This window comes from Oncorhynchus nerka, linkage group LG16 (assembly GCF_034236695.1).
Source record: "Oncorhynchus nerka isolate Pitt River linkage group LG16, Oner_Uvic_2.0, whole genome shotgun sequence".
Classification (NCBI taxonomy): Eukaryota; Metazoa; Chordata; class Actinopteri; order Salmoniformes; family Salmonidae; genus Oncorhynchus; species Oncorhynchus nerka.
In genome coordinates, this window is record NC_088411.1 from 35,023,185 (window position 1) to 35,145,080 (window position 121,896).

Here is a 121,896-nt window from a genome sequence, read left to right on the forward strand (position 1 = left end):
AACGGCTCATTTCAACACAGGTTTGACTGCCTTTCCCCCCCTCTGTGCTCCTGGCATATGAAAGGCTGCCTAGCTGATAGAGACGACGACCCACATTGTTTAATCCCCTGTATTGTGTAGCAGTGCTGGGAGGATTCGGAAAGTGGCAAAGCAGGGGAAACAATGGTGCAGGACATTCTCCATTGCTACACTCTTAGAAACAAAGGTTATATCTAGAACCTAAAAGGGTTCTTTGGCTATTCCTACAGGAGAGCCCTTTGAAGAACCCTTTTTGGTTCCAGGTACAACCCTTTTGGGTCCAGGTAGAATCATTTTCAAATCAAAATGAATTGGTCACAGATTTGCAGATGTTTTTGCAAATGCAGTGAAATGCTTGTGTTTCTAACTCCAACAGTGCAGTAATACGCACATAATCCAAAAAAGCTATGATCCCTTACTGATGTCACTTGTTAAATCCTCTTCAATCAGTGTAGATGAAGGGGAAGAGACAGGTTAAAGAATGAGTTTTATTTATTGAGACAATTAAGACATAGATTATGTATGTTTGCCATTCAGAGGGTGAATGGGCAAGACAAAAGATTGTTAAGTGCCTTTGAACGGACTATGGTAGTAGGTGCCAGGTATCGCTTGTTTGAGTGTGTCAAGAACTGCAACACTACTGGGTTGTTTGAGTGTGTCAAGAACTGGGTTTTTCACGTTCAACAGTTTCCCGTGTGTATCAGAAAAAGTCCCCCACCCAAAGGACATCCAGCCAACTTGACACAACTGTGGAAAGCACTGGTGTCATCATGGGCCAGCATCCCTGTGGAATGCTTTCGACACCTTGTAGAGTCCATGCCCCGACGAATTGAGGCTGTTCTGAGAGCAAAAGGAGGTGCAACTTAATATTAGGAAGGTGTTCCTAATGTTTTGTACACTCAGTGTATATATAATGGTGTGCATATACAGTACTAACTTTTTGTACTGAATTCAAGGTGTCATGTTTGGGGCAAATCCAATACAACACATTACTGAGTACCACACTCCATATTTTCAAGTATAGTGTTGGCTGCCTCATGTTATGGGTCTGTTTGTAATCGTTAAGGACTGGAGAGTTTTTCAGGAATAAAAAGAAACAGAATGAAGCTAAGCACAGACTAAGTCCTAGAGGCAAGATTACTTTAAAATGGCTGTCTAGCAATGATCAACAAACAACTTGACAGAGCTTGAAGAATTTTTGTAAGAATAATGTGCAAGAAAATATAGTACAATTCAGGAGTCCAAAGCTCTTAGAGACTTAGACATATTTACAGCTGTAATCGCTGCCAAATATGATTCTAACATGTATTGACTCAAGGGTATAGATGTGTGAGAAAGAAAAAACATTGAATACTTTTTGAATTCAGGCTGTTCCAAAATGTGGAATTAGTCAAGGGGTGTGAATACTTTCTGAAGGCATAATTGGCCTGGCCTACTCCAAAATTAAACACATTTTAGTAATCACCTTTCACTGTGTACTGTATTATTATGCATACTGGATGGACTAGTTACCTTATGCTCCAAACTTTATATCCATGAGTCTGGGAGAGAATGTATAGGTCTACTGTAGGTGATGCTGTTGGTTCCTTGGTTGTGCAAGGTGGCTTAGTTAGACTACAATTATAGCGAATTTGTATTTGATTTTGAATAGCCTAGAAATGGGGAATTTGTTATATGTTCATAACTAATAGGCTGACGCATTACCTTTAGCAACAGAATCTCGCCCTCGTGAATTTCCATCTCCTCTCTCTCCTTCATTCCTTTCTCAAGCATGCAGAGAGAGGGGCTTTCAACATTTTAATTAAATATGTTTAGTTGTGAAAATATATTACTATCGATGTTTCTAACAGATCTCACTTGGTTTCCCAAATTAAGCACGGGGTAGCTGCAGGAACAAGGTTGGAGAGCCCATGGCATACAGAGTTTGGGCAGAATATCACCTTTAGCGCAGTGAGAGGCTGCATTCTCCTCAAACAGTGGTTGATGCATGGAGTAAAATAACCAGAGTAGCCTACCCAGCATGATTGAAAAACTAACAAGCGGGAAAGAGGCCTTCATTCGCTATTCAAGTAAATATGGCTGAGGTCTTTTTTCCCCTGCTCCTGTCCATTTGATAATGGACCATTCTAAAACAAAACACATTTGACATATTAGTAAAGACAAGATTCAATTGAGAATAGTCTGATGGGTAAAAATATGATCACCTGATGAGAGAACAGAATGTGCAGCCTGAGGCAAGGAACAGAGAGCAAGCTTTTTTTGTGACTTTCTCAAATCATCAGTAGCCTTCAGTCGCACCATGCAGCCCATATATGTTTTGATTTCTAAGACATTCTAATGTTCATTTCATTCACAACTAAAGTTGAGAAATAACTCTAAATCTAGGGTATAGGACCTGTTTCAAATGCTAACTTTTATGCTCAACATAGCCACTTCAAATGCGCACTTGCTCCAGAATGGGAAAAATATCCTTATTATTTTATTCAGCTAAGTTCAATTATATTATTCTTACTATAAAATCATATAATATAAAATAATGGCACAGGACTTATAAGTATATATTGTCTGCTAAATGAACAAGCCTACAACCTATGGCATGGCGCATAGCCACATAGTCTAATATACAGTAGGCCAACTCATATTCTGTTCTTCTGAAGTACATTTTCTTCATATCACAATGTTTCTTTAGACCTGCATGAATTCAATAATGGTTTTATTGAGATGGTGTATATTAAATAGATTTTTTTCAACTTTGTTTAATATAGATGTTCCAAAGGTTCGCATCAGTGCCTTGTATGCATGGAGTCCTGGAGATGCTTAATGTGTTTATGTTAATGAACTGTCATATAACAGACTCTTATCCAGAGCAACTTAAAGTAGTGAGTGAATACATTTTAATTCATACTGGTCCCCCATAGGTATCAAACCCACAACCCTGGCGTTGCGAGTGCCATGCTCTACCAACTGAGCCACACGGGACCAATTACCGTAAGACCGGCAGGCTTTTGCAAAGCAATAACTGGCTGACCAAATTTCATGACTGCCACAGCCGTAGGGGTGAACAGGCCGTGGCTCAGGAGGCTGAGGTCCTTGATGATATTCTTGGGCTTTCTGTGACACCAGGTGCTGTGGATGTCCTGGACGGCAGGCAGTGGGCCACCAGTGATGCATTGGGTCACCCTTTGGAGAGCCCTGTGGTTGCAGATGGTGCAATTGCCATACCAGGCGGTAATACAGCACAACAGGATACTCTCAATGGTGTATCTGTAAAAGTTTGTGAGGTTTAGCTTGTCCGGGAGCGAGGCGTCAGTGTCCGCGACGTGGCTGGCTTTTCTTTTATGATCCGTGACTATCTGGACTCCCTGCCACATATGTCTCGTGTCTGAACCGTTGAATTGCGACTTCACTTTGTCCCTGTACTGTCGTTTTGCCTCTTTGATTGCCTTACGGAGGTCATAGCTGATATGTTTGTACCCGTTCATGTTCCCAGTCACCTTGCTGTGGTTAAATGCGGTGGTTCGCACTTTCAGTTTTGTGCGAATGCTGCCATCTATCCATGTTTTTTGGTTTGGATAGGTTCTAATCCTCACAGTGAGAACAACATCCTCTATGTACTTCCTGATGAACCCAGTCTCCGGGTCAGTGTATACGTTGATACTATCCTAAGAGGCGACCCAGAACATTTCCCAGTTTGCATGATCAAAACAGTCTTGAAGCATACATTCCAATTGGTCAGACCAATGTTGATCAATTCCTTACCACAGGTGCTTCTTGTTTAAGTTTCTGCCTATAGGTGGGGAGGAGCAGAATGGAGGCATCTTATTTGCCATCCTTGAAGGGAAAGTAGCAATGATCCAGAGTTTGTTATGCGGGTATAGCACAGGAGATGTGTTGATAGAATTCTGGTAGCGTTTTCATCAGATTCCCTTTACTAAAGTCCCGAGCTATAATAAATGTGGGCTCCGGATATGCGGTTTTCAGTTTGTACATACTGTGGTCCAGTGTAGTTCGTTGACCCATAAATGGTTCTACCTGGAACCAAAAAAGGTTATCCTATGGGGACAGCTGAAGAACCCTTTTGGAAGCCTTTTTTCTAAGAGTGTAGACTTGTCTTCTTTCCTGCTGTACATTGTCTCCTCTCGCACTGCTGCAATGTCTGTCCCACATGATGTTATGTTATTTGCTGGAGAGCAAAGTCTGCTTTTTTTTTCATTACTGTGTAAAGGATCATAAAACAAATGCAAAGGCTGAGACTGAAGGACTTTATGATTCTCAACTTACATTTTAGTGAAACATAAGTACACATTAATTTATTACATTGGTACTACAAAGTTATTTTTCTTTATGACCCCTCAACTGAAGGAGAATTTTCAGATTAATAGCAAATAATCCTCCTATCCAAAGCCTATATATTACCATCACAAGGGAAATAGGCCTAAATCTAATAGAGGAAATCCACTTTGGTGGTATGATATTGTTTAATGCAATTACCATCATACTTGAAAACAAAGCATAATTGGTTTCTTTCATCAATCTATTGAGCTGCAACAGTTTAATCAGTTGGCCTTTAAAAGTGCTGTAGTTGCTGATTCTTGAATTACCCGTCTGAAATATGCACACTCCCAAAAGCCTAAAACACTGTCTGAATATTGGCTTCATCAAATCCTGTAAGGTTCTTTAATACAGGGTCAATATGATGGGCAGAGTGAATGAGCTTATGTTAACAAAGAGTAGAAGAAAACATGAAAAGAAAGTTATTTATTATCTTACAGTATGATGATGATGACTCGTTTATATTCCGCAGGGGATTAATTAGATATCACATTTAAATAACTACAGGGATATTAACGTCTTCAGATGTAGCTATTGATCATCCAGGCATATTATTGTCTCACAAAGGATTCCTTTTGTTCGTGTCTTAAAATGTTATTTTGGCGGAGGTCCTCCTGTCTGAATTTGGAGAATAAATGTGTCAATGACTCGTGAATTGTTGATTAGATTTTTCTCCAGAGTGAATTAACCCTGTTGTGTTGAACACTTTAATCTGTTGCTTTCACTTCTCAAGTCTCGCCTTTGGAGACCTTGGGTAGGTTTATTACAATGAGACTTTAAATAATTACAAGAAAAGCATTTAGCAATTTGTAAAGTCAAATAATTTCAATGTTTTTGAGGACATTTGTTCTTCTCATCTTTGGATCAGAGAAGAAGTTGTGGTGACTTAGCTAGAGAGGGTGAGTGTTTACCTACCCCTTGACACTGATGGAACATGTCAGCAAAGTGCACTGGCCCCATCCCTGTAGGCGCTATGGTGCTGCCAAAGCTTGTTTGCAGTATGATGTTCAAACCATATTTGAACAATGTTTTGAGCAGACCTCATAAGTCTCTATAAAAAAAGTCTGTGTGCATTCCCTTTGACTGTAGCCTAGTTTATCCCTGTTTTTTACTAGATGTAAAGGTTCAAGCCAAGAAAATACTTTTTAATCTGGCACTTTTTTTCTCTCTCTTTTTTTCCCTCACTAGCCAAGATAACAACCCAATGAAGCTCACAGCAGGGACTGGCAGATGACTGTTAAAGGAATAAATGGGCTTACTGTGGCGCCCCTTCTGTTCGGTGGCAGAAAAGAGAGGTTAACGGGGAGGATGGGGCGACTGAACATCTCTGAGCAACAAAATAACAGCTGAGATAACTGCTCTCACTCCTACCTTTAAGGATACTGAACGTCTATGTCACCAGTAAGGAAGTGCACTTCTTTGACCACTTACTGTAGTTTCAGTTTCAGTATCATTTTCACTTGTCTGCCAATTGTTCCCACCTGGGGGGCGAAGATTAGATCTCCGGAATGTGGATTAACTTGCATCGGTTGTTCATCACACACCCCAACTATGGGAAGTTCAACTTTCTGGACAAACTCTCTACAGTAAGTGAACCGCAGAGAGTTTGATGGTGTGTTTGGAGCTCATCTTCCTGTAAGGAGCCTCTTTTGCCCCTGCCCCACTGGGGATCATCTCATTTCTTCTCAAAGCCTCTGGAACTGTCTCTGTACCTTTCAGCTGGTGCTGATATTGGTATCCCTGACTGCTCAAGTCCTTGTTACCTCAGTAAATGAGTGGTAAAGCTGCAGTATTCAACAATGGTATTGAGCAATGACTGGGAACACCATAAATAGTGCTTTTCCCTCTTATAAACACACTCAAACTGTCCTTTACTTGGAGGGGAACTCAAATGGATGCTGGGGTTGCTGTTATCGATACACTGCAGATAGCCCAGCAAATTAAATGATCAACAGAACAAAAAACCTGGCCATTAAGCGTGTTTGCAGATGGTAAATCCCGGTCACCTGGTGTGTAGGCCTTTGTTCCTGGAGAGGAGGCACAGCTAGATTAGAAGTGCAGTATCCGTGGGAGACCGCTCTTTGCCAAGCCAGACATGATGTCAGCACGTCGCTGGCTGAGAACACTGTTAAAAATCCCTAGAGGTGGCCGCTTGGAGCACAGGACTGGAGGCTGTGTCAGGTTTGATTGGCTCTCCCCTGAAGGCGATGGTTGCATGTTACTTCAGCAGTTGCCTTTTGCACATTGAAGGGGAGTGTTCTGTTTGCCTCAGCATCGGGGGTCCATGCAACAGCACCACCCACCAACACTGTATTTAGTGTTTGTCTGTGCATGAATCTTTACTTTTTCACTCCTATGTGGCTGGGGAGATGTTTATCTTTGTTGTTTAAATTTTGAGTATCATTTAAAGTGCAGAAAAAACAGCTATAATGATTTACTGCGGACCATTAGAATCAGTATTCCTCTCAAGGTAAAAACACAATAGGATCAATAGCTGCTAGCTGTAAAGGTAAAAACACAATAGGATCAATAGCTGCTAGCTGTAAAGGTAAAAACACAATAGGATCAATAGCTGCTAGCCATAAAGGTAAAAACACAACAGGATCAATAGCTGCTAGCTGTAAAGGTAAAAACACAATAGGATCAATAGCTGCTAGCCATAAAGGTAAAAACACAATAGGATCAATAGCTGCTAGCTGTAAAGGTAAAAACAAAATAGGATCAATAGCTGCTAGCTGTAAAGGTAAAAACACAATAGGATCAATAGCTGCTAGCCATAAAGGTAAAAACACAACAGGATCAATAGCTGCTAGCCATAAAGGTAAAAACACAACAGGATCAATAGCTGCTAGCCATAAAGGTAAAAACACAACAGGATCAATAGCTGCTAGCCATAAAGGTAAAAACACAACAGGATCAATAGCTGCTAGCCATAAAGGTAAAAACACAACAGGATCAATAGCTGCTAGCCATAAAGGTAAAAACACAACAGGATCAATAGCTGCTAGCCATAAAGGTAAAAACACAACAGGATCAATAGCTGCTAGCCATACAGGTTTGGTACTCATGGTGGTTAAATGCCTCAGACTGGCTAAATGCAGTAACATCGGCTACTATAGGTTTGAGGAATGGTGAACTCATCTTATGTCCTCCTGAAACAGTCACCACAACACCACATCTTTATAAACAGGAGTGCCCTAGAGTTACAACACCACACAGGAACAGTATAAAGCATGCCCATATAATATCATTGGTCAACCGAGAATCTGAGCACAAGTAAACCCTATAAATAATCTTGCAGAGAGGAATAGTTCTTGTCATGGTGACCATATGGCCAATTAATTATGAGATGCAGAGCATGTCTTAATGAGATAAAACCTTGGCTTTTCCTTGGGATATTCAAACGCTCTAATACTTCAGATGCAACATCTCAATAGTGTTAGTTTTACTATGTCACCTTCTCTTGAACATGTTGATTCTAGTTTCCCTAGAGGATATCTAATAATTGTCTCAACTCTTCTCCTGTCATTGCGTGTGTGTGTGTTGTTTGTGTTCTGTGACTATCCCTAAACTGAAATCGTTTAGAAAATATTTGTCATCAAGATTTGCTACTCAACTTGTCAGTATTGTTCCAGGTCAGTATGGTTCCAGGTCAGTATTGTTCCAGGTCAGTATGGTTCCAGGTCAGTATGGTTCTAGGTCAGTATGGTTCCAGGTCAGTATTGTTCCAGGTCAGTATGGTTCCAGGTCAATATGGTTCCAGGTCAGTATGGTTCCAGGTCAGTATGGTTCCAGGTCAATATGGTTCCAGGTCAGTATTGTTCCAGATCTGATCCTGTAGACTGGACCTGTATGGGTGTTTTAGGGTCCCAGTCTATTCTCAACAATCCAGGACACTAAATAGGAATCCCCTAAATTCGATCCATTACTCATGTGTACTGAACTATTGGGAATGTTTGTATTTTGGCCTTTTATTCTTTCCATTTTATCAGTTTTGAAACCATGCATTGATACAGAGGAAGAAGCTTCAATCTATTTTGCCATAGCTCAAAGAACTAGAGCCATGTCACTGCTTGCTGGCATATTTCCATTAGCATGCAGGGATCAAATCCACTTGAATGGGTGAGGGGTGTGGACCATTGAAGCGCTGTTGAATCATTTAAATTGGTTTGAAATGCAACAGGGAACTCGCCAGTGATTCACCTCAAAGAAAACTTTGGTGAGTTGAACTACGATGACCTTGACTCATGGAGAGGTAACAGCATGTCCAGGTATGCAAAGCACAGCTCAATTTCAGCTTTGGAAATAAGAACCCCCCCCCCAAAAAAAAATATTCCAATGAAGTAGGTCTCTATAAACAACATCAAACATGATGTAATTTGTGGGTATGACCACAAAGCCACCCCAAGCACCAAGCTTCCCTGCACCCCTTGAAATTCCTGACATGTTGTTGACAAAAATCTAATTCTAAAATAATTTTGATAATACCTCACTTGAAGTGGTCTGAAAGAGGGCATTTATAGCAACCTGACATGATCCTCTTATGTTAATACAAAGCATCAACGTTTCCGGTTTCCGATGAGCTTTCACAACGGTTGATGTGATGTTCTGGCATGTTAACAGTACATTACTCTGTCAAAACAGTGAGGCGATGTGCCACCTCAAGACTGAACAGAATCCATGTACCTTCGTCTGCATCCCTGCATCAGTCAACTCTGCTTCGGTCAATATATTGTCTTGAAAAGTAACGTTCAGCAAAGACAACAAACTGCCTGTATGATGAACTGATGAGAAAACATCCCATTGTTAGGTAGTGTGCCAGTGTCTATTGGTATGAAGGGGAGGGCAGAGGTGTCACTGAGCACTCATTGAAACTGGTCAAAAGTCCTTCAACTTGATACATTTTAAAATAAATATATACCAGATTAACAAAGAATAAATGAAAAGATACTGACTTTGGCCTTCAACATGTTGGGGGGGTAGTGTATGAACTAAAGTCAGCAACAAAAAAAATGCCCCTTTAACTTCACAGATCTTCATTGTAAAGGGTTTAAACACTGTTTCCCATGCTTGTTCAATGAACCATAAACAGTTAATGAACATGCACCTGTGGAACAGTCGTTAAGACACTAACAGCTTACAGACGGTAGGAAGTTAAGGTCACAGTTATGAAAACTTAGTACACTAACGAGGCCTTTCTACTGATTCTGAAAAACACCAAAAGAAAGATGCCCAGGGTCCCTCCTCATCTGCGTGAACGTGCTTTAAGCATGCTGCAAGGAGGCATGAGGACTGCAGATGTCCGTACTGTGAGACGCCTAAGACAGGCTACAGGGAGACAGGACGGACAGCTGATCGCCCTCGCAGCGGCAGACCACGTGTAACAACACCTGCACAGGATCGGTACATTCGAACATCACACCTGCGGGACAGGTACAGAATGGCAACAACAACTGCCCGAGTTTATCGTCGAAGGAATGAGCATTACACTGAGGCCTGTACTCTGGAGCGGGATCGATTTGGAGGTGGAGGGTCCATCATGGTCTGGGGCGGTGTGTCACAGCATCAACGGACTGAGCTTTTTATCATTGCAGGCAATCTCAATGCTGTGCGTTACAGGGAAGACATCCTTCTCCCTCATGTGGTACCCTTCCTGCAGGCTAATCCTGCCATGACCCTCCAGCATGACAATGCCACCAGCCATAGTGCTCGTTCTGTGTGTGATTTCGTCCAAGACAGGAATGTCAGTGTTCTGCCATGGCCAGCGAAGAGCCCTGATCTCAATCCCATTGAGCACGTCTGTGACCTGTTGGATCGGAGGGTGAGGGCTAGGGTCATTCACCCCAGAAATGGCCAGGAACTTGCAGGTGCCTTGGTGGAAGAGTGGGGTAACATCTCACAGCAAGAACTGGCAAATCTGGTGCAGTCCATGAGGAGGAGATGCACTGCAGTACTTAATGCAGCTGGTGGCCACACCAGATACTGACTGTTACTTTTGATTTTGACCACCCCTTTGTTCAGGGACACATTATTCAATTTCTGTTAGTCACATGTCTGTGGAACTTGTCCAGTTAAATTGAATTCAGTTGTTGAATCTTGTTATGTTCTTACAAATATTTACGCATGTTAAGTTTGCTGAAAATAAACGCAGTTGACAGTGAGAGGACATTTATTTTTTTGCTGAGTTTATATGCCTCTAATGGACTGTGAGACTTTAGTATGCAGAGGCCCTGCCATGTCATTTCACGGTGCTGAGTGGACCAGCTTCAAAAAGTATAATGTGATTGCCATCCTCCCCGGACTGTCATTAAATCACCTTGGAAGTACACTACTGGTCAAAAGTTTTTGAACACCTACTCATTCAAGGGTTTTTCTTAATTTTGACTATTTTCTACATTGTAGAATAATAGTGAAGACATCAAAACTATGAAATAAAAACAATATGGAATCATGTAGTAACCAAAAAAGTGTTAAACAAATCAAAATATAGTTTATATTTGAGATTATTAAAATAGCCACCCTTTGCCTTGATAACAGCTTTGCACACTCTTGACATTCTCTCAACCAGCTTCATGAGGTAGTCACCTGGAATGCATTTCAATTAACAGGTGTGCCTTAATTTGTGGAAATTCTTTCCTTTTTAATGCATATGAGCCAATCAGTTCTGTTGTGACAAGGTACGGGGGTATACAGAATATATCCCTATTTGGTAAAAGACCAAGTCCATATTATGGCAAGAACAGCTCAAATTAGCAAAGAGAAATGACAGTCCATCATTACTTTAAGACACGAAGGTCAGTCAATGTGGAACATTTCAAGAACTTTGAAAGTGTCTTCAAGTGCAGTCGCAAAAACCATGAAGTGTTATGATGAAACTGGCTCTCATGAGGACCGCCATAGGAATGGAAGACCCAGAGTTACTTCTGCTGCAAAGTTACCATCCTCAGAAATTGCAGCCAAAATAAATGCTTCACAGAGTTCAAATAACAGACACATCTCAACATCAACTGTTCAGAGGAGACTGTGTGAATCAGGCCTTCATGGGCGAATTACTTCAAAGAAACATTGTAGTGAAGACATCAAAACTATGAAATAATACATATGGAGTTATGTAGTAACCAAAAAAGTGTTCAACAAATCAACATACAGTATATTATATATTTGAGATTCTTCAAATAGCCACCCTTTGTCTTAATGACAGCTTTGAACATGCTGGGCATTCTCTCAACCAGCTTCACATTAAATACTTTTCCAACAGTCTTGAAGGAGTTCCCCGTACCTTGTCACAACAGAACTGATTGGCTCAAACGCATTAAGAAGGAAAGAAATTCCACAAATTAACTTTTAAAACGGCACACCTGTTAATTGAAATGCATTCCAGGTGACTACCTCATGAAGCTGGTTGAGAGAATGTCAAGAGTGTGCAAAGCTGTCATCAAGGCAAAGGGTGGCTATTTGAAGAATCTCAAATATAAACTATATTTTGATTTGTTTAACACATTTTTGGTTACTACATGATTCCATATGTGTTATTTCATTGTTTTGATGTCTTCACTATTATTCTACAATGTAGAAAATAGTAAAAATAAAGAAAAACCCTAAATTAGTAGGTGTTTAAAACTTTTGACCAGTAATGTATTAAATTAGTTATCAGTAAAGAAAAACCTGAAGACAGCACCTACAGATGTAGGATATTAATTTGATCACCCTGTTGTTGCAGGAAATGGATCAACCCCTACAAAAAAGTTAATGAATTATAATCCACATAATAATTCACATTTCCAGTTTCTGCAGGATATTTTCCTGCTGTGAGAAACTAGTCAAATTGAGATCCTACATCTCTGTATGTGAACACTGTGAAACACTGACTTTTTAAACGTGGCGCAACAAATAACGCACCAAAACAAACGCTATTTGTTACCCTCATTCACAAAATGATATTTGCCATTTCTTGGCATTGCTTGTCTTACTTCCTTACTTCCTTTTTGAGTTTGTAATAAGTGGTCAATTGGTATGCCTCTCAATGTGGTCCGATGTGGTCAATTGGTATGAATCATCTTGGGCTCCATATTCATCTTGGTATGCCACTCCGTGTTGTAGCGATCCTGCTGGTCTGGTCGGTGAATAAGTGACTAGTAAATTGGACATTTTGCCTGCAGGTTGAAGATCCACTTTCCAAGTATGTTGTATGAAGTGTTTCTGTCCTGAATCTAATTATAGGATGTTTATTATCATGTGTATCAGTGAGTTTTTAAACCAAAGATTTGTTTTAAAGGCGTGCAGGGAAACCCCGGTGAACACTTTCTGAGCAGGAACTGAAACATACAAAGAGCTTTATGAATAAAAAGTTGACAATTTCTGTCTATATTATAAATATCTGTGAAATGATGTACTTGTCCTATAACACAAAATATGTTTATGTAAAATTGCACGGTGTGAGAAAGTAACCTTCCATTGGTTGAATCAACGTTGTTTCCACATAATTTCAATGATATGACGTTTAACTAACGTGGATTAGACGTTGAATTGACGTCTGTGCCCAGGGGGCTATGTTTCAGACGTGTGGAGCATTACAAAATTAACACTGATATGATTTATCTTCTTTATAGAGTATAAGTTCTGTAAGCCAGTTACTTCTATCAAATAACACTGATGTCTTTCCTGGCATGTGCCAAGTCGAGGGCCTAAATCCTCCATTGTCTGGATCTATCCATCACTATGGATATTAAAAAAGGTTCTGGGACACTTATCGTAGAAGGAAAAAGGTATTAACCCTCGTGTCCTGGCCATATTCCAAACCAGATGTATTTCATTTACTGACCACATAGTCATTCCCTGTGATGACTACATACAGTACAGCCAACTCCCCAGGGGGCAGGTGAACAATACAATACAATACATCCATTTAATGTTTAAATACAATACATTGACGTATACAGCAAAGCAAAGCAAGGCATAGAATTAGCTATGACTTTAAATGTAGTCAGATCCAAAAAAATCTGGTCAAGTTCACAATATTAAGATCATTTCAAAATAGTTTGTCGTTTTGCTGTTGTATTTATGAAAGACTGTTGGCAGCATTCCTTTGTTCTGTATAGAGAAAGTTAGCATATCATCAAAGGGATATCACCCACACTCACTTTATCTGAAAGTGAAAAATGCCTCCAATGATAACAATGGCAGTTTCTACTTCAAAGTAATCTCAAATCCTATTTTCTTTACTCTCATGTGCCGAGAACCAAGAGATACTTCTGTTCTAAACCGAACTGTATCACAGACTCAATATAAATTACTACAGTAGATATGCTCTCTTTGTTTGGGATATTAAGTCAAAGAACACATACGGCCATTTTGAAATCATTGATAATGACCAGTCATTAAAACAATTTAGTAGCACCACACTGTATGGTACAGGAAGGACCAGGTATTCACTTGATTTAAATCAAATTAAGACAATACATAATAAAATTGTAATTATACATGAATAACATGGATTATATTTTCTTTATTTCTTTGGGATTGACCCAGCACTGTTTTGTTACAGGTAGTTACCAATTGTGTCGTAAAATGACCCAGAAACAACCCAGTGTTAACACATACTTTCTTAGTAAACACTTGGTAAATACCAATTTAAGCGGAACCATTAAGAAGAAAGTTCTACCCACAATTCTTATAGATAATTCCCATATTCCGATATTTTTGGTCAGCAATCACTTGTGTTTGATGATTGTGTCTGTTGAAAAAAAGAACCATTCCAAATGTAAAATGTATGATTTAAACATTTATGATTTAATGTGCTTATCTTCACGTTTGTTGAATAGCCCCTTTGGGAGCAGCAATTACATAAATCCCTTGCTTTTGTGTGTATTTGGGGTGGTAATTTGTCCACAATGTAGTTTTGTAATTCATCCACCCACAGCAAATGGATGTGTAAAAGTAAGCCACATGATTCAGTGTCTTGACTGGTGGCTCCTATCGGGTTTAGTGGTTGTACATGGGCTGTGACTGTATGAAGCACCAGTGTCACCATGTGGTCATGTGTAATGAAATCGCTATTCAAAACTGTATTTCAAGGAATGGCTACAGTATTATACTGTATTTGACTTGTTATTGATGGGATTTAGAAAATACAGTTCTTCAGCTTGTCCATTTAGCCCGTTTGCGAGTAGCAATAATAATCAATATTATGAGCATTTCTCAGGGTACGACTTTTGATTGATAGAGGGGAACTACAATAGGTACTGAGTTGATTTAGTTGATTTATATAGGAAATAATGTTCAGTGATTAAATATGTGTGATTTAATTCCAGTCACATGTAGAATGATTTCAAAAGCAAAATAAGACCAATTTCTTTCATTTTAATTATTCCAATCAAATCCCAACTCCAGTGTAATGATTACTGGAGCCAGTTTATCACTGAAATGAGAAAAAACTGTGCCGTTGAAAATGGACTTTTTGACAGAATAGGGCTTTGAAGTATGTCAAGCTGAAACAGCTTATCAACTATGAACTCGGAAAAAGGACACAACCCAGAAAGTGTATGATGCAAATAATTAATTGGCTTGCACTCATATTTGGCTTTTTGAATTGAACATACTCCATTAGGTTAGGAGTACACAACATGAATAAAATGAATTCCTTTCCCGCCAAAACTAGACATGTGATTGTGATTTATTAACAATATCCTTGTGGAGATACTTGATTAACAACTCCCATTGAATAGTGGGGAATCTGATGGCAAGTTGTCAGTGGGCAAACAGCCATAGGTGCTCCATATACATGAATTGATTTGTGGAGTTGAAAATGAGAGTGGGCAAAGAGGTAGGGAAAAGTGCTGATGTGATTCAGATAGGCCTATAGCCACTCTAATCGCTTACATATTTTACATTGCGACTGCATTCAGACACCTTGGGTGAGTGTACGCTGGAACCCAACAGTAAACAGCTCAGGGACCACACAGTGAGAAGTGATTTTTGCTCCTTTTTATTAGCACAAAAGCAAGCGGAGACATGCGGCGGCGAGAAGGGTAACGTGATTTATTGGGGACAGTGACTAGAATCGCCGCGCCTGCCGCTGTGGGCTAAGTGGAGGTCCAGCACTTTGGGGTTATCCATCCGTAGGGACAGCCAATACCTCAACATTGCACCAGCTAATTGAAAGTGCAGCTTTTAAAACAGAGATGTAATAAACTAACCATCAAAGCTGATCAATTTTTACCAAAGCACCCAAAGTGAGACAGAGACAAGTTCATTAGAAGGGACATTCAGCTTAGTAAACCTTGATGACAACCCCCCCCCCCCCCCCCCCAGTGAAAAATGAGAGACATCTTGTCTTAACGTTGGAATCCTTAGTTGCAACATACATTTTTGGACTTGTAAATTAATTATATATACCTGATTCTCGATGAAAATAAATTATAAATGCCTCATGATATTAGTTTAACTGTCATATCCTATCAAAACACAAAAGCTTGTTTTAACACTGTATAACCAGGGCCATCCCATAGCTTTTTACCAAAAGAGGCGGGGTGTTGCTATGTTATTGTTTCAATAAAGGATTCTAGCTTTAAATAAAGTTATATTTCATGACTCATGCAAAAAGATCAATCACTTTTCATTCTCTTGTCTCTCTTTGGAATTGAAGTGCTTCGGTTGTTTACTTTCTCCTTGTTGGGGTAGGGGACTTCATGCTACGAGCTGGGGTGGGAGACTTCAGTCCCTTAGGAGAGGTGGGGGACTTGGCACCGGCTGGAGAAGAGACATGGGAAGGAGCTGGGGAAGGGGCAGGGGTGACAACCTTGGGACCTGGGATCTCAATAGGACGTTTAGGTGGGATGATGGACTTGGGTGTTAGCGTTGGTTTGGCCTGTGGAATCGTGTCTCCATGCTTGTAGGCGCTCACAACGATATCCACGGACTCTCCTCCATATTTGTTCTGCACCGTCATAGTATACCTGCCACAGTCTTCCAGGGATACACGCTTGATGGTGAGACTGGCGAACTTCCCGGATTCGAGGGACACCGAGTACTGGTCATCGGTATACACCTCTGCACCATTTTTTAACCAGGTGACTTGAGGTTTGGGGTCACCGCACACTGTGCAGGTCAAACTCAGTGTCTACCAAGCAGGGCAAAGGAATTGAAACACCATTGGTTACCAACACAGATATAACAGAAGAAGATGGAATGTTGGAGTGCTGTTGTTTGATTTAATCAGAGTTTACTATGCTTATCGTGTCTTGTTAAATCCCTAGTCTCTCCCCTCTTGCAGCCCCAAGGTAAAATAACCAATCACACTACAAACAAGTGTGTGTAGTCACTTTGGAGAGAGGTGCAGTTACAGTGACCTTTACAAGTAGCTCTATTCTGCCATTATGCAAACCATATGACATGTCTACACAATATTCCTATCATATACATCACGCATGTGTTTCATAAGGACCCCAGTTTATGTTTTTCCCGCAATATATCATATGCTGTATGAAGTCTGACATGAGGTGCTGTGAAATGCAATATAACTCCATAATCTTCCACCTAAGAGTGATTTTCCAGTGCTGTGCAGTGCTGTAAAGTACTTAAGTAAAAATACTTTATAGTACCTCTTAAGTAGTTGTATTGGGTATCTGTACTTTACTATTTCGATTTTCGACAACTTTTACTTTAGTACATTCTTAAGGAAAATTATATACTTTTTACTCCATACATTTGCCCTGACACCCAAAAGTACTCTACATTTTGAATGCTTAGCAGAACAGGAAAATGGTCCAATTCACGCACTTATCAAGAGAACTTCCCTGGTCATCCCTACTGCCTCTGATCTGGAGGACTCACTTAACACATGCCCCTGGCTATCCGTAAATAATAAATAAACAGGAAAATTGTGCCATCTGGTTTGCTTAATATAAAGAATTTGAAATTATTTAAACGTTTACTTATGATACTTAAGTATATTTTAGTAATTACATTTAAAACCAAAACTTTTTTACTTTTCTCAAGTAGTATTTTGCTTACATTGACTCAAGTCTGACAATTGGGTACTTTTCCCACCACTGTGGTGTGTATAATGCAACAGTAGGTTAACAGTGGACATCAGCTGCATCCATCTGGTTATGATAGTTGACACTGACCTTCGCAATATGTTAAACCATGTCTGGTTACCTGTTCTAGTGTTAAATATATTCGCATCATTGTATTCAATTGCAAAATAAAAGGTAAATTACCTTCTTCTCCATGATGGTAACAACATCAGGGAGACCGCCCAGCACTTTGCCACGGTCTAAAAAGGAAGATATTATATAATAACAATATTGTCCGAATCAGAAAATTCCCACAGAGCCACAATCTAGCATCATGACAAGAAAATGTACTCACTGGCTTCAGCATATGCTTCCTCTCTGGAAAACAAGGGGAAAAATGTCAGTGAGTTCATTAGCACAGTGAGGCTTTGTATATTTCACCCCAAGACTGTAACTCCATACACATGCTCTGCATTACCATAATACATTAACACTACGGTATATAGGAATTCAAGCTGTGTTTCAGCTGTAATGAAGATTAAATGTATATAGTATTATTGACCTGCATACATGTGCATGAAACTACACGGAAATGAATACACTGAACAGAATTATGACGTGATTATCTTACTTGAGAGTTGTGAATTCCGCAAAGGCTTTATCGTAGGCTGTGAAAAAGAAAGAAAATATTGGCTTTTCAATGCATGTAATAATTAAACCCCTCTAATTACATTATTTATTATTTATTATAGTTAATATGCGCGATGCAACGCGGAGTGCCTGGACACAGCCATTAACTGTGCAATACTATGCAGCCGTATTCATCGACCTTACCAAGGCTTTCGACTTGGTCAATCATCGCATTCTTATCGGCAGACTCAACAGGCTTGATTTCTCAAATGACTGCCTCGCCTGGTTCACCAACTACTTCTCAGACAGAGTTCAGTGTGTCAAATCGGATGGCCTGTTGTGCGGACCTCTGGCAGTCTCTATGGGGGTGCCACAGGGTTCAATTCTCTGGCCGTCTCTTTTCTCTGTATACATCAATGATGTTGCTCTTGCTGATGGTGATTCTCTGATCCACCTCTATGCAGACGACACTATTCTGTATACTTCTGGACCTTATTTGGACATTTCCTAGAATTTCTAACCTCCAGACGAGCTTCAATGCCATACAACTCTCCTTCTGTGGCCTACAACTGCTATTAAATGCAAGTAAAACTAAGTGCATGCTCTTCAACCGATCGCTGCCTGCACCTGCCCGCCCGTCCAGCATCACTACTATGGACAGTTTTGACTTAGAATATGTGGGCAACTACAAATACCTAAGTGTCTGGTTAGACTGTAAACTCTCCTTCCAGACTCACATTAGAATCGGCTTCCTATTTCGCAACAAAGCATCCTTCACTCATGCTGCCAAACATCCCCTCCTAAAACTGATTATCCTACCGATCCATGACTTCGGCAATGTCATTTACAAAATAGCCTCCAACACTCTACTCAACAAATTGGATGCAGTCTATCACAGTGCTATCCGTTTTGTCAACAAAGCCCCATATACTACCCACCACTGTGACCTGTATGCTCTCATTGGCTGGTCCTCGCTTCATATTCGTTGCCAAACCCACTGGCTCCAGGTCATCTATAAGTCTTTACTGGGTAAAGCCCCGCCTTATCTCAGCTCACTGGTCACCATAGCAGCACCCACCCGTAGCATGCACTCCAGCAGGTATATTTCACTGGTCACCCCCAAAGTCAATTCCTCTTTTGGCCGCCTTTCCTTCCAGTTCTCTGCTGCCAATGACTGGAACGAATTTCAAAAATCACTGAAGCTGGAGTCTCATATCTCCCTCACTAACTTTAAGGATCAGCTGTCAGAGCAGCTTACCGATCATTGCACCTGAGCATAGGCCATCTGTAAATAGCCCACCAAACTACCTCATCCTCATATTGTTATTTATTTTTTGCTCCTTTGTACCCCAGTATCTCCACTTGCACATTCATCTTCTGCACATATATCACTCCAGTGTTAATGCTAAATTGTAATTATTGGCCACTATGGCCTATTTATTGCCTTACCTCCCTAATCTTACCTCATTTGCACACACTGAAACATATCGTACCTCATTATTGTAATGTTGTTATGTTTTGCCTGAAATAGCTCATCCTCGCTCACTCATTACTGTTTCCAGCCCACACATCGCATGACCTGTCAGGGACCAGCCCTTGATTATGTTTGTCATCAAACAGTCTGTTGACTAACTGAAGTCTGAGCCAGGATTGCACCTTTGATATTGTTGTTCCTGTTATTTCATCCACCGGATTAGCCTAAATATGCTGCTTGCTTCTGTGTACCCAGCTGCAGAGATGCCCTTTTCTTTGTATTATAAATGTAGAAATCAGTGTGAAACTGGACACTGCCTGGGTTACCGTGGCAGGACTACAGTAGAGTGGCCAATAGTTGGAGGTGGTATGATAAAAACTACAACAGTTTTTAGTAGTTGGTCATTTTGATAAAAATGCGCAGTGTTCTCATTACTGTGGTCCAGCTGAAGACTCCACCTCATTGATATACTGCCAGAAAAAATGGTAATGATATACAACCTCCGTTTTTTTCAACATTTAGATGTTAGGTACACACACTAATGAAGACTGGGCTGGGAATCCAATGCATACGAATGAATGTGAATATCTAAAATGGTGAACTCCATTGATCAGGTGTATCATTTACAGGTTACCATTATCCTGGTATTGTTGTTGAGGTTCATACATGCTGAATGTGCTAATATCACTGCGTTCATGTGTTATGCTATTTGCAAGACAGAAGGAGAAGTAGGCATATATACTGTTTATATGATCTGGCTTACCGTGTCCAGAGAGGTCGATGGTGCGAGTATAGGTCTTATCCGTATCTATTATCTGGATGTGGTAAAGACCCTTATCCTTGTCTGTGGGTTCAATGATCTCCATAGTGGCCATGGCTGGGGTACCTCCAATACGCACCTTCTCAGAGTGAGAGAGTTTCCTTTCCCTGGAATGGTAAAGGGGAGGAACAGGTGGAGCATAATAATTATTGTTTTGGGATTGAAAAAACACTGCTATTGAAGGTATCCATTGTGTTGGATTGAGTAGGCCCCTAAAGAGCAGTCAATGAAAAATTGTATGAACTAATTCACAGGTAGCTCAATGAGGACCTAATTAGGATCATACAAACATAAGATGAAATTGTGATTGATTCTAATGAAAATGGTAGAATTTCCTAATTTCTCTCATAATAAGTGTCATTTTCTAGTAGTTTATCAAATAATGACCAGCTGCAGTTGCCTTTCTGGACCATTTGAGCATCATCATTATGTTATTTATGTGCCATGGCCCTCTTGGCAGGCAGGGAGGACCTGAAATTTGCCAAGCTCAAATTTGTGAGGAATCATGGGAAATGGTGAGCTTTGTTCAGTCATTGCGTGTGAAATTGTTGCCGTGCTGTGAAACATGCTCCCCTTGTCTATGCCATGCACGCCAGAAGAAAGAAAAACCCGAAGCAGCTACTTCAAAACAGGGATGAGAAGACCCACGCATGGTTTAGCTGAAACTGGTTTGCCTTACACAAGCTGCTGTAACCGATGACTCCCCACAAGTGTTTTTTTAATTATCCTGTAGCTATTCTGCTAGGTAGACCTACTAAATATTTCCTTAGGACAGAGCATTAGTGAGAGTTTATATTTGTTTTGTATTGTTTGTGTGTGAAGAAAGGCTCTGGTGTCACTGTTGTTTTACATTTTTACTAAAGAGTCACAATTTTTGACAAAATCTCAAATCATGTTTACATGCCTGGCTCATGTTACGCCTTGGGATAAAACCTTGTGTGGATTCTATTTACATGAACATTTCCATAATTTCGCATTCTCTGCATAATTTAAGAAAAGAAAAGACCCCCACCCCCCCATATTTAAATACTTAGCATATGCTTACACGTGCAGCCAATGGATTTTCATCTCCTCTGTGTAGTATTTCATGTGGCATTGGAGCTGAATGCCTGTTGCTGTGCAGTGAATTGCCAACTCAGTTGCAGAGGATCCTGGTGAGCGAAAAGGAAAACCCAAGCGTCCTTTAGTGTACATATGCTGACATTATGTTCTATACGTCTCTTAAATTAATAATATATCTTCTTAGATAGACACAACTTGGTGACTTGCTGTGGTTTACTAATTGGTTGGCGAGTGCAGGAAATTGGAAATCAGCACAACAAATGCTGTAATGGGGATAAGATTTCAGGCTAGGACGACAGGTACAGATTTGTTACTTCAGCCCAGTTCATGAGGGTAGAGTAACAAGACCCTTGATATGCCCACTGGCTGTGTAATCCGCCTCATTAGTTTTGCTGCACTGATTTTGCTGCACTGAGAAAAACCACAGAACTGTGTGAGGAACACATTATCTGTAATCTAACAATCAAGACCAACTGATTTATTGCCCTGGTTGAATAATGAGTAGAATAAACTGAAATACGTTTTTAAAAGTATGCTAAAGTAAGTAAAAGCATGCTAAGATATGCTAAGTATACTAAAAAAGGGAAGTGGCAACCAAGCAAGCTAAACTTGAAGATATTTGTACCTACCAGCAAGTTTAGAAAGCTTGTTGATAATTTCATCAAAAGCTGTAAGAGAGATGTTGATAGAACAAAATTACATTCAAAGTATGTTCACAGTAAGACAATATATTTCACATACAACATAGTATCATTTTGATAATAGTATTTACCATGGCCAGATATTTCAATTTGGGACTGATCCTTTCCTCTGTCGTCACTGATGGTAGCTTTGTAAATGCCAGTGGAAGCCTTGGAGAACTAGGTTGGATTAAAAAAATCTAATTAGAATAGATATGTCTCAAATTAGTAGATATGTCTCAGTAGATATGTCTCAAATTAGAATGCAGTAGATAGGCCTCAAATTGGAATGCAGTAGATAGGCCTCAAATTGGAATGCAGTAGATAGGCCTCAAATTGGAATGCAGTAGATAGGCCTCAAATTGGAATGCAGTAGATAGGCCTCAAATTGGAATGCAGTAGATAGGCCTCAAATTGGAATGCAGTAGATAGGCCTCAAATTGGAATGCAGTAGATAGGCCTCAAATTGGAATGCAGTAGAAAGGCCTCAAATTGGAATGCAGTAGATAGGCCTCAAATTGGAATGCAGTAGAAAGGCCTCAAATTGGAATGCAGTAGATAGGTCTCAAATTGGAATGCAGTAGATAGGCCTCAAATTGGAATGCAGTAGATAGGCCTCAAATTGGAATGCAGTAGATAGGCTTCAAATTGGAATGCAGTAGATAGGCCTCAAATTGGAATGCAGTAGATAGGCCTACCCTCTGTAACAGTAGCATTGACCACGTAAGCTTCATTAACATCCTTACATTGTGATTGGAATTGTTTTGCTTTAGTCAATTCTGGTTCATACACTGTCTCTAACCACATTTCTATCCACAATTTTTACATGAGTAAAGTCATACCATATTGTTTTTAAACAGCTGTGATGGAAACAGACAGTTTCAGTACAATTTTATAAATGCTGACAGATCATTTGTTAGTTCAACATTGGTGCTTTCTTTTTCTGCTGGTAAAATATATCACACACGAAATGACAGTGGAAGGCCTTTATGCACAAATATTGATATAATAACCATCATATCGAAGTATCATTCCGCGATGATATGGTATGTAGTCTACTTCTCCCACTACAACTGGGGAAACCATGCAGTTTATAAGGCTACAGATGAAATAAGTTATGATGAACTTCACAGGGTGATGAAAGTGCACAGTGATGAGCGTGATGCTCCTTTCCAATAAATACCAAGGGTCTTATTCTGATGAGATGGTATTGATGCTTGACTGCCATTTGATAGATAAAAATATTCTCGCTATTATCCATAATAATCTCAACATGTTGACTAGCCTACCCGCACTGTATCTACAAGCTGTTGGCTAGTGTGCACATGCCAAGACCAGAGTAGACACATTTGCAAAACTATCGCTAGAGTTGTAAATACAATGGAAACATATTGAACTTTACATTTGTATTGGGTACGTCACAATTTAAGCTGACTTTTATCTGAAACGAGTCAGTTTGGTGGAAACACACCACTGGTGAAAAACATGTTTGAATATTTTTTATATTTTTTATATTCGCATGAAAATCTATTGCCAATTGGATGCAAACCTAGCTATGGTCTCAATTTCATATCATTTTTCTCACCACTTCTGGCATTTACATGTGGCTAATGTCAAACAGGCTGTATATCAAGCACAGGATCAGAGTAACCTCTTCCATCTCACAAATAGCTTTGTGAGGACAGAGTACGATTGCAGGGTGTGAATATTTATAATGACATAATTGGAAGTGACTGCTTTCTATGACAGTGGAGCTTTACTGAGGATCGAGCTGCTTATCTTCTTCCCCTCAGGGTTATTCCTCTTGTTTCCTATAAATGACTGGTGCCCCTAGGACCTGAAGTCAAAATTCACCTCGACTGCACCTCTTACTTCCCTTACATTACATTACATCACATTACATCACACATGTTTTGCTGGCTGTTTGTCTCTTGTCTTTTTGTGTGAAACAGTGGAGGCTGCTGAGGGCAAAATGGCTCATAATAATGGCTGGAACGGCGCGAATGGAATGGCATCAAACCATGTGTTTGATTTACTTGATACCATTCCACTAATACCGCCCCAGCCAATACCATGAGCATGTCCTCCCCAACTAAAGTGCCACCAACAACCAACATCCTGTGGTATAAAGTAGGCGGATAAAACCAACATCCTGTGAACTGACAGCATGACTGTGTAGGCGGATAGAACCCTCCAACAACACAAACAAGGGTAATACACAGCATTAGTATTAGTATGACTAACTTTGGCTTGTCCTGATCATGTGTAGATGAAATGGAAAGTCACAGGACTGCTCAGAAATGTACTCAACAACAATCCTGTTCTCAATGACTGCCTTGAGATTTCCAGCAATGAAGTCATAGGATGAATGTGCCTAACCCGGTTTACCAGACTGCAAGGTCCTTTTACTGTAGACTATTATCCAAACTACTGGGTTTCCAAGAAATGTAATTGTGCTTCTGCCTATTGTCCACATACAGTAACACCTGTTATTATATGTACAGGTCAAATAATGGAAGCACATTAGTAAATGAGGGATGCAAAGTATGTTGAAAGCAGGTGCTTCCACACAGGTGTGGTTCCTGAGGTAGTTAAGCAATTAAAACATCCCATCATGTTTAAAAACTCTGCATGGTTAATCTGATGTCTGCAGTGGCTGTACAGAATGGTGTCACATCCCTCCAATAGAGTTCCAGACACTTGTAGAATATATTCCAAGGCGCATTGAAGCTGTTCTGGTGGCTCTGGTGGACCGTAATACACTTTATGTTGATGTTTCCTTTATTTTGGCAGTTACCAGTCTTTTGTTCAATCTTTATACAACAGGTGAGTCTAATCCTGAATGCTGATTGGTTAAAAGCGCATTCCAGCAGGTGTCTATTCCATAAATTACCACCGGCTAAATCTATGACGTTAAAATGCAAATATATATATATATATACTTTTGAATTATTTTTTTAAATGTTTAAAACATACAGTATACTTGCAGTGAAGCCGCTCAACAGCTACATCACATTAATCATCTAACAAACTCCCACCCAGAGCGACACACAGAAGCAACCAGGGTAGCTGCTGAGGGGAGGATGGCCCTGGTTGCTTTTGTGTGTCGCTCTGGATGTGAGTCTGTTAGATGACTAATGTGATGTAGTTGTTGAGCAGCTTCAGTGCAAGTATATTGTATGTTTTAAACATGGATCGATGGAACACTCAGTACTATGTTGAAGCACCTTTGGTAGTGATTACAGCATCGAGTCTTCTTGAGTATGATGCTACAAACTTCGCACACCTGTATTTGGGGAATTTCATTCATTCTTCTCTGCAGATCCTCTCAAGCTCTGTCAGGTTGGATGGGGAGCGTCACTGACCAGCTATTTTCAGGTCTTTCCAGAGATGATAGATCGGGTTCAAGTCCGGGCACTGGCTGGTCCACTAAAGGACATTCAGAGACTTGTACCAAAGTCGTTCCTGCGTTGTCTTGGCTGTGCTTAGGGTCGTTGTCCTGTTGGAAGGTGAACCTGTCTGATGTCCTGAGCGTTCTAGTGCAGGATTTCATCTAGGATCTCTCTTGGTTTCATCAGACCAGAGAATCTTGTTTCTAATGGCCTGAGAGTCTTTAGGTGCCCTTTGGCAAACTCCAAGCGGGCTGTCATGTGCCTTTTACTGAGGAGTGGCTTCCGTCTGGCCACTCTACCATAAAGGCCTAATTTTTGTGCTGCAGAGATGGATGTCCTTCTGGAAGGTTCTCCTATCTCCACGGAGGAACTCTACAGCTCTGTCAGAGTGACCATCTGGTTCTTGGTCACCTCCCTGACCAAGGCCCTTCTCCCCGATTGCTCAGTTTGCCCGGGTGGCCAGCTCTAGGGAGAATCTTGGTGGTTCCAAATATATTCTATTTAAGAATGATGGGACCTTCAATGATGGGACCTTCAATGCTGCAGAAGCTCTCAGAGCTCTACAGACAATTCCTTCGATCTCATGGCTTGGTTTTTGCTCTGACATGCACTGTCAACTGTGGGGCCTTATAAAGACAGATGTCTGCCTTTCCAAATCATGTCCAATCAATTGAATTTACCACAGGTGTAGAAACATCTCAAGGATGACCAACTGAAACAGGATACACCTGAGCTGAATTTCGAGTCTCATAGCAAAGGGTCTGAATACAAGTAAATAAGGTATTGCTGTTTTTCATTTTTTTATAAATTTGAAAAAATGTCTAAAAACTTTGTCATTGTGGGGTAAAGCTGTAACGTACCAAAATGTGGAAAAGTCAAGGGGTTTGAGTTCTTTCCAAAGACACTGTACAAAGAAATGTCAATTGAAAAAAGGTCAAACAAAACGAAGTGCAGCTAGTTTGCAGTCTTTACAGCTTCAATTTGAAGTGATTGTGTTAGCTGTGTTGTTGGCTAGCTCCTCTGAACAATGGTGTCCTGACGAGAGAGCACATATTCTATGCCAGGCCAAACCGCTCCTCAATAGCTCATTGTTATGGATGTATCCAAATAAATGTCACTAGAAAACTGCTGAAACAAATGCAGCTACTTTTTTATATATTTTTTTAACGTTTGACGTGACTCTAAGTTAGATGTAATTGGCTAGCTAGCAAGCAGTATGGCAATGGAAAATTTTAAACGAACGTCTGGGTCGCGTCCATAAATACAGAACCAAAAGACTGAACGACTGGTGAGCGTCTCTGGCAACCGAATTAATAGAATTAACAACCAGCCGGCTTGGGTAGCAACCCTAGATTTGTGTTGGGACTATATCTTGTGGAAGGATGAAATAGTATTAATAAATTAATCTAAATAACGTTTTTTAATGAAAATATGTCAATCATTATTTTAATATGTTGGTAACCTCTTGTATAAAAGTGAACATGTCCTTGAAGCCGGTGTTTGGAGGATATATTGGCACAGTTAGACTTTGTCTCGGGCTTGACAACACCCGTGCCAATATATCCTGCAAACACTGGCTTATCGGGCATTATCACTTAATTAGAAGGTGTGTGTCTGTGTGATACAATTACCAGGGAAATAGGAAGCTTGCAGGTTCCAGATGCCAGATTGACTGGCCCTTCAGGGGTAATCTCAACGGCATCCTTAAACCAGTGCAGCGCAGTTTCCTTCTTCAGATTATCCACCTGCATTATGAAACAACAGAACCCATAGCCCACAGGTAGGTGAACCAGCCCAAACAAAGACGCATGCCTGCATTACAACAACACCATCTGTCAACGCAGGAGAACAACGACTGAGGTGAATCATGCTGACTGTGTTTGTCGTTTAGATTGGCAGTAGCGATAACTCATGCCATCATTTCCATTTAATCTCTTGGCTTAATCTAATTGTACTTTCGGTGAATGTTTAATTACCTTGCAGATGAGTGCCACAGAGCAGTCATCCCCGACATGGACTGACAAAAACTCACTGAAGTGGGGGCCTGGAAAGAGGGCAAGAGAGACAGAAAGGGTGGGAGGGAGAGAGGGGGGGGGATAGAGGGAGGGAGGGGGAAGAGCGGGCATATGAAGGTCAGATTTCATCAATTGTTTTGCTAATAACACCCTTGTGTCTTTGTAATATCCTTGTAACAATGGGTGGCTTATGGATTTGCAGGTGTGATAACAGTGTGTGGCTGCCATAAATAATGTCAACCATTTTGAAGGAAAAAAACATTATGATATCAAATCATCATCTTAGTATTTGAAATTCATACCTAATTTAAATATTACTCAACTTAATTTCCCAAACACTAGAGGACTGCATACTGAATTTCCCAAACATTAGAGGACTGCATAATGATTTCCCAAACACTAGAGGACTGCATATTGAATTTCCCAAACACTAGAGGAATGCATATTGAATTTCCCAAACACTAGAGGACTGCATAATGAGTTTCCCAAACACTAGTGGACTGCATAATGAATTTCCCAAACACTAGAGGACTGCATAATGAATTTCCCAAACACTAGAGGACTGCATAATGAATTTCCCAAACACTAGTGGACTGCATAATGAATTTCCCAAACACTAGAGTACTGCATAATGAATTTCCCAAACACTAGAGGACTGCATAATGCATTTCCCAAAGACTAGAGGACTGCATAATGAATTTTCCAAAGACTAGAGGACTGCATAATGAATTTCCCAAAGACTAGAGGACTGCATAATGCATTTCCCAAAGACTAGAGGACTGCATAATGAATTTCCCAAACATTAGAGAACTGCATATTTTGAAACACTGTTACCGTCTTTCACTCTGACGTACTCGCTCCGTTGGTGTTCTGCGTCAGCGAGAGCTGCCTTGAAATCTACAACCCAAACAAAGTGATACAGGGGATAAGTCCTGGATCTCTCATGGAGCCCAACCCTGGATTAGAGCACAACCCCCACAGCAGACAGGCTCTCACCAGCTCCGATAAGCACCAGAGAGGACTGTCCTCTGGCTTTGCCATCCTCGATCTGAACAGTAAAGGTGCCCTCGCTATCCTCTGTGAAATGATCCAGCACAAACTCAATGATGCCAGCCTCAACGTCATGACTCGCATGATTTGGCTGAGAACACAGAAGAAGACACCAAGAAAGTTTACATGACAGGACTCTATTAAGTGAATGTTGAGGAATCGTAATGGGCGAATCCAATAATGTGGATATGTTGTGTAATCCACTCTAGTCTTGGTTTAAAAGTCTATTCATGCCATGACATAGTGATGATAGAGTAGAATGAATAGTACTAAGAGAAAAAAAGTTGTCTGTGCAAGTCTATTGTCAGTTCAATTACAGTGTTGGCTGAAACTACACCCTATTTCCTGTATAGTGCACTACTTTTGACCAGAGACCCATAGGGTCAGCCTCCTAGAACCTCTAGGCAGGAGTTGTGCACTGTATGCCAAAAAGGTGTCTAAAGATGTGCACTAAATAAGGAAAGGGGGTGAAAAGTGCACTATGTCGGGAATAGGGCACCATTTCGGACAAAGACAGTGTGTCGGTTTAGAGTTGACAGGAATAAGGAAGGGAGTCTTACATTAGTCGGTGAGAGTTCATTGTTGTTAGCTAAGAACTTATAGGTGACAGCAGAGGAGATGTGCTCAGCCTGCAGCCAGAAGCGCATGCGGCCGCGCTCCAGAATCTTGTAGGCCAGCTGAGTCTTTAGAGGGATCACTGTGGAAGCAGAAACAATAATGGAAGAAGGTGATGCAAATAGAGGTAGGTTTTGTGATAGAAATGGCATTTGTTCAAAGGAAGACATTTCCCTTCTCAAAGCATAAGAATAAGCTGTGATGAACCACATGCTAAAAACGTTGATGGAGCGAGGGCTGACAAAAACTATTTTCTGGGATTAACAGTTGTCTCCTCTATGTGGCTTACATGGAACTATGTGGTTTACATGAACCCGCATTACCAGTCTACAACAGCACACACGCCCCTACAGTATACACCCATTATTCAAGCAAAACAAAACTACAAAAATTGACCTTTTACCCTGAGCTGTGTATTCCAAATGGTTATTTGATGGGAACCAAAAATGTATGAGAGTCAAAATAGAAAATGACCTGACAAAGATCCAACTCTGATCTTTTTTGTGGGTCTGATTAAATCACAATGGGAACATACCAGAGTAGCGGACATTCCTTTTCTCTTTCAAAATAGAAAAGCCATATTAAATCATTCAGAACAAAACCTACCTGGGTGTCGAATACCATAGCTCTTTGCCAGCATTTTCTCCAGCTCTGTAATAGAGGTAAACAAGGGAGAGTGTATTTCAGCATTGTAATGATCCAATATCATCCACAGCGATTCCTTTTTACATGGAACTTCATCATACATTTCGACAGTAACAGTTGTCTGCACTGCACAAGACCAGACATGCATGTCCCGTATCACGGCATCATATCATATTTATGAAAAACAGTGAAAGGCACCACTATTGTTTCTGACTCCAACATCTGCCGTATAACGACATGCTGTTGTGTTGATTTAGATGTACTAGTACAGTGTGCATGCATGTACGGACTAAATCTATTTCATACCATGATCCTGAATGAGGGTTATAAATAAGTAACCTCCTGTTTATGATCGACCCCCAGCCAGGGCCTACCTTCGGCATGGATTTCATGGCTGGCAGAAACACCATCAGTGTTAGTTACAGCAACGGAGAAGCAACCCACATCCCCCTGGTCTGGGTGTTTGAAAATAAGCTTAGAGCTAGAAATAAAGAAATAAAGACGCACCATTAGATAATATAGAAATAAATAAATAAATAAAGGCACACCATTGGATAATATAGAAATAAATAAATAAATAAAGGCACACCATTGGATAATATAGAAATAAATAAATAAATAAAGGCACACCATTGGATAATATAGAAATAAATAAATAAATAAAGGCAAATTGGACAATATAGAAATAAATAAATAAATAAAGGCACACCATTGGATAATATAGAAATAAATAAATAAGTAAATAGAAATAAATAAATAAGGAAAGACACACCATTGGATAATATAGAAATACAAAAATAAAAGCACACCATTGGATAATATATAAAAAATGTAAAAAGGCACACCATTGGATAATATAGAAATAAATAAATAAAGACACACCATTGGATAATATAGAAATAAATCAATAAAGAAACACCATTGGATAATATAGAAATACAAAAATAAAGACACACCATTGGATAATATAGAAATAAATCAATAAAGACACACCATTGGATAATATAGAAATAAATAAATAAAGACACACCATTGGATAATGTAGAAATAAATACATAAATAAAGACACACCATTGGATAATATAGAAATAAACAAAGGCACACCATTGGATAATGTAGAAAGAAATAAAGGCACACCACTGGATAATATAGAGTCCAGGAGATACTGAGCACATCAATGTGAATATATTACACACTTCTGAATCACTACTGATAATTCTTGAACATTTAGTTTTGTTGAAATATATTTGATCTGTTGACAAGTTTGGTGCATAGCTTACATATTGCCCTCTGTTTTGATGACAATGCCTTTGGAGAAGTCAGTGATTTCCTTGTAGAATTTCTTCCACACAAAGTGGGAGCTCTCTGTAATTTGACAACTTTCAAATGACAGGATGAAGTCACCTGACTCCTCGTCCACTGTGCAGGTCATCTCCTGGGCACCTTTTGGAGTGACAAAGCAAAGAGTGAAGTTGACAGGCAACAGCAATAAACATCTGGGAGTGCAGCATCCTAGAGATGTGTGTTTTGGTACAGTCATAGTAGAGTAGTACAGCATCCTAGAGATGTGTGTTTTGGTACAGTCATAGTAGGGTAGTACAGCATCCTAGAGATGTGTGTTTTGGTACAGTCATAGTAGGGTAGTACAGCATCCTAGAGATGTGTGTTTTGGTACAGTCATAGTAGGGTAGTGCAGCATCCTAGAGATGTGTGTTTTGGTACAGTCATAGTAGGGTAGTACATCATCTTAGAGATGTGTGTTTTGGTACAGTCATAGTAGGGTAGTACAGCATCCTAGAGATGTGTGTTTTGGTACAGTCATAGTAGGGTAGTACAGCATCCTAGAGATGTGTGTTTTGGTACAGTCATAGTAGGGTAGTACAGCATCCTAGAGATGTGTGTTTTGGTACAGTCATAGTAGGGTAGTGCAGCATCCTAGAGATGTGTGTTTTGGTACAGTCATAGTAGGGTAGTGCAGCATCCTAGAGATGTGTGTTTTGGTACAGTCATAGTAGGGTAGTACATCATCTTAGAGATGTGTGTTTTGGTACAGTCATAGTAGGGTAGTACAGCATCCTAGAGATGTGTGTTTTGGTACAGTCATAGTAGGGTAGTACAGCATCCTAGAGATGTGTGTTTTGGTACAGTCATAGTAGGGTAGTACAGTATCCTAGAGATGTTTGTTTTGGTACAGTCATAGTAGGGTAGTACAGCATCCTAGAGATGTGTGTTTTGGTACAGTCATAGTAGGGTAGTACAGCATCCTAGAGATGTGTGTTTTGGTACAGTCATAGTAGGGTAGTACAGCATCCTAGAGATGTGTGTTTTGGTACAGTCATAGTAGGGTAGTATGTTCATTATATGTTCACAGACTATTTCTGCATTTATGTTCTGCATCCTCTGTTGAATGAATACCTAGAGAGTTGTGAAAATGACTTTTCTCTGATCTCAACAAGCCTTGTGCTTGAGTCGCTGATGTCCCTGCAGAATACAACACTGCCCTCTGCAGGTTGCCTGATGGTCTGCACCTCCTCACTTCAACATCTCTACCGAGCTCCATATGAGTCATCTATTTTTCTCTACTCCCACGTCCTCCCAATGTTCCTTATCGACAGAAGCACAGACTACCCCTCCCTAAGCCCCTCCTCATAACCCTGTCTAGTGTACTACACACCCTGTGGTATTACTCTTCTAATCTAAGTCCCATTTTAATGGGAATCCTGACCCAAATAAACATTCTCTGTGGAACACACTGAACGAATGCTGCTCTGCTCTAAGCCACATTGAAGCGCAGCATAGGGATTTGTGTCTGTTTGTGTCTGTCCAACAGTACCTTTCACTGCTTTGGCAACCACAGGGTTAGAAGCCAAGGAAGGCTTGCCGGCACCTTCAGCGTTCGCCGCGCGCACTCTGAACACATAGGACACTCCAACTTCCAGCCCAGTCACCTGAAAACGAGGAGGACTGTCAAATGTGCCAGATAGGCTGACACATTGTCATAACGCAGGTATTCTAGGAATACTCTCTGTACCTTGTGGTAGCGGTGACTGACAGCGTGGCTCTCGTTGGAACAGTGCCATTCATCTGAGCCTTTCTTTGCAAAGTCAACAAAGTAGCCTGTGATCGGGCTGGTGCCGGTGTAGACGGGAGCCTTCCACTCCACCAACACAGAGTCATCACGGATCTCGCAGAAAGTCATGTCATAGGCTGGACCTGAAATTCAGAGTGCAGTAAATGTACAAAAATGACAGACAAGCAGTTCTTCATGTCAGACGTAAGTCAGAGCACATACGTCAGACTGTGTAATGTCTATGTGCTGCTGTTTTAACGATTGATGTTGGAAGTGGTACCGGCGATAAACTTCTGCTTGAATACACCTATTCCATAATTCATGAAAAATTATGAGATATGCATTAATGCTTTAATTATGCAACGGTATTTGCATGTAAAATGATCTTCACTTCTTTGAACTATGCACACTTCATCTTTAAAATAGAAACTTGTTTTAGAGAGGTTTTCGGTACTGTACCTGGCTCGGGTATGGTCCAGGCATCACAATGGAAGGCCTTGCTGGGGGCAGAGGGGGCACCAAGACCAGCAAGACTTCCACCATAAACCATGAACTCATAGACTGCACCTGCACTCAGATGTTCAACCTGTGGTTGTGAAGGAAAGTACTAAAATGGTTACAACTAATTGAACTGCAATAGATTCCATATGATCCTACACTATCTACACTAAAGGTGCCATCTAGGACCTTAAAGGGTTCTACGGCTGTCCCCATTAGGAAAACCCTTTTTGGTTCCAGGTAAAAACCTTTTTTTGTTTCAGGTAGAACCCTCTATGGAAAGGGTTCTACATTGAACTGAAAAGGGCATGGAACCAAAAAGGGTTCTGCAAAGAGTTATCATATGGGGACAGCCAAAGAACCCTTTTAGGTCCTAGAAAGCACCTTTTGTTCTAAGAGTGTATAATCCTAACCAGTACAGATGTGTTTAGATGACTCAGGTCGATCAGATTTGTACCTTGAACAGCCGCTCTTTGATTGGTGGGATGTTGATCTCTCTCCATGTGTGTTCTCCGTGCCTGTGTTTGTCAATGTAGTATTCAACCACCGGAGAGCCACCGGAGTGGACTGGGTGCTTCCAGTTCAGAACCATAGACTCTCCGTCACAGGCCAGCAGAGCAATGTCATATGGAGCAGAGGGAGTCGCTGCACACAGAGTTTACAAGTGTCTTAAACATGTATCATGATTAGGGCCCTGTTTTTTGGGCCCTGTTTTAATCATGTCACATGACCTGGATTGGATATATAGCAGGGTTCTCTACACTCTTAGAAAAAAAGGTGCTATCTGGAACCAAAAAGGGTTCTTCGGCTCTCCCCATAGAAAAACTCTTTGAAGAACCCCTTTTGGTTCCAGGTAGAACCTTTGTGGGTTCCATGTGGAACCCTTTCCACAGAGGGTTCTACCTGGAACACAAAAGAGTTCTAACTGGAACCAAAAATGGTTCTAACTGGAACCAAAAAGAGTTATCCTTTGGGGAAAGCTGCAGAACCCTTTCAGAACCTATTTTTCTAAGAGTTTAGGGTTATGGTTGTTAAGGCTTTCGGTAGCATGAATAATACATTAATTTTAGTGCATAATGGCGCCAACTAGCATGTAGCCTAGCGTTTCAGCACGTTGGGCCAGTAACCGAAAGGTCGCTGGTTCAAATCCCAGAGCCAACTAGGTGAAAAATCGGTCGGTGTGCTCTTAAGCAAGGCACTTAACCTTAATTGCTCCTATAAGTCACTGGATAAGAGCATCTGCTAAATGTAAATATGATAATTGTTGTTAAAAAACCCTGCAATCCACATAGCTTGGAGTATCGTCAATGAGTTTAGAAATGTATGGTTTGATGAAACAATCTGCAGTTGTTGGTTGAATGTCCCAAAGGAACTCTACGAACCAATGGATTGCCTAAATTATTCACATCATTTGGACATCGAGAAAAGTACACGATGACAGGCTCAAATCCAATAGGCTCCCAGGCTGTCCTGCTGAAACGTGTGAATAGGAAGAATGACAGTCCTCTTCATTTATTGGAGACATTTATTTAATGATACGATGCTTGTGATGATATAATCATTAGATATTCAGCCGACTTAAGGCATCAAAGTTAGATGCCTTTGTGTGTTTTACTTCTGGACAGCTACCAACGGCCTTGAAGAAAGTCTTGACAACATTGCTACAATTTATTCACTGTGATCATTCACAGAGAAAAGAGCCTCCAGCTAAGCACAGTGGGTCGCTAAAATTGAGTATTTGCAATTTTCTTCTTTGTTACTGTTGCTACTGCCATATTGAATGCAGCACTTTTTCCACCTGGTTGGAATCTCGACAAATGACAAGTATATTCTGTCTGCTGTGTGTGTGTGTCCATACTCACTGAGTGCAGCTTTGACAGAGAGGGGGGAGGACTCCTGTGATTCATCACTAAGACCCAGCTCATTGATGGCTTGCACACGGAAAGCATATGTCTCACCAGTGGTCAAACCTTGAACCACAAACCTAATCAAAAATAGCAAATTAAGCATTGTGATGAATGAAATCACACTTCAAATAATAAGTACAGTGCCTTGCAAAAGTATTCATCCGCCTTGGCCTTTTTCCTATTTTGTTGCATTACAACCTGTAATTTAAATAGATTTTTAATTGGATTCCATGTAATGGACATACACAAAATAGTTCAAATTGGTGAAGTGAAATTAAAAAAATTAAAAACAGAAGAGTGGTGCGTGCATATGTATTCACCCCCTTTTCTATGAAGCCACTAAATAAGATCTGGTGCAACCAATTACCTTCAGAAGTCACATAATTAGTTAAATAAAGTCCACCTGTGTGCAATCTAAGTGTCACGTGATCTAAGTATATATACACCTGTTCTGAAATGCCCCAGAGTCTGCAACACCACTAAGCAAGGGGCACCACCATCTGAAACTCCAAAACTTCCGAAACTTTGAACATCCCATGGAGCACCATTCAATCCATTCTAAAAAAATGGAAAGAATATGGCACCACAACAAACGTGCCAAGGGAGGGTCGCCCACTAAAACTCATGGACCAGGCAAGGAGGGCATTAATCAGAGAGGCAACAAAGAGACCAATGATAACCCTGAAGGAGCTGCAAAGCTCCACAGCAGAGATTGGAGTATCTGTCCATAGGACCACTTTAAGCCGTACACTCCACAGAACTGGGCTTTACAGGAAGACTGGACAGAAAAAAGCCATTGCTTTAAGAAAAAAATAAGCAAACACTTAGTGTTTGGTGTTCGCCAAAAGGCATGTGGGAGATTCCCCAAACATATGGAAGAAGGTACTTTGGTCCGATGAGACTAAAATTCAGCTTATTGGCCATCAAGGAAAACGCTATGTCTGGCGCAAACCCAACACCTCTCATCACCCCGAGAACACCATCCATGTTTTTCATCGGCAGGGACTGGGAATTGAAGGAATGATGGATGGCGCTAAATGCAAGGAAATTCTTGAGAGAAACAGGTTTGTCTTCCAGAGATTTGAGACTGGGACGGAGGTTCACCTTCCAGCAGGACAATGACCCTAAGCATACTGCTAAAGCAACACTTGAGTGGTTTAAGGGGAACATTTAAATGTTTTGGAATGGCCTAGTCAAAGCCCATACCTCAATCAAATTGAGAATCTGTGGTATGACTTAAAATTGCTGTACATCAGCAGAACCCATCCAACTTGAAAGAGCTGGAGCAGTTTTGTCTTGAAGAATGGGCAAAAATCCCAGTGGCTAGATGTGCCAAGCTTATAGAGACATACCCCAAGAGACTTGCAGCTGTAATTGCTGCAAAAGGTGGCTCTACAAAGTATTGACTTAGGGGGTGAATGCATGCTCAAGTTCTGTTTTTTTGTCTTTTTGTTTGTTTCACAATAAAAAATATTTTGCATCTTCAAAATATTTTGCATCTTCAAAGTGGTCGGCATCAAATGATACAAACCCCCAAATAGTCCATTTTAATTCCAGGTTGTAAAGGCAACAAAATAGGAAAAATGCCAAGCAGGGTGAATAGTTTCGCAAGCCACTGTACAAGACAGAATACATACTTGTTGTTCTTGTGAGGTTTGTGGTTAGCTGAACCCCAGTCCCCAGAGCCTTTTACACACACATCGATGTAGTAGCCAATAAGATTATTAGGCTCCTTGGGTTCAGCCCATTGGATAAGAAGAGATGTATCAGTCTCCCTTGTGGCAACCACCTGACCAGGAGCGGAGGGGACCCCTACAGTAGATGAATAAGGCATGGTTAATGTCTAAGGCAAAAGGTCAACTATCTATAACTTACTTTAAATGAAGGACAATTAAAAAAAATTGGCTAAATCTGTAATATGGGTGCAAATTACTTTTTAAACATTTTTCCAGAGTAACTTTTTTCCAATTCTACCCTTGACTATTGCTATGCTTTGCAGGGAGTTTGACATTTAGAGAAAATACTTGAGAACAACCTTGTGGAGGACTTTAAGAGATAGCTATAAAGCCACTGAAGAGGACCATCTTACCGCGCAGCTCTTGAGTCTGAATGGGCTCTGTGGGCTCAGAGGCTTCACTGCTGCCGTACATGTTTGCAGCCAGCACGCGGAACAAGTACTGTTTTCCCTCAGACAAATCGAACACGGCATAGCGAGGAGATCTCACGGGTACCTGAGTGTTTACCCTCTGCCACGCACCGCTCTCGGCCAAGCACTGTGAGGGAAGAGCCCCAAAGACAACATTTACACTCTGTAACAACATCCACAGATACTGTCAAATGCAATGGAGAAGAAGACATAACCCCAATTCATTATGTAGACTTCAACCATTCATTCGATTTGAATCATGACCCTACTTGTAATTGCCCTTGATTATTCTATTGAAATGGGATCCCAGAAAGATGTAATGTGTTTTAGAGGACACAAATCTAGTGATTCCATGTTGAAATATGTCTCTATTCTGTTGCTGCAAAATTTGGGTAAAAAAGAAAGGTGAGAGAGCAGAGAGAGACCAACCTTCTCAATATAGTACCACACTGGGGCCTGGCCCTGATAAGGAGCAGGTTTCCAGCTGAGGACAACATATGTTCGGTCGGTCTCTGAAGCGTGCAACTTGGAGGGGGTTCCTGGTACTTTCTTCCCATCTACGGACACAAGACATCACAAAGAATTCACAAACTGTTTTTTGCCCAAGTGGGAGCATTCCCCCGAGTTGTCTATACACATACAGTGCCAGCCAAAGGTTTGGACACACCTACTCATTCAAGGGTTTTTCTTTATTTTGACTATTTTCTACATTGTAGAATAATAGTGAAGACATCAAAACTATGAAATAAAACATATGTTATCATGTAGTAAACATTGTTTTGGTTACTACATGATTCCATATGTGTTATTTCATGTATATAAATATTTACATTTTTATTTTTTTTATTGAATATTAAAACATACAATTTACTTGCAGTGAAGCCGCTCAACATCTACATCCCATTCAGTCATCTAACAGACTCCCATCCAGAGTCTGGGGCACTCAAGGGCACGTCGTCAGATCTCCCATATGGTCAAAAATGGGGACCAGAATCAGCGACCTATCAGCTACCAGCCCAAGCTCCCAACCACCAGGCCACCAGCCCTCCAAGATCCCCCCCCACAGTCCCTCCCCCCCCCGAGAAAAATTATTATTGCTATTATTGCCATTATTGCTAAATATTGAGACAGAGAGCAGCTGATTAGTAGCCTAGTGGTTAAGAGCATTGGGTCAGTAACCAAAAGGTTACTGGTTTGAATCCCTGAGCTGACTGGGTAAAACAAACCTGTCAATGTACCCTTGAGCAAGGCACTTAACCCTAATTGCTCCTCTAAGTCGCTCTGGATAAGAGTGTCTGCTAAATAACTAAAATGTAAAAGATGTGACAGTTGTTGTACAGATGTTAGGCATGGTACAATGTGAGGGCTAATGATATGGCAATATTGTAAAGGGGGAGTTGGACCTCCTTTCAGTGTCTGATGAGGTATACAGAAATAAGCATAGAAAAGTAATATCATGACTTCTTAGAAGAACATCAAAGATTTTTGCATCAAACTAGTTGATCGAGATTCAAGGATCCCCATACATCATAGAAAACCATTTAGTACCTTCAACGTCGTGGTGGTAAATTACAACGTCAAGTTTTCCACCCAACTTGATGGCTGTCAAAACAAAGATAAAAACATAAAAGTATATACATTTAATTTGATTCTAGAGAATACATGAACTCACAAGGTAAAGTTTAAGATGTCATCGCCACATTACCATGGAGTCTTTCAAATTCAGTGGGGTCCAGGGCGGCGATGGCGTCAGATATTCTGGAGGGCTTGCTGATGCCGTGTGAGTTTATTGCCCGCACACGGAAATAGTAGGAGTGGCCCTCGAACAGGCCAGGCACAGGATATTTACAGATCTTAATGGGGGAGTCATTGCACTGCACCCAATTTTCAGTTCCAGTTTCACATCTGAAACAAAATGAGGAAAATTGGTTCATCTCCCCAAATCATTCTCTGAAGAGGACATTTTGGCTGATAAAGCTACATTATCCTGTCACCAGCTACGAACAGTGGTGGAAGAGTATAGGTTGTAATTTGCAGATTTGTCTCCAATTTTGGAGCCTAGATTGTTATGTGATTATAAGAAGAAGAAAAAAATGAAAGTATATAACGTGTTCCTGATGTTTTTCCTGGTCAGATCATGGCATCTGGAAAAAGTAGCTGGAAATATTCACATTTGATTCCCATTTCAACACCTTCCGTTACCTATCTACAAAGTATCCGATGATGGGGCCTTCAGTGGTGGTGTTGGGAGGCTTCCAGGACACGATGACATAATCTCTGTTGGCGTCATGGATCTTGATGTCCATAGGGGCACCTGGAGCTCCAGGCACTGGGGGAGGACCATCTGGCACAGGGACAAAGCAAGTCACATCTTCATACTCTGTCAAAGTACATCATGCCATAGCCAAGTATTAAGGTAGTCACTAGTTACTACATCCACAAATGGCTAAACACCGCTTATTTCTACAGTTTCTTTTCTTTAAATCTGAAATTTTTGAATTAATACATTTTTACAATATAGCCAATTTTGACTTTGTGGCTGTTGTAACTACTGACAACCCTGTATTTAGCGAGTTGGGCCAATGCGGTTTATGAATTGTGATGCATTTACATGACACTATAAAATTATATGGCAGCCATGTTAGCTCCCCATTGACATTACATGGAGAATATTTAAACAATACTAACTGAATGTCTAGAACTAGAACAACATTCAAAATTCTAAAATTCAAAAATGATATTCCAAAAGTTTGCTTCACTCTTTATTCTAAAAGTTGGCCTAACTGTAAATATATGGCTTTGAATCACACAATACCTGAAACTCCCTGTGAACAGAACCATCAAAGGACCAAATCAGCTTTTTTGAAAGATATCAGAATATTACTGACACTACAATTTTTAAAGTAGCTGCATTGCTGGTACACACAGAGGGGGTATAGCTACAAACAGGGGCGCAACTTTGGTTTTAGAATTTTTTTTATTTTTTATCCAGTCGGATAAACACTGCAAACAGCCTACCCGACCGCTTGGAGGCGTCTGCATGGTCCTAAAGCAAACCGTTGCCTTGTTTTGTATCACATTCCAATGATACAACTGGGGGGGACAAAAATTCAATTTCAGAAGTTAGTTGGGGACGTCCTCCCGTCCCCAGTGAAAGTTGCGCCCCTGGCTACAATTCTCAAAGTTAGTTGTTGTTTTACCTGCACAGGAAACAAATGCACTGTGGACCGCATCTCCCCCCTTTGTAACCATACGGAGTGAGTAGACACCCTCATCATCCTTGTTCAGGTGAGGCAGGGTCAGCTTGGTCTCGCCTCTAGCAGACTCTATCTTCACCCACTTGGAGTCTGACAGCCGATGATCTGACACAAAAAACAGCAACATTAAAAAGTGAGGACCTGTCAGTAGCTGAAGTTACAAAACTGGCCTCGTAAATCGTCTGTTATTGAGAGCGTTATGATCGTAAGAGAAAATGTGATACCGTCTCTGAACCATTGAGCTTCAGGCTGCAGATTGGCTAGGTTAGGAGTAGCGGTCATTGTGGCGGCCAAGGTGACTGTGTCTCCCTCTGTTCCAAAGACCGAGCCAAAAGTCTCCAGGAAGGTGATGTTGATCTTGGTGTATTTGATTTCCGGCAACATGGGAACTGCAGAAGACAGTAAAGGAGGACATACTTACAGTATTATGACTCTATTTCAGTAACATCATTATAGAGCACCATGATCACAATTATTTTCTGCAACCATGCAATTACATACACTTTGAAAGAGAGAGAGCGCTCTGAAATATTCTAAAGATATTGTGACAGTCTGACAAAAACGATCTATGTACCTCAGCATATTCATACCACTTAAATAGCACTCTCTGTCTCCTATTCTCTTTTTAAAGAAGACAAAAGGGCAACTGGTGTTGTGATTAATATATACCAGAGGAGGCTGGTGGAAGGAGTTATAGGACAGGTTCATTGTAATGGCTGGAATGGAATTAATGGAACGGTATCAAGCACATCAAACATTTGGAAATAAATCAAAAACAACATTATTCTAACAAAGCATGTTTGAATTGATATACCTTCTACAGTAGTTTATGTTTGTCTCTCACTATAGTACAAAACATTGTTGTGTTGAGTACATTGATTCATATATGTAGGCTACATCTTTACAATTCAAGAAGAATGAGGCCCTATTCAAGCAATCCCCAGTGAGTGGATTTGACTCAACGGTGCTCAGAATCTACTCAGAGGATAAATTAAGTATCAGAGAGAATACACAGGACAGTTGTGTTGGGTGGACTTACTTGTGTAAGGAAGCCATGCATAGGAAGATGAATGTCCTTCTTCTCTGATCCCTGCAGAACAGACATATTATACACACACAATCACTATGCAACAATACAATACACCATCATGTTGTATGATTATGGTATAAATCAAGTAATTACACATACGCTTTCCATTTAAAGGGGCAATCAGCAGTCGCTCCATACATTTTTGGACTTATAAGTTATATAACTTCTAATTGCCTCATGAGCTTAGTTTAACTGTCGTACCCCATCAGAACCCAAAATATAATCTTGTTTTACGCCAATGTTTCAAAACGTGGTTAAAACTATAATTGTGATGTCATGGATGTTCAGTCCTTGCATCCATAGCTCTGTCTATGAATTTGAGAGATATTACATTTCTCCAGCCCCATCCCTCAACTTTTTACCGCAACAGTAGTGGGGAGTATGCTTTATTATTGTGTCCACTGCTGATTGGCCGTTTAAATAAGCATTATATTAAAAACAATGCATTGACAAAACATGTATACTGTATGTTTTTGCCTTTCCAGACTTACTCTTGACAATGACAGAGGCTTGAGTAGAGACCTGTCCATGAATGTTACCAGCCACAGCAGTGTACTGCGCAGTGTCATCAGTTTCACACCTATAGTGAATACCGGAAGAATACATATTGGAAACTGTACATGAACAAACATAAACATCTCAGCAATACTTAAGGCTTAGACTTTTATCTATTTATTTTTGTTTGTGGATTTATTATTTATTTTTGATTAATTTATTAACCACCAAACATAATTTCATGAGTTGAATTTACAGGATGGTAAACTTTCAAAGGATGATAAATTATGTAGATTATGCAAATTGCTGTTGACTAAAATTAATACTGTGAAATATCAAGACACGGTCCTCATTTGAAATGTTGTTATGGCTCTATTAATGCACAATATTGCACAGCAAATAAATACAGAACATTTAAATACTTTTATAGCGTCGTATCTTGACCTCTAGAACCACACACTCAAGATCATGGCAGACATTATCAAATGTTTTGAACTCAGGACAGGAGAATAATTCTATGCAGGGGATGAAGAAAAAAACAAGTCCATGAATTCTTCAGGAGATATTCAACATGAGAGGCTTTTAAACATGAATGGCAAACATCTGAAGATTCAAGGGGGGAGAGAAGGCTGAGAATAGTGACAGATATCAGACCTTGACCCTGCACACACTATTTTAAAGCTGTCCACTCTCACTTTCTCCAAACCACGGTTGTTCTCTTTGAGTGTGAAAGGGTTTGAACACTGGGAGAATACAGAGTGGCATTTCTTTATTGAGACCTTTCATTTTGATTTGGAGAGGCAAAAAGTGCTTTGAGACTTGAGAGGGGATCTAGCCTTGGTGCCCCTGACACTCTGACAGCGAGGGGATGCAGTGCTCTTTAAGGAGCTCCAAGATCCAATGACACAGAGCTCAGCACTTCGCTATGAACAGCTGACGAGTCCTCAAGATGAGGGCGGCGCCCAAGAGGGCTTTTGACTAAATTGGAAAAGCTCCACAGCTACAGCTCCACCATTCACAAGACTCCCTTTTGTGGGCACTCGTGTGTTAATTAAGTTAACATTAAACACTGGGATTGTGAGTGAAATGCAGGGAGGCCACAGTGAAAATCCCCAATGTTCCAGGAGCAAAGTCATGATATTGTATCAGATTTTGTAAATGGCCGTGATAAGCTACCATGATGGGATAATGTTTTGCGGACAAATGGATCTAAATAATAAACAACTCAAATCAATGAGAACATGTGCTTTCCCTCATTGTTTTACCACTGACGGTGTGCATCCATTGTGCCTCCTAATGTCTGAAACACATAGATTAGCTATAGCTAAAACCAAAAAATCCTACCATGAGAATAACTTACTTGGCAATCTCCAGGGTATGAATTCCAACATTGTCCTGCACATTGTATTTAATTGATGACATGTCAATGCTGACACCATCTTTATACCTGGAGAGAAATCAAGTAGAAGTGGTTGATGGTGAATCTTTCAGTTGGATGTGGTAACACAAAAGTGACCACGTGTGCAGAATATTGTGATCAGACTGTGTATTAGCAGAGAGGCTAGCTCACTGAATATGCTACTCTGGAAATTCCTTTGGTCTCTACTGAGTTAGGTACATCAGTTTTTAGTTGTGATGTTCTGGTGCCTCTAGGGTGATTCAGAATGCTGATTGAGGACCTTATTACTGATGAATGGGATGTTCTGGTGCCTCTAGGGTGATTTAGAATGCTGATCGAGGACCTTATTACTGATGAATGTGATGTTCTGGTGCCTCTAGGGTGATTTAGAAGGTTGACTGAGGACCTTATTACTGATGAATGTGATGTTCTGGTGCCTCTAGGGTGATTTAGAATGCTGATTGAGGACCTTATTACTGATGAATGTGATGTTCTGGTGCCTCTAGGGTGATTTAGAAGGTTGACTGAGGACCTTATTACTGATGAATGTGATGTTCTGGTGCCTCTAGGGTGATTTAGAATGCTGATTAAGGACCTTATTACTGATGAATGTGATGTTCTGGTGCCTCTAGGGTGATTTAGAAGATTGACTGAGGACCTTATTACTGATGAATGTGATGTTCTGGTGCCTCTAGGGTGATTTAGAATGCTGATTGAGGACCTTATTACTGATGAATGTGATGTTCTGGTGCCTCTAGGGTGATTCAGAATGCTGATTGAGGACCTTATTACTGATGAATGTGATGTTCTGGTGCCTCTAGGGTGATTTAGAATGCTGATTGAGGACCTTATTACTGATGAATGTGATGTTCTGGTGCCTCTAGGGTGATTTAGAAGGTTGACTGAGGACCTTATTACTGATGAATGTGATGTTCTGGTGCCTCTAGGGTGATTCAGAATGCTGATTGAGGACCTTATTACTGATGAATGTGATGTTCTGGTGCCTCTAGGGTGATTTAGAATGCTGATTGAGGACCTTATTACTGATGAATGTGATGTTCTGGTGCCTCTAGGGTGATTTAGAAGATTGACTGAGGACCGTATTACTGATGAATGTGATGTTCTGGTGCCTCTAGGGTGATTTAGAATGCTGATTGAGGACCTTATTACTGATGAATGTGATGTTCTGGTGCCTCTAGGGTGATTTAGAATGCTGATCGAGGAACTTATTACTGATGAATGTGATGTTCTGGTGCCTCTAGGGTGATTTAGAATGCTGATCGAGGACCTTATTACTGATGAATGTGATGTTCTGGTGCCTCTAGGGTGATTTAGAATGCTGATTGAGGACCTTATTACTGATGAATGTGATGTTCTGGTGCCTCTAGGGTGATTCAGAATGCTGACTGAGGACCTTATTACAGATGAATGTGATGTTCTGGTGCCTCTAGGGTGATTCAGAATGCTGATTGGGGACCTTATTACTGATGAATGTGATGTTCTGGTGCCTCTATGGTGATTTAGAATGCTGATTGAGGACCTTATTACTGATGAATGTGATGTTCTGGTGCCTCTAGGGTGATTTAGAAGGTTGATTGAGGACCTTATTACTGATGAATGTGATGTTCTGGTGCCTCTAGGGTGATTCAGAATGCTGATTGAGGACCTTATTACTGATGAATGTGATGTTCTGGTGCCTCTAGGGTGATTCAGAATGCTGATTGAGGACCTTATTACTGATGAATGTGATGTTCTGGTGCCTCTAGGGTGATTTAGAATGCTGATTGGGGACCTTATTACTGATGAATGTGATGTTCTGGTGCCTCTAGGGTGATTTAGAATGCTGATTGAGGACCTTATTACTGATGAATGTGATGTTCTGGTGCCTCTAGGGTGATTTAGAATGCTGATCGAGGACCTTATTACTGATGAATGTGATGTTCTGGTGCCTCTAGGGTGATTTAGAATGCTGATCGAGGACCTTATTACTGATGAATGTGATGTTCTGGTGCCTCTAGGGTGATGTAGAATGCTGATTGAGGACCTTATTACTGATGAATGTGATGTTCTGGTGCCTCTAGGGTGATTCAGAATGCTGACTGAGGACCTTATTACTGATGAATGTGATGTTCTGGTGCCTCTAGGGTGATTTAGAAGGTTGACTGAAGACCTTATTACTGATGAATGTGATGTTCTGGTGCCTCTAGGGTGATTCAGAATGCTGATTGAGGACCTTATTACTGATGAATGTGATGTTCTGGTGCCTCTAGGGTGATTCAGAATGCTGATTGAGGACCTTATTACTGATGAATGTGATGTTCTGGTGCCTCTAGGGTGATTTAGAATGCTGATTGAGGACCTTATTACTGATGAATGTGATGTTCTGGTGCCTCTAGGGTGATTTAGAATGCTGATTGAGGACCTTATTACTGATGAATGTGATGTTCTGGTGCCTCTAGGGTGATTTAGAAGGTTGACTGAGGACCTTATTACTGATGAATGTGATGTTCTGGTGCCTCTAGGGTGATTTAGAATGCTGATCGAGGACCTTATTACTGATGAATGTGATGTTCTGGTGCATCTAGGGTGATTTAGAAGATTGACTGAGGACCGTATTACTGATGAATGTGATGTTCTGGTGCCTCTAGGGTGATTTAGAATGCTGATTGAGGACCTTATTACTGATGAATGTGATGTTCTGGTGCCTCTAGGGTGATTTAGAATGCTGATTGAGGACCTTATTACTGATGAATGTGATGTTCTGGTGCCTCTAGGGTGATTTAGAATGCTGATCGAGGACCTTATTACTGATGAATGTGATGTTCTGGTGCCTCTAGGGTGATTTAGAATGCTGATTGAGGACCTTATTACTGATGAATGTGATGTTCTGAGGGTGATTTAGAATGCTGATTGAGGACCTTATTACTGATGAATGTGATGTTCTGGTGCCTCTAGGGTGATTCAGAATGCTGACTGAGGACCTTATTACTGATGAATGTGATGTTCTGGTGCCTCTAGGGTGATTTAGAATGCTGATTGAGGACCTTATTACTGATGAATGTGATGTTCTGGTGCCTCTAGGGTGATTTAGAATGCTGATTGAGGACCTTATTACTGATGAATGTGATGTTCTGGTGCCTCTAGGGTGATTTAGAATGCTGATTGAGGACCTTATTACTGATGAATGTGATGTTCTGGTGCCTCTAGGGTGATTTAGAATGCTGATTAAGGACCTTATTACTGATGAATGTGATGTTCTGGTGCCTCTAGGGTGATTTAGAAGATTGACTGAGGACCTTATTACTGATGAATGTGATGTTCTGGTGCCTCTAGGGTGATTTAGAATGCTGATTGAGGACCTTATTACTGATGAATGTGATGTTCTGGTGCCTCTAGGGTGATTCAGAATGCTGATTGAGGACCTGATTGTTCTGGTGCCTCTAGATTCAGAATGCTGATGTTATTACTGATGAATGTGATGTTCTGGTGCCTCTAGGGTGATTTAGAATGCTGATTGAGGACCTTATTACTGATGAATGTGATGTTCTGGTGCCTCTAGGGTGATTTAGAAGGTTGACTGAGGACCTTATTACTGATGAATGTGATGTTCTGGTGCCTCTAGGGTGATTTAGAATGCTGATTGAGGACCTTATTACTGATGAATGTGATGTTCTGGTGCCTCTAGGGTGATTTAGAATGCTGATCGAGGACCTTATTACTGATGAATGTGATGTTCTGGTGCCTCTAGGGTGATTTAGAATGCTGATTGAGGACCTTATTACTGATGAATGTGATGTTCTGGTGCCTCTAGGGTGATTTAGAATGCTGATTGAGGACCTTATTACTGATGAATGTGATGTTCTGGTGCCTCTAGGGTGATTCAGAATGCTGACTGAGGACCTTATTACTGATGAATGTGATGTTCTGGTGCCTCTAGGGTGATTCAGAATGCTGATTGAGGACCTTATTACTGATGAATGTGATGTTCTGGTGCCTCTATGGTGATTTAGAATGCTGATTGAGGACCTTATTACTGATGAATGTGATGTTCTGGTGCCTCTAGGGTGATTTAGAAGGTTGACTGAGGACCTTATTACTGATGAATGTGATGTTCTGGTGCCTCTAGGGTGATTTAGAATGTTGACTGAGGACCTTATTACTGATGAATGTGATGTTCTGGTGCCTCTAGGGTGATTCAGAATGCTGATTGAGGACCTTATTACTGATGAATGTGATGTTCTGGTGCCTCTAGGGTGATTCAGAATGCTGATTGAGGACCTTATTACTGATGAATGTGATGTTCTGGTGCCTCTAGGGTGATTTAGAATGCTGATTGAGGACCTTATTACTGATGAATGTGATGTTCTGGTGCCTCTAGGGTGATTTAGAATGCTGATCGAGGACCTTATTACTGATGAATGTGATGTTCTGGTGCCTCTAGGGTGATTTAGAATGCTGATCGAGGACCTTATTACTGATGAATGTGATGTTCTGGTGCCTCTAGGGTGATTTAGAATGCTGATTGAGGACCTTATTACTGATGAATGTGATGTTCTGGTGCCTCTAGGGTGATTTAGAATGCTGATTGAGGACCTTATTACTGATGAATGTGATGTTCTGGTGCCTCTAGGGTGATTTAGAAGGTTGACTGAGGACCTTATTACTGATGAATGTGATGTTCTGGTGCCTCTAGGGTGATTTAGAATGCTGATTGAGGACCTTATTACTGATGAATGTGATGTTCTGGTGCCTCTAGGGTGATTTAGAATGCTGATTGAGGACCTTATTACTGATGAATGTGATGTTCTGGTGCCTCTAGGGTGATTTAGAATGCTGATTGAGGACCTTATTACTGATGAATGTGATGTTCTGGTGCCTCTAGGGTGATTTAGAATGCTGATTGAGGACCTTATTACTGATGAATGTGATGTTCTGGTGCCTCTAGGGTGATTTAGAAGGTTGACTGAGGACCTTATTACTGATGAATGTGATGTTCTGGTGCCTCTATGATTTAGAATGCTGATCGAGGACCTTATTACTGATGAATGTGATGTTCTGGTGCCTCTAGGGTGATTTAGAATGCTGATCGAGGACCTTATTACTGATGAATGTGATGTTCTGGTGCATCTAGGGTGATTTAGAAGATTGACTGAGGACCGTATTACTGATGAATGTGATGTTCTGGTGCCTCTAGGGTGATTTAGAATGCTGATTGAGGACCTTATTACTGATGAATGTGATGTTCTGGTGCCTCTAGGGTGATTTAGAATGCTGATTGAGGACCTTATTACTGATGAATGTGATGTTCTGGTGCCTCTAGGGTGATTTAGAATGCTGATTGAGGACCTTATTACTGATGAATGTGATGTTCTGGTGCCTCTAGGGTGATTTAGAATGCTGACTGAGGACCTTATTACTGATGAATGTGATGTTCTGGTGCCTCTATTGATTTAGAATGCTGATTGAGGACCTTATTACTGATGAATGTGATGTTCTGGTGCCTCTAGGGTGATTTAGAAGGTTGACTGAGGACCTTATTACTGATGAATGTGATGTTCTGGTGCCTCTAGGGTGATTTAGAATGCTGATTGAGGACCTTATTACTGATGAATGTGATGTTCTGGTGCCTCTAGGGTGATTCAGAATGCTGACTGAGGACCTTATTACTGATGAATGTGATGTTCTGGTGCCTCTAGGGTGATTTAGAATGCTGATTGAGGACCTTATTACTGATGAATGTGATGTTCTGGTGCCTCTAGGGTGATTTAGAAGGTTGACTGAGGACGTTATTACTGATGAATGTGATGTTCTGGTGCCTCTAGGGTGATTCAGAATGCTGATTGAGGACCTTATTACTGATGAATGTGATGTTCTGGTGCCTCTATGGTGATTTAGAATGCTGATTGAGGACCTTATTACTGATGAATGTGATGTTCTGGTGCCTCTAGGGTGATTTAGAAGGTTGACTGAGGACCTTATTACTGATGAATGTGATGTTCTGGTGCCTCTAGGGTGATTCAGAATGCTGATTGAGGACCTTATTACTGATGAATGTGATGTTCTGGTGCCTCTAGGGTGATTTAGAATGCTGATTGAGGACCTTATTACTGATGAATGTGATGTTCTGGTGCCTCTAGGGTGATTTAGAATGCTGATTGAGGACCTTATTACTGATGAATGTGATGTTCTGGTGCCTCTAGGGTGATTTAGAATGCTGATTGAGGACCTTATTACTGATGAATGTGATGTTCTGGTGCCTCTAGGGTGATTTAGAATGCTGATTGAGGACCTTATTACTGATGAATGTGATGTTCTGGTGCCTCTAGGGTGATTTAGAAGATTGACTGAGGACCTTATTACTGATGAATGTGATGTTCTGGTGCCTCTAGGGTGATTTAGAATGCTGATTGAGGACCTTATTACTGATGAATGTGATGTTCTGGTGCCTCTAGGGTGATTTAGAATGCTGATTGAGGACCTTATTACTGATGAATGTGATGTTCTGGTGCCTCTAGGGTGATTTAGAATGCTGATTGAGGACCTTATTACTGATGAATGTGATGTTCTGGTGCCTCTAGGGTGATTCAGAATGCTGACTGAGGACCTTATTACTGATGAATGTGATGTTCTGGTGCCTCTAGGGTGATTCAGAATGCTGATTGAGGACCTTATTACTGATGAATGTGATGTTCTGGTGCCTCTATGGTGATTTAGAATGCTGATTGAGGACCTTATTACTGATGAATGTGATGTTCTGGTGCCTCTAGGGTGATTTAGAAGGTTGACTGAGGACCTTATTACTGATGAATGTGATGTTCTGGTGCCTCTAGGGTGATTCAGAATGCTGATTGAGGACCTTATTACTGATGAATGTGATGTTCTGGTGCCTCTAGGTGATTTAGAATGCTGATTGAGGACCTTATTACTGATGAATGTGATGTTCTGGTGCCTCTAGGGTGATTTAGAATGCTGATTGAGGACCTTATTACTGATGAATGTGATGTTCTGGTGCCTCTAGGGTGATTTAGAATGCTGATTGAGGACCTTATTACTGATGAATGTGATGTTCTGGTGCCTCTAGGGTGATTTAGAATGCTTGACTGAGGACCTTATTACTGATGAATGTGATGTTCTGGTGCCTCTAGGGTGATTTAGAATGCTGATTGAGGACCTTATTACTGATGAATGTGATGTTCTGGTGCCTCTAGGGTGATTTAGAATTGACTGAGGACCTTATTACTGATGAATGTGATGTTCTGGTGCCTCTAGGGTGATTTAGAATGCTGATTGAGGACCTTATTACTGATGAATGTGATGTTCTGGTGCCTCTAGGGTGATTTAGAATGCTGATTGAGGACCTTATTACTGATGAATGTGATGTTCTGGTGCCTCTAGGGTGATTTAGAATGCTGATCGAGGACCTTATTACTGATGAATGTGATGTTCTGGTGCCTCTAGGGTGATTTAGAATGCTGATTGAGGACCTTATTACTGATGAATGTGATGTTCTGGTGCCTCTAGGGTGATTTAGAATGCTTGATTGAGGACCTTATTACTGATGAATGTGATGTTCTGGTGCCTCTAGGGTGATTTAGAATGCTGATTGAGGACCTTATTACTGATGAATGTGATGTTCTGGTGCCTCTAGGGTGATTTAGAATGCTGATTGAGGACCTTATTACTGATGAATGTGATGTTCTGGTGCCTCTAGGGTGATTTAGAAGATTGACTGAGGACCTTATTACTGATGAATGTGATGTTCTGGTGCCTCTAGGTGATTTAGAATGCTGATTGAGGACCTTATTACTGATGAATGTGATGTTCTGGTGCCTCTAGGGTGATTTAGAATGCTGATCGAGGACCTTATTACTGATGAATGTGATGTTCTGGTGCCTCTAGGGTGATTTAGAATGCTGATTGAGGACCTTATTACTGATGAATGTGATGTTCTGGTGCCTCTAGGGTGATTTAGAATGCTGATTGAGGACCTTATTACTGATGAATGTGATGTTCTGGTGCCTCTAGGGTGATTTAGAATGCTGATTGAGGACCTTATTACTGATGAATGTGATGTTCTGGTGCCTCTAGGGTGATTTAGAATGCTGATTGAGGACCTTATTACTGATGAATGTGATGTTCTGGTGCCTCTAGGGTGATTTAGAATGCTGATTGAGGACCTTATTACTGATGAATGTGATGTTCTGGTGCCTCTAGGGTGATTTAGAAGGCTGACTGAGGACCTTATTACTGATGAATGTGATGTTCTGGTGCCTCTAGGGTGATTTAGAATGCTGATTGAGGACCTTATTACTGATGAATGTGATGTTCTGGTGCCTCTAGGGTGATTTAGAATGCTGATTGAGGACCTTATTACTGATGAATGTGATGTTCTGGTGCCTCTAGGGTGATTTAGAATGCTGACTGAGGACCTTATTACTGATGAATGTGATGTTCTGGTGCCTCTAGGGTGATTTAGAATGCTGATTGAGGACCTTATTACTGATGAATGTGATGTTCTGGTGCCTCTAGGTGATTTAGAATGCTGATTGAGGACCTTATTACTGATGAATGTGATGTTCTGGTGCCTCTAGGGTGATTTAGAATGCTGATTGAGGACCTTATTACTGATGAATGTGATGTTCTGGTGCCTCTAGGGTGATTCAGAATGCTGATTGAGGACCTTATTACTGATGAATGTGATGTTCTGGTGCCTCTAGGGTGATTTAGAATGCTGATTGAGGACCTTATTACTGATGAATGTGATGTTCTGGTGCCTCTAGGGTGATTTAGAATGCTGATTGAGGACCTTATTACTGATGAATGTGATGTTCTGGTGCCTCTAGGGTGATTTAGAAGATTGACTGAGGACCGTATTACTGATGAATGTGATGTTCTGGTGCCTCTAGGGTGATTTAGAATGCTGATTGAGGACCTTATTACTGATGAATGTGATGTTCTGGTGCCTCTAGGGTGATTTAGAATGATTGACTGAGGACCTTATTACTGATGAATGTGATGTTCTGGTGCCTCTAGGGTGATTTAGAATGCTGATTGAGGACCTTATTACTGATGAATGTGATGTTCTGGTGCCTCTAGGGTGATTTAGAATGCTGATTGAGGACCTTATTACTGATGAATGTGATGTTCTGGTGCCTCTAGGGTGATTTAGAATGCTGATTGAGGACCTTATTACTGATGAATGTGATGTTCTGGTGCCTCTAGGGTGATTTAGAAGGCTGACTGAGGACCTTATTACTGATGAATGTGATGTTCTGGTGCCTCTAGGGTGATTCAGAATGCTGATTGAGGACCTTATTACTGATGAATGTGATGTTCTGGTGCCTCTATGGTGATTTAGAATGCTGATTGAGGACCTTATTACTGATGAATGTGATGTTCTGGTGCCTCTAGGGTGATTTAGAAGGTTGACTGAGGACCTTATTACTGATGAATGTGATGTTCTGGTGCCTCTAGGGTGATTCAGAATGCTGATTGAGGACCTTATTACTGATGAATGTGATGTTCTGGTGCCTCTAGGGTGATTTAGAATGCTGATTGAGGACCTTATTACTGATGAATGTGATGTTCTGGTGCCTCTAGGGTGATTTAGAATGCTGATTGAGGACCTTATTACTGATGAATGTGATGTTCTGGTGCCTCTAGGGTGATTTAGAATTGACTGAGGACCTTATTACTGATGAATGTGATGTTCTGGTGCCTCTAGGGTGATTTAGAATGCTGATTGAGGACCTTATTACTGATGAATGTGATGTTCTGGTGCCTCTAGGGTGATTTAGAAGGTGATGAGGACCTTATTACTGATGAATGTGATGTTCTGGTGCCTCTAGGGTGATTTAGAATGCTGATTGAGGACCTTATTACTGATGAATGTGATGTTCTGGTGCCTCTAGGGTGATTTAGAATGCTGATTGAGGACCTTATTACTGATGAATGTGATGTTCTGGTGCCTCTAGGGTGATTTAGAATGCTGATCGAGGACCTTATTACTGATGAATGTGATGTTCTGGTGCCTCTAGGGTGATTTAGAATGCTGATTGAGGACCTTATTACTGATGAATGTGATGTTCTGGTGCCTCTAGGGTGATTTAGAATGCTGATTGAGGACCTTATTACTGATGAATGTGATGTTCTGGTGCCTCTAGGGTGATTTAGAATGCTGATTGAGGACCTTATTACTGATGAATGTGATGTTCTGGTGCCTCTAGGGTGATTTAGAAGGTTGACTGAGGACCTTATTACTGATGAATGTGATGTTCTGGTGCCTCTAGGGTGATTCAGAATGCTGATTGAGGACCTTATTACTGATGAATGTGATGTTCTGGTGCCTCTAGGGTGATTTAGAATGCTGATCGAGGACCTTATTACTGATGAATGTGATGTTCTGGTGCCTCTAGGGTGATTTAGAATGCTGATTGAGGACCTTATTACTGATGAATGTGATGTTCTGGTGCCTCTAGGGTGATTCAGAATGCTGACTGAGGACCTTATTACTGATGAATGTGATGTTCTGGTGCCTCTAGGGTGATTTAGAATGCTGATTGAGGACCTTATTACTGATGAATGTGATGTTCTGGTGCCTCTAGGGTGATTTAGAAGGCTGATGAGGACCTTATTACTGATGAATGTGATGTTCTGGTGCCTCTAGGGTGATTCAGAATGCTGATTGAGGACCTTATTACTGATGAATGTGATGTTCTGGTGCCTCTAGGGTGATTTAGAATGCTGATCGAGGACCTTATTACTGATGAATGTGATGTTCTGGTGCCTCTAGGGTGATTTAGAAGGTTGACTGAGGACCTTATTACTGATGAATGTGATGTTCTGGTGCCTCTAGGGTGATTCTGCTGATTGAGGACCTTATTACTGATGAATGTGATGTTCTGGTGCCTCTAGGGTGATTTAGAATGCTGATTGAGGACCTTATTACTGATGAATGTGATGTTCTGGTGCCTCTAGGGTGATTTAGAATGCTGATCGAGGACCTTATTACTGATGAATGTGATGTTCTGGTGCCTCTAGGGTGATTTAGAATGCTGATTGAGGACCTTATTACTGATGAATGTGATGTTCTGGTGCCTCTAGGGTGATTTAGAATGCTGATTGAGGACCTTATTACTGATGAATGTGATGTTCTGGTGCCTCTAGGGTGATTTAGAATGCTGATTGAGGACCTTATTACTGATGAATGTGATGTTCTGGTGCCTCTAGGGTGATTTAGAATGCTGATTGAGGACCTTATTACTGATGAATGTGATGTTCTGGTGCCTCTAGGGTGATTTAGAATGCTGATTGAGGACCTTATTACTGATGAATGTGATGTTCTGGTGCCTCTAGGGTGATTTAGAATGCTGATTGAGGACCTTATTACTGATGAATGTGATGTTCTGGTGCCTCTAGGGTGATTTAGAATGCTGATTGAGGACCTTATTACTGATGAATGTGATGTTCTGGTGCCTCTAGGGTGATTTAGAATGCTGATTGAGGACCTTATTACTGATGAATGTGATGTTCTGGTGCCTCTAGGGTGATTTAGAATGCTGATTGAGGACCTTATTACTGATGAATGTGATGTTCTGGTGCCTCTAGGGTGATTTAGAATGCTGATTGAGGACCTTATTACTGATGAATGTGATGTTCTGGTGCCTCTAGGGTGATTTAGAATGCTGATTGAGGACCTTATTACTGATGAATGTGATGTTCTGGTGCCTCTAGGGTGATTCAGAATGCTGATTGAGGACCTTATTACTGATGAATGTGATGTTCTGGTGCCTCTAGGGTGATTTAGAATGCTGATTGAGGACCTTATTACTGATGAATGTGATGTTCTGGTGCCTCTAGGGTGATTTAGAAGGTTGACTGAGGACCTTATTACTGATGAATGTGATGTTCTGGTGCCTCTAGGGTGATTCAGAATGCTGATTGAGGACCTTATTACTGATGAATGTGATGTTCTGGTGCCTCTATGGTGATTTAGAATGCTGATTGAGGACCTTATTACTGATGAATGTGATGTTCTGGTGCCTCTAGGGTGATTTAGAAGGTTGACTGAGGACCTTATTACTGATGAATGTGATGTTCTGGTGCCTCTAGGGTGATTCAGAATGCTGATTGAGGACCTTATTACTGATGAATGTGATGTTCTGGTGCCTCTAGGGTGATTTAGAATGCTGATTGAGGACCTTATTACTGATGAATGTGATGTTCTGGTGCCTCTAGGGTGATTTAGAATGCTGATCGAGGACCTTATTACTGATGAATGTGATGTTCTGGTGCCTCTAGGGTGATTTAGAATGCTGACTGAGGACCTTATTACTGATGAATGTGATGTTCTGGTGCCTCTAGGGTGATTTAGAATGCTGATTGAGGACCTTATTACTGATGAATGTGATGTTCTGGTGCCTCTAGGGTGATTTAGAATGCTGATCGAGGACCTTATTACTGATGAATGTGATGTTCTGGTGCCTCTAGGGTGATTTAGAATGCTGATTGAGGACCTTATTACTGATGAATGTGATGTTCTGGTGCCTCTAGGGTGATTTAGAATGCTGATTGAGGACCTTATTACTGATGAATGTGATGTTCTGGTGCCTCTAGGGTGATTTAGAATGAGGACTGATGAATGGACTGGTGCCTCTAGGGTGATTCAGAATGCTGATTGATGATGAATGTGATGTTCTGGTGCCTCTAGGGTGATTTAGAATGCTGATTGAGGACCTTATTACTGATGAATGTGATGTTCTGGTGCCTCTAGGGTGATTTAGAATGCTGATTGAGGACCTTATTACTGATGAATGTGATGTTCTGGTGCCTCTAGGGTGATTTAGAAGGCTGACTGAGGACCTTATTACTGATGAATGTGATGTTCTGGTGCCTCTAGGGTGATTCAGAATGCTGATTGAGGACCTTATTACTGATGAATGTGATGTTCTGGTGCCTCTAGGGTGATTTAGAATGCTGATTGAGGACCTTATTACTGATGAATGTGATGTTCTGGTGCCTCTAGGGTGATTTAGAATGCTGATTGAGGACCTTATTACTGATGAATGTGATGTTCTGGTGCCTCTAGGGTGATTTAGAATGCTGATTGAGGACCTTATTACTGATGAATGTGATGTTCTGGTGCCTCTAGGCTGATTGAGGACCTTATTACTGATGAATGTGATGTTCTGGTGCCTCTAGGGTGATTTAGAAGGTTGACTGAGGACCTTATTACTGATGAATGTGATGTTCTGGTGCCTCTAGGGTGATTCAGAATGCTGATTGAGGACCTTATTACTGATGAATGTGATGTTCTGGTGCCTCTAGGGTGATTTAGAATGCTGATTGAGGACCTTATTACTGATGAATGTGATGTTCTGGTGCCTCTAGGGTGATTTAGAAGGTTGACTGAGGACCTTATTACTGATGAATGTGATGTTCTGGTGCCTCTAGGGTGATTCAGAATGCTGATTGAGGACCTTATTACTGATGAATGTGATGTTCTGGTGCCTCTAGGGTGATTTAGAATGCTGATTGAGGACCTTATTACTGATGAATGTGATGTTCTGGTGCCTCTAGGGTGATTTAGAATGCTGATTGAGGACCTTATTACTGATGAATGTGATGTTCTGGTGCCTCTAGGGTGATTTAGAAGGTTGACTGAGGACCTTATTACTGATGAATGTGATGTTCTGGTGCCTCTAGGGTGATTTAGAATGCTGATTGAGGACCTTATTACTGATGAATGTGATGTTCTGGTGCCTCTAGGGTGATTTAGAATGCTGATTGAGGACCTTATTACTGATGAATGTGATGTTCTGGTGCCTCTAGGGTGATTTAGAATGCTGATTGAGGACCTTATTACTGATGAATGTGATGTTCTGGTGCCTCTAGGGTGATTTAGAAGATTGACTGAGGACCTTATTACTGATGAATGTGATGTTCTGGTGCCTCTAGGGTGATTTAGAATGCTGATTGAGGACCTTATTACTGATGAATGTGATGTTCTGGTGCCTCTAGGGTGATTTAGAATGCTGATTGAGGACCTTATTACTGATGAATGTGATGTTCTGGTGCCTCTAGGGTGATTTAGAATGCTGATCGAGGACCTTATTACTGATGAATGTGATGTTCTGGTGCCTCTAGGGTGATTTAGAATGCTGATTGAGGACCTTATTACTGATGAATGTGATGTTCTGGTGCCTCTAGGGTGATTTAGAAGGTTGACTGAGGACCTTATTACTGATGAATGTGATGTTCTGGTGCCTCTAGGGTGATTCAGAATGCTGATTGAGGACCTTATTACTGATGAATGTGATGTTCTGGTGCCTCTAGGGTGATTTAGAATGCTGATTGAGGACCTTATTACTGATGAATGTGATGTTCTGGTGCCTCTAGGGTGATTTAGAAGGCTGACTGAGGACCTTATTACTGATGAATGTGATGTTCTGGTGCCTCTAGGGTGATTCAGAATGCTGATTGAGGACCTTATTACTGATGAATGTGATGTTCTGGTGCCTCTAGGGTGATTTAGAATGCTGATTGAGGACCTTATTACTGATGAATGTGATGTTCTGGTGCCTCTAGGGTGATTTAGAATGCTGATTGAGGACCTTATTACTGATGAATGTGATGTTCTGGTGCCTCTAGGGTGATTTAGAAGGTTGACTGAGGACCTTATTACTGATGAATGTGATGTTCTGGTGCCTCTAGGGTGATTCAGAATGCTGATTGAGGACCTTATTACTGATGAATGTGATGTTCTGGTGCCTCTAGGGTGATTTAGAATGCTGATTGAGGACCTTATTACTGATGAATGTGATGTTCTGGTGCCTCTAGGGTGATTTAGAATGCTGATTGAGGACCTTATTACTGATGAATGTGATGTTCTGGTGCCTCTAGGGTGATTTAGAATGCTGATTGAGGACCTTATTACTGATGAATGTGATGTTCTGGTGCCTCTAGGGTGATTTAGAATGCTGATTGAGGACCTTATTACTGATGAATGTGATGTTCTGGTGCCTCTAGGGTGATTTAGAATGCTGATTGAGGACCTTATTACTGATGAATGTGATGTTCTGGTGCCTCTAGGGTGATTTAGAATGCTGATTGAGGACCTTATTACTGATGAATGTGATGTTCTGGTGCCTCTAGGGTGATTTAGAATGCTGATTGAGGACCTTATTACTGATGAATGTGATGTTCTGGTGCCTCTAGGGTGATTTAGAAGGTTGACTGAGGACCTTATTACTGATGAATGTGATGTTCTGGTGCCTCTAGGGTGATTTAGAATGCTGATTGAGGACCTTATTACTGATGAATGTGATGTTCTGGTGCCTCTAGGTGATTTAGAATGCTGATGAGGACCTTATTACTGATGAATGTGATGTTCTGGTGCCTCTAGGGTGATTTAGAATGACTGAGGACCTTATTACTGATGAATGTGATGTTCTGGTGCCTCTAGGGTGATTCAGAATGCTGATGTTCTGATGAATGCTGGTGCCTCTAGGGTGATTTAGAATGCTGATCGAGGACCTTATTACTAATGAATGTGATGTTCTGGTGCCTCTAGGGTGATTTAGAATGCTGATCGAGGACCTTATTACTGATGAATGTGATGTTCTGGTGCCTCTAGGGTGATTTAGAAGATTGACTGAGGACCGTATTACTGATGAATGTGATGTTCTGGTGCCTCTAGGGTGATTTAGAATGCTGATTGAGGACCTTATTACTGATGAATGTGATGTTCTGGTGCCTCTAGGGTGATTTAGAAGATTGACTGAGGACCTTATTACTGATGAATGTGATGTTCTGGTGCCTCTAGGGTGATTTAGAATGCTGATTGAGGACCTTATTACTGATGAATGTGATGTTCTGGTGCCTCTAGGGTGATTTAGAATGCTGATTGAGGACCTTATTACTGATGAATGTGATGTTCTGGTGCCTCTAGGGTGATTTAGAATGCTGATCGAGGACCTTATTACTGATGAATGTGATGTTCTGGTGCCTCTAGGGTGATTTAGAATGCTGATTGAGGACCTTATTACTGATGAATGTGATGTTCTGGTGCCTCTAGGGTGATTTAGAAGGTTGACTGAGGACCTTATTACTGATGAATGTGATGTTCTGGTGCCTCTAGGGTGATTCAGAATGCTGATTGAGGACCTTATTACTGATGAATGTGATGTTCTGGTGCCTCTAGGGTGATTTAGAATGCTGATTGAGGACCTTATTACTGATGAATGTGATGTTCTGGTGCCTCTAGGGTGATTTAGAATGCTGATTGAGGACCTTATTACTGATGAATGTGATTTCTGGTGCCTCTAGATTCAGAATGCTGACTGAGGACCTTATTACTGATGAATGTGATGTTCTGGTGCCTCTAGGGTGATTTAGAATGCTGATTGAGGACCTTATTACTGATGAATGTGATGTTCTGGTGCCTCTAGGGTGATTTAGAATGCTGACTGAGGACCTTATTACTGATGAATGTGATGTTCTGGTGCCTCTAGGGTGATTCAGAATGCTGATTGAGGACCTTATTACTGATGAATGTGATGTTCTGGTGCCTCTAGATTTAGAATGCTGATTGAGGACCTTATTGCTGATGAATGTGATGTTCTGGTGCCTCTAGGGTGATTTAGAAGGTTGACTGAGGACGTTATTACTGATGAATGTGATGTTCTGGTGCCTCTAGGGTGATTTAGAAGATTGACTGAGGACCTTATTACTGATGAATGTGATGTTCTGGTGCCTCTAGGGTGATTTAGAATGCTGATTGAGGACCTTATTACTGATGAATGTGATGTTCTGGTGCCTCTAGGGTGATTCAGAATGCTGATTGAGGACCTTATTACTGATGAATGTGATGTTCTGGTGCCTCTAGGGTGATTTAGAATGCTGATTGAGGACCTTATTACTGATGAATGTGATGTTCTGGTGCCTCTAGGGTGATTTAGAATGCTGATTGAGGACCTTATTACTGATGAATGTGATGTTCTGGTGCCTCTAGGGTGATTTAGAATGCTGACTGAGGACCTTATTACTGATGAATGTGATGTTCTGGTGCCTCTAGGGTGATTCTGGAATGCTGATTGAGGACCTTATTACTGATGAATGTGATGTTCTGGTGCCTCTAGGGTGATTTAGAATGCTGATTGAGGACCTTATTACTGATGAATGTGATGTTCTGGTGCCTCTAGGGTGATTTAGAATGCTGATGAGGACCTTATTACTGATGAATGTGATGTTCTGGTGCCTCTAGGGTGATTTAGAATGCTGATTGAGGACCTTATTACTGATGAATGTGATGTTCTGGTGCCTCTAGGGTGATTTAGAATGCTGATTGAGGACCTTATTACTGATGAATGTGATGTTCTGGTGCCTCTAGGGTGATTTAGAATGCTGACTGAGGACCTTATTACTGATGAATGTGATGTTCTGGTGCCTCTAGGGTGATTTAGAATGCTGATTGAGGACCTTATTACTGATGAATGTGATGTTCTGGTGCCTCTAGGGTGATTTAGAATGCTGATTGAGGACCTTATTACTGATGAATGTGATGTTCTGGTGCCTCTAGGGTGATTTAGAATGCTGATTGAGGACCTTATTACTGATGAATGTGATGTTCTGGTGCCTCTAGGGTGATTCAGAATGCTGATTGAGGACCTTATTACTGATGAATGTGATGTTCTGGTGCCTCTAGGGTGATTTAGAATGCTGATTGAGGACCTTATTACTGATGAATGTGATGTTCTGGTGCCTCTAGGGTGATTTAGAATGCTGATTGAGGACCTTATTACTGATGAATGTGATGTTCTGGTGCCTCTAGGGTGATTTAGAAGGTTGACTGAGGACCTTATTACTGATGAATGTGATGTTCTGGTGCCTCTAGGGTGATTCAGAATGCTGATTGAGGACCTTATTACTGATGAATGTGATGTTCTGGTGCCTCTAGGGTGATTTAGAATGCTGATCGAGGACCTTATTACTAATGAATGTGATGTTCTGGTGCCTCTAGGGTGATTTAGAATGCTGATCGAGGACCTTATTACTGATGAATGTGATGTTCTGGTGCCTCTAGGGTGATTTAGAAGATTGACTGAGGACCGTATTACTGATGAATGTGATGTTCTGGTGCCTCTAGGGTGATTTAGAATGCTGATTGAGGACCTTATTACTGATGAATGTGATGTTCTGGTGCCTCTAGGGTGATTTAGAATGCTGATCGAGGACCTTATTACTGATGAATGTGTTGTTCTGGTGCCTCTAGGGTGATTTAGAATGCTGATCGAGGACCTTATTACTGATGAATGTGATGTTCTGGTGCCTCTAGGGTGATTTAGAATGCTGATTGAGGACCTTATTACTGATGAATGTGATGTTCTGGTGCCTCTAGGGTGATTTAGAATGCTGACTGAGGACCTTATTACTGATGAATGTGATGTTCTGGTGCCTCTAGGGTGATTCAGAATGCTGATTGAGGACCTTATTACTGATGAATGTGATGTTCTGGTGCCTCTATGGTGATTTAGAATGCTGATTGAGGACCTTATTACTGATGAATGTGATGTTCTGGTGCCTCTAGGGTGATTTAGAATGGTTGACTGAGGACCTTATTACTGATGAATGTGATGTTCTGGTGCCTCTAGGGTGATTCAGAATGCTGATTGAGGACCTTATTACTGATGAATGTGATGTTCTGGTGCCTCTAGGGTGATTCAGAATGCTGATTGAGGACCTTATTACTGATGAATGTGATGTTCTGGTGCCTCTAGGGTGATTTAGAATGCTGATTGAGGACCTTATTACTGATGAATGTGATGTTCTGGTGCCTCTAGGGTGATTTAGAATGCTGATTGAGGACCTTATTACTGATGAATGTGATGTTCTGGTGCCTCTAGGGTGATTTAGAAGGTTGACTGAGGACCTTATTACTGATGAATGTGATGTTCTGGTGCCTCTAGGGTGATTCAGAATGCTGATTGAGGACCTTATTACTGATGAATGTGATGTTCTGGTGCCTCTATGGTGATTTAGAATGCTGATTGAGGACCTTATTACTGATGAATGTGATGTTCTGGTGCCTCTAGGGTGATTTAGAAGGTTGACTGAGGACCTTATTACTGATGAATGTGATGTTCTGGTGCCTCTAGGGTGATTCAGAATGCTGATTGAGGACCTTATTACTGATGAATGTGATGTTCTGGTGCCTCTAGGGTGATTTAGAATGCTGATTGAGGACCTTATTACTGATGAATGTGATGTTCTGGTGCCTCTAGGGTGATTTAGAATGCTGATTGAGGACCTTATTACTGATGAATGTGATGTTCTGGTGCCTCTAGGGTGATTTAGAAGGTTGACTGAGGACCTTATTACTGATGAATGTGATGTTCTGGTGCCTCTAGGGTGATTTAGAATGCTGATTGAGGACCTTATTACTGATGAATGTGATGTTCTGGTGCCTCTAGGGTGATTTAGAATGCTGATTGAGGACCTTATTACTGATGAATGTGATGTTCTGGTGCCTCTAGGGTGATTTAGAATGCTGATCGAGGACCTTATTACTGATGAATGTGATGTTCTGGTGCCTCTAGGGTGATTCAGAATGCTGATTGAGGACCTTATTACTGATGAATGTGATGTTCTGGTGCCTCTAGGGTGATTTAGAATGCTGATTGAGGACCTTATTACTGATGAATGTGATGTTCTGGTGCCTCTAGGGTGATTTAGAATGCTGATTGAGGACCTTATTACTGATGAATGTGATGTTCTGGTGCCTCTAGGGTGATTTAGAAGGTTGACTGAGGACCTTATTACTGATGAATGTGATGTTCTGGTGCCTCTAGGGTGATTCAGAATGCTGATTGAGGACCTTATTACTGATGAATGTGATGTTCTGGTGCCTCTAGGGTGATTTAGAATGCTGATCGAGGACCTTATTACTGATGAATGTGATGTTCTGGTGCCTCTAGGTGATTTAGAATGCTGATCGAGGACCTTATTACTGATGAATGTGATGTTCTGGTGCCTCTAGGGTGATTTAGAAGATTGACTGAGGACCGTATTACTGATGAATGTGATGTTCTGGTGCCTCTAGGGTGATTTAGAATGCTGATTGAGGACCTTATTACTGATGAATGTGATGTTCTGGTGCCTCTAGGGTGATTTAGAAGATTGACTGAGGACCTTATTACTGATGAATGTGATGTTCTGGTGCCTCTAGGGTGATTTAGAATGCTGATTGAGGACCTTATTACTGATGAATGTGATGTTCTGGTGCCTCTAGGGTGATTTAGAATGCTGATTGAGGACCTTATTACTGATGAATGTGATGTTCTGGTGCCTCTAGGGTGATTTAGAATGCTGATCGAGGACCTTATTACTGATGAATGTGATGTTCTGGTGCCTCTAGGGTGATTTAGAATGCTGATTGAGGACCTTATTACTGATGAATGTGATGTTCTGGTGCCTCTAGGGTGATTTAGAAGGTTGATTGAGGACCTTATTACTGATGAATGTGATGTTCTGGTGCCTCTAGGGTGATTTAGAATGCTGATTGAGGACCTTATTACTGATGAATGTGATGTTCTGGTGCCTCTAGGGTGATTTAGAATGCTGATCGAGGACCTTATTACTGATGAATGTGATGTTCTGGTGCCTCTAGGGTGATTTAGAAGGTTGACTGAGGACCTTATTACTGATGAATGTGATGTTCTGGTGCCTCTAGGGTGATTCAGAATGCTGATTGAGGACCTTATTACTGATGAATGTGATGTTCTGGTGCCTCTAGGTGATTTAGAATGCTGATTGAGGACCTTATTACTGATGAATGTGATGTTCTGGTGCCTCTAGGGTGATTTAGAAGGTTGATGAGGACCTTATTACTGATGAATGTGATGTTCTGGTGCCTCTAGGGTGATTTAGAATGCTGATTGAGGACCTTATTACTGATGAATGTGATGTTCTGGTGCCTCTAGGGTGATTTAGAATGCTGATTGAGGACCTTATTACTGATGAATGTGATGTTCTGGTGCCTCTAGGGTGATTTAGAATGCTGATTGAGGACCTTATTACTGATGAATGTGATGTTCTGGTGCCTCTAGGGTGATTTAGAAGGCTGACTGAGGACCTTATTACTGATGAATGTGATGTTCTGGTGCCTCTAGGGTGATTTAGAATGCTGATTGAGGACCTTATTACTGATGAATGTGATGTTCTGGTGCCTCTAGGGTGATTTAGAATGCTGATCGAGGACCTTATTACTGATGAATGTGATGTTCTGGTGCCTCTAGGGTGATTTAGAATGCCTGACTGAGGACCTTATTACTGATGATTGATGTTCTGGTGCCTCTAGAATGCTGATTGAGGACCTTATTACTGATGAATGTGATGTTCTGGTGCCTCTAGGGTGATTTAGAATGCTGATCGAGGACCTTATTACTGATGAATGTGATGTTCTGGTGCCTCTAGGGTGATTTAGAATGCTGATTGAGGACCTTATTACTGATGAATGTGATGTTCTGGTGCCTCTAGGGTGATTTAGAAGATTGACTGAGGACCTTATTACTGATGAATGTGATGTTCTGGTGCCTCTAGGGTGATTTAGAATGCTGATTGAGGACCTTATTACTGATGAATGTGATGTTCTGGTGCCTCTAGGGTGATTTAGAAGATTGACTGAGGACCGTATTACTGATGAATGTGATGTTCTGGTGCCTCTAGGGTGATTTAGAATGCTGATTGAGGACCTTATTACTGATGAATGTGATGTTCTGGTGCCTCTAGGGTGATTTAGAATGCTGATCGAGGACCTTATTACTGATGAATGTGATGTTCTGGTGCCTCTAGGGTGATTTAGAATGCTGATTGAGGACCTTATTACTGATGAATGTGATGTTCTGGTGCCTCTAGGGTGATTTAGAATGCTGATTGAGGACCTTATTACTGATGAATGTGATGTTCTGGTGCCTCTAGGGTGATTTAGAAGGTTGATTGAGGACCTTATTACTGATGAATGTGATGTTCTGGTGCCTCTAGGTGATTTAGAATGCTGATTGAGGACCTTATTACTGATGAATGTGATGTTCTGGTGCCTCTAGGGTGATTTAGAATGCTGATCGAGGACCTTATTACTGATGAATGTGATGTTCTGGTGCCTCTAGGGTGATTTAGAAGGTTGACTGAGGACCTTATTACTGATGAATGTGATGTTCTGGTGCCTCTAGGGTGATTCAGAATGCTGATTGAGGACCTTATTACTGATGAATGTGATGTTCTGGTGCCTCTAGGGTGATTTAGAATGCTGATTGAGGACCTTATTACTGATGAATGTGATGTTCTGGTGCCTCTAGGGTGATTTAGAATGCTGATCGAGGACCTTATTACTGATGAATGTGATGTTCTGGTGCCTCTAGGGTGATTTAGAATGCTGATTGAGGACCTTATTACTGATGAATGTGATGTTCTGGTGCCTCTAGGGTGATTTAGAATGCTGATTGAGGACCTTATTACTGATGAATGTGATGTTCTGGTGCCTCTAGGGTGATTTAGAAGATTGACTGAGGACCTTATTACTGATGAATGTGATGTTCTGGTGCCTCTAGGGTGATTTAGAATGCTGATTGAGGACCTTATTACTGATGAATGTGATGTTCTGGTGCCTCTAGGGTGATTTAGAATGCTGATTGAGGACCTTATTACTGATGAATGTGATGTTCTGGTGCCTCTAGGGTGATTTAGAATGCTGATCGAGGACCTTATTACTGATGAATGTGATGTTCTGGTGCCTCTAGGGTGATTTAGAAGATTGACTGAGGAATTACTGATGAATGTGATGTTCTGGTGCCTCTAGGGTGATTTAGAATGCTGATTGAGGACCTTATTACTGATGAATGTGATGTTCTGGTGCCTCTAGGGTGATTTAGAATGCTGATTGAGGACCTTATTACTGATGAATGTGATGTTCTGGTGCCTCTAGGGTGATTTAGAATGCTGATTGAGGACCTTATTACTGATGAATGTGATGTTCTGGTGCCTCTAGGGTGATTTAGAATGCTGATTGAGGACCTTATTACTGATGAATGTGATGTTCTGGTGCCTCTAGGGTGATTTAGAAGGTTGACTGAGGACCTTATTACTGATGAATGTGATGTTCTGGTGCCTCTAGGGTGATTCAGAATGCTGATTGAGGACCTTATTACTGATGAATGTGATGTTCTGGTGCCTCTAGGTGATTTAGAATGCTGATTGAGGACCTTATTACTGATGAATGTGATGTTCTGGTGCCTCTAGGGTGATTTAGAATGCTGATTGAGGACCTTATTACTGATGAATGTGATGTTCTGGTGCCTCTAGGGTGATTTAGAATGATTTATTACTGATGAATGTGATGTTCTGAGGGTGATTTAGAAGATTGACTGAGGACCTTATTACTGATGAATGTGATGTTCTGGTGCCTCTAGGGTGATTTAGAATGCTGATTGAGGACCTTATTACTGATGAATGTGATGTTCTGGTGCCTCTAGGGTGATTTAGAAGATTGACTGAGGACCTTATTACTGATGAATGTGATGTTCTGGTGCCTCTAGGGTGATTTAGAATGCTGATTGAGGACCTTATTACTGATGAATGTGATGTTCTGGTGCCTCTAGGGTGATTTAGAATGCTGATTGAGGACCTTATTACTGATGAATGTGATGTTCTGGTGCCTCTAGGGTGATTTAGAATGCTGATTGAGGACCTTATTACTGATGAATGTGATGTTCTGGTGCCTCTAGGGTGATTTAGAAGATTGACTGAGGACCTTATTACTGATGAATGTGATGTTCTGGTGCCTCTAGGGTGATTTAGAATGCTGATTGAGGACCTTATTACTGATGAATGTGATGTTCTGGTGCCTCTAGGGTGATTTAGAAGATTGACTGAGGACCGTATTACTGATGAATGTGATGTTCTGGTGCCTCTAGGGTGATTTAGAATGCTGATTGAGGACCTTATTACTGATGAATGTGATGTTCTGGTGCCTCTAGGGTGATTTAGAATGCTGATCGAGGACCTTATTACTGATGAATGTGTTGTTCTGGTGCCTCTAGGGTGATTTAGAATGCTGATTGAGGACCTTATTACTGATGAATGTGATGTTCTGGTGCCTCTAGGGTGATTTAGAATGCTGATTGAGGACCTTATTACTGATGAATGTGATGTTCTGGTGCCTCTAGGGTGATTTAGAAGATTGACTGAGGACCGTATTACTGATGAATGTGATGTTCTGGTGCCTCTAGGGTGATTTAGAATGCTGACTGAGGACCTTATTACTGATGAATGTGATGTTCTGGTGCCTCTAGGGTGATTTAGAATGCTGATTGAGGACCTTATTACTGATGAATGTGATGTTCTGGTGCCTCTAGGGTGATTTAGAATGCTGATTGAGGACCTTATTACTGATGAATGTGATGTTCTGGTGCCTCTAGGGTGATTTAGAATGCTGATTGAGGACCTTATTACTGATGAATGTGATGTTCTGGTGCCTCTAGGGTGATTTAGAATGCTGATTGAGGACCTTATTACTGATGAATGTGATGTTCTGGTGCCTCTAGGGTGATTTAGAAGGTTGACTGAGGACGTTATTACTGATGAATGTGATGTTCTGGTGCCTCTAGGGTGATTCAGAATGCTGATTGAGGACCTTATTACTGATGAATGTGATGTTCTGGTGCCTCTAGGGTGATTTAGAATGCTGATTGAGGACCTTATTACTGATGAATGTGATGTTCTGGTGCCTCTAGGGTGATTTAGAATGCTGATTGAGGACCTTATTACTGATGAATGTGATGTTCTGGTGCCTCTAGGGTGATTTAGAATGCTGATTGAGGACCTTATTACTGATGAATGTGATGTTCTGGTGCCTCTAGGGTGATTTAGAAGATTGACTGAGGACCTATTACTGATGAATGTGATGTTCTGGTGCCTCTAGGGTGATTTAGAATGCTGATTGAGGACCTTATTACTGATGAATGTGATGTTCTGGTGCCTCTAGGGTGATTTAGAATGCTGATTGAGGACCTTATTACTGATGAATGTGATGTTCTGGTGCCTCTAGGGTGATTTAGAATGCTGATTGAGGACCTTATTACTGATGAATGTGATGTTCTGGTGCCTCTAGGGTGATTTAGAATGCTGATCGAGGACCTTATTACTGATGAATGTGATGTTCTGGTGCCTCTAGGGTGATTTAGAAGATTGACTGAGGACCTTATTACTGATGAATGTGATGTTCTGGTGCCTCTAGGGTGATTTAGAATGCTGATTGAGGACCTTATTACTGATGAATGTGATGTTCTGGTGCCTCTAGGGTGATTTAGAATGCTGACTGAGGACCTTTACTGATGAATGTGATGTTCTGGTGCCTCTAGGGTGATTTAGAATGCTGATTGAGGACCTTATTACTGATGAATGTGATGTTCTGGTGCCTCTAGGGTGATTTAGAATGCTGATGAACCTTATTACTGATGAATGTGATGTTCTGGTGCCTCTAGGGTGATTTAGAATGCTGATTGAGGACCTTATTACTGATGAATGTGATGTTCTGGTGCCTCTAGGGTGATTTAGAATGCTGATTGAGGACCTTATTACTGATGAATGTGATGTTCTGGTGCCTCTAGGGTGATTTAGAAGCTTGACTGAGGACCTTATTACTGATGAATGTGATGTTCTGGTGCCTCTAGGGTGATTTAGAATGCTGATTGAGGACCTTATTACTGATGAATGTGATGTTCTGGTGCCTCTAGGGTGATTTAGAATGCTGATTGAGGACCTTATTACTGATGAATGTGATGTTCTGGTGCCTCTAGGGTGATTTAGAATGCTGATCGAGGACCTTATTACTGATGAATGTGATGTTCTGGTGCCTCTAGGGTGATTTAGAATGCTGATCGAGGACCTTATTACTGATGAATGTGATGTTCTGGTGCCTCTAGGGTGATTTAGAATGCTGATTGAGGACCTTATTACTGATGAATGTGATGTTCTGGTGCCTCTAGGGTGATTTAGAAGGTTGACTGAGGACCTTATTACTGATGAATGTGATGTTCTGGTGCCTCTAGGGTGATTCAGAATGCTGATTGAGGACCTTATTACTGATGAATGTGATGTTCTGGTGCCTCTAGGGTGATTTAGAATGCTGATTGAGGACCTTATTACTGATGAATGTGATGTTCTGGTGCCTCTAGGGTGATTTAGAATGCTGATTGAGGACCTTATTACTGATGAATGTGATGTTCTGGTGCCTCTAGGGTGATTTAGAATGCTGATTGAGGACCTTATTACTGATGAATGTGATGTTCTGGTGCCTCTAGGGTGATTTAGAAGCTGACTGAGGACCGGATGAATGTGATGTTCTGGTGCCTCTAGGGTGATTTAGAATGCTGATTGAGGACCTTATTACTGATGAATGTGATGTTCTGGTGCCTCTAGGGTGATTTAGAAGATTGACTGAGGACCGTATTACTGATGAATGTGATGTTCTGGTGCCTCTAGGGTGATTTAGAATGCTGATTGAGGACCTTATTACTGATGAATGTGATGTTCTGGTGCCTCTAGGGTGATTTAGAATGCTGATTGAGGACCTTATTACTGATGAATGTGATGTTCTGGTGCCTCTAGGGTGATTTAGAATGCTGATCGAGGACCTTATTACTGATGAATGTGATGTTCTGGTGCCTCTAGGGTGATTTAGAAGCTTGACTGAGGACCTTATTACTGATGAATGTGATGTTCTGGTGCCTCTAGGTGATTTAGAATGCTGATTGAGGACCTTATTACTGATGAATGTGATGTTCTGGTGCCTCTAGGGTGATTTAGAATGACTGATGTTATTACTGATGAATGTGATGTTCTGGTGCTCTAGGGTGATTTAGAATGCTGATTGAGGACCTTATTACTGATGAATGTGATGTTCTGGTGCCTCTAGGGTGATTTAGAATGCTGATTGAGGACCTTATTACTGATGAATGTGATGTTCTGGTGCCTCTAGGGTGATTTAGAAGGCTGAGGACCTTATTACTGATGAATGTGATGTTCTGGTGCCTCTAGGGTGATTCAGAATGCTGATTGAGGACCTTATTACTGATGAATGTGATGTTCTGGTGCCTCTAGGGTGATTTAGAATGCTGATCGAGGACCTTATTACTGATGAATGTGATGTTCTGGTGCCTCTAGGGTGATTTAGAATGCTGATCGAGGACCTTATTACTGATGAATGTGATGTTCTGGTGCCTCTAGGGTGATTTAGAATTGACTGAGGACCTTATTACTGATGAATGTGATGTTCTGGTGCCTCTAGGGTGATTTAGAATGCTGATTGAGGACCTTATTACTGATGAATGTGATGTTCTGGTGCCTCTAGGGTGATTTAGAATGCTGATTGAGGACCTTATTACTGATGAATGTGATGTTCTGGTGCCTCTAGGGTGATTTAGAATGCTGATTGAGGACCTTATTACTGATGAATGTGATGTTCTGGTGCCTCTAGGGTGATTTAGAAGGCTGACTGAGGACCTTATTACTGATGAATGTGATGTTCTGGTGCCTCTAGGGTGATTCAGAATGCTGATTGAGGACCTTATTACTGATGAATGTGATGTTCTGGTGCCTCTAGGTGATTTAGAATGCTGATTGAGGACCTTATTACTGATGAATGTGATGTTCTGGTGCCTCTAGGGTGATTTAGAAGCTGAGGACCTTATTACTGATGAATGTGATGTTCTGGTGCCTCTAGGGTGATTCAGAATCCTGATTGAGGACCTTATTACTGATGAATGTGATGTTCTGGTGCCTCTAGGGTGATTCAGAATGCTGATTGAGGACCTTATTACTGATGAATGTGATGTTCTGGTGCCTCTAGGGTGATTTAGAATGCTGATCGAGGACCTTATTACTGATGAATGTGATGTTCTGGTGCCTCTAGGGTGATTTAGAATGCTGATTGAGGACCTTATTACTGATGAATGTGATGTTCTGGTGCCTCTAGGGTGATTTAGAAGATTGACTGAGGACCTTTATTACTGATGAATGTGATGTTCTGGTGCCTCTAGGGTGATTCAGAATGCTGATTGAGGACCTTATTACTGATGAATGTGATGTTCTGGTGCCTCTAGGGTGATTTAGAATGCTGATTGAGGACCTTATTACTGATGAATGTGATGTTCTGGTGCCTCTAGGGTGATTTAGAATGCTGATTGAGGACCTTATTACTGATGAATGTGATGTTCTGGTGCCTCTAGGGTGATTTAGAATGCTGATTGAGGACCTTATTACTGATGAATGTGATGTTCTGGTGCCTCTAGGGTGATTTAGAATGCTGATCGAGGACCTTATTACTGATGAATGTGATGTTCTGGTGCCTCTAGGGTGATTTAGAATGCTGATTGAGGACCTTATTACTGATGAATGTGATGTTCTGGTGCCTCTAGGGTGATTTAGAAGGTTGACTGAGGACCTTATTACTGATGAATGTGATGTTCTGGTGCCTCTAGGGTGATTCAGAATGCTGATTGAGGACCTTATTACTGATGAATGTGATGTTCTGGTGCCTCTAGGGTGATTTAGAATGCTGATTGAGGACCTTATTACTGATGAATGTGATGTTCTGGTGCCTCTAGGGTGATTTAGAATGCTGATCGAGGACCTTATTACTGATGAATGTGATGTTCTGGTGCCTCTAGGGTGATTTAGAATGCTGATTGAGGACCTTATTACTGATGAATGTGATGTTCTGGTGCCTCTAGGGTGATTTAGAATGCTGATTGAGGACCTTATTACTGATGAATGTGATGTTCTGGTGCCTCTAGGGTGATTTAGAATGCTGATTGAGGACCTTATTACTGATGAATGTGATGTTCTGGTGCCTCTAGGGTGATTTAGAAGGTTGACTGAGGACCTTATTACTGATGAATGTGATGTTCTGGTGCCTCTAGGGTGATTCAGAATGCTGATTGAGGACCTTATTACTGATGAATGTGATGTTCTGGTGCCTCTAGGGTGATTTAGAATGCTGATCGAGGACCTTATTACTGATGAATGTGATGTTCTGGTGCCTCTAGGGTGATTTAGAATGCTGATTGAGGACCTTATTACTGATGAATGTGATGTTCTGGTGCCTCTAGGGTGATTTAGAATTGACTGAGGACCGTATTACTGATGAATGTGATGTTCTGGTGCCTCTAGGGTGATTTAGAATGCTGATTGAGGACCTTATTACTGATGAATGTGATGTTCTGGTGCCTCTAGGGTGATTTAGAAGATTGACTGAGGACCGTATTACTGATGAATGTGATGTTCTGGTGCCTCTAGGGTGATTTAGAATGCTGATTGAGGACCTTATTACTGATGAATGTGATGTTCTGGTGCCTCTAGGGTGATTTAGAATGCTGATTGAGGACCTTATTACTGATGAATGTGATGTTCTGGTGCCTCTAGGGTGATTTAGAATGCTGATCGAGGACCTTATTACTGATGAATGTGATGTTCTGGTGCCTCTAGGGTGATTTAGAATGCTGATTGAGGACCTTATTACTGATGAATGTGATGTTCTGGTGCCTCTAGGGTGATTTAGAAGGTTGACTGAGGACCTTATTACTGATGAATGTGATGTTCTGGTGCCTCTAGGGTGATTTAGAATGCTGATCGAGGACCTTATTACTGATGAATGTGATGTTCTGGTGCCTCTAGGGTGATTTAGAATGCTGATTGAGGACCTTATTACTGATGAATGTGATGTTCTGGTGCCTCTAGGGTGATTTAGAATGCTGATTGAGGACCTTATTACTGATGAATGTGATGTTCTGGTGCCTCTAGGGTGATTTAGAATGCTGACTGAGGACCTTATTACTGATGAATGTGATGTTCTGGTGCCTCTAGGGTGATTTAGAATGCTGATTGAGGACCTTATTACTGATGAATGTGATGTTCTGGTGCCTCTAGGGTGATTTAGAATGCTGATTGAGGACCTTATTACTGATGAATGTGATGTTCTGGTTTAGAAGATGACCTCTGATGAATGTGATGTTCTGGTGCCTCTAGGGTGATTTAGAATGCTGATTGAGGACCTTATTACTGATGAATGTGATGTTCTGGTGCCTCTAGGGTGATTTAGAATGCTGATGATGAATGTGATGTTCTGGTGCCTCTAGGGTGATTTAGAATGCTGATTGAGGACCTTATTACTGATGAATGTGATGTTCTGGTGCCTCTAGGGTGATTTAGAATGCTGATTGAGGACCTTATTACTGATGAATGTGATGTTCTGGTGCTCTAGGGTGATTTAGAAGGTTGACTGAGGACCTTATTACTGATGAATGTGATGTTCTGGTGCCTCTAGGGTGATTCAGAATGCTGATTGAGGACCTTATTACTGATGAATGTGATGTTCTGGTGCCTCTAGGGTGATTTAGAATGCTGATTGAGGACCTTATTACTGATGAATGTGATGTTCTGGTGCCTCTAGGGTGATTTAGAATGCTGATTGAGGACCTTATTACTGATGAATGTGATGTTCTGGTGCCTCTAGGGTGATTTAGAATGCTGATTTATGAATGTGATGTTCTGGTGCCTCTAGGGTGATTTAGAAGATTGACTGAGGACCGTATTACTGATGAATGTGATGTTCTGGTGCCTCTAGGGTGATTTAGAATGCTGATTGAGGACCTTATTACTGATGAATGTGATGTTCTGGTGCCTCTAGGGTGATTTAGAATGATTGATTGAGGACCTTATTACTGATGAATGTGATGTTCTGGTGCCTCTAGGGTGATTTAGAATGCTGATTGAGGACCTTATTACTGATGAATGTGATGTTCTGGTGCCTCTAGGGTGATTTAGAATGCTGATCGAGGACCTTATTACTGATGAATGTGATGTTCTGGTGCCTCTAGGGTGATTTAGAATGCTGATCGAGGACCTTATTACTGATGAATGTGATGTTCTGGTGCCTCTAGGGTGATTTAGAAGATTGACTGAGGACCGTATTACTGATGAATGTGATGTTCTGGTGCCTCTAGGGTGATTTAGAATGCTGATTGAGGACCTTATTACTGATGAATGTGATGTTCTGGTGCCTCTAGGGTGATTTAGAAGATTGACTGAGGACCGTATTACTGATGAATGTGATGTTCTGGTGCCTCTAGGGTGATTTAGAATGCTGATTGAGGACCTTATTACTGATGAATGTGATGTTCTGGTGCCTCTAGGGTGATTTAGAATGCTGATCGAGGACCTTATTACTGATGAATGTGTTGTTCTGGTGCCTCTAGGGTGATTTAGAATGCTGATCGAGGACCTTATTACTGATGAATGTGATGTTCTGGTGCCTCTAGGGTGATTTAGAATGCTGATTGAGGACCTTATTACTGATGAATGTGATGTTCTGGTGCCTCTAGGGTGATTTAGAAGGTTGACTGAGGACCTTATTACTGATGAATGTGATGTTCTGGTGCCTCTAGGGTGATTCAGAATGCTGATTGAGGACCTTATTACTGATGAATGTGATGTTCTGGTGCCTCTATGGTGATTTAGAATGCTGATTGAGGACCTTATTACTGATGAATGTGATGTTCTGGTGCCTCTAGGGTGATTTAGAAGGTTGACTGAGGACCTTATTACTGATGAATGTGATGTTCTGGTGCCTCTAGGGTGATTCAGAATGCTGATTGAGGACCTTATTACTGATGAATGTGATGTTCTGGTGCCTCTAGGGTGATTCAGAATGCTGATTGAGGACCTTATTACTGATGAATGTGATGTTCTGGTGCCTCTAGGGTGATTTAGAATGCTGATCGAGGACCTTATTACTGATGAATGTGATGTTCTGGTGCCTCTAGGGTGATTTAGAATGCTGATTGAGGACCTTATTACTGATGAATGTGATGTTCTGGTGCCTCTAGGGTGATTTAGAAGATTGACTGAGGACCGTATTACTGATGAATGTGATGTTCTGGTGCCTCTAGGGTGATTTAGAATGCTGATTGAGGACCTTATTACTGATGAATGTGATGTTCTGGTGCCTCTAGGGTGATTTAGAATGCTGATTGAGGACCTTATTACTGATGAATGTGATGTTCTGAGGGTGATTTAGAATGGACCTTATTACTGATGAATGTGATGTTCTGGTGCCTCTAGGGTGATTTAGAATGCTGATTGAGGACCTTATTACTGATGAATGTGATGTTCTGGTGCCTCTAGGGTGATTTAGAAGATTGATGAGGACCTTATTACTGATGAATGTGATGTTCTGGTGCCTCTAGGGTGATTTAGAATGCTGATTGAGGACCTTATTACTGATGAATGTGATGTTCTGGTGCCTCTAGGGTGATTTAGAATGCTGATCGAGGACCTTATTACTGATGAATGTGATGTTCTGGTGCCTCTAGGGTGATTTAGAAGGTTGACTGAGGACCTTATTACTGATGAATGTGATGTTCTGGTGCCTCTAGGGTGATTCAGAATGCTGATTGAGGACCTTATTACTGATGAATGTGATGTTCTGGTGCCTCTAGGGTGATTTAGAATGCTGATTGAGGACCTTATTACTGATGAATGTGATGTTCTGGTGCCTCTAGGGTGATTTAGAATGCTGATCGAGGACCTTATTACTGATGAATGTGATGTTCTGGTGCCTCTAGGGTGATTTAGAAGATTGACTGAGGACCGTATTACTGATGAATGTGATGTTCTGGTGCCTCTAGGGTGATTTAGAATGCTGATTGAGGACCTTATTACTGATGAATGTGATGTTCTGGTGCCTCTAGGGTGATTTAGAATGCTGATTGAGGACCTTATTACTGATGAATGTGATGTTCTGGTGCCTCTAGGGTGATTTAGAATGCTGATCGAGGACCTTATTACTGATGAATGTGATGTTCTGGTGCCTCTAGGGTGATTTAGAATGCTGATCGAGGACCTTATTACTGATGAATGTGATGTTCTGGTGCCTCTAGGGTGATTTAGAATGCTGATCGAGGACCTTATTACTGATGAATGTGATGTTCTGGTGCCTCTAGGGTGATTTAGAATGCTGATCGAGGACCTTATTACTGATGAATGTGATGTTCTGGTGCCTCTAGGGTGATTTAGAATGCTGATTGAGGACCTTATTACTGATGAATGTGATGTTCTGGTGCCTCTAGGGTGATTTAGAATGCTGATTGAGGACCTTATTACTGATGAATGTGATGTTCTGGTGCCTCTAGGGTGATTTAGAATGCTGATTGAGGACCTTATTACTGATGAATGTGATGTTCTGGTGCCTCTAGGGTGATTTAGAATGCTGATTGAGGACCTTATTACTGATGAATGTGATGTTCTGGTGCCTCTAGGGTGATTTAGAAGGTTGACTGAGGACCTTATTACTGATGAATGTGATGTTCTGGTGCCTCTAGGGTGATTTAGAATGCTGATTGAGGACCTTATTACTGATGAATGTGATGTTCTGGTGCCTCTAGGGTGATTTAGAATGCTGATTGAGGACCTTATTACTGATGAATGTGATGTTCTGGTGCCTCTAGGGTGATTTAGAATGCTGATCGAGGACCTTATTACTGATGAATGTGATGTTCTGGTGCCTCTAGGGTGATTTAGAATGCTGATTGAGGACCTTATTACTGATGAATGTGATGTTCTGGTGCCTCTAGGGTGATTTAGAATGCTGATTGAGGACCTTATTACTGATGAATGTGATGTTCTGGTGCCTCTAGGGTGATTTAGAAGGTTGACTGAGGACGTTATTACTGATGAATGTGATGTTCTGGTGCCTCTAGGGTGATTCAGAATGCTGATTGAGGACCTTATTACTGATGAATGTGATGTTCTGGTGCCTCTATGGTGATTTAGAATGCTGATTGAGGACCTTATTACTGATGAATGTGATGTTCTGGTGCCTCTAGGGTGATTTAGAAGCTGATTGAGGACCTTATTACTGATGAATGTGATGTTCTGGTGCCTCTAGGGTGATTCAGAATGCTGATTGAGGACCTTATTACTGATGAATGTGATGTTCTGGTGCCTCTAGGGTGATTTAGAAGATTGACTGAGGACCTTATTACTGATGAATGTGATGTTCTGGTGCCTCTAGGGTGATTTAGAATGCTGATTGAGGACCTTATTACTGATGAATGTGATGTTCTGGTGCCTCTAGGGTGATTCAGAATGCTGACTGAGGACCTTATTACTGATGAATGTGATGTTCTGGTGCCTCTAGGGTGATTTAGAATGCTGATTGAGGACCTTATTACTGATGAATGTGATGTTCTGGTGCCTCTAGGGTGATTTAGAATGCTGATTGAGGACCTTATTACTGATGAATGTGATGTTCTGGTGCCTCTAGGGTGATTTAGAATGCTGATTGAGGACCTTATTACTGATGAATGTGATGTTCTGGTGCCTCTAGGGTGATTTAGAAGATTGACTGAGGACCTATTACTGATGAATGTGATGTTCTGGTGCCTCTAGGGTGATTTAGAATGCTGATTGAGGACCTTATTACTGATGAATGTGATGTTCTGGTGCCTCTAGGGTGATTTAGAAGATTGACTGAGGACCGTATTACTGATGAATGTGATGTTCTGGTGCCTCTAGGGTGATTTAGAATGCTGATTGAGGACCTTATTACTGATGAATGTGATGTTCTGGTGCCTCTAGGGTGATTTAGAATGCTGATTGAGGACCTTATTACTGATGAATGTGTTGTTCTGGTGCCTCTAGGGTGATTTAGAATGCTGATCTTATTACTGATGAATGTGATGTTCTGGTGCCTCTAGGGTGATTTAGAATGCTGATTGAGGACCTTATTACTGATGAATGTGATGTTCTGGTGCCTCTAGGGTGATTTAGAAGGTTGACTGAGGACGTTATTACTGATGAATGTGATGTTCTGGTGCCTCTAGGGTGATTCAGAATGCTGATTGAGGACCTTATTACTGATGAATGTGATGTTCTGGTGCCTCTATGGTGATTTAGAATGCTGATTGAGGACCTTATTACTGATGAATGTGATGTTCTGGTGCCTCTAGGGTGATTTAGAAGGTTGACTGAGGACCTTATTACTGATGAATGTGATGTTCTGGTGCCTCTAGGGTGATTCAGAATGCTGATTGAGGACCTTATTACTGATGAATGTGATGTTCTGGTGCCTCTAGGGTGATTTAGAATGCTGATTGAGGACCTTATTACTGATGAATGTGATGTTCTGGTGCCTCTAGGGTGATTTAGAATGCTGATCGAGGACCTTATTACTGATGAATGTGATGTTCTGGTGCCTCTAGGGTGATTTAGAATGCTGATTGAGGACCTTATTACTGATGAATGTGATGTTCTGGTGCCTCTAGGGTGATTTAGAAGATTGACTGAGGACCTTATTACTGATGAATGTGATGTTCTGGTGCCTCTAGGGTGATTTAGAATGCTGATTGAGGACCTTATTACTGATGAATGTGATGTTCTGGTGCCTCTAGGGTGATTTAGAATGCTGATTGAGGACCTTATTACTGATGAATGTGATGTTCTGGTGCCTCTAGGGTGATTTAGAAGATTGACTGAGGACCGTATTACTGATGAATGTGATGTTCTGGTGCCTCTAGGGTGATTTAGAATGCTGATTGAGGACCTTATTACTGATGAATGTGATGTTCTGGTGCCTCTAGGGTGATTTAGAATGCTGATCGAGGACCTTATTACTGATGAATGTGATGTTCTGGTGCCTCTAGGGTGATTTAGAATGCTGATTGAGGACCTTATTACTGATGAATGTGATGTTCTGGTGCCTCTAGGGTGATTTAGAATGCTGATTGAGGACCTTATTACTGATGAATGTGATGTTCTGGTGCCTCTAGGGTGATTTAGAAGGTTGACTGAGGACGTTATTACTGATGAATGTGATGTTCTGGTGCCTCTAGGGTGATTCAGAATGCTGATTGAGGACCTTATTACTGATGAATGTGATGTTCTGGTGCCTCTATGGTGATTTAGAATGCTGATTGAGGACCTTATTACTGATGAATGTGATGTTCTGGTGCCTCTAGGGTGATTTAGAATGCTGATTGAGGACCTTATTACTGATGAATGTGATGTTCTGGTGCCTCTAGGGTGATTTAGAATGCTGATTGAGGACCTTATTACTGATGAATGTGATGTTCTGGTGCCTCTAGGGTGATTTAGAAGATTGACTGAGGACCTATTACTGATGAATGTGATGTTCTGGTGCCTCTAGGGTGATTTAGAATGCTGATTGAGGACCTTATTACTGATGAATGTGATGTTCTGGTGCCTCTAGGGTGATTTAGAAGATTGACTGAGGACCTTATTACTGATGAATGTGATGTTCTGGTGCCTCTAGGGTGATTTAGAATGCTGATTGAGGACCTTATTACTGATGAATGTGATGTTCTGGTGCCTCTAGGGTGATTTAGAATGCTGATTGAGGACCTTATTACTGATGAATGTGATGTTCTGGTGCCTCTAGGGTGATTTAGAATGCTGATTGAGGACCTTATTACTGATGAATGTGATGTTCTGGTGCCTCTAGGGTGATTTAGAATGCTGATTGAGGACCTTATTACTGATGAATGTGATGTTCTGGTGCCTCTAGGGTGATTTAGAAGGTTGACTGAGGACCTTATTACTGATGAATGTGATGTTCTGGTGCCTCTAGGGTGATTCAGAATGCTGATTGAGGACCTTATTACTGATGAATGTGATGTTCTGGTGCCTCTAGGGTGATTTAGAATGCTGATTGAGGACCTTATTACTGATGAATGTGATGTTCTGGTGCCTCTAGGGTGATTTAGAATGCTGATTGAGGACCTTATTACTGATGAATGTGATGTTCTGGTGCCTCTAGGGTGATTTAGAATGCTGATTGAGGACCTTATTACTGATGAATGTGATGTTCTGGTGCCTCTAGGGTGATTTAGAATGCTGATTGAGGACCTTATTACTGATGAATGTGATGTTCTGGTGCCTCTAGGGTGATTTAGAATGCTGATCGAGGACCTTATTACTGATGAATGTGATGTTCTGGTGCCTCTAGGGTGATTTAGAATGCTGATTGAGGACCTTATTACTGATGAATGTGATGTTCTGGTGCCTCTAGGGTGATTTAGAATGCTGATTGAGGACCTTATTACTGATGAATGTGATGTTCTGGTGCCTCTAGGGTGATTTAGAATGCTGATTGAGGACCTTATTACTGATGAATGTGATGTTCTGGTGCCTCTAGGGTGATTTAGAATGCTGATTGAGGACCTTATTACTGATGAATGTGATGTTCTGGTGCCTCTAGGGGACCTTTTACTGATGAATGTGATGTTCTGGTGCCTCTAGGGTGATTTAGAATGCTGATTGAGGACCTTATTACTGATGAATGTGATGTTCTGGTGCCTCTAGGGTGATTTAGAATGCTGATTGAGGACCTTATTACTGATGAATGTGATGTTCTGGTGCCTCTAGGGTGATTTAGAAGATTGACTGAGGACCGTATTACTGATGAATGTGATGTTCTGGTGCCTCTAGGGTGATTTAGAATGCTGATTGAGGACCTTATTACTGATGAATGTGATGTTCTGGTGCCTCTAGGGTGATTTAGAAGATTGACTGAGGACCGTATTACTGATGAATGTGATGTTCTGGTGCCTCTAGGGTGATTTAGAATGCTGATTGAGGACCTTATTACTGATGAATGTGATGTTCTGGTGCCTCTAGGGTGATTTAGAATGCTGATCGAGGACCTTATTACTGATGAATGTGTTGTTCTGGTGCCTCTAGGGTGATTTAGAATGCTGATCGAGGACCTTATTACTGATGAATGTGATGTTCTGGTGCCTCTAGGGTGATTTAGAATGCTGATTGAGGACCTTATTACTGATGAATGTGATGTTCTGGTGCCTCTAGGGTGATTTAGAAGGTTGACTGAGGACGTTATTACTGATGAATGTGATGTTCTGGTGCCTCTAGGGTGATTCAGAATGCTGATTGAGGACCTTATTACTGATGAATGTGATGTTCTGGTGCCTCTATGGTGATTTAGAATGCTGATTGAGGACCTTATTACTGATGAATGTGATGTTCTGGTGCCTCTAGGGTGATTTAGAATGCTGATTGAGGACCTTATTACTGATGAATGTGATGTTCTGGTGCCTCTAGGGTGATTTAGAATGCTGATTGAGGACCTTATTACTGATGAATGTGATGTTCTGGTGCCTCTAGGGTGATTTAGAATGCTGATTGAGGACCTTATTACTGATGAATGTGATGTTCTGGTGCCTCTAGGGTGATTTAGAATGCTGATTGAGGACCTTATTACTGATGAATGTGATGTTCTGGTGCCTCTAGGGTGATTTAGAAGATTGACTGAGGACCGTATTACTGATGAATGTGATGTTCTGGTGCCTCTAGGGTGATTTAGAATGCTGATTGAGGACCTTATTACTGATGAATGTGATGTTCTGGTGCCTCTAGGGTGATTTAGAATGCTGATTGAGGACCTTATTACTGATGAATGTGATGTTCTGGTGCCTCTAGGGTGATTTAGAATGCTGACTGAGGACGTTATTACTGATGAATGTGATGTTCTGGTGCCTCTAGGGTGATTTAGAATGCTGATTGAGGACCTTATTACTGATGAATGTGATGTTCTGGTGCCTCTAGGGTGATTTAGAATGCTGATTGAGGACCTTATTACTGATGAATGTGATGTTCTGGTGCCTCTAGGGTGATTTAGAATGCTGACTGAGGACCTTATTACTGATGAATGTGATGTTCTGGTGCCTCTAGGGTGATTCAGAATGCTGATTGAGGACCTTATTACTGATGAATGTGATGTTCTGGTGCCTCTAGGTGATTTAGAATGCTGATTGAGGACCTTATTACTGATGAATGTGATGTTCTGGTGCCTCTAGGGTGATTTAGAATGCTGACTGGGGACCTTATTACTGATGAATGTGATGTTCTGGTGCCTCTAGGGTGATTCAGAATGCTGATTGAGGACTTATTACTGATGAATGTGATGTTCTGGTGCCTCTAGGGTGATTTAGAATGCTTGATCGAGGACCTATTACTGATGAATGTGATGTTCTGGTGCCTCTAGGGTGATTTAGAATGCTGATTGAGGACCTTATTACTGATGAATGTGATGTTCTGGTGCCTCTAGGGTGATTTAGAATGCTGATTGAGGACCTTATTACTGATGAATGTGATGTTCTGGTGCCTCTAGGGTGATTTAGAATGCTGATTGAGGACCTTATTACTGATGAATGTGATGTTCTGGTGCCTCTAGGGTGATTTAGAATGCTGATTGAGGACCTTATTACTGATGAATGTGATGTTCTGGTGCCTCTAGGGTGATTTAGAATGTTGATCGAGGACCTTATTACTGATGAATGTGATGTTCTGGTGCCTCTAGGGTGATTTAGAATGCTGATTGAGGACCTTATTACTGATGAATGTGATGTTCTGGTGCCTCTAGGGTGATTTAGAAGATTGACTGAGGACCGTATTACTGATGAATGTGATGTTCTGGTGCCTCTAGGGTGATTTAGAATGCTGATTGAGGACCTTCTTACTGATGAATGTGATGTTCTGGTGCCTCTAGGGTGATTTAGAATGCTGATTGAGGACCTTATTATTCATGAATGTGATGTTCTGGTGCCTCTAGGGTGATTTAGAATGCTGATCGAGGAACTTATTACTGATGAATGTGATGTTCTGGTGCCTCTAGGGTGATTTAGAATGCTGATCGAGGACCTTATTACTGATGAATGTGATGTTCTGGTGCCTCTAGGGTGATTTAGAATGCTGATTGAGGACCTTATTACTGATGAATGTGATGTTCTGGTGCCTCTAGGGTGATTCAGAATGCTGACTGAGGACCTTATTACTGATGAATGTGATGTTCTGGTGCCTCTAGGGTGATTCAGAATGCTGATTGAGGACCTTATTACTGATGAATGTGATGTTCTGGTGCCTCTATGGTGATTTAGAATGCTGATTGAGGACCTTATTACTGATGAATGTGTTGGTTTTTTATGACCCTGTTCTACTTTCTGCTTGCATTTTGTATTTATATTTTGATGTGTGTATTTTCTGTCATTTATGTCATTCATGTCTCGTCTGTAAAAGAGACCTTGGTCTCATCATGACTCCCTGATCAAATAAAGGTTAAATAAATAAAGCTGGTAAATTGGGAGCATATTCAGTGTGCAGGCCTCTCTGTTATTTACAAGTTTACTTCTTTAGCCCAGCACCTACGTTTTTAAGGATGTTCGTAAGACCACAAACATTTCTATAGACTGTCATAGCAGGTACCTAAAGTGGTAGCAGGTACATATAGCAGATACCTAAATGTATCTACATTTTCACCATGTTTATCAATGAGTCAAATCTCAGGAATGGAGAACAAAACACATTTCTACAGAGACAGTGACAAGTTTAACTATGCTGACATCTTAGCCTCAACTGAAATCAAACACTATCAATCATCTGTAAAACATTGACCATTATTTCACTCCCATAGAGGGAATGAGAGAATAGCACCAGAGGAACAGTTCTCCCTTTATGCTACACTCTTAGAAAAAAAGGTGCTGTCTAGAACCTAAAAGGGTTCTTTGGCTGTTCCCATAGGAGAACCCTTTGAAGAGCCCTTATTGGTTCCATTTTGGTTCCATTTAGAACCCTTTCCACAGAGGGTTTTACATGGAACACAAAATAGATCTACCTGGAACCAAAAAGGGTTCTACCTAGAACCAAAAGGGGTTCTCCTATGGGGACAGCTGTAGAACCCTTTTGGAACCTTTTTTCCTAAGAGTGTACACCAATACAATACCATTTGATACCCATTGATAAACCACTTAGACTGAATCCTTACCATTTCACAAGTGGGGTAGGGTAACCCTCGACCGTACAGTATAGTTTCACAGGAGTGTGCTCCCAAACGGTATGGGATCGGAGTGTGGTCAGGAATTGAGGACCCCTTATCATAGACTCCTCACGAACATACTTCTCAACCATCTTCTTCCGCACCTGAAGAAAATATGGAAATTTGACATTTTTACAGTATATGAAACCTCATTAAGTTTTCGTAAATATCCTTTTCACCATACTGAGCCAAGCCGAGCTGAGGCGACCTGTACTGCGCCTGCCTGTTTATGCATCCACCATACAGATGTAGGATCTTAATCTGAGCCAGTTTGTTACAACAGGAAAATAATCCTGCAGCAACAGGACATTTGAATTATTACATGGATTATAATTAATGGATTTAAAAAATCACAAGGGGAAATCAAGTCAGCAAATTGAAATTACAAACTTCACAAGTCTTTTTAAACCTAAAATACACTACAAGTTTTACATTTCCTGAAAATTCTCCTGCAACAGGGTGATCAAATTAAGATCCTACACCTGTAGTTGCGCGAACCGTGCTAGAGAGGATAATGTGAAAAGAAAATATCGGAGCCTGTACAGTACGGTTTGGCTCAATATGGTGAAAAGAGAACAAGTCTTTTGCCGATCTGATACTAAATATTTCAGCTCGTCTTTTTCAAAATACATTTTTAATTATGGTGACATCTCCCAACAAGACAGATAAGGACCTTACCACTCCCTGGATTCTTGTTTCTTGTTTGTGATGATAATCGTCCTCCACAACCTCAGAGCTATATAAACAAAACAGACATAGTCAAAGCATAATTTACAAAAGGTAAAAGCAATTCCAAGTTCACTATTTGTTGGGCATTTATGAAGTCAACATAAACAAGTGTAAGCAGCTAATTATGTTCAAGCAAACAAGCATTTAGGACCAAATCTACATTAAGTAATGGACATATTTGTATAGGTTGATACATTTTTCGTAAGGGAAAATCAAGTCTGAGACATGCCAACGCTTGGCATTGCGCATGGTGATCTTAGGCTTGTGTGCAGCTGCTCGGCCATGGAAACCCATTTCATGAAGCTACAGATGAACAGTTCTTGTGCTTACGTTGCTTCCAGAGGCAGTTTGGAACTCGGTAGTGAGTGTTGCAACCGAGGACAGACAATTGTTACGCGCTACGCTCTTCAGCACTAGGTCAGCACAGTCCCGTTTTGTGAGCTTGTGTTGCATACCACTTCGCAGCTGAGCTGCTTTGCCACGTTGAAAGTTACTGAGCTCTTCAGTATGGGGCATTCTACAGCCAATGTTTGTTTATGGAGATTGCATGGCTGTGTGCTCGATTTTATTCACCTGTCAGCAACAGGTGCAGCTAAAATAGCCAAATCCACTATTTTGAAGGGGTGTCCACATACGTTTGTATTTATACTCTATTTCAAAGAGGAAATTACAAACTTCAGAAGCCTTTTCAAACCTCAACTACACTGCAAATTTTAAATGTTTTGCATTGCAGGAAAGTTCTCCTGCAACAGGGTGATCAAACACTAATGTGAGTGTCCTGTCTCTAGTACTGACATAGATTTTTTTTTTTACATTTGTCATTAAGCAGACCCTCTTATTCCGAGCAATTTACAGCAGTGACTGCATATATTTTCTTACTTAATTACTGACTTTATTGTCCCCATGGGGAAATTTTGTTGCAGTGTCACGTTTAAAGAGGCGTATAAATACAAAACAAAATTGACAATACAACTTTCATAACAGTTACATACCAATAAAACATAAAAAATAATAAAAGACTAGCCTGCAGGCCTTACTGAGTCATTAGGAACATTAGCCCGAGCTATTTAGGAGGGATATCACACATGGCACAAATGATTGTCTAGTTCTGTTTTTCCTGCTGAGGGGTGCCCTGTATCTGCGCCCAAAGGGGAGTAGTTCAAAGTCCGGGTACAGGGGGTGGCTTGGGTCTAAAATGATTTTGTGAGCCTTGTAAGGCTGGTACCAGCCAGTAAGGCTGGTACCCCATGGGAATCAAACCTACAACACTGGCATTGCAAGGACCATGGTCTACCAACTGAGCCACTGTTGATCAATACACAACGCACAAATAAACACACCCCTCGTTGAAGGCAAATAAGTTAAAGGTGTATTACAGAGAAAACCGTTCATTGTACATTGGCAGCTGCATTAGCAGCAGCTGCATTAGCAGCAGCTAAGGGGTATCCATAATAAATACAAATACAAATTGCAAGACAGTGTAGCATGTGTCTCCAGTTTACAGAAGAGAATGTGATTCAGTGATGTAATAGCAGTAGGATGGTTGCATAGTTACATGAGATTAGGCAATTAGCAGGGAACCAACCTGTTAGTGAGTTACAAGTGCTCTCTCCAGGTGTAAACTTACCCACTGTTAAAAGCCCAGCTGAATACACTAACTGCCATTTGAAACTGTACACCCAGGGCCAGATATACTTTATGTATTTACACCAGTGCTTTATCCTCAGAGGGGAATAAAGACCAGAAACTAATAGTAGAGAAAAAACAATTTACATTGAATCTAAATATGCTAAATAAGCTCTACCATTTAAATGCATTATTCGCTCTGGTAAATAGCAGGTGCTTATTATACTCCTGTGCAAAAAATGTGTAAATCTGGCCACCAGTTTCCAAACCACATGAGCTACATTTACACAGGCAGCCTAATTCTGATCTTTTTTTCACTAATTGTCTTTTGACCAATCACATCAGATCTTTTCACATCAGATATTTTTCAGAGCAGATCTGATTAGTCAAAATTGGGTTGCCTGTGTAAACGTTTCAAATGAAGCATAGGATTCCTATGGGCCCATCTTCCTTACCTTGTATACTGCTTTGCTACAACCTTAGACTGTGCACTGTGGCAGTCGTGGCTGACGTGCACGTGCTTGTGTCTGGCAACTGTTGCAGCCATAGTTGATCACTTTTAATGACCTGTGATTGAAATGACGAACACACATACTGTATTATTTTGGCTAATAGTAATATAATGGCTACCAATAGACATATAGTAGTTGTATGACAGCAACAAACCATGTTAATGTAGTTTTACAATGGAATGCAACGGATCCTTGGCTCTTCTGGCTTTTTGATCCACTGATGCATTTCAAGGAACAATATGCAGTACAGTATGTCCTTAGGTATTAGCACAATGAGACAGATATTCACAAATTTGTTCCCATTGGAAAAGACAGGCTGTGGTCTATCTTGGTTTAGTTGTAAAAATCGTTTGGTATTAGTGCCTGTGAGGTTACAGACGCTGGGGGTCAAATTCCATCAAACCTGCAGTGCAAGGGGAAACATTGTGCCTGTTCTGATGTAATGGAACAGTCTGAGTTATGGGTAGGAGAGATAACACCTGTTCTGATGTAATGGAACAGTCTGAGTTATGGGTAGGAGAGATAACACCTGTTCTGATGTAATGGAACAGTCTGAGTTATGGGTAGGAGAGATAACACCTGTTCTGATGTAATGGAACAGTCTGAGTTATGGGTAGGAGAGATAACACCTGTTCTGATGTAATGGAACAGTCTGAGTTATGGGTAGGAGAGTTAACACCTGTTCTGATGTAATGGAACAGTCTGAGTTATGGGTAGGAGAGATGGCCCCTGTTATGATGTAATGGAACAGTCTGAGTTATGGGTAGAAGAGATGGCCCCTGTTCTGATGTAATGGAACAGTCTGAGTTATGGGTAGAAGAGATGTCCCCTGTTCTGACGTAATGGAACAGTCTGAGTTATGGGTAGAAGAGGTGACCAAATGAAAAGTAAATTCATTGGGGGTTTAAAATTAGAGGGTGTGTGTGTGTGGGGGGGGGGGGTAGAGCTAGTTAACTGGCAAATAAAGGTTCAATGAATGTTCAGTTATTCCAGTTATTCATACAATACTGCAATCTCAACGTCATTAAGACACGTATAACATATGAAGGGGTTCAATGTATATTTCACAAATGATATGGTGTTAAATAAAATATGCTAACCCGTAAAGCCTATTGCTGTAGCAGATTGAATATTTACAGACACAAGAACAATCTGAGCACTTGCAAGTTGTTTAAGTGGCAGGACATAAACTTATGCCTCGATCACACCGACAGTGTCATTGCATTCTGGTACCCCAGAAGTACATTAATTTCCAATAGGATGCTGCGTTTGCCTTTCAGCATTACGCTGCAGAGGCAGTTGCAGTGCGTTCTGTGTGGTCCACACATTGGGTTTATCTAACGTATGCGTCAAACTGTATGCGTAGATGGCTTGACAGAAAGCAGAATGGTAGCAGGTAGCAGAAGCAGAATGATTAACTTTTCTTGCACACATATCCAGATGATGCAGCGCACCATTTTGCGCAAGACACTGTAGGTGTGATCAAGGCGTTAGTTTTGAATAAGTTCTTTGAATATGGACATAGTTGTCATTTCTATGGGCCTATGGCAGCCTTAAATTCCCACAATCATGCACAGTTGCATAATGCATCTCAACAATTGAAATAGGTTTTACAATCAAATAACAGGAATTAACTTTTTGACTTTTCTATCCTAAGGTGAATGCACCAATTTGTAAGTCGCTCTGGATAAGAGTGTCTGCTAAATGACTTAAATGTAAATGTAAATGTATTCCCTATATTCATGTATCTGCCAGGTTGAGCTAAATTATAGTTAGAATACTTCTCAAGTATAAAGCAAAAGTGCTTAACATCAGACATTCAAGCACCAGATATATCAACCCCTTGACACTTGAACTCCTGAGCCACATTTCTCTGCATATAGCAGACATATAGTCAGCTCTTTTTTTATAGAATGACTTTTAAAAGTCCATATAAACTGATTTATTAGCATGCCATCAGAGCAACATTATGAGATCAATAATACAAGTCCCCAAAAATATTAAAAGGAATATTTCTAGATAATATAATTTTATGTCACGTCAAGGTCTAGGCAGTAGGCACTAATTAGGCAATTGGACTAATACATCTCCACATTCCGATATAACCAAGTCCCAGGCGCACATTTCTCAAATCAGCACCTGTCGGAAAAATGAAGGAATCTGTAAGGGAAGGCAATAATAGGCCTGACTTACCCCAAGAGATTACACGAGTTGAAAGCAGAGGTGGGTCAGCCGTAACACGCTTGGGAGTCACTCGCTGATGAAAACAAAAAATGACCCACAGAGTGCAGCAACTCTCAGCATCCCATTTATGGATAGGCATATGACTATATATAGCTTTTACATCAACCCTCAACATCATTTCTTACTTGCAGTAGGCTAGGCTACATATCATGCAGTGTCGGCGCTTCTTTGCTCACTGTATAAATTATAAAACATTTATTCCATTTTGCAATATTTACCTAATTTGGCCTGAGCACAATGTGTCCAGTTTACTTCATTTAAATTTCATACTTCTTTCAACTCTAGCCTCTATTTCATGAATAGGCTTACGCTACAATTGTAAGAATTTCAAATAATTGTAATATTTGTTATATTTATTTTAGCGTTAGGCTATCTTAATGCATTTTTGTTTTGTTCTATGCTCAACTGAAGGAACCAAGACGGAACCTTAAGACATACCGTGAAACCTGAACTGTAGCCAGCACTATTTTTAACGGGAGATTGGGTTAGGAGTCAACAGTGTATATTCGTAGCCTAGGCTATTCCTGCCAATAGCCCCAGATCAGAGGCAATGTCACACAGCTTGTTTAGCTTTATGCAAACATTATTCATCTATTAGTTAGCTTAAATTAAAACAATAACGGATCATTCATTGCCTTCTGTCATAAATAACATTGTACAAAATGTATGCAAAGCCTGCCCATTTGTTATAGAAATATTAAAGAGATAATTGCAATAAACATTAAAACGTTTTTGTTTGTTGTTTTTTACTCAACTGTGTGGCCCAGTGTAATGTCATGATAGAAGTCTGTTTAATATTCGTGGCGAGTATGCGCGCCTGTGGGTTATATATGGTGCATGGCGAGATGGATTACAGTTTATTTCAAATTGACGTCTAAGGTTTACTTGTTTTGCATTTTAGCAAACCCTAACCCTTTTCCCAACCTTCACCTAATTATCCTAACCTGATACGTTAATTATCCTAACCTGCTGCGTAAATTCTCCTACACAGCTACGAAATCTAAAGTCTGGCCTGCTACAAAGATACGTGTAACGCCCCACCAAGCAGACCGTCAACCAGGTTGTCATGCTGCGTCACAGAGTTGCTAAACTAATCGTCACGCAAATCCCTTCTCAAATCTCACGATTCCAAACCTATACGGCATTACATAGAACACATTAATTATCTCACATCTCGGAAAATATTTTTTATACTTCTTGTTCACGAAATGCGTGCTAATGTTGTTGTTTTTTTAGCTTGCGCCCAATTGACTCCATTCACTCCTTGAAGAGGTGATCTTGTCCCAGAATGCATTGACGACGCATGGGAAGCGTGCCCTAATACATTTCTAATGGAGTTTCCCATCTTCTCAAAAGTATTGTAACGACCCTGTGGTTTTCAGCGCGGATATCGACTCTGCCGCTTGAGCATGCTTTTGGGGCACAGTCGATAGCGCGCTGGATTTCGGACTAGAATGTTGAGGGTTCGAGACCTGCTCCTTGCTGTTTCATTACACTGGTGTCAGGTGTCAGACGTTGCTTGCTCCATTGCTCTTCTCACATGATCTTGCGTGACTTCAATTTTCTACACGAGACCGTGCTCGGGCCACTTTTTACAAAACACTTCGATAGGAAGTGACTTTTGTAGCATTGGAAGGATAGCATTTTCGCTAACCCTAAACCTTTTCCTAAACTTAACGCCAGTCTCCTAAACTTCTACATTAATTATCATAACCTTCCTCTTAAATTTTCCTAACCTGCTACGAAAAAGTCATGTCGGTAATCGAAGTGTCGTAAAAATAGTGTTTCTCCTGACAGGAGACCGTGAGACCAGTTGTTATTATTGAGTTAAAGTAGATTCCTTAATAGAAAATGAATCGAGTAAAAGTGAAAGTCAACCAGTAAAACACTACCTGAGTAAAATTCTAAAACTATTTGGTTTTAAATATACTTAAGTATCAAAAGTAAATGTAATTGCTCAAATATACTTAAGTGTCAAAAGTAAAAGTATAAATAATTTCAAAATCCTTATATTAAGCAAACCAGACAGCACAATTCTCGTTTTTTTATTGATGGGTGGACAGGGGCACACTCCAACACACAGACATAATTTACAAACAAAGCATTTGTGTTTAGTAAATCCGCCAGATCAGATAGAAGGGATGACCTAATAAGTGCCTGAATTGGACAATTTTCCTGTCCTGTTAAGTACTTTTGGGTGTCAGGGAAACTGTATGGAGTAAAAAGTACATACTTTTCTTTTGGAATGTAGTGAAGTAAAAGTTGTCAAAAATATAAATAGTAAAGTAAAGTACAGATACCCCAAAAATGACTTAAGTAGTACTTTAAAGTGTTTTTTACTTAAGTACTTTACACCATTGCGTGAGACTCAGCTCTGTTGCAGGAAAACAATTTCACACTTTCATTATTATTGGCTACTACCAGAGACAGTAGAGAAAGCGAGACATCCACACATTTTTTTCAGTTCAGAGCGTGGATATTCTGGTCTACTTATTGCCCCTGCCACCTTGAAGGGCTGCCCAATATCTCACTGGCTATGTTTTTCTGGTCAGGTGGGGAGAGCTGGGAAAGGAAAATAAATAGACCATAACCATTGGTCTTACACGGTAAAGCAAGCTCACGTGAGAGAGGGAACGCCTACTTACACAGACAGGAACCGTGAAAAATGTTTCCAAAGGTAAACTGCCTGAGTAAGACATCTTCATTTATCCACCATCTTTTCTACAACCAGACTTCGAATCGTAGTGGCTACCTAATTTTAAACCATAAGTGATACCAGTGAGATGTCATATTGCTAATCTATAAAACAATATAAATATTTCCTAATCTAAATGGTCTTGGACAAACTTCTAGTTCTGTATACGCCAGGAAACTGTAGCGGGGTTTTACATCGATCCACAAGAACAAAAGAACAAAACACAGGTAAGAACTTGTTGTGTCACTCGTAGGCTATATTGAAAATGTACCCACTATTGTGCAAGCTCAAGTTACGCTCCCCACGACGGTTTACACAGAGTTGCAAAACAGGCTCGATTATTTGACTTGACAGCAAACCGTGGCGCTGATGGGCGCAAATATCAGCTCAATAGTATTTGGCAAGCACCAATGTAAAAATTACACAATTTAAACCATTGTAGCCTATACATGTTATTACATATGCTATATAGACTAAAATTAAAGTATTATATAATAAGCTAAAAACATTTTAGGTCAAGGGCGAAATTGTGGTGTCGGTATTGGGAGGGGGGGTTGGGCGAATGGTACTTTTTAAAAGCATTTCCTGCAATTCTGCACAGTTTGACTTGACTTATCATGCCTCTCTTGAGGGCTATGGAGGGGTATATGGATGGGCTTTTTTGAAAACACAATATAAGTGGAAGGAGAAGTAGTCACCATCACTAATGAAGGTATTTCAAGGCAAATATTAAGGCGTAAAATATGAAGACTGGGTTGTATTATAATGATCCGTCCATTTTAAGGACCGACGCTGGAGTAGAGAAGCAGTTATGAGGGAGTCAAACATTTAATTGCAACAGACATGGAACAAGACCGGACCAGCGTCAGCACAAGGACATATGACAATCAATGTTGAATAGGGGAACAGACATATATAGCGGAAGTAATGACAGAGGTGAGTGAGTCCAATAATCGCTGATGCGCGACAGGGGAAGGCATGTGGGCGTAATGATGGTGGCAGGAGTGTGTAGTGCTGGGGAGCTCACGAGCGCCGAGGGAAAGAGCCGGAGCAGGTGTGACACACATGCGTATTACTTTATATTAAGAAGAAACAAAATATGAAGACTGAGTTTTATTATAGTTGGAGTTCGTCTACCTACAGTTGGAGTCGGGAGTTTACATACACTTAAGTTGGAGTCATTAAAACTCGTTATTCAACCACTCCACAAATGTCTTGTTAGCATGCTATAGTTTTTGAAAGTCGGATAGGAAATCTACTTTTGCATGACATATGTCATTTTTCCAACAATTGTTTACAGACAGATTATTTCACTAATAATTCACTGTATCACAATTCCAGTGGGTCAGAAGTAGAGGTCGACCGATTATGCTTTTTCAATGCAGATATCGATTATTGGAGGACCAAAAAAGCCTATACCATTAATCGGCCGATTTTTTAAAAATGTATTTGTAATAATGACAATTACAACAATACTGAATGAACACTTATTTTAACTTAATATAATACATCAATACAATCAATTTAGCCTCAAATAAATAATGAAACATGTTCAATTTGGTTTAAATAATGCAAAAACAAAGTGTTGGAGAAGAAAGTAATATGTATGAGCCATGTAAAAATGTGTGCCATGTAAAAAAGCTACCGTTTAAGTTCCTTGCTCAGAACATGAGAACATATGAAAGTTGGTGGTTCCTTTTAACATGAGACTTCAATATTCCAATGTAAGAGGTTTTAGGTTGTAGTTAATATAGTATTTATAGGACTATTTCTCTCTATACCATTTGTATTTCATATACCTTTGACTATTGGATGTTCTTATAGGCACTATAGTATTGCCAGTGTAACAGTATAGCTTCCGTCCCTCTCCTCGGCCCCTACCTGGGCTTGAACCAGGAACGCATCGACAACAGCCACACTCGAAAAAGCGTTACCCATCGCTCCACAAAAGCCGCGGCCCTTGCAGAGCAAGGGGAATAACTACTCCAAATCTAAAAGCGAGTGACGTTTGAAACGGTATTAGCGCACACCCAGCTAACTAGCTAGCCATTTCACATTGGTTACACCAGCCATTAGGCTGATAGGCTTGAAGTCATAAACAGCGCTGTGCTTGCGAAGAGCTTCTGGCAAAACACGAAAATGCTGTTTGAATGAATGATTACGGGCCTGCTGCTGCTCAGTTAGACTGCTCTATCAAATCATAGACTTAATTATAACATAATAACACACAGAAATACGAGCCTTTGGTCATTAATATGGTCGAATCCGGAAACGATCATTTCGAAAACAAAACGTTTATTATTTTTGTGAAATACGGAACCGTTCGGTATTTTATCTAACTGGTGGCATCCCTAAGTCTAAATATTCTTGTTACATTGCACAACCTTCAATGTTATGTCATAATTACGTAAAATTCTGGCAAATTAGTTCGCAATGAGCCAGGCAGCCCAAACTGTTGCACATACCCTGACTCTGCGTGCAATGAACGCAAAAGAAATGACACAATTTCACCTGGTTAATATTGCCTGCTAAACTGGATTAGTAGTTATAACTAGTGATTATGATTGATTGTTTTTTCTAAGATAAGTTTAATGCTATCTAGCAATTTACCTTGGCTTCTACTGCATTCGCGTAACAGGCAGGCTCCTCGTGGAGTGCAATGGTTAGAGCGTTGGACTAGTTAACTGTACGGTTGCAAGATTGGGTCCCTGAGCTGACAAGGTGAAAATCTGTCGTTCTGCCCCTGAACAAGGCAGTTAACCCATCTTTCCTAGGCCGTCATTGAAAATAAGAATGTGTTCTTAACTGACTTGCCTAGTTAAATAAAGGTATAAAAAAAAAAAATCTGATTGTTATGAAAACTTGAAATTGGCCCTAATTAATCGCCCATTCCGATTAATCGGTCGACCTCTAGTCAGAAGTTTACATACACAAAATTAACTGTGCCTTTAAACAGCTTGCAAAATTCCAGAGAATGTCATGGCTTTAGAAGCTTCTGATAGGCTAATTGACATCACTTGAGTCAATTGGAGCTGTACCTGTGGATGTTTTTCAAGGCCTACCTTCCATCTCCTTGCCTCTTTGCTTGACATCATGGGGAAATCAAAATAAATCAGCCAAGACCTCAGAAAAAAAATTGTAGACCTCCACAAGTCTGGTTCTTCCTTGGGAGTAATTTCCAAATGCCTGAAGGTACCACGTTCATCTGTACAAACAATAGTACGCAAGTATAACACCATGGGATCACGCAGCCGTCATAACGCTCAGGAAGGAGACGCGTTCTGTCTCCTAGAGATGAACATACTTTGGGGCGAAAAGTGCAAATCAATCACAGAACAACAGCAAAAGACCTTGTGAAGATGCTGGAGGAAACGGGTACAAAAGTATCCACAGTAAAACAAGTTATATCTCGACATAACCAGAAAGGCCGCTCAGGAAGGAAGGAAGAAGCCACTGCTCCAAAACCGACATAAAAAAGCCAGACTACGGTTTGCAACTGCACATGGGGACAAAGGTTGTACTTTTTGGAGAAATGTCCTCTGGCTGATGAAACAAAAATAGAACTGTTTGGCCATAATGACCATCGTTATGTTTGGAGGAAAAGGGGGAGGCTTGCAAGTCGATGAACACCATCCCAACCGTGAAGCACGGGGGTGGCAGCATCATGTTGTGGGGGTGCTTTGCTGCAGGAGGGACTGGTGCACTTCACAAAATAGATGGCATCATGAGGGAGGAAAATTATTTAAATATATTGACGCAACACCTCAAGACATCAGTCAGGAAGCTAAAGCTTGGTCACAATTGGACAATGACCCCAAGCATACTTCCAAAGTTGTGGCAAAATAGCTTAAGGACAACAAAGTCAAGGTATTGGAGTGGCCATCAAAGTCCTGACCTCAATCCTATAGGAAGTTGTGGGCAGAACTGGAAAGTGTGTGTGCGAGCCAGGAGGCCTCCAAAGCGCCAGCTCTGTCAGGAGGAATGGGCCAAAATTCACCCAACTTATTGTGGGAAGCTTGTGGAAGGCTAACTGAAACGTTTGACCCAAGTTAAACAATTTAAAGGCAATGCTGCCAAATACTAATTGAATGTATGTGAACTTCTGACCCACTGGCAATGTGATGAAAGAAATAAAAGCTGAAATAAATAATTCTCTCTACTATTATTCTGACATTTCACATTCTTAAAATAAAGTGGTGATCCTAACTGACCTAAGAGAGGGAATTTTTACTAGGATTACATTTCAGGAATTGTGAAACTGATTTTAAATGAATTTGGCTAAGGTGTATGTAAACTTCAAACTTCAACTGTGTGTGTGTATATGTGTTAGTGCCTTCTGAAAGTATTCAGACCGAACAAACTGTCATGGTCCAAACACACCAAGACAGTTTTGAGGAAGGTACAGTGCCTTGCGAAAGTATTCGGCCCCCTTGAACTTTGCGACCTTTTGCCACATTTCAGGCTTCAAACATAAAGATATAAAACTGTATTTTTTTGTGAAGAATCAACAACAAGTGGGACACAATCATGAAGTGGAACAACATTTATTAGATATTTCAAACTTTTTTAACATATCAAAAACTGAAAAATTGGGCGTGCAAAATTATTCAGCCCCTTTACTTTCAGTGCAGCAAACTCTCTCCAGAAGTTCAGTGAGGATCTCTGAATGATCCAATGTTGACCTAAATGACTAATGATGATAAATACAATCCACCTGTGTGTAATCAAGTCTCCGTATAAATGCACCTGCACTGTGATAGTCTCAGAGGTCCGTTAAAAGCGCAGAGAGCATCATGAATAACAAGGAACACACCAAGCAGGTCCGAGATACTGTTGTGAAGAAGTTTAAAGCCGGATTTGGATACAAACAAATTTCCCAAGCTTTAAACATCCCAAGGAGCACTGTGCATAATATTGAAATGGAAGGAGTATCAGACCACTGCAAATCTACCAAGACCTGGCCGTCCCTCTAAACTTTCAGCTCATACAAGGAGAAGACTGATCAGAGATGCAGCCAAGAGGCCCATGATCACTCTGGATGAACTGCAGAGATCTACAGCTTGAGGTGGGAGACTCTGTCCATAGGACAACAATCAGTCGTATATTGCACAAATCTGGTCTTTATGGAAGAGTGGCAAGAAGAAAGCCATTTCTTAAAGATATCCATAAAAAGTGTTGTTTAAAGTTTGCCACAAGCCACCTGGGAGACACACCAAACATGTGGAAGAAGGTGCTCTGGTCAGATGAAACCAAAATTGAACTTTTTGGCAACAATGCAAAACGTTATGTTTGGCGTAAAAGCAACACAGCTCATCACCCTGAACACACCATCCCCACTGTCAAACATGGTGGTGGCAGCATCATGGTTTGGGCCTGCTTTTCTTCAGCAGGGACAGGGAAGATGGTTAAAATTGATGGGAAGATGGATGGAGCCAAATACAGGACCATTCTGGAAGAAAACCTGATGGAGTCTGCAAAAGACCTGAGACTGGGACGGAGATTTGTCTTCCAACAAGACAATGATCCAAAACATAAAGCAAAATCTACAATGGAATGGTTAAAAAATAAACATATCCAGGTGTTAGAATGGCCAAGTCAAAGTCCAGACCTGAATCCAATCGAGAATCTGTGGAAAGAACTGAAAACTGCTGTTCACAAATGCTCTCCATCCAACCTCACTGAGCTCGAGCTGTTTTGCAAGGAGGAATGGAAAAAAATGTCAGTCTCTCGATGTGCAAAACTGATAGAGACATACCCCAAGCGACTTACAGCTGTAATCGCAGCAAAAGTTGGCGCTACAAAGTATTAACTTAAGGGGCTGAATAATTTTGCACGCCCAATTTTTCAGCTTTTGATTTGTTAAAAAAAGTTTGAAATATCCAATAAATGTCATTCCACTTCATGATTGTGTCCCACTTGTTGTTGATTCTTCACAAAAAAAATACAGTTTTATATCTTTATGTTTGAAGCCTGAAATGTGGCAAAAGGTCGTAAAGTTCAAGGGGGCCGAATACTTTCGCAAGGCACTGTACAACAACATCTTTTCCCCCCAGGAGACTGAAAAGATTTGTCATGGGTCCCCAGATCCTCAAAAAGTTATATAGCTGCACCATTGAGACCATTGTGACCGGTTGCATCACCGCCTGGTATGGCAACTTCTCGGCATTTGACCGTAAGGCGCTACAGAGGGTAGTGCGTACGGCCCAGTACTGGGGCCAAGGTTCCTGACATCCAGGACCTACATATTAGGTGGCCCAAAAAATTGTCAAAGACTCCGGTCACTCAAGTCATAGACTGTTCTCTCTGCTACCACACGGCAAGCGGTACCGGAGAGCCAAGTCTAGGACCAAAAGGCTCTTTAAGAAATTCTACCCCCAAGCCATAAGACTGCTGAAGAGTTAATCAAATGGCCACCTGGACTATTTACATTGCCCCCCCCCCCCTTTTGTTGTACACTGCTGCTACTCACTGTTATCTATGCATAGTCACTTTACAAATTACCGCGACCAACCTGTACCCCCGCACATTGATTTGGTACTGGAAACCCCCTGCATATAGCCTCATTATTGTTATGTAATTTTCTTGTTACTCTTTGATTATCATTTTCTTTTTACTTTAATTTATGTGGTAACTATTTTCTTTACTCTATTACTTGAAATGCGTTGTTGATTAAGGGCTTGTAAGTAAGCATTTCACAGTAAGGTGTGTTGTATTCGGCGCATGTAACATAACAATTGATTTGAATTCAATTGATTGGACATGATTTGGAGAGGCACACACACACACAAGGTCCCACAGTTTATAGTGCATGTCAGAGCCAAAACCAAACCATGTGGTTGAAGGAATTGTCCGTAGAGCTCAGACAGGATTGTGTCAAGGCACAGATCTGGGGAAGGGTACCAAAACATTTCTGCAGCATTGAAGGTTACCCAAGAACATGATTTTTAAATGGAAGAAGTTTGGAACCTCTAAGACTTTTACAAAACCTGGGCGCCCGGGCCAAACTGAGCAATCGGGGGAGAAGGGCCTTGGTCGAGGAGGTGACCAAGAACCTGATGGTCACTCTGACAGAGCTTTATGGTAGAGTGGTCAGACGGAAGCCACTCCTTAGTAAAAGGCACATGACAGCCCGTTTGGAGTTTGCCACCAGGCACCTAAAGACTCTCAGAACGCTCAGGACCTCAGACTGGGGCGAAGGTTCATCTTCCAATAGGGCTAAGCACACAGCGCAGGAGTGGCTTCTTGACAAGTCTCTGAATGTCTTTGAGTGGCCCAGCCTGAGCCCGGACTTGAACTCCCCAAATACAGGTGTTCCAAGCTTGTAGCATCATACCGAAGAAGACGTGAGCCTGTAATCGCTGCCAAAGGTGCTTCAACAAAGTACTGAGTAAAGCGTCTGAATACTTATGTAAATGTGATAAAGTAAAAAATATATAGAAAAAGTCAAGGTCTGAATACGTTTTGACTACTGTGCTCTGACCTAATGAGAATGGGTTGGCCAATCATATTTCAGGGGGGTTGGTGCTACCCCAGGCCAGACTAACACATTTGGGGCCCCGTGGCACCTACCTCCAGCGGGCTCAGCTTTTTCTGAAATTCTACACATTTTGCCATGGGGCAGAGAGAAAAATAATTATTGATTCAAGACATTTTAACTTTACATTTTTTTATGAATTTCAAAAAAATCCTAACAATATAATTCCCCTTTGACATTATGGGCTATTGTGTATATATCAGTGATACAAAATCTAAATGTAATCCATTATCAAATTTAGGCTGTAAAAGAACAAGATGTGGAATAAGTCAAGGGGTGGGAGTACCTTCTAAAGGCACTGTATATACACTACATGGCCAAAAGTATGTGTGTCCACATTCCACTATATAGCCATATACTATGGGTGTCCACATTCCAAATTAGTGGATTTGGCTATTTCAGCCACACCATTGTTGACAGATGTATGAAATAAAGTACAAAGCCATGCAAAATACATATACAAACACTGGCAGTAGAATGGCCCGTACTGAAGAACTCAGTGTCTTTCAACGTGTCACCGTCATAGGATGCCACTTTTCCAACAAGTTCGCTTCTCAAATTTCTGCCCTGCTAGAGCTGCCCCGATTAACTATATGTGCCGTTATTACGAAGTGGAAAGTTCTCGGAGCAACAGTGTCTCAGCCGCAAAGTAGAATGCCACACAAAATCACAGAACGGGACCGCCGAGTGCTAAAGCACGTAGCGCATGAAATATAATCTATCCTCGGTTGCTACAATCACTACCAAGTTCCGAACTGGCCCTGGAAGCAACGTCGGCACAAGAACTGTTCGTCGGGAGCTTCGTGAAATGGGTTTCCATGGCTGAGCAGCCACACACAAGTCTAAGATCACAATGCAAAGCGTCGGTTGGAGTGGTGTAAAGTTCCCCGCCATTGGACTCAGTGAAAACACGTTCCCAGGAGTGATGAATCACGCTCAGCATCTGGCAGTCCTATGAATCTGGGTTTGCCCGATGCCAGGAGAACACTACCTGTCCCAATGCATAGTGCCAACTGTAAAGTTTGGTGGAGGAGGAATAATGGTCTGGGGCTGTTTTTCATCGTTCAGGCTCCTTAGTTTCAGTGAAGGGAAATCTTAACCCTACCACATACAATGACATTCTAAATGATTCTGTGCTTCCAACGTTGTGGCAATAGTTTGGTGAAGGACCTTTCATGCTTCCGCATGAGAATGCTCCGTGTACAAAGCGAGGTCTGTACAGAAATGGTTTGTCGAGATTGGTGTAGAAGAACTTGACTGACTGGCCTGCACAGAACCTTGACCTCAACCCCATAAAACACCTTTGGGATGAATTGGAACACCAACTGCGAGCCAGGCCTAATCGCCCAAAATCAGTGCCCGACCTCACTAATGCTCTTGTGGCTGAATGGAAAAAAAGTCCCCACAGCAATGTTCCAACATCTAGTGGAAAGCCTTCCCAGAAGAGTGGAGGCTGTTATAGCAGCAAAGGGAGGACCAACTCCATCTTAATGCCCATGATTTTGGAATGAGAGGTTTTATTTTAAATAAATTATTGTGGGGGACGAATCAACCTTTTCTGAATATCCCCTGTGGTAATTCCACCTATGATTTAAGTGGCATATGCAATTGAAGTTTTAGGCGTTATAATTGTAAGAGTTAGCCTACCAACAAATATATTAGGCCTACAGATCATGTCAATCCAGCTATGGTCCAAAATCGACCTGTCCTAATGGTATGTTTTCTTTGTTTCAGCGTAAACATGAAATCTTTGGCGCTTGTTGTCCTGCTGTGCCTTGGCTGCGGTCTGATGTCTTCCTCATTCGTACTCGCGTCGCCGTAAGTACTGGTAGGCCTGTTTGTCTGGTTAATGCACTGGTAGGCGTATCTGTCTGTAATGGCCTCTGCATCAAGCCCTTCATTCCAATGTAAGTAGTCTTTTTGAGACACAACAGCTCATAGGTCAGCGTGAGGCAGCTAGGATTGATCCCCCAACCTTCCAAACCCAGGACACTCTAACCACAGGGCCACTGAGTTAGTGTCATTCCGTAGCAGGTCTCAATGCAAATTAAAGGCCATTAAATGAGTGAGGCACTTTGATCATGCTAATGTTACTATTTTATTGAATGTAACTCTGCTTTATTTCAGGCATATGTGGAGTAAATTGATCCTGACTCAACACTGGCCAAGCACATTTTGCAGTGTAAGCTACTTTATGGTTTCATAGCATAATAAACTCTACGAGTCATGTGTTGATCTGATTGTATAATTGATACGGTGGCCATAAGTGTCCAGATGTGCCACTTTGTATGACAAAATAAACATTTTGATTTGCAGATGGAACACTGTGATCCCAAATTTGACTACTGGACTTTGCATGGACTGTGGTAAGGATAACTTAATAATACTCAGTCAAAAATAAAGCACTGAAGATGCTGCCTTTGCCCCCAACCCAATCATCATGTTTTCTGAGTTTGAGTGACTGTCGTGGACTCTGTTATCTTTGTACATATTTGCACAATGTCTGTGTGTTACAGGCCAGATAAAGGCCAGGAATGCAATTCATCTTGGCACTTCAATGTAACTCTAATCCAGGTATGTTCTGCTGCGGGGAAGAAAAAAAAAATGCTTATTCGTGACAAAAAAATCATTTTGAAGTCAAAAGTCAAGTGTTTATAATTTAAAAATTTAAGAGAAATGTTTGATCGTGACTATGTTTAACAGGACCTACTTCCAGATATGCAGAAGTGGTGGCCGGATCTTATAACTCCAGCATCCTCTGAATTCTGGTCTGTTCTAATTTTGTATAAGTACTTTACTCCAGGTCATTGTTATATTTTCAGGTAAGAAGATTTTTCTAAACAAATGTTAGCACATTTGATCTTCTATTTACAGGCAATATGAATGGCAAAAACATGGAACGTGTGCTGCAAAAGCAGAGTCCCTAAACAGTCAACACAAATACTTTGGCAAAGTCCTGGAGCTGTATCACACGGTAGACCTTGACGGGTAAGTGTACTGAATTAACAATAGAGTATCCTCATGAAACATATGGGATAATATATGGTCTGTATACCCTGAAGCCTGATTTATGTTTCTACTAGTTATAAATTATTTGTATGTCTTCAGAGTGATGAAGAAATTTAACATTGTGCCCTCGGAGACGTACTACACTGTAAGTACAGCATTATTACTACATTACCAAGGACAATGGCATTTTGCACTGATATTAAATTGCTGTATGTTTAAAGTTAGACTTAAAAGAACGGCAAGTATTTCGGCGTCATATCAAGAAACATACTATATACTGTGTTAAATGAAACCCTGTGTTATGGGAAACCCGCCATAGTTTTTCATTTACTCCCCCAAGTCATTTGACTTCCTGTTCCTGTTTACAGATGTAGGATCTTGATTTGAGCCAGTTTGCTACAGCAGGAAAATAATCCTGCAGAAACAGGTCAATGTGAATTATTATGTGTAATTAATGGACATTTTTGTAAGGGTTGATACATTTTTCGTAAGGGAAACTCAAGTCAGAAATTTCAAAGTGGAAATTACAAACTTCAGAAGCCTTTTTAAACCTCAAAAAAACTTCACATGTTGAAGTTCTTGCATTGCAGGAAAGGTAATCAAATTAAGATCTTACATCTGTACTTACCTACTGTCAGTGAAATGACTGAGATGTGTGCATGCATCCAATAGCATGTGATGAATACTCATGGTTAAATGTACTACTTCTGTGTTTTTAGTTTGACCACATTGAAGGAATCATTCTCAACTTCTACAGTGTGAAACCAAAGATTCAGTGTATTCATCCAAAGGTATGTGTTTTAAATATTTTTATTTTGGTAAAATGCAAACTCAAGCACAACTAGTTATTGAATTTGCCTACAGGTTTTCTTTGAAGAGTAGAGGATTATGTGGATTGTGTACAATTTTGTATTTAGAATACATTTCCTTAATCATTCTACATAAATAGTATTTGTTTCACACAACTAAAATGTTAAATCATGAAACCTAACCCTGAATCGAGAACGTATCACTAAGTTATTTCTTGTTCACAGGGTGGGAAGGTGCAAATCTTGGGCCAGATCGAGATCTGCTTCAACTCAGACTTCCAACTTGCCAACTGTGAGCATTCTGAGACAGACACTCTGAGACTAATTGACTTCCTCAATGTTAAAGGTACAGAGTTTAGTGTATGTGACCATGCCACACCTGTCTACTACCCTCCCCTTAAGGGGAAGCCATCAATGTAGTGGCTAGTGAGGTCTGGTTACTCTATAATCAGTTATATCTCACATGGAACACACTCTTCGAAATAAGGGTTCTTCGGCTGTCTCATAGGAGAAACCTTTTTGGTTCCAGGTAGAACCCTCTGTAGAAAGGGTTCTACATGGAACTCAAAAGGGTTCTACCTGCAACCAAAAATAGTTATTCAAAGGGTTCTACTATGGGGACAGCTGAATAACCCTTTAAGGTTCTAGATAGCACCTTTTTTTCCTGAGAGTGTAGATACAAGGTTCTACTAAGTGTGAGTTAGCTCAGAAATACTATTCTAAAATACTAAAAACACAACTGTTTCCAAATGAATTTGTCTACAACTATTTTCATGTGTTTTCTGTGTTCTGCTTGATTCTTAGAAGCAGGTTGATCATGTTTTAACTCAGGGAATAAATCAGCTTTTAATGATAACATTCCTGAAGGCCTATACTTCCTATATAATGTTTTATAAATCATTTATACGCAAATGGCATACTAAGAGTGATATAAGGTCCTTAAATCTTGTGCTTTGCCAAATGTGTCATACAAATATATAAAAAATGTTTTATTGTCACATACAACAAATAGGTAGAGTGAAATGTGTTGTTTTACAGGGTTAGCCATAGTCAGATATTTCACCTTGTCGCTTCAGGTATTTGAACCAGCAACCTTTCTGTTACTGGCCCAACGCTCTAACTGATCATTATAACCCTAATGCCACCAGTAAAATAGTATGAAATTTGCTTTTAAATTATTATTTAAATTGTTTAATGTATGGTCCTACTTTTTGTCAAACAAAATCTAAAGTTTAATGCACAGTTTATGAAGAAGTCTGTTCACTGCCTCCATTACTCTTGAAATATGTTTTGATGATAAAAGTGTAATTTCGATTGTGTATGGTGGTGGTTAAAACGCATTGGTTTACATTAGTAATGCCATCTCCATAATTTGATGGAATGATGATCCTGATTTAATCAGATATACTTATTGTATCTGAAACTGATGTTGTTTCTGCTGTTAAGTTAGTTAGATTTCATTTCAGTTGTGGGAAACGCTTTGGTTTTAAATGGTGGCTTTGTTTGATATGGTTCCGATCCTCTGTAATTTTTTACTGACAATTAATTAAATACATGTTTCTATTGCAGCAGTTGTACATACTCTTTACCCCTGCAATTTGCATTTTAGTGAATCCACATATGCACATTCAACTACATGCCACAAGAGGTCAGGAAACGTCTACACAACACCAATGGCCAACAGAGGCAGTATACCTGTCTTACATTGTCTAGCATTGTTCAGTCTGTTACAATAAATTACACATTTAAAGACATTTTATATCCACAAAATGTATTACATGATATAAAAAACTCCATTCCAGGCACTCAAATGGAGTATTATTGTCACACATGTATATTTATAGTCACACATGTATATTCACACATGTATATTTATAGTCACACATGTATATTTATAGTCACACATGTATATTTATTGTCACACATGTATATTTATTGTCACACATGTATATTTATTGTCACATATGTATATTTATTGTCACACATGTATATTTATTGTCACACGCTCTTCACCATCTTAACTGAGGCTGTATAGTCAGTTTATTAGAACAAAGACGATTACTACTCAATCTTAACTCTCCTGAGCAAGAAGACTTCTAAATCATTTTTGTTAATGAAAGCTATTTACTATAGTGGTAGAATAGCAATGCTGGTGGTGTATAGGCTAGTTATCCCATACAGTCAGCCTTGATCTTTCTTCTTGACAGTTTACCTTGTATGTATGAGATTTTTTGGCTGTTGGAGTACATGAGACATTGTGCTTTTTACAGACCTGGGCCTCATGCAAGGCCTCATGCAAGGCATGGAAACATACTGAAGAGCTTCATTTGTTAGTGGCCGGTGGTAAGTAAAGCTTATTTTCGCAAGAAGTATTTCAACTTTTTTAAATAAACGGGATTTATCAAAATCCTGGGACGGAATGTTTAAATATACACACAATAACTTGTCTAACTTACATGTCATCATAGTTGAGTATTTCCCTTGCAAATGTGAACTGCAAGTTTTAATTTTGTATTTCGGGCCTTGGCTGTCAGATATAATGAATATTATGTGTGGTGCAATCAGTTTTATGTAAACTGTTGTAGTAGGATAAGAGGAAAGCGCTTATAGCCGTGGTGTAAAACACACGGCCGGGATGGGTTCCAATCCGGCTCGTGTGTGGTTTGAGTATTTTTAATAAAAAAATATTTTATGGGAGGTGTTATGGACACAATATACTTTAAAATGACTAAAACCAAATCAAAACTGGAGAAATTATAATGGTTCTACATTCATGCAGTTTCTGTGTTCAGCTCACTAATAATAAACTAAATAAAACTAGATAGTAAAGGAGCACTGAAAATATAACCGAATGCGGCCCCCGGGTAAAATTAGTTTTATACCCCTGGGTTATAGTGTCAATGTGAAATCTTATTTGCCAAGAACAGGAAAAATCAAATAGGTGTAGGGGGAGCAACGGCTGCCTCAGTTGGTATTAGACACACACAGTGAGATCCATGCATCACTCCCAATTTGGTTATTGAAGTCTCTTAACAGTGGGTAGTCAGTCGGGTTGATTCTTCCTGACTGAAAACTATCAGCTGCATCACTGTTACCTAATTGGTAACCAGGCCCATTTGAAATACATTTCATTCCTCTCCTCTCGTTTTGAGAGGTTCATTGTCTTTATGTCCTCAAGTCAATGGAGACAGCATGGGATAGTCACCCACACAAGAGCACTCATGGCCTCATTCCTCAGCTCCGCTATAGCCAGGGTGGTTTCCTCTTGGTAACGGTCCTAAGCCACATCTCATCTCGGTAACGGTCCTAAGCCACATCTGATCTTGGTAACGGTCCTAAGCCACATCTGATCTTGGTAACGGTCCTAAGCCAGATCTCATCTCGGTAACGGTCCTAAGCCAGATTTTTGTTACGTTACAGCCTTATTCTACAATGGATTAAATAAAAACAATTCCTCATCAATCTACACACAATACCCCATAATGACAAACAAAAATGTTTTTTATTTTATTTATAAAAAAAATAGGTTGTTTACATAAGTATTCAGACCTTTTGCTACAAGACTCAAAATTGAGCTCAGGTGGATCCTGTTTCCATTGATCATCCTTGATGTTTCTACAACTTGATTGTAGTCCATCTGTGGTAAATTCAATTGATTGGACATGTATTGGAAAGGCACACACCTGTCCATATAAGGTCCCCCAGTTGACAGTGCATGTCAGAACAAAAACCAAGCCATGAGGTTGAAGGAATTGTCTGTAGAGCCCCGAGACAGGATTGTGTCGAGGCACAGATCTGGGGAAGGATACAAAAAAATGTCTTCAGCATTGAAGGTCCCTAAGAACATAGTGGCCTCCATCATTCTTAAATGGAAGAAGTTTGGAACCACCAAGACTTTACCTAGAGCTGGCCGCCCTGCCAAGCTGAGCAATCAGGGAGAAAGGCCTTGGTCAGGGAGGTGACCAAGAACCTAATGGTCAGTCTGATAGAGCTCAAGAATTCCTCCGTGGAGAACCTTCCAGAAGGACAACCATCTCTGCGGCACTCCACCAATCAGGCCTTTTATAGTAGAGTGGCCAGACGGAAGCCATTCCTCAGTAAAAAGCACATGACAGCCTGCTTGGCACCTAAAGGACTCTCAGACCATGAGAAACAAGATTCTCTGGTCTGATGAAACTAAGATTGAACTCTTTGGCCTGAATGCCAAGCGTCAAGTCTGGAGGAAACCTGACACCATCCCTACGTTGAATCATGGAGGTGGCTGCATCATGCTGTGGGGATGTTTTTCAACGGCCGGGCCTGGGAGACTAGTCAGGATCGAGGGAAAGATGAACGGAGCAAAGTACAGAGAGATCGTTGATGAAAACCTGCTCCAGAGCGCTCAGGACCTCAGACTGGGGAGAAGGTTCACCTTCCAACAGGAACACGACCCGAAGCACCCATCCAAGACAATGCAGGAGTGGCTTCGGGACAAGTCTCTGAATGTCCTTGAGTGGCCCAACCAGAGACCGGAGTTGAACCCAATCGAACATCTCTGGAGAGACCTGAAAATAGCTGTGCAGTGACGCTCCCTATCCAACCTGACCGAGCTTGAGAGGATCTGCAGAGAAAAATGGGAGATACAGCCCAAATGTAGGTGTGCCAAACTTGTAGCATCATACCCAAGAAGACTCAAGGCTATAATCACTGCCAAAGATGATTCAACAAAGTACTGAGTAAAAGGTCTGAATAAATATGTTAATGTTAAATATCTAAACACTTGTTTTTGCTTTGTCGTTATGGAGTATTGTGTGGGGATTGAGGGGAAAAAACTATTTTATCATAACGTGGAAAAGGTCAAGGGGTCTGAATGCTTTACAAATGCACTGTATGTTTTTCCAGCAGCATACTATGATTGATATTGTCAAAAGCTTCACTGAAGTCTAACAAAACCACTCCCACAATTTTTTTAATTATCATTTTCTCTCACCCAATCAGTCATTTGTGTAAGTGCCATCCGTACATGTTGAATGTCCTTCCCTATAAGCCTGCTGAAAATCTGTTAATTTATTTACTGTAAAATAGCATTGTATCTGGTCAAAAACTATTTTTTCCAAAAGTTTACTAAGTGTTGGTAACAGGCTGATTGGTCGGCTATTTGAGCAAGTGAAGGGTGATGTACTATTCTTGGGTAGCGGAATTACTTTTGCTTCCCTCCAGGCCTGAAGGAGCACACATCTTTGTAAACTTAGATTGAAGAGATGGCAAATAGGAGTGGCAATATCGTCCGCTATCATCCTCAGTAATTTTCCATCTAAGTTGTCAGACAATACTTTTTTCACCTCTTCAACAGTCACAAAATTACAATGCTTGTCTTTCATAATTTGATCATTTAAGCTTGGATGTGTAGGTTTGGCATTTGTTCCTGGCATGTCATGCCTAACTTTGCTAATCTTGCTAATGAAAAAATAATTAAAGTAGTTGGCAATATCAGTGGGTTTTGTGATGAATGAGCCATCAGATTTAATGAATGATGGAGCTGAGTTTGCCCTTTTGCCCAAAATTTCATTTAAGGTGCTCTAAAGCTTTTTGCTGTCATTCTTTGTTTCATAGTGTAGTTTCTTCTTTTTATTCAGTTTAGTGACATGATTTATCAATTTGCAGAACGTTTGCCAATCGGTTATACAGCCAGACTGTCAAGACCCGGGTCTCCAGTGTGAGAAACAGTCACTTAGCAAACTGAGCCACTAATAGTCAGCAGAACCCAGAAGATGAGGCAGACACAGCAGTACTTGAGATGGTGTTTTAATAAAGTAAAAAGGAAAGTTCTTCAGGCAAAAATATAAATCCACAACGTCAAAGGTAATTCCAAGAGAACAAAGGTAATCTTCCAAGTCAAAAGGTAAAGGCCTCAAAAGATAATCAAAAATAAATAAACGAGAACAAAAACAGAGTACCACAAGCGAGTCCAACTGGCGCAACAAACGTTCACAGCATCGCTGGGGCTGGGTGCTAACATTCAAACTCAGAGCAAAGAACTGAGGAAAACTAAGGGTTTAAATACAATCAAGGGAAATGAGGCACAGGTGCAAATAATAACTGGGAACAAGGGAAAACAAAAGGGTCAAAAAGCACAATGGGGGCTTCTAGTGACCAAAATCCGGAACAACCCTGGCCAAATCCTAACACAAACTTTGTTGCCGTTCCTTTTGCCTCATCCCTTTCAACCATAACATATTTTTCAATTCCTCATCAATTCACCGGGATTACATTTTTTTACAGTCATTTTCTTAATGGGTGCATTCTTATTAGTAACTGGAGAAAGCAGTTTAATAAATGTGTCAAGTGCAGTGTCTGGTTGCTCATCATTACACACCACAGACCAGCAAATATTCTTTACATGATCAACATAGGAATCACTACAAAACCTCTTGTAGGACCTCTTATACACAATATTAAGTCCAGCCTTTGGAACTTTGGTTTTCCTAGATATGGTAATATTGTGATCACTATAGCCGTTGGATTTGGATACTGCTTTACAGCAGATTTCTCTATCATTAGTAAAGATGTGGATGATTTCATTCTCTATAGCCAGGGTGTTTTTCTCTTGGTAGAGGTCCTAAGTCAGATCCAGTCAACTGGCTTTTAATCAGTGTGAATTCATGGGAGCTAGTACCAGAGATAATGGTAATGGCTGATAGCAATTCTGTCTGCTGTTGAAAGCAATCATTTTGTCATTCACTCATCTGTGGTAGATGAGAGCTAAGATCCTGTGTTGTCTGCCCTTCTTCCTGTGAGGGCAACTGGGCCGAAAGGAAGTCATTTCACCTTGAGTCATCGCTGTTTCTACCTGACCAGAGTGAGCGGTGAAAGTAAGGCTGAGTTCGTCTTCGCCTCGTTGACCGAAGACGAGGGTCCTTATAAAGAGCTCCTGAATACACCAGAGGATAGTATAATAGAACAGTATTTGTGTTTTATATGGTGAGTATGTGATATCCTTTATTATGAATGTAAGAAAAACAAGTGGATACATAGTGAGAGTATCCAGCTCTCTACTGTAATGACGTCTAATCTGCATCAATAGAAAGGAGGAGTTTGGAGGACTTGTACAGAGAACTATATACTGGCTAACTGATGTATATGCAGTTTAGCAATTTCGTCATGAATTTTGTTCTGGAGGCAGCTCTGCAAAGTGGTCACTACTGGCACAGCCACATTCATAATTAGATTTTAAACCTAACCTTAACCACACCGTTGACCCTAATTGCCAAACTCTAACCTTAACCACACCGTTAACCCTAATGCCAAACTCTAACCTTAAATTAAGACCAAAAAGTTCATTTATGTTTAGATTCATTTTTAAATTATAGCCAATTTTGACTTTGCAGCTAGCCTATCTAAGGGGACATCGCTCAGTTCTGCCTCCAGGACAAGACTCATGACAGTAAATGTCAAGCTGCAATGTATACAGGACCAATATATGTTGTAGGTGTTAGAAGTCCAACAAAGGTGATACATGCAGAGTTCCTATATATTTCATTAAGCAGCTGTGCAGTCCTCAAAACCACATAACCTAGAAATGCATTAATGTCCAGTGCTCTGCCTGTCCTCCTAAATCTAGTTAAATGACGGCAATCCTTCAGTGATACACCAGTCAAACACAATAAGAGAGATCTGCTGATTTTCAGACAAATCTCTATTTCCCAGGAAATGACACTGATAAAGAGTGCCACTGGCTAGCCTGATTTATCAGCCTTCACCAATGCATTTTATGGTAGTGAGTTGATTACATCTATAATTGCAACTCACCTATGCTGTGATTAGAAATATTAAGTTATATTTTATCGTCAGTCATCTAAGGAATCACAATATTTCAAGGAAATGAATAAATACATGATAAGATCTTGCTACTAGTATACCTCATTTGGGGGGCTTATCTAGGAATATCCAGGTGCACGATGCTGTATTAAACATGTGCAGCTACACAGGTGAGATGATCTTTTCACAGCAGACCTATAAACACAGCCAGGGGGACCACTGCTCCATTACTCACTCTCCAGAGAGCTGAAAGAACAGGAGACGGACATGAAGACTAGACAGATACGGGCGGCTGACATTCTGGGTCCTGATGGATTGCTCTCTATGGATCACAGCACCCCTGGCTTTGGGTGAGATAAGCTTAATCAGCCACAGGTCGGACCTGGCTACAGCCCAGATACTTCTCCACCTCTGTATCTCTGTCTCCAAGCATTCTATAGCTCGTATGTTCCATGCCTAACAAAAGTCCTGCCAGCCAATTAGTCACAGCAAAGCAGTACCTAGGCAAGGGTTTGGGACCGCACTGATAACCATGGCATTTCTCATTAATGTGCATCCTGATATTTGAGGGTCAATGTGTAACGGCCAGTCTTTCGGGATAATTACATTTTACTTATGTAAAAGACATTTCTTTTCACGTGAGTGAGCATGAACGATGGCTCAAATGATGTGTTCAGTGAATATATTAAGGTACCTTCTTAAACAAGATAAATGTTAAGCCGTACACTCTATCAGAGATTTGACACATTTATTTTAATTAATGTCTACCTCTAACAAGGAACAGTATTATGACTTGGTAATTCAATACAGTTTAGGTGAATGTCAAATCCTCTGAAGGAATAATTAAATCTATAATATGATTTAAAGAGTACAGTAATGTGGATATACTACTACAATCCTCCCATTTCATTTATGGTATGACTTGAACATAAATGTAAGGTTCTGATATACTGTAAGGAAATATACATCTGCATTACCGTATGTGCAGGCTAAGGTTCAGGTCTACTACTGTATTCAGGCAGTTATTATGGTTCAGCTCCATGGGAACCGGTGCAGTATGGGAGACTTACATAATCTGTTTGAAAGATTACTTGATTTCTTTCTGCTAATTTCTTTGTGCTAAATGGCTTTGCATTGGTCTGAAATACAGATATGTGCCTTTAGTTATGCTTGAACCCTGTCCCTGTGTAACTCTTTGATTTCTCCACCTTCCCGCACTTCATATGTCACTCCAATGCTAATTCTCTGTATACTGCACAGTACAAACTGTTCACACTGCACTATAATACTTTTTATGGGGAATTATGCATTATAGTTTGTCCTGTGTAATCCTCTGTTTAATCATGAATGTCTGAATTAACGTGATCAGAAGATGAATTGATAGTTTCAGTCAGTGGCTGTCGTGATATTTAAGATGAGGGAGCGTATATATATATTTATTTTTATTTTTTTAATGAGCATGGTCTTATTTCTATTACAGCATATTGGATAACTGTCATTCATATTCCATTCACCCAGCTCAAGATAACATCGATAGGTTTAGGCTACTACATGATGCTCAAATTTACCCTATACCTATCATAAGGCTGTGACAATCTAGCCTATGAATGAAAGTTTACAACGTAGGTGCACACAGGTCGAGAGAAAAATTTGAGTAATTAAGGTGACAGATAGCGACACATTCAATACCACCTTGCCTGCAGCTAGCTGATATAGGGTGTAATCATTAGACCAATAGTTACAAATGAGAGTTTTTATTGGACAAATTCAGGTATGTTTATCCCTGTTTCGTTCCGTTTGCTTCCGTTTTAAGAAATGTTTTTCAACATAATCGGAGGAATGAATACACCCCTGATCACAAGTAAACACAGTTCACAATCATAGCAGCCACATACAAACGGCATGATAATTTTGCTCGTTTTAGAATTCCTTCTCGCATGTACTGGCTCTCCGTCCTCTCACCTTTTCCCTTTTGCTTGGGGACTTCATTGCACAACACATCAGGTGGTTAAATCACATGGATGGTTAAATCAATGAGGCACTGAAATTAACATGTTTTTCTTATTGAAAATCTATTTCCTTACTAACGGGTGTCTAGGTAGTGCAAGATTTAGTTTTGGCTGGCACACAACCTCGTCACTGATTTCTATTTGTTTCCTTAATTGATGTTGATTTGTATCTGTCATAGTCTGATCCTAGAGGAAACATGCACCTAATTATTATCAGGAGACACAGCACTGATGCCCAAAATCCAAATCTTTGAAAAATAATGCTTTAAAAAAAAAGCTATATCGTCATTTTTCAGCATAATAACACAGCTCCGATCCGAACACAGCACCAGCTCCGATCCGAACAGCACCAGCTCTGACACAAACATAGCTTAGAAAGTCCACACCCCCTTCAACTTTTTTCACATTTTGTTGTCAGTACCTCAGTTTCATGCATTTAAATAAGGACCCCCCCCCCCGACACACACATACACTTATACATATATATGTGTGTGAGTCTGTTGGGATAGCTCACTACCAACTTTGCACACTTAAATTTGGAAATATTTGAACATTCCTCTTTACAAACTGTTCAAGCTCTGTCAAGTTCCTTGGGGATCGATGTGGACAGCAATCTTCAAGTCATGCCACAAAGTTTTGATTGGATTTAGGTCAGGGCTCTGAATGGGCCATTCAAGGACATATACCTTTTTATTCCTTAGTCACTACACTGTAGCTTCGGCTTGTTTGCTTTGGGTGTTGTCATGGTGAAAGGTGAACTTCCGTTCCAGTTTCAACTTTCTTGCAGAGGTCAGCAGGTTTTCCTCAAAGACTTTTCTGTACATTGCTCCATAAATTGTTCCTTCTATCCTGATAAGTGCCAGTCCCTGATTGCCATAACATGATGCTGCTACCACAATGCTTTACAGTAGGGATGGTGTTCTTTGGGTGATGTGCAGTGTTGGGTTTGCGCCAAAGGTAACGCTTTGCATTTAGACCAACATTTTACATTTTAGTTTCATCAGACAAAACTTTGACACATGGCTACAGAATCTCCTGAGTTTTTTTTTTGCATACTTCAAACAGGATTCAAGGTGGGCTTTCTTGAGTAATGGCTTCCTTCTTGCCACCCTACCAAACATGCTTGGGGGTGTGTATTTATTCCTTGTGTTATTATTTTTCAAAAAAATATATATGTATAATTCTCTCTGCATTGTTGGGAAGGGCCCGTAAGTAAGCATTTCACTGTTAGTCTACACCTGTTGTTTACAAAGCATGTGACAAATACATTTATTTGATATTGTTGTCACATGACCACTTTGACCAACCATAAAACCCTGTAGTTCTTTTAAAGTTGCCATTTTGCTCTCGGTAGCCTCTCTGATTAGTCTTCTACTTGCTCGGTCATTCAGTTTGGAGGGATAAAGGCAAGGTATACACTGTCCAGCTCCTTGGTGCTCATGGTTGAGTGTTTGCATTGCAATTCACTACCCAGCAGAGGGAACCTACAGCAACTGCTGAATTTATCCTGAAATCAAGTGAATAACTACAATTTAACACCGGTGGAGGCCAATTAACTTGGTGTGTAATTTTGAAGGTGATTGGTTACACCTGAGCTAAATTAGGATTGTGATTACACTGATCCAAACAAGCTTTTTTTTTTTTTTTTAAATCTTCAAATTATATATATTTTTTTATTATTTATTTTTTTTACCTCGAAGTTGTGGGGTAGGATGTGTTGATCAATAAAGGGAAAAAAAACTATTTTAATTCCAGGCTACAGTATACAGTGCATTCAGAAAGTATTCAGACCCCTTGACTTTTTCCACATTTTGTTATGTTAGTCTTATTCGAAAATTGATTAAATAAACAAATGTCCTCGTCAATCTACACACAATACCCAATAATGACAAAATGAAAACAGGTTTTTAGAAATGTTTGCAAATTTATAACAAATAAAAAACAGAAATACCTTACATTCAGACCCTTTGCTACAAGACTCAAAATTGAGCTCAGGCGCATCCTGTTTCCAATGATCATCCTTGAGATGGTTCTACAACTTCATTGGAGTCCATTGGTGGAAAATTCAATTGATTAGACATGATTCGGAAAGGCACACACCTGTCTACATAAGGTCCCACAGTTGACAGTGCATGTCAGAGCAAAAACCAAGCCAGGAGGTCGAACGAATTGGGAAAGATCTAGGTAAGGTACCAAAAATGTTATGCAGCATTGAAGGTCCCAAAGAACACAGTGGCCTCCATCATTCTAAAATGGAAGAAGTTTGGAACCACCAAGACTCTTCCTAGAGCTGGCCGCCTAGCAAAACTGAACAATCGGGGTAGAAAGGCCTTGGTCAGGTAGGTGACCAAGAACCCGATGCCCACTCTGACAGTGCTCCAAAGTTCCTCTGTGGAGATGGTTGTCATTATGGAAGGTTCTCCCATCTCTGCAGCACTCCACCAATCAGGCCTTTATGGTAGAGTGACCAGACGGAAGCCTTGTCACTCTACCATAGCCTGGCCAGACAGAAGCCACTCCTCAGTAAAAGGCACGACAGCCCGCTTGGAGTTTGCCAAAAGGCACTTAAAGGATTCTCAGACCAAGAGAAACAAGATTCTCTGGTCTGATGAAACCAAGATTGAACTCTTTGGCCTAAATGCCAACCGTCACGTCTGGAGGAAATCTGGTACCATCTCTACAGTGAAGCATGGTGCTGTTGGCAGCATCATGCAGTGGGATGTTTTTCAGTGGCAGGGACTGGGGGACTAGTCAGAATCGAGGGAAAGATGAACGGAGCAAAGTACAGAGAGATCCTTGATGAAAAACTGCTTCAGAGCGCTCAGGACCTGTCACACACTGATCTGTTTCACCTGTCTTTGTGCTCGTCTCCATCACCTCCAGGTGTCACCCATCTTCCCCATTATCCCCTGTGTATTTAACATTGTGTTTTCTGTCTGTCTGTGCCAGTTAGTCTTGTATGTTCCAAGTCAACCAGCATGTTTTTCCGTTGCTCCTGCCTTTTCTATTCTCTTTTGCAAGTCCTCCCGGTTTTGACCCTTGGCTGTTTTCTGGACTCTGTACCCACCTGCTTGACCTTTCTGCCTGCCCTGACCTTGAGCCTGCCTTCCACACTGTACCTCTTGGACTCTGAACTGGTTTTGACCTTTTGCCTGTCCACAACCATTCCCTTGCCTACCCCTTTTGGATTATTAATAAATATCAAAGACTAAAACCATCTGCCTCCCGTGTCTGCATCTGGGTCTTGCCTTGTGCCCTTATAGGACCTCAGACTGGGGCGAAGTTTCACCTTTCAACAGGACAATGACCCTAAGCACACAGCCAAGACAAAGCAGGAGTGGCTTCGGGACAAGTCTTTGAATGTCCTTGAGTGGCCCAGCCAGAGCCCGGACTTGAACCCGATCGAACATCTCTGGAGAGACCTAAAAATACCTGTGCAGCAACGCTCACCATCCAACCTGACAGTGCTTGAGAGGATCTGAAGAGAAAAATGGGAGAAACTTCCCAAATACAGGTGTGACAAGCTTGTAGTGTCAGACCCAAGAAGACTTGAGGCTGTAATCGCTGTTAAACATGCTTCAACAAAGTACTGAGTAAAGGGTCTAAATGTGATATTTAACTATTTTTTTATGTCTAAAAACCTGTTTTTGCTTTTTCATTATGAGGTATTGTCTGTATATTGATGAGGGGGGAAACAATTTAATCCATTTTAGAATAAGGTGTTAACGTAACTAAAATGTGGAAAAAGTCAAGGGGTCTGACTACTTTCTGAATGCACTCTAAGGCTACAAAAGGTGGACTTTTTGAATGGATGGTGTAGACTTTCTATAGGCACTATATTTGAAAAGGTTGCTGATGTGACAGTCTCTTCAGTGTATTCCAGAAGTTTTGAATTGTAAAAATGCAATACATACTTGGGAGGAGCATGGTTTAGGATCCACAGCTTAATGTACTGTACTCACCTTATTGGATGTGATCAATGTGTCTTGGCAATGTAAGTATAGTAGATAGAACCTACTGGTGTTGTGTGGAACCCATGAGGAATTGTTTGCATGATAACTCCCACATTCCATCTGTATTCTCAGAGTGAGAATGTCCTAATGGCTGCTGTACAAACTGAAGTGGTGACTGAATAGTTTTTTACACCGCCTGAATCTAAAATGAAGAATTTCCACATAGCGTGTCTTCTTGAACAGATGCTTAGAACATTATTTCAACTTGGAAGATTTACTGTAATAGGAGTGCTGCATCATGAATCCCAGTCAGATATAAGAAACCAAGATGGTTCGATCTCTTCCAGGTAAATTACTGTATGGAAAGCGGGTATGTCAATACAGACATGGTAAAGCTTTTTGAATGATATCCTCTGGTTTTTTTTGTGAAACAACACTTTTGCTATACAGTTGCTCTAAAGGGAACATTTTAGGTGCTTATATCCATTAAAGCAGGTGTAACCGAAGGACGATATTTGTCGGGGGTCCGGAACATAATTGTAATAATTTGTACACTGCAAATAGACCACCAAAAAATGTGATTGCATTTGAAAGTAACAATAATGTTATACTTTGATTACATTGTGTCACACCCTGACCATAGTTTGCATTGTATGTTTCTATGTTTTGTTTGGTCAGGGTGTGATCTGAGTGGGCATTCTATGTTACATGTCTAGTTTGTCTATTTCTATGTTTGGCCTGATATGGTTCTCAATCAGAGGCAGGTGTTAGTCATTGTCTCTGATTGGGAACCATATTTAGGTAGCCTGTTTGGTGTTGGGTTTTGTGGGTGATTGTTCCTGTCTCTGTGTTTGCACCAGATAGGGCTGTTTTGGGTTTTCACAGTTCTTGTTTTGTTAGTTTGTTCATGTGTAGTTGCTTTATTAAAGAACCATGAATAGGAACCACGCTGCATTTTGGTCCTCCTCTCCTTCAACACAAGAAAACCGTTACACATTGAGACACGAATGAGTCTCTTTTATTTATTTGTGGGAATATTCGGAACAGATTTCCTTAATTAAACACATTTTTAGCTGAATTACTGGTGATTTTACAGTCTTGGTTTTATCAAAAACTACAATCCCTAAAAACTTTGGGAGGCATAAAGAAAGCACTAAAGCATTTTCTTTGAAGTCTTGACACTGTCATTGCAAAATAAGGTGTTGACTTTTTAAAGTGGGTTTACATTTCAAATCCTGACATTGTTTTGAAGTGCCACCGGTACTTAATATAGTCACTGCAGTGACTCTCCATAGATATGAACGATTGGTTTTGAGACCTTTATTATCTTTGTCAGACAGTACTCCATGACAATCTAATCTAAAGAGCGCATTCTGTCTTTGGCTTTTTCTAGGTATGATGTTGTGTGCCAGTGCCACATTTGTGGATGACTCATTATCTCGTTATTTTAGCATTTCACAGATATTAACATACGGACAGATTCTAGCAGGATCACTTAGATGTTTCTGTTTGTACTTGCAAATATCACACCGACCAGGGCGTAATAAATTGCAGTCAATCCCGCAGATGGCCCCACCCACCAAGGCGTAATAAATTGCAGTCAGTCCTGCGGATGGCCAGAGGCAGAGATAAGTCATGCATTGTGATGTTCAAAGGAATTAGATAATATGGAAATGTTCACATTTACTGTAGACAGACCACCTGCTAAGTATGCAAGCCTTGTCGACTATAAAAGTATGGCTCTGCTTTAAACGAACAGCAGCTGTAGACGATGACGAAATGTAAACGCTTTATGGAAGAGTACTACATTTGGTCTTTGTAAACTGCAATAATTTGTTCACCGTAAGATTTGGTCAAAATGTCAAGATTCTTAAACCCGCTCCTCTTTTAAAATTTTCGCCTAAAATGACATACCCAAATCTAACTGCCTGTAGCTCAGGCCCTGAAGCAAGGATATGCATATTCTTTGTACCATTTGAAAGGAAACACTTTTGGAAGTTTGTGGAAATGTGAAAGGAATGTAGGAGAATATAACACAATAAATAGATCTAGTAAAAGATAAGGAAAACATTTTTTTGGTACCATCTTTGAAATGCAAAAGCAAGGCCCTAGTGTGTTATTCCATCCCAGGTGTCATTTAAGATTCTGGCCACTAGATGGCAGCAGTGTATGTGCAAAGTTTTAGACTGATCCAATGAACTATTGTATTTCTGTTCAACATTTTGTATCAAGACTGCCCAAATTTGTAATTTGTTTATTAACTTCATGTTCAAAATTGTGCACTCATTTAAGCTTTCTGACAATATCAGATATATCTCTGTCCTTGGAAATGTTATTTTTTACTTCATGCTAATATCATTAGCCTACGTTAGCTCAACCGTCCCGTAGACGGGACACCGATCCCAAAGAAGTTTTAATTTACAGGTGTATGGGAAGTTGTGTATGTGCTCTGACAGCTTCTGGTGTCCTGTCCTCCCAAGGCCTCTGGATCAGGGATAGATCAGATATGTCCTCCCATAGACTCAGAATTATGTACAGTACATAACTCATTATTCTCAGAGACATTATCCCCTTTATGAGAACGAATGCAAGCATCCCTATAAGGCCGGTAACAACCGTTACCACTGTTTGGTTGTACTTCTGATACAAGTGCGATCTAATCCCACCAGTCCCAGACATAGGCAATGTCTGGATGTTCATATAAGCATTTTGCAGTGCATGCTCTGATGGATGTGAAACATCTGAGTGTTGGAAAAAATGAAATCCACTGTGCACTGGGTATTTCTCACTTCGTTACCTCTAAGCTGCACATGCAGGAGACATGTTTTTTTATATTTGAAGGTTTCAGTAAGGGTGACTATGTAAGCGTCATCAGATTTGTACATACATTTCATCCCTCCTTGTTTAGAGCATTGGTTTAGGTACCACTTTAACCAGCTGCAAAGACAGTCTCACTATAATGTATGCCTAATGCATGATTTCATAAACAATCTCTACACAGTAAGCCAATTCAAAGTTGTTTGTGTATTTGTAATTGCCCTGTGATGACCCTCTATAGACACAGGTCATTGGGTTAGGTTGTTGGCCTCTATAGAGACAGGTCATAGGGTTAGGTGATAGGCCTCTATGGACACAGGTCATAGGATTAGGTGGTAAGCCTCTATCGCCACGGTCATAGGGTTAGGTGGTAGGCCTCTATAGAGACAAGTCATGGGCAGAGCCGGCTCCAGGCATAAGCAACATAAGTGGTCGCTTTTGGCCACCAGCCACTAGGGGACCCCTGACAAAATAAGTAAATAATAATAATATATTAGGAACTCAGTCAGGTTCTTAAACTTACTATTGAGAGTTAGAATAGGAGAATACAGAGGGTGCAATTTCTAAATTTGGTGCATCAGCAGTTTCTCTCTTGTTATGTCAGTCACTGACAATCACTTAATTAGCATGTCAGCAAAAACATTTTAGACTGGTAAGTTAGTCTAGCCAGCTATAGTGCCTTCAGAAAGTATTCATACACCTTATTCAACATTTTGTTGTGTTACAGCTTGAATTCAAAATGGATTAAATATTTGTTTTCTCTCACCCATCTACACACAATACCCCCATAAACCCCCAGATTATTTTGCACATGTATTGAAAATAAAATACTGAAATATTTAATTTATATAAGAATTCACTCCCCTGAGTCAATACATGTTAGAATCACCTTTGGCAGTGATTACAGCTGTGAGTCCTTCTAGGTAAGTCTCTGAGAACTTTGCTATCCTGGATTGTGCAATATTTTCACATTTGTTTTTGAATTCTTCAAGCTCTGTCAAGTTGGTTGTTGATCATTGCTAAACAGCCATTTTGAAGTCTTCACATAGATTTTCAAGACAATTTTAAGTCAAAGCTTTAACTAGGCCATTCAGGAACATTCAATGTCACTTTGGTAAGCAACTCCAGTGTATATTTGGCCTTGTGTTTTAGATTATTGTCCTGCTGACAGGTGAATTTGTCTCCCAATGTCTATTGCAAAGCAGACTGAACCAGTTTTTCCTCTAGGATTTTGCCTGTGCTTAGCCCTTTTCCTTTTTGTTTTATCTTTAAAACACTCCCTACTTCTTGCACATGACAAGCATACCCATAACATGATGCAGCCACCACCATGCTTCAAAATATGACAAGTGGTACTCAGGGATGTGTTGTTTTGGATTTGCCCATAACGCTTTGTATTAATTTCTTGGCCACATTTTTTGTAGGATGCATGTTTCAGAATATGTTTTTCTGTACAGGCTTCCTACTTTTCACTCTGTCATTTAGGTTAGTATTGTGGCATAACTACAATGTCGTTGATCCATTCTCAGCTTTCTCCTATCACCGCCATTAAACTCTTAAGTGTTTTAAAGTCACCATTAGCTTCATGGTGAAA

At 40.7% G+C, this 121,896-nt stretch overlaps 2 protein-coding genes and 1 long non-coding RNA gene across 6 annotated transcripts; 2 read left to right on the forward strand and 1 right to left on the reverse strand.

Annotated features, from left to right (window-relative positions):
• Positions 1–15,311: 15,311 nt before the first annotated feature.
• LOC115144503 (myomesin-2-like) lies at positions 15,312–89,729 on the reverse strand. 2 transcript variants are annotated; one of them, XM_065002645.1, is made up of 36 exons: positions 89,629–89,729; positions 87,379–87,490; positions 85,247–85,304; positions 84,518–84,672; positions 43,573–43,659; positions 42,209–42,297; positions 41,667–41,717; positions 40,852–41,016; positions 40,571–40,732; positions 39,573–39,714; positions 39,076–39,275; positions 38,919–38,972; positions 37,800–37,927; positions 37,314–37,497; positions 36,862–37,036; positions 35,180–35,301; positions 33,775–33,962; positions 33,279–33,405; positions 32,781–32,962; positions 32,583–32,697; positions 31,030–31,192; positions 30,124–30,230; positions 29,711–29,755; positions 29,050–29,186; positions 28,436–28,580; positions 28,274–28,336; positions 27,401–27,468; positions 27,056–27,169; positions 22,125–22,212; positions 21,982–22,020; positions 21,336–21,441; positions 20,234–20,397; positions 17,998–18,034; positions 17,722–17,744; positions 17,571–17,626; positions 15,312–16,468 (listed from the first exon to the last, which is right to left on the reverse strand). In XM_065002645.1, the coding sequence occupies exons 2-36, from the start codon at positions 87,468–87,470 to the stop codon at positions 16,007–16,009; spliced, it is 4,293 nt and encodes a 1,430-aa protein (XP_064858717.1). In that variant the 5' UTR covers positions 87,471–87,490; positions 89,629–89,729; the 3' UTR covers positions 15,312–16,006. The 2 variants fall into 2 exon arrangements, with proteins under 2 accessions (XP_064858717.1, XP_064858718.1); XM_065002646.1 differs by lacking the exon at positions 87,379–87,490 and having other exon boundaries at positions 89,629–89,726.
• Positions 89,730–92,330: 2,601 nt separating this feature from the next.
• LOC115144419 (ribonuclease T2-like) lies at positions 92,331–105,294 on the forward strand. Of its 3 annotated transcripts, none has more exons than XM_029685458.2 (10): positions 92,331–92,601; positions 101,643–101,726; positions 102,036–102,090; positions 102,225–102,274; positions 102,425–102,482; positions 102,612–102,676; positions 102,783–102,896; positions 103,017–103,062; positions 103,637–103,708; positions 103,952–105,294. In XM_029685458.2, the coding sequence occupies exons 2-10, from the start codon at positions 101,650–101,652 to the stop codon at positions 104,144–104,146; spliced, it is 732 nt and encodes a 243-aa protein (XP_029541318.1). In that variant the 5' UTR covers positions 92,331–92,601; positions 101,643–101,649; the 3' UTR covers positions 104,147–105,294. The 3 variants fall into 3 exon arrangements, with proteins under 3 accessions (XP_029541318.1, XP_029541319.1, XP_029541320.1); XM_029685459.2 differs by lacking the exon at positions 92,331–92,601 and adding an exon at positions 93,160–93,310; XM_029685460.2 differs by lacking the exon at positions 92,331–92,601 and having other exon boundaries at positions 101,644–101,730.
• A 315-nt stretch (positions 105,295–105,609) lies between these two features.
• Positions 105,610–118,429, forward strand: LOC135561239 (uncharacterized). Its single transcript, XR_010459347.1, has 2 exons — positions 105,610–110,686; positions 111,717–118,429. It is a non-coding gene; the product is annotated as an uncharacterized LOC135561239 (long non-coding RNA).
• Positions 118,430–121,896: the final 3,467 nt, after the last annotated feature.

What these genes read in the sequence shown, in the direction of transcription:
- LOC115144419 (XM_029685458.2), top strand. Translation starts at nt 101,650, where the DNA reads ATGAAATCTTTGGCGCTTGTTGTCCTGCTGTGCCTTGGCTGCGGTCTG. An exon ending in TGGACTTTGCATGGACTGTG is followed by an intron (nt 102,275 to 102,424) that starts GTAAGGATAACT and finishes TGTGTGTTACAG; the next exon opens with GCCAGATAAAGGCCAGGAAT. An exon ending in CCTCGGAGACGTACTACACT is followed by an intron (nt 103,063 to 103,636) that starts GTAAGTACAGCA and finishes CTGTGTTTTTAG; the next exon opens with TTTGACCACATTGAAGGAAT.
- LOC115144503 (XM_065002645.1), bottom strand. Translation starts at nt 87,470, where the DNA reads ATGGCTGCAACAGTTGCCAGACACAAGCACGTGCACGTCAGCCACGAC. An exon ending in AAACAAGAATCCAGGGAGTG is followed by an intron (nt 84,673 to 85,246) that starts GTAAGGTCCTTA and finishes TATTTTCTTCAG; the next exon opens with GTGCGGAAGAAGATGGTTGA. An exon ending in TTACCATCATGGAGAAGAAG is followed by an intron (nt 16,469 to 17,570) that starts GTAATTTACCTT and finishes CCTGCTTGGTAG; the next exon opens with ACACTGAGTTTGACCTGCAC.